Source organism: Electrophorus electricus, chromosome 7, assembly GCF_041902795.1.
Source record: "Electrophorus electricus isolate QZ-2024a chromosome 7, ASM4190279v1, whole genome shotgun sequence".
NCBI classification, from domain to species: domain Eukaryota; kingdom Metazoa; phylum Chordata; class Actinopteri; order Gymnotiformes; family Gymnotidae; genus Electrophorus; species Electrophorus electricus.
The window spans coordinates 13573903-13701581 of record NC_137503.1 but is presented as its reverse complement, the minus strand read 5'-3'; the positions used below and the strand labels follow the sequence as shown (position 1 = coordinate 13701581).

At 41.0% G+C, this 127679-nt stretch overlaps 5 protein-coding genes across 18 annotated transcripts; 4 read left to right on the top strand and 1 right to left on the bottom strand.

Moving 5' to 3' along the window:
• Positions 1 to 6038: 6038 nt before the first annotated feature.
• nav1b (neuron navigator 1b) lies at positions 6039 to 60996 on the top strand. Of its 10 annotated transcripts, XM_081716957.1 has the most exons (30): positions 6039 to 6748; positions 7035 to 7126; positions 18500 to 18602; positions 21365 to 21730; positions 36448 to 36586; positions 38724 to 39030; positions 41700 to 42441; positions 43101 to 43502; positions 43812 to 43853; positions 43945 to 44099; positions 44577 to 44750; positions 45319 to 45371; positions 45616 to 45639; positions 46001 to 46078; positions 47499 to 47582; positions 48642 to 48753; positions 48897 to 49018; positions 50639 to 50805; positions 50912 to 51074; positions 51258 to 51441; positions 51722 to 51813; positions 51926 to 52021; positions 52148 to 52316; positions 53661 to 53896; positions 54090 to 54244; positions 55447 to 55518; positions 55773 to 55969; positions 56427 to 56545; positions 56899 to 57096; positions 57399 to 60996. In XM_081716957.1, the coding sequence occupies exons 1-30, from the start codon at positions 6054 to 6056 to the stop codon at positions 57483 to 57485; spliced, it is 5625 nt and encodes a 1874-aa protein (XP_081573083.1). In that variant the 5' UTR covers positions 6039 to 6053; the 3' UTR covers positions 57486 to 60996. The 10 variants fall into 10 exon arrangements, with proteins under 10 accessions (XP_081573083.1, XP_081573085.1, XP_081573084.1 ...); XM_081716959.1 differs by lacking the exon at positions 43812 to 43853; XM_081716958.1 differs by lacking the exon at positions 45616 to 45639.
• Positions 60997 to 61456: 460 nt separating this feature from the next.
• Positions 61457 to 72532, top strand: mybphb (myosin binding protein Hb). The gene is made up of 12 exons (XM_027000750.3): positions 61457 to 61732; positions 63520 to 63654; positions 64616 to 64783; positions 67198 to 67286; positions 67406 to 67601; positions 68161 to 68300; positions 69275 to 69434; positions 69584 to 69720; positions 70400 to 70586; positions 71263 to 71317; positions 72037 to 72078; positions 72210 to 72532. Exons 1-10 carry the CDS (start codon positions 61522 to 61524, stop codon positions 71292 to 71294), a joined length of 1455 nt encoding a protein of 484 aa, XP_026856551.2. The 5' UTR covers positions 61457 to 61521; the 3' UTR covers positions 71295 to 71317; positions 72037 to 72078; positions 72210 to 72532.
• A 3016-nt stretch (positions 72533 to 75548) lies between these two features.
• On the top strand, positions 75549 to 115460 carry syt2b (synaptotagmin IIb). 2 transcript variants are annotated; one of them, XM_027000733.3, is made up of 9 exons: positions 75549 to 75919; positions 99554 to 99796; positions 100248 to 100408; positions 103177 to 103299; positions 103748 to 103915; positions 110160 to 110327; positions 110540 to 110657; positions 111129 to 111262; positions 111697 to 115460. In XM_027000733.3, the coding sequence occupies exons 2-9, from the start codon at positions 99580 to 99582 to the stop codon at positions 111910 to 111912; spliced, it is 1305 nt and encodes a 434-aa protein (XP_026856534.1). In that variant the 5' UTR covers positions 75549 to 75919; positions 99554 to 99579; the 3' UTR covers positions 111913 to 115460. The 2 variants fall into 2 exon arrangements, with proteins under 2 accessions (XP_026856534.1, XP_026856533.1); XM_027000732.3 differs by having other exon boundaries at positions 103168 to 103299.
• A 781-nt stretch (positions 115461 to 116241) lies between these two features.
• manbal (mannosidase beta like) lies at positions 116242 to 117251 on the top strand. 2 transcript variants are annotated; one of them, XM_027000696.3, is made up of 3 exons: positions 116242 to 116395; positions 116599 to 116751; positions 116941 to 117251. In XM_027000696.3, exons 2-3 carry the CDS (start codon positions 116602 to 116604, stop codon positions 117049 to 117051), a joined length of 261 nt encoding a protein of 86 aa, XP_026856497.1. In that variant the 5' UTR covers positions 116242 to 116395; positions 116599 to 116601; the 3' UTR covers positions 117052 to 117251. The 2 variants fall into 2 exon arrangements, with proteins under 2 accessions (XP_026856497.1, XP_026856496.1); XM_027000695.3 differs by having other exon boundaries at positions 116260 to 116401.
• Positions 117252 to 117807: 556 nt separating this feature from the next.
• Positions 117808 to 127002, bottom strand: nfatc2b (nuclear factor of activated T cells 2b). Of its 3 annotated transcripts, none has more exons than XM_027000738.3 (10): positions 126648 to 127002; positions 125075 to 126032; positions 124656 to 124824; positions 123623 to 123825; positions 123172 to 123344; positions 122492 to 122632; positions 120772 to 120827; positions 120553 to 120685; positions 119821 to 120438; positions 117808 to 118719 (listed from the first exon to the last, which is right to left on the bottom strand). In XM_027000738.3, exons 1-10 carry the CDS (start codon positions 126769 to 126771, stop codon positions 118670 to 118672), a joined length of 2625 nt encoding a protein of 874 aa, XP_026856539.2. In that variant the 5' UTR covers positions 126772 to 127002; the 3' UTR covers positions 117808 to 118669. The 3 variants fall into 3 exon arrangements, with proteins under 3 accessions (XP_026856539.2, XP_026856540.2, XP_026856541.2); XM_027000739.3 differs by having other exon boundaries at positions 125075 to 126029; positions 126648 to 127001; XM_027000740.3 differs by having other exon boundaries at positions 125075 to 126080; positions 126648 to 126781.
• Between the last annotated feature and the right edge of the window lie 677 nt (positions 127003 to 127679).

Below are 127679 nucleotides of genomic sequence, written 5' to 3'. Positions count from 1 at the left end.
TTTTGGCAATGTATCTGATTATAGGTTGCTATCATCAGTAGCATAAATAGCTTAGCTAGGAGAAGGTACTGTTCTGAAAGCTATGCCAAAACTATATGTGTTTGCTTTAACATAGTCTGCTGTAAGATATCCGCACTGTCAAAAGTTACCTAGGTAAGTTAATCTTACACAAACCAGTAGCCCATACAATCCCAAGAAACATCATTTAGGTAATTTAGCCAGCTAGCCATCATTAACCATAAATTTTCAAGATATTTTAATTCAGGCTCAAGACATAAACTTGACAATAACAAAAAAAAAATATAGCTACTTTTTTTATGAGAATGCATATTACATATAGCATTGTTTACACAATAACACAGACACTAGCACTAGGAATGATCTGAGGATAGTTTTGTCAAACAACATAAGACAAACTCTGAAGCAAAAAGAGATAATGAAATAAAGAGCTAACATTAGTTACATATCTAAAAAAAAACTTCACACAACTTTACACACAAATGCATTAAAAATTCAACAACAACAATAATCTGGCTGGCCAATAAAATAAAACCAATAAAACTTTGCTACCTGTTCAGCTATAAAAAAAAAAGAAAAAAAAGAAAAGTAAATTCAGCATCACTCCTGAATCCCTTCAAGTCACGGAGCGGTCACCAACTCCAAAAATCAAACCAATGTTTATTCTGGTCTTAGCTTGAGCTCTGTCACTCTCCCTTTTAGCTTGCTTGCTCTCTTCAGTTATATGTTTCTTTGTACACAAGTTTGCCATTCCAGTGTCTCCGTATTCATCAGTATCTCTCTCCTTCCATTCACTAACTTTTGGTGCTGTACAGATCAGCACTATGAGCCACGCCCCCAGTTTTACTCAGGTAACTAGGCCATCAAGCTGGACCTTTTTTAGCCTGTGCATGTGACGTTAATATGTAATGACATCTGACATATATCGAAAAACTCTTGCCAAATCTGACCTGACAGTTCTGACTTTTGAATAAATATTTCATGCTTTATAGAGTGACTTGCAACAGTAAAACAACACTATGTTTTAACATTTTTTTCCCTCTTGACAAGCTTTAAGGCAGGTGTATTTTCTTTGTATACACAAGAAGATTGTGTAATCAAATGTATGTAATCAAAAATTTCAATAAATATTTTTGATGCATTCAAAATACTGTATTTTACTGTAGACTGCAGCAGTAAGTAACAGTACCACACATACACATGCCATTTCACATCTCCAAGATCAGTTTAATACAGGCTACCCCCAGTGTTCATGCTACTCCTTTAGCCTGAAAACAGCCAGCAAGGCTAATCCCATATCTGCTGCTGCAGCAATGCCCAAGTCCTCAGGTCAGTCGCGGGGCAAATTAAGAAACCATTTGGGCACTAACTAAAAGGCTTAGTGGGGGGCTGAGGGTAAAGGATGAGGAATTGTTTTCAGACTGAGGACGGGAGATCTGTCTTCATTTCGCACCAGTAATTAGACAGATATCAGAGTGCCTGTCTCATTAGTATTTTTCATGACTGAACAGTGCAATACATTCGAAGGTAGACTCATTTATTTAAATGTGTGCATTATCTCAACTCAGGGGTTCTTATTTTGGTTTTGTGTAGTAAGGGCATATCTAAACGATGCTGGATTCCACTTTAAAAGGTTATTTTTTCATTAGTACAATGAACTTTGATTACTAATTCAAATAATGTGTTAAAATTTCCAGTTGCACTGCTAAATCACTGGCATTGCACACTTTAAACAATTGCACCACAATGACAATTCACTCTCTTGTTAGTCAGCCCTTTTCTGTAGCCTCATGTTAGCACAGACTCCTCTGAGTGTTGTTCCTCATGCAATGGAATGGGCCACTTAGATTCCTGTGGGAAAAACAGATGGTGTGTTTTAATTGTGTTAGCTATATGAGACTGGGGGGGGGGGGGGGGTCTGAAGACTTGTTGGCTCAAGTGAATGGAGGGGGAATTGGATTAGAAGTGACTAGTTCTGGGGAAAAAAACAGAGACACAGAAAGAGACAGAGACAGTGAGAGAAAGGCAGAGAGAGAGAGAGATAGAGCAAGAGAGAGAGACACGTATGTTCACTCTTGCCACAGTCTGAGGGACTGTGAGTGACCTTATCAGATACCAGGGATACAGAGATTTTATTATTATTATTATTATTATTATTATTATTATTATTATGGTAATAAGAGTATTGTAGTTTTATTGTTGTTATTAATATTATTGTCAACGATTGCAGTAGTATTGTAGTATTGTTGTTGTCTATTATATCTTTTGTTTACCATGTTAATTTCTACAAACTTTTACAATACAAATGTGAATATTTATCATACCAATAAAGCAACATTGAATTGAAATGAATTGAATTTATTTGAGAGAGATTCTGATCTGAGAAGCCTAATTTTCTGTGTTTATATCCACCAATGCTCCTACCCTTCTATCACTACTGATGATTCTATGATTTGATGTTGTACTTTAGAACAGACTTAATGTATACTAGCCAACAATGACAGGATACATCAGGATCACCCATTCAGGTGAGTGTACTAAGAGATTAAAGTAATATTTATTTTCCCTTAAAATCTGATGATTGCTTTAAATCCAGTTTGACAAGAGTTTTGTCTAAAAGCATGGATTTGGAGATAGTCAAAGCTGTACTTCATTTGGCTAAATGTCTATTCATTGATGAAAGCATGAAAGCAGTTATGAACTCACTGCAATAATAGATGAAAATCATTCTAAAACAATGTACTTCTGGCAGAGCTGTTATTGCAGTTGGACCTGGCATAACTTCCTTTATCAATGACAGATATGTGCTTCCTCTCTCTGCCAGCAGCCACCCCCTCCCTCTCTCTCTCTCTCTCTCTCTCTCTCTCTCTCTCTCTCTCTCTCTCTCTCTCTCTCTCTCTCTCTCTCACACACACACACACACACACACACACACACACTCCATTTCTTCCTCCTCTCTCTGCCACCCTTGAGCTAAATCAGATCTGAAGCATCTACTGCCCAACCTGCTTTGCTGTCTCACTGTCTGTCTGTCGCTCTCTGTGTCTTTCTCACTCTCTCTGTGTGTTTTTATATCTTTTTCTTTCTGTCTTCCTCTAATGAGACTGAATGTGACACAGAGGGACAGAAAAAAGAGCAGAATTGCTGAATCTGGGTCTTGGGTCTAAATTTAACAAATAAAATCAGGCCTCTTACATAAAAATGTTTTTAAAAAGTGACAAAATGGTATTGTGAAGACAGTGAAGGGTACAGTAGAGAATACCATGTGCACAGGCCATAGCTGATTCAGAATTCCCATTATTTCTCTGTATGGGCACAAATGCCGTAAATATCGCTCCTACACAGCAGACTGATCAGATTTGTATTTATAGTGTTATAGTAGGCGTACTTCTCTCACGCTTCAGTGGGGCAGTTTTGGATTATTTGTGGGTCTGTAGTGTGGATAAGGGGGTGATGACTGAAGTTGAAAGGTGGACTCAGACTGTGAGGAAGACATGACTACAGGGGACAGATTGGAATGATGTCATTACTAACAGAAATATGAGTCACTGAAGTGTGTGTGTATGTGTGTGTGTGTGTGTTTAAGAGTACGTAAGAGTGTGTAAGTGTGTGTCAGTGTGTCGCTTGGTAAGATAAAGCTCGAGGATACTGAGACAGAGAGAGAGGGAGAGAGTGGGAAAGTGTTCCTCTTTGGAGTGCGCCACGTTTGTGCTGATGCTCCTGTGTCCAGATGTCTCCAGTCTCCTCCGCCAGTAAAGGAGTGCCAGCACGTGGCCCTCTTAGGCAGCATTAGAGGTTTATTTGGCCCCAGCGGATAGTACTTGGCACAGCAGACACAGACATAGGCACCTTTGCTGCTCAGGCTGCTACAGGACTTTACTGACAACCTGCACTGAGAGGACGACAACGGGAAAACCCAGTGGTCCCAGGTGAGCTGCAGGTTTTGTGATTGAATTTTTAAGGTATACCACATGCGTTAATAATGTGCTGTGAATGATTTCTCTCTGTCACTCTCTCCGAGTGCAATGCTGGTGGCTGCTTAGGGGGCAATTTTTCCTTCTCTGGCCACTTGATCAGAATCCACTCCCTCTGTTAACAGGATTGCAGTGTCATGAGAAAACAGCAAGACACGGGCTGCTAACGTGCCTGGCTCCTGGCTGTGTCTCCACTGACTCGGCCAGCAGAGAATATTGAATTTCAGAAATGACTATTGATTGATTACAGGCTTTCTCAAGTTAATTGATTAACCTACTGCAAAGTCTCTGCCATGGATTTGTCTGCCAGTTTCAGTGTACTATATTATATACTGTGCTTTTTAAGGATTTGTTTTTCTTCTTTGTTTTCCATCAAGCGATAGTAGTTTTCACCCTCATGTTGAGTATAATTTGGTGTTCAGTTTGACTGCTATCCAATTTCTAGAGTCATGTGTAGCAGGTTGTATGTTTTACATATTTGTAATGAATACAATGCAGCAACTGAGGCATGAATGCCCTGTCAGGTCACACTTGTGTACCCACAAAAGCTGTCTGGTCCAATCAACTGGGGCTAGTGGGTGATAGGGGACTGAAGATGAGCCCGAGGATACACCAGCCATGTCATTAAAGCATATCATGACCTCATGATTGAGCGATACAGCTGTGCAGTGCCATGTTTGAAAACATGTACTCGTGAGTATTGATTTTTTGGAGGGACATTGAAAGTGCCGTTGGCATGATGCTTTCTGTGTTTCTCACAGTTGAGTGCTAAGGATAGCAGCACCATCTTGGACTTGCTTGTTCCATCCAGATTCCAACATGAGAATCATGAGTTGTTTGGTTCCCCAAACAACAGACCCATTTTATTGGCACATGCAGTTGGAGTCGGTTTCAGATGGGGTACCTGCAATTTAGCAGGTGTTTATCCATCCCCAATTATAGCATGAGTTAAGTATGAATGGACAAACAAAACTGGCCAGACCTGAATCATACCTGTGGTTCTGTGGAAGCCTGCTCTGGGTAGAGCAGGGCAGTTCTGTGCCAGTCACTCTGAGGCAGGCGCATGTGGACCAGCAGAGAGGGTTGCTTGTGCCCGCTGAGGGTGTCAAGCGGTGCCATCCTGTCAGAGGACCTCTGCTCACGCTTGTTTATAGAGAACCACTAGATCTGCACTGCACGTTTTTCGATAAGGCTGTGTAAATGTCAACTACAATGCCTGTGTCCCTTTATTCTATTTATTTATTTAAGCAAAGATGATTAAATACAGCGTTGCATTCAGCACCACATCCAGACCGCTTTAGTTCACGAGGATGACTATGTATGTTCTCTCTGTAAATACACATGAAGGGGACATATTTACCTAATTAATCTCTTGCCATGTCATCTGTGCAAATGGGATTTTGATCCCAAGGTTCGTTAAAAGTTAAATTAATAAAATGAATAAAATTCTAGCAAAAAGGCATTTTTGTTTAGGAGGAAATGGACTCTTCTTGTGTCATGTCCTGGCAATGGTATTATTAGATTGATTTATTTGATCCACTAATACATTAAAACATGCTGGCATGTATTAATCTAGACAAATGGATTATAGTGCCATAACAAAGTTGTACTGAACATTGTCAATTGCATTCATAATGTTTATAATCTTGTAAAAAACAATATGTATTTTTATACTTTTCCCACTATATTAAATAATTATTAATAATAATAATAATCTGTCTGCTGAAGTTCATACCATCCTGTTTTGACTATATACATCACTGCTGAAAGTTGATGTTTTGCAATACACAGGCTAGGCTAGCCACAGCAAAATAGTGGTACTTTAACACATACAGTGTTTATATAAGTCCATCTAGACACAAATGAACATTGTAAGAGTAGGAATTATTCTTAGGTATTTCAACACAGAAGTTTTCACTATATAAGGCCACATTTACCACACACACCTCTGTAGCAGGGTGGCAAAATATTTCACTTTAATTTGGTTTGGCACACTTCATTTAAATAAAAGTGTTGCCATGATTTTTCCTCTCTAGTTTTTCCTGGGGAACTTCCTGGGCCATGAGTACTGGAATGAACATGAAGACCATCTCTCAGGACCATGGTGACTCTGGCATCCCTCTGCCCCGCGCCATGACCACTTTCTCTAGGCTGAACACTGGGCAATGCCAGCCCTCGGCCTCCACCCATGCTAGTCGCACCAGCTCCAAGGAGCTGCCGAAGGAGGCAATGTCAGGCGTTCAGGGTCGGCGTCAGAAAGCTGTTCGGCCTGGGCCCTCACCCTGGCGTGTTGTTGGCTCCCACACTACCTACAGCAGCCCACGGGTCCCTGGGCAGAATGCATTCCACTCCAAGGACATGCCGGACCTCCGAAGAGGCCCACTGCCCCAGGAGAGTGTCAAAGAGCTGGCAACAAATGGAAACAAGAACTGGAAATCAAGCCAAGTCCATTTCAAAAGTCTGGATAATGCTGACATTCATCCGCCTTCTCGTTCACTGGCACAGGATTTCCAGGTGGGAAGAGCGAAGGAGGGCCAATCCCGTCTTCGAACAGCCAATGGGAATCTTCTCTGGGGAGTGTCCTGTGGTAATCAACCTGCCATCAACAAGCAAAGAAGCAAACTGACAAATGGAGGCATAAATGCGAGAACTGTGATGTCTCACCGGCCTAAAATCCAGAACACCAGAGTAAACAACATAAATTCTGCAGGTGGTGGATCACCGCATATGGCTGCAATGGTACCATTCAGATTCAGGTAAGAGATTTTGGTTTGTAGTTATAGATCACCCCTACTGACTCAGGCTTACACACTGCTGAGTTAGTTAGTGTCTATGCATATTTAAGTTAGACTTAGTTCAACATAGGACATTTTGCTGCAATGTCTTAAATTTATGAATTTTCCCTGCAAAAAAATGTGATACATTTTCACAGTGATGTAACTATTATGTATTGTCAGGCTATGGCTCAGTGCACAGTAGTTTTTATTATTTAGAGGCTGGGATTTATAGATGCACACATGTCCATGTCTATCTGTGCTCCAGGCTTCAAATCCAGGAGGACACAGATCCTTCCTTTTTGGAGGATATGAGCGACTGCTCTTCAGACTCTATGGAAGTGTGCTGTGAAGATTTGGGTGAGTTCTCCCCACAGCACCCCGGAGTTCATGGTTGGTGTCTTACACTTGCTATGTGATCTATTATTAAAGGCCTTTGACTTTGGACATGGACATAATTCAAGCCTGGCAAAATCAGATGTAATTACTGTCTCTGCAATTGCTAGGTGCAGTGAGAACATGCTATTTTGTCTCTGTTTCCACATTCAGAGTCCCACCATAACTGAGACAGCTGGACTGCTTGAGACCGGTTATGCCTTTTCCATGATATCTTTTCCATGATCATAGCTTTGCCATCAGTTGAGCATTTAGGCCTAGGGAGTCATGCATCCTGAGGACTGAGTGCAGTTCAGTAACCATGGGACTCTGGTGTACAGCTGTGCTCATACCATTGCTGCTCAAACTTAGAGGGATGTTTTATGTATTTAACAGGCAGTTAGAGGTACAGATAGATGTATAGTTTCCTTAAATGCTTTTTTTATCGCCCTTATATTCACTGCCTTCTACATAAAGAAAACCAACAAAATACAAAAGTATTTTTTGGTTTGGAATATTGATGTTTTCAAACCTGTGAGCATAGGTTGAAGTAGGTAGCACCGCTAGGGGTATTACACATAATACAAATTAATAGCAAAGGAGATGCAGTTACTTTTGTGTCAGGCCATACTCTGGCTCAGAGACTATTTCTGCATATTGGACCTCTTTAATCTGTTCTCACTTGCTGACACATAATACTGTGTAGACACTTTCTCTGTCAAGGGCCAACTTTTCTTTTTAGTGTCTTTAATAGATAATTAGAGATACATACCTGAGATTACATTTATAATGACAGAATTGGAGACACACACTTGAGAGTGCATAGATAAATAGATAACTAGAGACACATACTTGACAACAATATGGTAGTTAGACAAATGGGAAACAAATTCTTATATCTGGCAAATATTAAATATTAATCTGTCAGTTTAAAATTTACATTGTTGAAGTACAAATGTAAAAAACATGTCACTAAGACTTTTTTGGTATTCAATGATTGCATGATTACACTTGTGAGTACACTTGTTAGCTGCAAGTCACGTAACTGGACATGCTATCTGAAAATGAAAGTAACTTTAATGTTTCTCAGACCCACTACACATAACAGTTAATATTCTTTTTACTAGTTTAAATGGTACTGATAGTTGAACTTAGTGGACTTTTAAGCTTGCCAGCACCACTGTCTTGTGGGAGTCAGTATTGACTTAGTCATGAGCTCAGTTCTGGAGAGTCTAGGCTTAATCTCTTTGCCTTGAACTAGCATCTTAAATGCAACAAATACCAAGAAGCTGACTAATGGGTCTACTAGTTAGACCTAAAGATTCATTGTACTAGGTACTATGCTGGATCATTGTATGTCTGCTTGTCCCATTTGTCTGTGCGAGGATGTTCATGGAGAATTCGTGAGCAGACTTTTGGCAAGGAAAGCATGAGAAAACATACTGTAAATAACATGTGCATAATTCTGACAGCTTTGTTTTTCCAAATCCCACACATACCATTGGCCAGTCCCATAGTCCCCAGTGTTTCGAAATCCATGCAGTAGTTGTGCAATACGATTAATCACTCACATTGCCAATAATTGACTGCATGTTTTTCTTCAATGTTTTTCTAGGTCACTACAGTGTTGCAAGAGTTTGGAAGTGTCATATAGTATGGTTTGTTTAGAATTTATGAGAAACATTTGTTGATTGATGGAATACATGTTGCGGAATATAAAGATACTGAGGTGGTTTTGAAGTATATAGCACATTATTTCACTAAGCTACCTTTTCCTGTCATGACTGCTCATTAAGTGTTGTCTCACAGAAGGATGATGTGTTATAATTGGCATCACAGGGTCTTTTAGATCATGGTTTTAAAGTATTGGGCCAATACTCTGTAGTTTTGTGGAAACAACCTTCACAATGGGAGGAATAAAGAAAGAGAAATTAAGAAAAGAAAATATGAATATGTAGCAGCTTCACTTACAATTTTATTCACAGCTCATCAGTCAAATATCTCAGCAAATTGTAAAGACCTCTTGTCTGTGGAATAATTAGTTCCATTATTATTGAATTTTTAAGGTGTCTGGGGTGTATCTGCATGTCACAGAGCAATCCTAGATGATAGTGATTGAGTATTGATTTCTTGCAAGCTCTGAAAGAGTGGCTGCACTGAGGTCTAAGTGACTGTAGGGCATAGACACGACAGATGCCAGTTTGTCTATCTGTGGGGTTACAGTCATGGATCCAGTTTCAGCCTCTGCCACCCGATCTGTGACCCAGGGTCCCTCAGGGATAGAGTTTTTGACCAATAAAAATCTGTTCTCCTAGTTAAATCACAATTTATTCTTTCCTCTGCCAAGATATCCCCAGATGTGAGTAATAAGAAAAGGTGAACAAATTGGTTTCGTAACTTTAAAAGGAAATGCCAACAGGCCTTACACTAATTCAGTCCTCTGCCTCTTTGTGATTAGCCTCATATTCAGCATATGTGCAGATGGGGGTAAATACTGTAAAAACTCTTAGGCCTTAAGTTTACATTCCACTTAATTAAATGATTTTTTGAGTTTTACCCAGTGAAGCATTTTAATCATGAAAAACTTGGAAGATCACAAACACACAAACACACACACACCTTTAGGATTTCCTTTAGCATACACCAAGTGAAACACGGGGATTGCTCTTAGCCATTCTATTCAGCCCTTGTAATTTATGGCCATAGTGTAATAGGGGTGACGGAGCAGGCCCAGCCTTGGGGATGCTCACGTGTCAACAGACAGCTGTGCTGGCCAACCACAGACTTCACAATGGAATCCAGATGTGTAGGAAGCATCTCTAGAGAAATAGTGGCCACATCAGCCAGCATTTAGGACAACCTTTATGGTTATGCTGGTTTTCACATGGTATTTTTTTTATTCGCAATAATTGTTATAATTAGCATTTGGTTCATTATCGATAGAAAATAAATAGAAAATAAATATGAAAGCCACAGAGTGTGTTTCTTTTTGTGATGCTCTCCATAGGAAGTATGCTTTTCACTTAATGAAAAGATCAGAAATGGTCAATAGTATGGCATAGCTCATGATAAAGGGAAACACAAGAGGCTATTCTTCTCAGCTGCCTTTTAGCCTGCAGTTACATCAGTTGACTTATTTGACTTTGAATTACCTGAGATGGCCCGTGATCAGCATGCAGTCAGACTAGTTAACAGAGCCTCAGCAGGGGAGCTCTGGGGCTTCTCTTTAGACAAAGTACTAAACTGGTCAGCTGCCTCGGTCCAGTCAAGAAGAACTCATTTTAGGCTCTCCCAGGTCTCTGTCAGGGTTGTTGCTTTCATTAAGATTTGTGAGGGACCAGGGCATTCACAAAAGATAGAAAGAAAGAGCTAAAAGTCTGAATGTGAAGCTGCCTTTTTAAAAAAGCTTTGTGCAGTGCCAAGTACCGGGACTCAGAAGGCCTAACGCATGTTGTGATGTAGGTAGCATAGTTGCCATGGAGACAGCCTTTCCAGCAGAGCATTGCAGAGTACTCCACTGAGATATGGGTATGGATCGTCATGAACGATGATCCTAGGGATGGTCTCGAAATACCTCATCCAAAACACAAAGCATAGATGGCACAAGATAAGGCTGAATGATTGCTCTGGCAAACATTCCACAATGCTCTGCAAAGGTTTGAATGATAAGCTAGAAATCTTGCTCCATGTCCCCTAATTTTTGATTCTATGAATGATTATGTGCTTCTCTGCTCATGCTGGTTGATAAGCTTGTAGCTTTTGTGCTGTGCTTAGTTTTTGCCTGGTGAGCATTTCACAAATGTGCTAGTAGAAAGTCAGTCTCCAGGCTGGCTTGATCTGGTCATAAACAATAAGAGGCCATATATGACAATGCAAGATCATTTATGTAGATGAGCTAAGATTAAAAATATTTCTTTAGTGTTTTTTCCGGTTTAGTTTCATTCTTACTGGTGATTCATAAAATCCAAACATATTCAACTAGACTTATATGAATGTTTCACAGAAAACCTCAGTAAGTATATATGTATTGATATAATATCTTTGGATTTTAAATGTTACATTTTTTTTCAGGATTGATTTTTGCAATCATTTTTAGATCCCTCTAGTAAGGATCACATTGACTTAATTTTTCCCATGGCTAGGACCTAATACATAATACAACTGTGATTGTAATGAGTGTGCACGCCCTGCGGGGGAGGGGAAGGGGGAACAAAGGGGTGGAGAGAAGTCGTGTGAAAATGTATGAAAGGATGTTCTACACTGGGAGGAAATTAAAAGAAAGGTTTGCACTTTGTCATCATCCCCTTGCTCCTTACACTTTCTGCTGAGACTGAGTGAAGCACTGAGAAAGGAGAGCACCAGGAAAAGAGAAGGCAGAGAGAGAGAGAGAGAGAGAGAGAGAGAGAGAGAGAGGGAGAGAGAGAGAGAGAGAAGAAAAGGGGGAGGGATTGTTGTTGCGTCTGCTGCTGCTGTCACTCGGTTGCTGCGCGGTTCAGCAGCAGGAAGGGTCTGGTGACTGGAGGAGAGAAATGAGCAAGAGAGAACGAGAGGAGAGAGAGAGAAAGAAAGGCAGGAACGCCGGGGCAGTGGTGAGGCAGCAGCAGACAGACAGGAAGGCATAGGGAGGAAGAGGCGAGAGGAGACAGAATTAGCCTTTTCTTCCTGCCTTAAAGAGAAAGAACAGAGAAGAAAGAAAGAAAGGGCAGAGCTTGTGCAATCTTCCTCTCCTCCCTCGTCCTCTACTCTAGGCTGTAGCTGCTCTAAATGCTCTCCCGCAGAGGAAGCGTCTTGGGGGCAGCGTAAGAGGCAGAAAAGAAGGGGGGGAGAGGGGGGGTGCGGCACGCCAGAGCAAGCAGGAGGCACGCAAGCGCACGGCTGCTACGGAGGGCAGAGTCACTGGCATGGCTGCCAAGCGAGGCAAGTCTGGCGTGCCCCAGAGCGTGGCGCGGAGTGAGCTGAAGGTCTACCGCACGGCCGGCAGCGGAGAGGGACGCATCCCTGTGGCCGCCAGCCTGCGCAAGCAGCGCTCCCTCACCAATCTAGCCGTGCTGACGGATGCCGAGAAGAAGATGCAGCTGTATGAGCCCAAATGGTGTGACGACATGGGCAAGGGTGGCCAGGGCCACCTGAAGGCGGGCAAGCCCAAAGCGGTGGGCGGGGGAGGCGGTGGGGGTGGTGGTGGAGCCCAGCTCTCACGGAGCCTTTCCAAATCAGAGCACTCGCTGTTCCAGGCCAAGCCCAAGCCCTTCACCTCACTGGCAGCGCCCGGAGCGCTGGCCAAGACACAGAGCCGCATCCCGCGTGGTCCCTATGCAGAAGTAAAGCCCCTCAGCAAAGCCCCAGACGACAGCAAGTCGGACGATGACATCCTCTCCAGCAAGACTAAGACCACTGGAAAGAAGCCTGCAGCCGGGGCACAAGGGGAATCCGAGACCAAAGGTCAGGGTGAGGAAGGTGCTGATAAGCCTTTCTTGAAGGTGGATCCTGAGCTGGTGGTCACAGTTCTTGGGGACTTGGAACAGTTACTCTTCAGTCAGGTGCTTGGTGAGTACATGGCAGTGTGTAGGGTGTAAACCTTTTAGCGTCTGTGTGTGGCATAGCGTCAAGTGAGGTTTCTCTCAGCACCTTAGCGCAAGAGGTGGCAATCATGCCCACTTACTTCTGTGGACAGAGCCGCTTGCTATAAGCTACTGTGTTGTAAAAGGCAAGCAACACAGCTTGGCGTGGGCTGGCGGAAAGTTCTGGCCATGCACCTGACCAGGTCACACTATTTATAGTGTTTGCCCATGGAAACCTCCTGCTCTTGTGGTTATTATTGAATTCCATAAATTTTGTAGCTCTTATGACAGAGATGCATGGGCAATTAGCTTTATATTACTACCCACTGTTCTTGGTGCAATCGCGCCCTTGTGATTCCATTTTCCTCCTGACACTGCAATCTCCTTTATGGGAATTTTTGGCTACAAAATATCACTGTTGGCTTATTTCCTACATCGTGCCGTGATTGCTGGAAGTTGCTTGAAGGTAGCGTTTAGCACACTGATCTGCTTTCTGCTGTCTCCTTGCTGCAGTGCATGTGTGCATGCATGTGGGTGTGGGGTGTGTGCGTGTGTCCATGTGTGTGTGTATGTGGGCTTGTTTTCTGAACTGGTGTCGCTCCACTCTAATCTATAATGAGGTAATGGCTGCTATCGGAGGATGGTGAGCGAGAGGGGAGTGAAATGAAACAGGCCATGAGGGTTTTATTCTTTCTGCTTGCACCAGCATGTCTGTGCTCCGTTTCCTCCTAGCCTTGCTTATCCACCACTGCTAACAGATGGCACATCCATGTCTAGCGAGCGTGGGAGAGACATACAGCCAGACAGACAAGCATGGTCGTTACCACGACCATGATCCGCTTGGGATTCAGGAGCCATTCGCATGCACCGTGCAAATGGAACCATTTGAGCTCATCATCACTGCATTGTGGAGGAAGAGTCTCAAGACAAAAAATTTTGTCACTATCACTATTCAATACTGACATGACCATTGTTGCCTTAGTGGGTTTTCTGCAGGGAGATTGTATTGTGTTTGGCATGGTATGCTGCATTTTGCCTTCTGGTGAAGAGGACACAAAGAGGCTGAGGTTTCTCAGTATCTATTGCTATGGCTGCAAATATTGCAAATATCCCATCTTGTTTTCTGAACTACAATGTTCCTTGTATCTGTGCATTAGCTTTTTAATGGGTGACCCCTAGTTTCAATTATGTCCATCCTCCAACTATTTAAATGTCTGATCCCCTGGCTTAAGGCTCTGCTATTGTTTCCAGGGAAACCCCTTTTCAAATCGTACCACCTTCACCTACAGATCAAGGTTTTGAGGGGAGCAACTGAAAGGAGATAATCATGCTTGCTGAAAACAGGACACTGTGATAATAGATTACAGTAGTTTAACCAGGGTCTGACCCATTGATTGAGACAAAGATGGTTCTCTTTTCACAAATAGGACTATTTCCAGATGTTGTTTAAAACTTATTACATTACAAGAAACACACTACAAAATATATTGTGTAATAAAATTTTTTCCCAAAAGTTAACCATTAGTTTTTTTTTTTTACAGTATAGTACATTAATATAGAACCACTTTTATGTTAATCCATCATTAAATATAGAATGTGTGGAATTAACTCCTAATTTGCCAGTCAGGAAATCATTTCAATCCCATGGTATCAAAAAGCAGTCCATTTATATTGCACATTGATATTGTCTTTGCGGCCCACAAACATACAGGACTGCACAGCTTGTGTGTATTTCGTAGTCCTGTGCCATATACTAAGGCATAAAAGACTTCTTTATGGACTTCTTTGCCTGAACTCATGCGATATTGCCCCTGCTTGCCAGCGGAAATGGCATACTTCCTTTGGCTATGGGATCATATTGGGCTAGAGGATAAAACATTGGTTTTCTATGTGCATACAGCTGCTATGTAACAGCACAGTGCAGCTGGACAGGGACGTTGGCCTTCAGGGGAAACCCTGCCTGGAATATCTGCAGAAGGACAATGGGCTGAATTGAGAAGGAGCCACAAGAGACAGAAATGTAATAGGAGCCTGTAGCTACATTTGGCTCCTTATGGTCAAACGTGACCTGGACTAATACAGACAGTAGTACCCTACACTCAGGAGATGTCAGCAGAGTTTTGTTGACTAGACTGACTGAAGAAAAAAGCCAGAATGCCAAAACTTGTGACAAGTTATTTTATGTATTGTTTTGCAAAGAACCATGTCTGGAATATACAGTTTGCCTAAGATGTGCTATGTTCTGCAAAATGTGATTTGAACACACGGAACCCGGGAAGTGAGACTTTTGAGCTTCCATTTCGAACATAAACCACACTTTGAGACACAGAAAGGTCATTTAAGCATACAAGACTTAACGGTGTCAGTAAGCAAAATAAAAATAGAAAACATAAGAAAAATACATAATTCTGAGAGTTGAGGAGATTTGAAGGATTGCAAAGACACTCATGTAGAGACAGCAGGAGGGGCTAAAGAGGAAGCATAATAAAACAGGAACCAGTCCTTTGTGATAATAATGTCGGCACAATGTGACCAGTGTGACTACGGAGCAGGGAGGAAGTTACAATCGTTTCAGGATGCTCTGTTCCTGAGACTGTTGTCAATGTGCATGACCTACTTCTGCATCCCAGGAAGTAAAATGTGCCACTTTAGACTCCATGACCTTGCTGATAAAAGGAAGATGGGGAAGAGAATTCATACATTACAATTTCATTTCTGCATCATATGCTCATCAGAACTGGATACCTTCTGAAGAAAACCCCTATTCATCATACATTTATCAGAACTGGATACCTTCTGAAAAAAATTCCTATTCCAGAGTAAGGCTTCACTTCCCCTCAGTTACGAGAAGTATCAAATATAAAGTGATATAAACACTTACTCTGGACATTCTGTTTCTTGTCCATTTGTCTCTGCCCTATTTTGCTGCCTTGTCATCATATATTTGTTGGCCATTGGGAAATTACATAATATCATGTAATATGGAGAAATTTATAACCAATTTTCTACTTGATAAGCATATGTGTAAATTATGTAAAACAGGGTGATGTACATAATTTACAATTTATTCCACTCAGGTTCCTCAAGGGACACATGGACATTGCTAATTAGGATGCATGTTAATTCCCCAATTCCCATTGGAAATAATTTTTGATAAAGTGATATCAACTCACCATCAAACATTCTTGGAATTCCCCCCCCATCTCTCTCTCTCTCTCTCTCTCTCTCTCTCTCTCTCTCTCTCTCTCTCTCTGTCTCTATGTGTGTCTCTCTCTCTGTCTGGCTGAGCCCAGTCGTTAATAATGTCGGTGCAGGCGCCGTGCCTAACTGCACCATGGGATTGATTGGACATGCTGATACCATGTTGACCATCACTGTGTCAGCCAGGTCCCCCACTCCGTCCCTCTCGAAGTCCGTAAACGAAGTGGTGGCTTACGACCTCTGGGCAGCACAGGCGACTGCATGACCCGTTTGAGTTGTTTACATTGTCTCTCGTTTGCTAACTGACCTCCAATCATGGTGTGATTCTGGCAGTAGTAATTTGATTGTGCTTCACTCTCCTCACCCTCTTACATGGGCCATACTGAAGAGACTGTTAGCTTTGAGAGAGGCCATATGACTGACTGGTTTACAACACTTTATCCTTTTTTCATTTTAAATACATTTTTATTAATTGCTCACAGTTTGTTTCTTTGTTGTCCATCATCACCATGTTGTATGTTCTGTCTGGCAGAACACCTGAATAGACAGATATTTGTCATCCATCTGGAGTGAGCTGGTAGTTGTTTTCCACTGACTGATATTAGCTTGTCAGTGTCAATGTGTCACATATATGTCAAAACTAATACCTTGTATTTCATTGGTTTAACAGATCAACTTGTAGCTTAACTACCAGCCAACCGCAAAAAGTTTATGCTCTGAATGCTAATTGGTTATGATGTTTACAACAGTGTTAAAATCCCAAAAGAAAAACGGCTTCACTTCTCAGTGGTCAGCAAATCCTTTCTTTTTGAAAAGTAGGAAATGATGAATATCAAGTCTTCTGTAAGAATGTTATGCCTTATGTGTGATATAATACATAAATACTGTAAGTAGGTGTCAAGTTTGGTGAGTTAAACATTAAATTACATTACAGATTTCTATATCAGATTGGTCAGCTCTGTTGGCTAGATAGATTTGGTTATGGTTTTAGTTTTGTGTTGTAGTGTCATATCCCCATCCCCCATATGTCCTTCTGTTGGGGGTGTGATGTATTCCTGCTAGGGTTTATTAAAGGAATTATTTTTTTAATTACCATCAAAAAGTAGCAAATAATATTTATGAAAGTCATAATTTATTATTTTAAATGTTTACTATAAAGTGCAGCTCACATGGAATTGAGGAAAAGAATCAAATATCTTTGAACCAGTTTATTCTCCACAGATTGGGCTCCCCACATGGGGGTAGCCATGTTTAAAATACATTTAATACAGAATCTCAGAAACATCCAAGCCACTAGGTGTCGGTATAATTGCTGTTTCATAACATGAAGAAGAATCATTGGAAAAATGATTTATTGCACCTTTAAAGTGGCCAACCTAGCCACATCAGATTCAAAATTTGTGCACACATTTGCCGAACTGTCATACACACTATGGACGAGTACTGAACATATTTGATGCCCCAAAAATGCCTTATAAGGCTAGGCTTCATGCTCATCATATTTTTAATTCATAAAACTACACTTTATGGGTAAAAAGAGCAACAGTCCTGTTTTCAGAGCTCATTAAGTGAGAACATAGCACTATTGCACCAATAGTGGAATGAAGAGCCAAAAAAGCTGGGCAAACAAACATTGCTTGAGTTATTCAAGGGACCCAGGTGTTGCATCGGAGGATGGTCACCTGGACAGCAACAGTCAAAATCAATATAAATGATGGAAATGAATTTGAACTGAAGGCTAATTTGTCACTGTATTTAAAGCCAAGGGCCAGTGCAGCCATGTGGAATATCATAGCGTGTTAGGCCTTAGTAGAGCTGATGAGTATGTTTTGTCATGATTTACATTGCGAGAATAGCTGAGTGAAATTAAATATAGTATAACAGGAGAATTGCATCATGATTATGCATTAAGTAAAATTTTTGTATTCAAATTAAATTATTTAAAGCTAATAAAGTGCTAGCAAAAATAAATACAATCCTTTATTCAGTAGTTTTTTCTTTTGTTAACAGCTATGCATGACTAGAAGACATGTCTGGACAACTTGTAAATATAGGTCATGCTTAAAAGAAAATTCTAATTGCTAGGAAATTTGTGAATGCAACACGCAAATCTGATCATATGAGTGTGTTTTCCAGGGGGCTCAGTGAGTATTTTAACTGTATTTAGCAGTACAGAGATCAGCAATCCTGTATACCAAATCTCTGCAGTGACTCTCTTTAATTTATAGTGATCTGATTTTTACCAGAATGTTAAACAGTCCACATCCTGTTAATGGGATGCATCCTCAGTCATAAGGAATGTGTGTGTGTGTGTGTGTGTGTGTGTGTGTGTGTGTGTGTGTGTGTGTGTGTGTGTGTGTGTGTGTGTGTGTGTGTGCGTACGTGCATGTGGTCAAAGCTTGCAATGCAGGTTATTATACAAATGATACCACAGTTTAAATATTTGCCAGCTCTAAAACTTTGCAGTCCCCTTTTATGCAAGCACCTTTAATGTCTATACAAATCACTACAGATGTTTGAATGACAGAAATAACAATAGACTATAGCCACCATTTGAGCTATATGTGAAGGTTAACTGAGCTGTTGGTGTCATTTACAGATCCAGAGTCTCAGAGGAAGCGCACTGTTCAGAATGTTCTGGATCTCCGGCAAAATCTGGAGGACACCATGTCCAGCCTGCGAGGGACCCAGCTCACCCATGGGTAAGGCATATAATGTGCAAACATACACACACACACACACACACACATGCTCAAGTGTGCATGAAATCAGCCATTTATAGTTCAAATAATTCATTCTAAATGAGTTTTGGATCTGTGGCCAAAACTTTTTGGAAACCTTCTTGGACATTTACAAAACAAAGACACTCTCTCAAAGACACAGACACACACACAGAGACTTAAAGATATACTGTACACAAACAAACTGCTTTAGCACCCTTTTCTCCTGCCATGCCTTTCTTGGAAAGTTGCCACTTCAGCTGTCCAAACACCTGGCTTCAATTCTTTACAAACACACAAATGCTTCAATTACATTGTACAACATTCATCGACATTGAAATGCAAACTGCCCTACTAAACCCACAAATATGCAGTAACTACTACATCTGTACAGTTGTACAGTGTCTGTACATCTACTGTCTTCTATGAGACTTGTATGAACCAGATATGGGTTAAGAGTCAAGATGGAGTCCAATAAAACATTGTGAAAAGAGAAAGAGAGCGAAAGAGAATAAGACTGAGCGTGAAAGCTGAAGATCACAATTCCTCTTATGGGTTCTATGGTACACCATGATGGCCTCTTGCATCTCCTACAACTCCCAGATCTATGCTGCTCTTGCTTGTCGTAGCATGATCTCTGTTTCTGGAACTCTGGTCTCTTCAGCAGATTTCTCTTCAGCAGATCTCTCTGTGCTGCTCTTCAGAGAATTCTCAAAGCCTCTGAGACTTTGTAGCTCCATATTTTCCTGTGTCCCTCTACATCCTTTTTGTCAGTCAGATGGAGCATTTGTGCAAAAATCCAGATCACCAGAGTCTCTCCAGCCTTAAGCTGTCTGGAGCCTACAATCTTTTTCCTGTTAACTGTATGAGTCACATGTTTGGGTCACAAAGCTTCATATAAATATGAACAATCATTCTGACAGTTCATTGCACAAGAGTAAAATAGCCATCTTGATGTTGAAAAATAGTGTTTATTGATGACTTGTTTGTCTTCTTTGTGGGCTATCAGCCAAAACATACAAAATAAATTGACTGTACTAATCAAACAAGCTTATTGCTGTTTATTGCTAATTATGATTGTGGGCCTGCACAAAAACCCACATTTCTAGTTCTGCTAGTTCTTTCCCTGAATCCCTAATTTCACGGAACTAGGGTTGTTATAATAATATTGTCTTGCATATTGGATGTAAATCCTCAACTCCTTTATGTCACATTAATGTTGAAACTCTGGCAACTACCTTCCCATTTTGATTGCTGTTCAAGTCAGCTCAAGCCACGTCCCTTAAAACATTTCATTTCTAATACATACAATAAATGTATGTCTAATAGATAAAAAGCCAGAATGTGATTGCAATAACAATTGTGCATAATTTAGAGAGACATATTACTCTCTTCAGCTCTATTGTCCAATTTTGGCAGCTGAGAAACCATTTTAACAAAATAACAAGAAAGGCTTGAAAAGGTTGATGGCTTAATTTTTAAAGGAAGAGAAAGAGAGAGACAGAGGACAAGATGAAGAGTTTGTTTAAATATTGCACTAAATATGTTAGTGTGTTAGCTGACTATCAGTTCTGGCTATCAACAGTGCAAGCATGACCAATGAACAAGACAAGTGTTCCACTCTAGTTTCATTCCACTGCATTTTCATACAAGTGCCAACAGTATGATATCTGAATCATTCAGAAATTTTAGAAGGAAGCACTGAATTTGAGTGGTCTTGTGTCTTTCTGCTGGGAAAAATGCTTCAGTTCTTAGAAGCCTGCTATCCTCCAAGCTAATTTGTTGGGCAGAGTGACAAAATATTAGTCCACTTTTTTTTTTCCCCAAAATTTCAGTTTTGACCACACTGAATAATAGCCTGAAGGTTAAGCATAAGGCTAATTTGATCTCTTTTATATGTGCAGTTCAGCAACAGTAGGCAGTCATTTATCTAAGCTATATGGCCATTTGACAAAATGAGACAATTATTTATAATAATTTTATTTTGTTTATTTTTGTCCTGAAAGCACAATACTCATTTTTTAGGAAATCATTCATATCATGTCACTGATCATGAACTTTACCTAGAAGCTAGCTAATATTAGTGGTAAAAATAATCATTCTTGGATGTAATTTGCCTGTATAACTACTTATGCTACTTGATTACATCAATTTGTTCCAGGGTCCTGTTCCCCAGTTCAATATTCTGTTAACACACATTAACCCTCCTAACCCCAACCATAACCTTAACCCTAGGCATATACGTGCTAGGGAAAGAGAAAACCATTTTGATCTGTTTCCACAATAGCTGATGCCATACTAAGCAAATACAGAGCTGAGGAACATTTTTCAGGTTCCCATTATATGCTATATAGAACTGAACAGCATAGGAGAGCACATATGTAGAACCAGGGAACATAGAACCCTGGTAACATAGGACTCTTTGTCATATTCCCATTATGTGCCATATAAATCTGTGGAATACAAGACCCTGGGAACACAGGAATGACCTGCTTTTGGTGAGCAGAAATGCTTCTTCTGCTGCGGTGGTGACTTTATGAGAGACATGGAAAGGACCGTATTTAAAATTTTTTGAATGCCATTACTTAGCGTGACATTCTGTTTCCACCTGTTAAAAAAGATTTCTATGTTAGAGCCTGTACATATAGCGCAGTACAAAATGTGAGGACTGGGTGACTTGTTCTGGAGTTTATTGGAATACACAGGGCTTACTCTCATAATTTCCCCTACTCTCACCCTTTCAGTTGCCTGGACGGCAGCGTTTGTTACGACAGTGACGACCCTACCGGCCGTAGTGTCTCCAGCCTCTCTGGCCGCTCATCCCCTCTGTCGTGGCGGCATGGGCAGGCCAGCCCTCGCCTGCAGGCTGGCGATGCGCCCTCCTCCACGGGCGGCGGCTACTCGCTGGGTCCCAGGGCTTCGTCCCAGTATGCCTCACACACCATGCCTGCCCGCTGCTCTGGCCGTCTCGGGCATACCCCCCGCGCTGACCTCATTGAAGGCCTGGACGCCGGGGACAGCGACTCCAAGTCTGGCTACCTGAGCGACTCAGACCTGCTGAGCAAAAGTCTGAATGATGATGACGATGATGACGACAACTTGGCTAACGGGTAAGGTTCCAGTCCTCTTTTAAAATGCAGGCAGTGGTTTGCTTTTCTTTCCTGTATGTGAGGTATATGGTTACATGCACAGATTCCCATTTCCATGCTTAGAATTATAACCCCATGTCCAACTGGAACTGGTAGGAGTTAAAGGAAGCCGTTTGACGTCATGGAAATGACCTTTGAAAGACAGGTCTGGAGGTGGAGGGTGGAGTAGGCCAAGTGAAGAGAGAAGACCAGAAGCCCTGTCAAGGTGCTTTGATCTGAATGGGAGAACAGTAGATTAAACAGCAATCAAAGTGTAGCGCATCAGAGGAAGTATGCTAATCAACCTTATTACCAGCGGGTCCTGCGGAGATGACGCAGGCTGCTACAGGAACAGCCCCTGGGTTCAGTGCACAGTTCATCCACAACTTCAACTCTGAAATTACCAATCATATTGACATGTTGTATACTTTTTAAAGGAACCAAGAAGGATGATTAGTCTGTGTTTTCAATGCTCATGTGCTTTTTGAGGGGATAAAAAGTTGCACCTAGTATTTGTATGTTGGGTTTGCATCACCATCTAGGTGATGGAGGCATTGTGTCTTGCCAGATATTTGGAAGCAGAAAGGCTGACATTGAGCTGTCCTCATAGTGGCTGCAGGAGAGGAGATTACCAGAGGGAATCATGGCAGGTGGCTGGGCTCGCTTTGGAAGCTCTGCCACACTCTAACCCATGCCTGTATCAAGCCAATTTGCTGTAAACGTGACCACATCTCTTTTGTTCTGATTGGAAAACCCTTTCCAACTTCAGAAAACAATTTGACCTGTCACCTCCTTCAATCTGTAGAGTGTAGCTCTTGCATGAAGGATGTCAAATATTTGCCCCCCACTCTCTCGCTATAACTAGGAATTCAGGCCAGTTCTCTAGTGGGAAGTAAAGGGGTTTTATCAGATTTCTTGCAGCAGGGTTTAGAGAAAGCTGCATGACATCAGACCCACCTAAACAGAAATGAAAAGATAAGAAATAAAATAGGGTGAAATAGATTGTAATTGGGTGAAATGGGATGTAATATGATATATAAAGAAGAACTGGCAAAAAAAGGGCAAACACAATCAATCCCACCTCAAGTCTAATATGAAAGATTTGGCAGTGGATGATCACACTCACTCACGGCTCATATTAAACGTATGAGCTTGGTTGATCAGATTCACTTTGCTTCATGTCCCACTAATCCTCCATAGAACCTGAGCGTTGAGAACTAGCACGATGACCAACAAACATTCTCAGATTATATTATTTACGTATGTGGTTAGCACTCAGTTAGTTCCTCATAGCCAGCTGTGTGATAGCTTGTACTTTTGCATTAGCCTGTTGATACATTTGCATGGACATCCAACCCCATGTGGACCCCTAGTGAACCTCAGGCAGGGTTGTCATGGTGACCATTAGCACCTCTGAGCCACCTGCTGTGTGCCACCTGCACAGGTCAGTCAAGCAGCACGGTCCCTCCAGCCCCCCTGCTTCAGCTAACACTTCTGTTTACCAGTCAACACATCAGTGTTCACACTGGCATTAATATTAGAATCTGCTCGCTCCCATTTATTACCATGTAATGACAGTTTGAACTAATCCACATAGGTGGATGTTTCAGAGAACAGACATGGTCAGCAGCATATGTCTGGTGGAGCAAACTAAGGTGAGGGAGAAAAATTAGCTTCATGATGCTAGGAGATGTGAATCCTGCACAGTAACCATGGCAATGAGACAGGAGGAAATGAAAGGCAAGAGTGAGGTTCATAAACCAGCTGTCTTGCAGCCTGCCCTAATAGATTTCCCTCAGTTTCTGGGCTATTGCTTCTCTAGTAGCGCAGGGTTAGCGCACGGCATTTCCTAATATGCCATCCCAACTCTAGCGTTTTATGAGCAGGGAGGGCAAATAAATTTCTCCTGGTTAGGTTGGCAGTTTTAGCTTTTTTCTCTGCACTTCAAGTCAGAGTTGAATAAGTGAATAGGAATGACATCGTAGGGAAGATAGCAGTGAGCCATATGAGGGTAGAACCTGACTGAATCTTTCCCCACATTAGTACAACGCTCTGCTGTGGTTTACACCTCTTTTGCATGAGATTAGATACAATGGAAAATGGAAAATGGGGGGGGTGATGTCCCACCATAGAAAATGACTAGCCATTGGGTGCTGCTTCAAGCAAGCAGTGAAATGTAGAGATCTGTATACACAATACACACACACACACACACACACACACACACACACACAGACAGTAGTTCCTCTTTAAGTGTAGTTAATGCTGTTTGTCCTTGTGGAAATGTTTTGCAAGTAAACCAACCCTAATACAGCAATCTGCCATAAAGCTACTCGGTTGACAAAGGACATTAACATATAAAATCGGTTCTTGCATTAGTAATGGTTGCCATAGTTAATTTCTATCTTCCACTGTTTGGATCTGCATCAATTTAGAATAATGTGCAGCATACACCTGCATGTTAAATGAACTCCAACAGAGATTGATTGGGCTTAACTGTAATTACTGTAGATACTGTAAACAGTTTCCAAAAATGAATTACAGTGTTAAGGATACTAGAGAGAATGAAAGTGATACTTGTTCATCTGTCATTATGTGTGGTGGTGGTGGAAAAGCTACTCTTAATCGAGATTGTTTTAATGTCACACAGTTGTTAATATCATTAGCTCATTAAATTTCTGAGGACATGCTACCTGCCTTTATATTTACATGAGAAATGTCTTTGATTAGGTAGCAGTTTTGTCACCTGCTATTATTGCTTCAATTAAGTCATATATGAATTAGGTTTTATTCTTAAATAGTAAAGCCTACCAACACATCTTTATGTTACAGTTCTGTCTGAATTATAGAACCAAAGGTGGATTTACAGGCTAGCCAGTGAACTGGTTCGGTTTGTGGTACTGTGGAGTTGCACCCAGAGTTAAGTTATAACTTTCCATTGAATCCACTGTTTCTTTGCTAAAAATGGTCTTAAATGCCATGTTCCATGTATACCCCTGGTCTGTATGTGTGCTTTTGATATATAAGCCAGTTTACAACAAACAATTGGTTGTTAATAGTTCCCATGAACAAAACCTGCTTGCTAAAAGCATTTAACAGTTTCACTAAATATATATCATCACTAATGAACAGTAATCAATGTGACCCTGTTTGCATTTGAACCTGGGTCCTGATCTGAGTGGTATAGTTAACAAATTCTATGCATCTGCACTGATTCTCATTTGAATGAATGAGTGGGAATGTGACAATTGACTTAGAGGTCTATGGCTTTTTAAGGTGATATACATGACCCTATGCAGGTCTAATTGAACTCCAACTGGACTTCATATCTTGTCTCCCACTCATCCCTCTTTTTATCCAGTTATAAAAACATGCAGCTCTCAATTTTTACCCTTTCTCCTGCAGCATACTTAAAGACACACTCTGTAAACATTTTTTAATTTCCTAGACACAGTATAAATAAGATAAACAGGCACTACTCATCACTGCTCACAGTCTAGACCCCATACAAACATTCATTTAAGTTGAATGTGCTGTCAAATGAGGTTAAGGCATTTGTATGCTAAAGGACAGCAGAGCATGGTGTCTGGTCACAGCTGTCTTCTGTCCACCACTCTCCTACACATAGAGAAAGAGAATGATCTGTTTGGCATTTTTCCTTGTCCTGCATCTGATGGATGGAGTGGGCTAATGCTGTGAACAGAGTATGCAACAGTAAAAGCCCACCCAGGCTCCTCTGTGCTTATCGCTGCAGAGCGATTAGTGCTCTGGCTATGAGAGATGGGTCACAGCCAAACCAAATGAATGAGTGCATGGAATGAGGCAAAAAGAGAGAAGACTTTACAACTATCATTAACAGATATCAGCCTGTCTGCAGGGGTGGCTAGCTCCATCAGGTGGTGCAATATTAATTATCCTTGAGTGTGAAGAAATATACTTGGTTACATAGATAGAAGAGTGTAGATATCGGGGATGAATAGGTAATGGTGGATTGAAAAAAAATGATCCCACCCAATGTATGTTGATTTCTCTCTTAGTTTCTTTCTATCTTTTTCTTTATCTCTCCGTCTCCCTTTCCTTCTCTCTCTTCCTTTCTCTTTCTCTCCCTCTCTCCCTCTCTCTCTGTTGCAGCAGCATGCCTCAGAGCATGCAGCACATGGATCGGGTATTGTTGCCATAGCAACCGTAGTAACCCCCATCTTCAGTCTGACCTGATGAAAAGCAGTGTGTGTGTGTGTGTGTGTCAGGGTGTTAATGTGTGTGTGACTAGAATCCCAAAGAAGATGGAAAATGTCTGCAAATCAATATACAGTACAGCGAAAAGCTTCCATAAGCAGTTAAGTCAAATGACGTTTGTGCAGGATGCCAAAATGTGTTGTGTCCTATTCATTTTCTGTCTCTTTTAACCTCTTTTATACTCTCTTTTACTTTCTCTTTCACCTTGCCCTTGTAGACAATATAGAGAAAGACGATTACAAAAATGTAAAGGGAATCGTAATTGGAATTTAAAGAACTGTCATACACACCGTGAAGCATGAATGCCATTGTCCTTGTACAATGGTTGGTTCTAAGACTGATGGTCTACAGGATGCACCTCATTAAAGCCATGGTGGGGCAGTACAGCTACCACACATGTGGACATCAGCTGGACACACACACTAACACACACACACACACACACACGCATGCGTGCAAAAACATCTGGGTAGGAAAGAGGACCTAGAATTCCGCATTACAGGGAGACATGTCCATACGGTTACAGGTGGTCAGGTTGCCTGGGCATATTCATTACATGTGAGTCATGTCAGCAACGTCAACCTGGAACATATGACCTGACAGCACATTAACATTCAAAGTTTCGAGCTCACAAAAAATTAGCATACCGCCATGTGAGGTTATGCAAAAATGATAACATTTCCCACACAACAAGACAAACCCACTATGAATAATCAATAGGCAACCATTTACTGTGATTCCAAACCAGTCCATCGCCATTCGTTTTTTTTTTCCCCTCTTGGTGGCTGTGGAGTCAGTTGTGCACGTGGCGCCTAGTCCTTCTTCAGAGGGAACAATGGAACTAGAGACCACAGACAGCTGTGGGCCTGGCGAGACCACAGACTGTTGCCATGCTCTTGCTGCACAAACGCATGGGCCTGATATAGTCACCATTTTCCAACCGAGCAGCTCAAGCAAGCAGACAAAGCCCAGGTCACCAGTGAGGTGAACTGAGAGTGAGCATTACAATGGGGTGGTTGTGCAGCCGCAGCAACTCTTGGTTTTGCTTCCAAAAATATTAAATATTACTAAAAAGGTAAAACAGGTCCATTGTCACTGACTCAAAACAAAGCCACTGGTTGTACAAGGTACAAGACGGACACCGGTTATGCTTTGCTTGTGTATATCAAAGAAGACAGCTGGTTCTAGCCTCTGCAGACCAGGCCACCCAAGAATAAATGACTCAAGTGAAAGGCATTCATTGTAGGAGGTCACACCCAAGTGCAAAAATTACCTCCTCAATGCAAATACAGTGGTTATTAGTAAAGATTGTGCATTAGCATTTTGACACGCTGCAGATTTAGAAAGCTATTAAGATCCTTCAGTGACATCATCTGCCTGCCTTTCCTGAAATTAAATGCATGCACAGTGAATATTTTGTACTGATATGTGAGCTTTCTATAAATAAATGTTACACTTGTGAGAAAGGAAGCTTGTATGTATGTCATGCTTTTAAAAAATAAAGGTAATTATAGCGATCCTAAACCCAACTCTTGACATAATACCAGACACAAAATTCAAGTAGGTCCTTGCAAGTGTATTAATACAGGTGGGAGGTGGGATCTGCATGTATTTAGATAATTTTATATTGTAATCATTTTTTAAAATGTCTTACTCTTTTTAAATTTATACTAAATATTTTTTTGATTGTCTTTTGATTACAGTGGTTAAGTGCAAGGTTATCCAACTTCAGCAATACACAAGTCAATGAAAACACCTCACAAAAATAACAATACAGCAATACAGTGTGTGTGTATCGATGTGCATGTGTGTGACCTGATACAGTAATATTTAATTTGTGACATGCCACCTATCCCTTTAAACCAATTCTGAATTAATATTTGTCAGTGTATTTCATATAGAAACTTTTGTACCAGCAGGAGCTGTGTTATGAATTTCTTTGTCTTTCAGTGACAGCCAATTTGTATTAACTGCATTGTGTTATTTAAAATGATAAAGTGAGAGAATTTTTTTCAGATTTGTCTTATTTGTTTGTTTTTGAGTTGTCCATATACCCAGCTGCCTTCTCTTCAAGCGCTTGTCTCCTTGTCTTCTGCCACTTGCCTTTCAGTTTGTTTCAGGAACAACACTGACAGAAACATATGGTGTGCGGCAGCCATGTTGTTTCTCAGTAGCAGTTGAGTGGTAGGTGCAGATATACAGAGCTGATAAGGGAGTATGAGAGCAGCTTTCATGCTGTTCAATTAGAGCAGAATAGCTGATACTGAGCAACAAAAGAGACAGTACTGATGGAGTATGTCCTGTTTTCAGCAGATATAATCACAATGGAATAATGCTAAAGCAAAGATTCTCCAATAATAATAATAATAATAATAACTATTATTACTATTATTATTATTATTATTATTATTATTATTATTATTATTATTATATGGCGTGAGGTATCGTCAATATTTACATCAATATTTAGTCAAGATTGGAGTATATATATTTGTTATGGTACTAGTTCCTCAGTCCTAAAATCTAGCATGCAAAATAAAAAACAGTTTTGTTTTTTTTTATTTACTATAATCAGAAAACCACATAAATATGATTTGTGTGAGATGCAAAGTTCCATTATGTTTCTAATCGAAGAAACTAATAACTTTGGAACCTTGGCGTATCAAAAAGGCTGTGTCTTCTTATCTCTCTAGGGATGGCATAGTTATGATTCGTGATGCATAGCACTGACTTGCTCAAACCAAACTGGTTATATAGGTTAGTCATATTATAGTATTAATAACTAATAATAATAATAATAATAATAATAATAATATCATCATCATCATCATCATCAAAACATCTGCTACCAACACTAACCTTGTCTAAACAATAAGTTTACCTCTAAACCTCAATTTGGATGGTAATTGAAATTAGGGTTCCAGTTATCTTAGTTCGTTATGCTTTGTTATGCTTCAAGTTCCTATATTTTGGCTGATGATGCAGTATTAAAATGTAAAGGCCCAGAAGATTATTGATGCTTTCATGCTTCTCTGGACATCAATAGTAAAACAGCTTGGCAGTATTAGCCCACAGTGCAATGTTAGCCCACAGTACAGCATTAGCTCACACTGCAGTGTTAACCTACAGTGAAATGTTAAACCACAGTGCAGTGTTTGCCCACAGTGCAGTGTTACTACTAATTCTTGGGGGTGCTTGGTTTAGATCAGAGGGGTTTGACTCTGGCCCTTTAGATCTACCTTACTACAGAGAATCTGAATATTAGAAGCAGGTGTGTTGGAACTAACCTCTGCAAGGCAAAGGATCTCCAAGACTCAATTTGGAAACCCCTGATTTGGATGAACATTTCTGGGTCATTGCCATTGGTGAGGCTCTGTTGTTGCAGTGATGTTAAGAGGCATTGTAGACAGATGTGCCTGTGTTTTTCTGAACTCCAAACAACAAAGATAAACAGTTCAAATTGCGTATGTTTTCAGATGTGTATTTGCATTGTTTTTGCTTTGTTTATTCCTATAGGTTGTTGTTTGCATTGCTGAACCATAGGCAAACTGTAAAAATAGATGTTACATTGATGGATTTGTTTACCGTTGTTTACCTTTAAACCTTTGCTTGCAGTAGATTGCAGATGCCTACAAGTTTGAAAATAACAGTTTGTGTGGTTTTGGGCTTTTTTGGGGGGTATATGCATGTAATTGTTTCTATGGACAGTGTTGCATCATGGTGAGGGCCACTGCAGCTCAGTGACTGAGGAATTATTCATGGCCACACACAGAGTGTGTATTTGTTGAACAGGCCTGGCGGATGAGATGGCACCATGACAAAAAGAGACAGAGGCAGTCTGAACCTAATCTCAATGCCTTCAATAGTCATGAGTTACACTGTGCTCCAGGATTTGGTACGGCTACACACAACAGGCCAACAAAGAAAGAGTGTGTGTGTGTGTGTGTGTGTGTGTGTGTGTGTGTGTGTGTGTGTGTGTGTGTGTGTATGTGTATATATATATGTATGTAACCTTTATTACCTGTTCTCTGGCTTTCATCTGGAGCTCATTGAGTCCAGTCTCAGAGCAAACCCTTCCCAGGCCTCCCTGCTGCTCTCGCGCATGGATGGAGGAAACTCCACTTCAAAGATGCACAGTGATGAATGTGTGGAAAGCACTGCCGCGGTAGACTACGTGTGGCGTGAGGCATCGTCTGGAAAAGGCATTACAGTCTAAATGCTTCGTGTGATATCAGAAATAGAGTGGAGGTGAATGAAAACGTAAAGCGTATTTAGGTGATTAAACGAAAATCTATATTGTAGGGTAATCTGCTGTTGACGTCAATATTTAGTGAAGATGGGAGTATATATGGCCAGTGTTCGTTATGGTACTAGTTCCTCAGTCCTAAAAATTAGCATAGAAAAAAGGTTTTTTTCTTTTTTTTTTTTTTTTTCCTGTAATCAGAAACCACATAAATGTGATTTGTGTGAGATGCAAAGTTCCATTATGTCTTTAATCGAAAAAACTAATATCTTTGGAAGCTTGGCGTATCAAAAAGGCTCTGTCTTCTTATCTATCTAGGGATGGCATAGTTATGATTCGTGATGCATAGCGCTGACTTGCTCAAACCAAACTGGTTATATAGGTTAGTCATATCTAGGTTCAAAGGCTTTATTGTTAAAAATATCTGTCCCTTCTGTCCAGCTCAGCGTGCTTCTGAACAAGGTCCCATTTGGCATGAGAAACCCCTTTGTCTTTGGCTTCAGGGGGTACTGGGTTAAGATTTGTCCTGAAAAATGGTACCGTTAGTGATCTGGCAAAATCGTTTTCATAGTGTAATTTAGTTAGAATATAGATTTTGAATGTCTGTTATTTGGTGATTCTTTGGTATATCTTAACAGTAACGTTTAAAACTGAGTATTGCACTTCTATACTTGGGCAAAATATATAATTAGATATTATTTAAACTAATGGGATTTTTTATCAGGCCCTTGTAATTCTGTTAATGTACTTAATACTTGTTGGTTAAGCGGTGTGATACATCTGGGTACAATTAGGGTAAAGGGAGACCAGGGTGGTTGACACGTTCCGGGGGTGTCGCCCGTGCACACACGAAAGAGGGTGGATACTCCTCCGAGTCCGACAGTTTGAATGAAGGCAGCTTGACTCGAGCATTAAACTCCGACCGACGGAATACAGAAAAAGATGACTTCGCGTTTTGTGGCGTGACAACAAAAGAACGAAAATGTCAAGATGAACACGCGCTCCGTGCACGGCGAAGTCCGACCGTTCGCGATAACGCCGCGTTTGAACAGGACGAACTTTCATTTGGTGTGAGTAAAAGAGTTTTAGACAATACCAGATTAAATAAATTATTTCAAATATGTCCCTTGCTCATTTTAAGCAAAATGTTGAACTGAAATCAGCAAAGTTTTACGTATCCTACTTTTATCATGTAGGTTAGCAATTTTTTTATTTTTTTATTTATTTATTTTTTTTTTAGAATTGCAGACTATACTTTTTTCATTAGTGGTTACAGCGGTTCACTTTTTTTCTTTTTTTTAAAGTAAAGAAATAGTTTTCACGTTTTCCTTGGGATTAGTGCGTGTGTTGCACTTTCACAGAGAGATGTTATGACTGTGTGCCTCCTTTGTGTCTCATGTCGAAACAAGTTCATATGAGCTGCAGTGTGAACCGGCCACGAATGCACCAAGTCGTTATGGAAATGTCAACGGTTTCACGGTTTACATAGAGAAAGATATATTGTAGCACCAGGAAATATGTGGATGTATTCATAATCAGTTGGCCTTTTGTGTTCAGACGAGTTTCAGTTCTCATTTGAATGTAGCTAGATACGTTTTGAACAACCATTAGTAAATTGGACAGTTCTTGAAGAATTACAGCATTCAGGAGAAAGCAGTGAGGTGAAGACTTCTTTTAGCTTTCTGAAAAGAAAATGAAAGAAAAGCAAAATCTGAACATATTATTTTCTTAAGGCCTTTGATTGGTAACCATTGTGCCAGAATATTTTTAAACTCTGGTGGCGAGATTTTTTAAAACTTGAACATGGCTTCCAGACCCCCTCTTTAAGAACACTGAAACATGAAATCAGTAGTTAAACTGAGACCTGCGTTCATTTTTACGAAGTTTCTGTTTATGTATCTGATTAGGGTTATGCCATTAGCGAGTATTAGTTTACAAGCACAATTTATCTTCCTGTTTTGGCCAGTGCAAAATATGGTGTCTCATTTTTGAACAGTTTCTCTTGCCCCTCCTTTTACCTGTGACTGACCCATTATCATATTGCTTTCTAACCACAAATCAAAGTGTTTTTGTAATTTCCTTTATAACAGAAGCTGGTTATTAGAATTTAATGAAAGACATGTGTATTTTGTATTTTAATTGAGGTTTAGTCTCTTCAAAATACGAACTTCTTTTCATTTGGTGTTCACTTTATTCTGTCAACCTCCTACAGTTTACAGCCTCCCTTTGATCCTAATGTTAACCTAGGTCTTATCTCAGGCACTGCTCATAAAGTTCTACAACACAAGCCACAATGATTAGTGCAGTTAGTTGCATGTTTTAAGGCAGTGCTACTTGTTTCAGTGGTTTAGCCTCCATATTTTACAACTTCAGCTTGCTTCAAAGAAAGGTGAAAATAGGTTTTGATTAGCTTGAGGTAAACCAGAAAGGAGAACAACAGCTAGACAAGTCCATGTTCAAGATCTCCAAGGTCAACCGGAGGGTGTAATCCAGCATGCATTACTAATTGGGCAGCTCTGAATCTCGAGGAAAGGGTTTCCTTTGCTTTAAGGAGTAGGCTGGATGTTTTATTTGACAAGCAAGCAGCTCTGGTTCTTGTTTGACTTGGTCGCTTGATAAACCTGCAGACCTTTGTTTGTGCTAAGGCAAAACATTAACTTTAAAGTCGCTTCTTTTCTTAAAAGCTCAGAGCAGTGTGTTTGCCGGAGGAGTGTGTAAACTCAGTTACCGCTGGCCTGAAGAATGAAAGGTGGGAGTTGTCCCAAAGCCCATGATGCTTATGGCCTGGGAGTAGTACTCAGGAGGAGTACAGTGTACCCTAATAATTACTCAACCCCTCTGCCCCATATTTCAAACCCAAACTGCCTTTCTAGCCATCACTATTTTTTATTTTTTAATAAAAGAACTAGAGCACAAATCAGATAGCCAGACAAAATCACTGTCTTAATTTTCACTGCCCTTTTCAAGTATGGGGTCAATTACTCCTGACCAGCTCACTCACTTTTCTCTAGGGTCAGTCACTCTCACTTTATTTCTTTCTTTCCCTCTGCCTTTCCCACTCCCTCTTTCTTTTTCCTCATTCTCACTCACTTCTCAACAAGCTGGAAGCTGACAGTTTGAATCAGCCATAAAAATCCCTGACCCCACTACAGCACCAGATAGTCATCACAGCTTTGTTTTTATTGGGAGTTAGGCTTTGCATAAACATAGGACACCTTGTTTAGTAACTGAAGTTCTTGTTATTTAATTTATTTGCTTCAAGCTTACTGGATTGAGTGATCATGGTTTGGCAGTTCAGAAACCCTGATGTTAAAGAGAAATATTATTCCCCGTATTGGTTTTTAAACAGACTATAGCCTATGTCCCCCCCCCCCTTTTTTTTTTCATTTGTTAACATTAACCCTGACCTTTTTGGTTTATTGAATTCTTAAAACCACAACAAACCAAATCGAATTCTTGATTCTTAACTTATTCTTGTACCACTTTGGTCTGAAACTCTAGTGTACTTTTGGGCTTTTACTAGTAGGTTAATCATGTCCCAGCTCGGCAGGAAAAGCAATGTCCCCTCCCCCACCCGGGGACACACCTAAGCAACCACTGCCTGTTGTCACTCTCTTTCTCCTTGGTGTTCCTACAAACTCATGTCTGGGGGCCTGGCGGCCTCATGGCCAACACGTGGAATGCATCGCAGGATTTTGCAGCTATAAAATGACTAAGTGATATTTATGGGACTGTCACCGAGTGTGGAGAAAAACAGTGGTCTACCGCTATTCCTTACAACCCTGCTGGAGCCAGAAAGTGCCTCCAGAGGGTACCAAACTCGAAACGGAGCTCGAACCGCTGTCCCGATCTACCACACACTCCATCAGAGCTTCTTCCGTTTTATCCACTGCTCTGCATTTATCCAGTCTATTATAGTGGCACTGTATGCTTTGAAAAGTCAAGCAGAATTCAACTAGAACATTGAGTTCTAGGCTTTTGTGCAGCCTTGAGGTCTTTGTTCAACTATACACTCTTTTATTGCCTAAGCATAAATGCATGGATTAAGGTCTATATTAGGCATATATTTGGTTCTTCTGTTTTGATCTCTTTTTAACATTTTAAAAAGACCCTGGTGAAAGGTCCTTGGAGAGAGGATGTTCTTCAGTTGACAAACATTAGATAAAGTGATACATGTGCCTTTATCCATTGATTTGTTGAATTTTTGTCGATGCTGGTAACACCTTTAGCGATCATTTGTCTTTGACATGACCTTCTCTTTTCTGCCATCCCCCTGCCCCACCCCCATGTGTGATAAAAGCACTGTTCTGAGGCCTGGAAAATTGCTGATGCTTTGTTTCCAAATCATGTCCACTGTCCAGAGTGCCACCCATATGTTTCTCACGAGTGCAAACAGAGACCCTCGGCACAAAAGGAGGGCAAGGCCGTCCTACTTGCTGGGGCATGCCTGCCCCCTGCCTGCTTGTCGTTAACGCATTGCTGCTGACGCGGCCCTCTGTAGTCCACCAGGCTGCACCCTCTCCGTCCCTTCCTTCCAAACTCTGGCATGTACTGTTCCCCTTTTCCACTGGTGAAGACTGCAGTGAGACTGCACTTTAGACTCTGCAGGAGAGGGAGAGTGAAAAGGGAGAAGGAGGTGAGGGCTTGCAGTATCCCGGCAGACTGCTGATTGCTGCTTACGGATGCCAAGTACAAAAGAGAGCTGTTTAAAAGTTCATGATAAAAACAGGAGACCGTACAAATGCAGAATGCTCCTGAACACTTTACGAGGGCACAGAGGAAGCAGACATTGCTGAGGCAGTACCTGCCACTAAGTGCATACGTCCACCTGAAGTGACCCTACTGACCTACCCGATGATTCAGTGAAAAGAAGGTGGTGTGGAAAAACGAGCCTGTAGGAAGTTCAGGCTGGCCCTCTGGCCAATTCCAACAGTCTTCTTGGGTAATATCTTCCTTATGGCACAGAATTGTTACAGTGGCAGATTGGGCAATTAAAGTGGCCCTGTTAAATAATGAGTGATGGCTGAATTGCAGAACTTTGTTGAATTCAGGTGTTCAGTTAATTGGAAACATTAGGGTGGTGGTTGTCAAAGTGCGTTATCTGATTTGAGGCATGGGGAATCACTGAAGACAGTCGAAGATCTGTTTACCATGGCGATGTTCTACATAGCAGTTCTGATGTGAGCCGCATGCTGGACATACCTTCCAGGCCATTTTAAGATGAACAGTATAGAAGAGTTTGATAATGTGCTGAGGGACTGGCTTGACCTATTTTCATTTGCGCTGTATGTGTTATCCTACTTAGTCTCTTTATTTAGACTCTTCATTCATATGTATGCAATTGTACAATTTTTGTACTGATCCCTGTGTGCGCGTGTGGGTGTGCGCGCAGTGACATACTGGGCTGTGCCTGCGGACAGCTGCCTCCGTCTGTGGTCCTCTGCCTCACTCTTCAGACAGCTGTCAACACCACGTGTCCCAACATCTTTGGCCATCCCAAATTTTCTTATGTCCGCATGGATACTCGTGAGTGCATATAGGTGTGCCTGCTTCCGTGTGTGTGTTTGAGTGTGTGGCCAATGCTTGACCCGGGTATGATGAGGCGGGAGCCGTGCCGCTCTCACACAGGGCAGTAGGTGAATCCTGCCAGTCTGATTAGCAACAGACAGGCTGTCCTCTTTCAAAACAGATGGACAACCCACAGGCTGACGACCAGGCCAGAAGCACAAAGTAGCCCATCCTTCTGCAACCAGTCACTCCAAAGCTCCTCGGTGCCATAGGTGTTGCCTACTGCGTGGTCATTAATGTGTTGCTGTCGTATACTGGAAAGGTGCTCTCCTCATATGCACCTTCATACGCATCACTCTGGGAGCAGCGCAGCTCTCAGCATGGTGCAAAGAGTTCAGGTGGCACATACCAGCTCTGTCTGTCACTCTGCTCATGTGGTGAAGGTGTCTGACTCTCTAAGGTTCTAACACCACAGAGGTTTCCCCAATGCTTCTTTTTGAAATGGGTCATGGAGCATGAGGGAGATTTAGCCAATGGGCAAATGAGTATTTAATGATCTTTTTCCTTTGCCTCATAGGCAGCAACCAATTGGTGCTATTTCAAACTTAATAAATGTATGCTATCTTATTTCTCTCTCTCTTTGTCTCTGTCTCTGTCTGTCTGTCTGTCTGTCTGTCTGTCTCTCTCTCTCTCTCTCTCTTTTGGTCTGCAGGTGGGATGAGAGCAGTTCCATCAGCAGTGGTTTGAGTGACGGCTCTGATAATCTGAGCTCAGAGGAGCTGAACGCTAGCTCCTCCCTCAACTCGCTCCCCACCACGCCTGTAGGCTCCCGACGCAACTCCTCCGTCATGGTAAGACCTGCACTCACTGTGTGCGCTGGCAGCAGTAATCTGCCAGTGCTGGTCCTGAACCAGTTTGGCACTTCTCCTGAAGTTGTCAATATCATAGTAAATTAAGGGGAGGCTGCTTGTAGATCAGTACTAAGCTAAACACTAAAGGATGTCCATGAGCTTATTGGTAGGGATGTGAATGAAATTCATTGTTTGTCTTGTTTTTTATTTGCATTTATTCTTGATTACCAGTATAACAAATATGGATATTAAGGTTAATTTATTACATTAGAAGTTGTAAAATCTTTCATTATGTATCAATTTATGCTTATTACCTAGGGTTTTTTACTCAGAGGTTTGTTAATTTGTATGCAGGAATTGAAACAATCATGTGTTTTAATATACAGTTAATGATGCAATGTCTCAGTAACTTTTGTATTTTAGGCTAGTGAATGTAGTGTATTTAGGTGTCCTTGTATCTTTGACTTCAGTCTGTTGTGTGTGTTTGTGTGTATGTGAATCTGTTTATTACTCCCTCCCTTAAATAAGCACCTCCCAAATAACACCCCAAAAAATATCAACCAAAAAACTCCCCACAGAAACATCAAGCAACACAGTTATCGTTCAACACGGTTATACTGCGTCCATCAAACTCAGTCCAGATAAGTGTGTCGGAACTATATGATAAGCTGACACCGGTTTCTTCAGTTTGAATGAGGAGCAGCCAAATCGCACTGCATACTTCCTCTGTCAGTCAGAGTTGGTTAAGTATCTCATGCTAAAGCCTTTGTTCTGTGCCACTTAGAATTAAGCGACAAGTGGCAGTTCAGGCTCAGTGGGAATAAGGAGAAATAAACCCATGTTAATAGGCTTGCTGGGTTGCTATGGCAATGTGGCTTTATTGCATCACGGTTGAGATAAGAGATCTCGTAGATGTGCCATGTTGAATGTGCCATCTGTGCTTTTATGGCCTTATGAGTGGGCATGCCAGCTCTCTGCATTATTGTTTATGTTTATGATGCCATGTGACGGTCCGTATTGCCACGTGAAGTCACATTCGTCTACATTTCCAAAATACTCGTGTCAAATGTTACTGGCAGTGCAGTAAATGCTAATCACAAGGCAGTTAATCTTCAAAGAAGATAAAAGGTTTCTTTTATTATAAAAAGAGCTTGACCATTAGACTCTCGAGAGGTTTGTCACATTTGTGGCTTGCTTTTCCATGGAGGGAAGGTGACTTGTGGAGTAGCCATTATAACCAGCGTCTAATCTACTCGTCAACACTTTACCTACTTTGCCATTTGTGTATTCTAAGGTCTCTAATATTTCTGCCAAGTGACTATGAATATGAATGTTTCCTCCATGAGTAAAACCTTCAGTGTTTTTCCATTTCATCATATGTAGACTAATTCTTAAAAAAACACATCATGCCATGTTTCATTATTTCTTTGCCACAAGTGGCACATGGCTAAACAATAAACTGCCTTTAACCATGAGATGGATGCAGTGGTATTTTCCAGGCCGTTCTTGGTGGCATACTTTGGGACTAGAGCGGTTTGCTATGGAGTTTTGTGGGTGAGCGAAATATGTTCACGCGAGCTCATATCTGCTGTGTCTGTTGGAATGCGACAAAACATGACCCAACTCCTAAATTCTGAGCACGTCTCTGACTCGAATGGCTTTGATGTCATGAACAGAGGGAGTGAAGATGAAGTCCTGGGAGAGGGTTCAGTTTTCTTTGGAGTGTGTTTAATGTTATGCTTCCTTAAGACTGAAATCAATCTCACTCACGGTCCTGGATTTTTTTTTTCCGCTCTGGCCATGCAGACGCTCAGATCAGGCTGCTGATAACAATGGAAGATTTGGGACTGCTGGGAAGATAGCAGACAAAGCATGCATAGCATTCAAAATAAATGTACAGCACATATGGGTGTGTGTGTGTGTGTGTGTGTTTAATTTTACTTGTTCTGTTTGTTTTTTACTGTAAGTGTAAAGTTATGAGACAGAGCAACATGGGGATAATGCTAGAAAACTTCCAAAATCTTGAGTTTTCAAAGCTGAGTACTACCATAATATGCTGAGCACTTTTTTGCCTCTATTACAAAATTTTGGGTGTGTGCGTGTGTGTATGTGCACCCTTGTCTGTGTGTCATGTCAGCTGCGGACAGATGCAGAGAAGCGATCTTTGGTGGAAAGCGGTTTCGCTTGGTACAGCGAGGACAGCAAGGCCATGCGGAAGTCTGACAGTGGGGCCTACGACACAGGCAGCTTGAAAACTGAGTCCTCCAGCAAGTACCGGAAGAGCAGGCCAGCAGAGGGTGCTGTTCAGGAAAAAGCTGGCAGAGGGGAGCTGAAGAAGCCACAGAGTCTCGCCCAGCCAGGCAGCTTCAAAAAGGGACGAAATCCTCCAGTTGGTGTCACGTCTCCAATCACACACACATCCCAGAGTGTGCTGAAAGTGGCAGGTGAGGGAGGGATACACTATGGCTTACTACAGTTCAGCTTGTGTTAAAGATATGTGCGCACATGCACACACTTACTTTAGACAGGGACTTGAAAATAGGAGATGAGAATACTCTGAACATGTAATGCTGCCTGCAAGTGTGTGTTTCTAATACAAAGACCACACACACACACAACCCTCAGCTGAAAGACATTACATATCAATATCACAGTCCTTGCCCCAGGCCTTACAGGAGGTCCTGGTGGAAAGGAGGGAACTTTGACTGCTAGCTTAGCGATAGACATGTTCTGCAGCCAGCATGCACATAACACCACTTCTCTGTGGTTTCTCATCATATCTCCATGGCACCACCCATGTCCGAAGCACAAAGTTGTTTTTGTCCTCAAAAACCATGAGCGTACTCAAAGGGATTAAGTGCTAATGGCATGGCATTATAAGTTGGAAGAGATCTGGGATCTGTGGTGGGGGGGATGGGGGTTTGGGGGCAGACATGTCATCTTTTGCAAGCGACCCCTGTCATGCATTCCCTCTCAGAAATGAAGACCAGATGTGATGATGAACTTAGGAAAATGTCACTTCAGCAGATATCACAATGATATCACAGGAGACGGAGGGAGGTTTCTTGAGCTGATGCCAGCCCCTAATTAGCCTGAGTCTTTTGGGACCATGAGGAGAGAAGAATCTCAATTCGTCCCTCCCTTACTGACTTCATTTTCTTTACTTGTACATAAATGTTTCAGCTTAAGAGAGAAACATGGAAAAGTGCTTTAAATCTGGTTGCTAATGCATTTTACCTGTTGAAGAGGAGTTGCTCGTGATATTTCTGTAACCTTTCTCTGCCAGATCCATGGGTGAGATTGACATTTAAATGTCATAGAACCAGCGCAGTTCACTGACCGACAGCTCAGGCAGAAGCCTCGTGGTATTTCCAACAGCCTGTTAACTGCTCCAATGAAGGGAACTCAAATTTGGTGGCAGCATGTTAGTCACATTCTGGAAACGGGAACATTCTGGAAAGTGACCCGTCACTGGGGATAATGACATAAGAGGGCATAAGAAAATTCTTAGTTTTTCAATGCTGGCAATACTACAGTCATCAGACTCATAGACTTGACACATCCAAGTGTCATGGAGTCTTTTTAGTTAATTTTGCACCTTGTCTAAAGTCATCTTCGTGTGGGCGCTAAGAAAGCCTGACTGGAATGCATTTTAAGGAAACCCATGCCTTCAGACTAATGTAGCTACAGTAGTGTTTTTATAAGGATTATACCATTCCCTCCCAGAGTTCTTCTCACTTTTACAGGATTCATTTTTGATGCATTTAATTGTTGTTGTGAGGGTACAGCTTAATGTATTTCTTAATGTAGCTCCATTAACCAATCAATGGGGGTAAGAGTGTCATGGAGTGACCAGGGACTGCTACTAATTAATTCTCAAAAGCAACTTGAAGTAGACATAGAACATTTTCCTGAGTCTGTTTCAGATATTAAATGAGGGTTTTTAATGAGCACATGGAACTCTGGCTCACCTTGTTGATTTCAAAATGGAATGATCCACTCTAGGCCTTGAATTCATCAAAATTTGATGAACATGTGTAGGTTGTGCCCCAGTGCCCCAAACATTAAAGTGCCCAATTCTTATTGCATAGAGCACAAGTAAAGAAAGGTGTGGTGTGTGGGCGGGGGGGAAGGAGAGGATTTTTCTTTTTCTTTCTTTCTTTCCTTCTTTCTTTCTCAAACTTAAATATAAAGGGACAGTAAAATATGAACTGCCATCTGATAAGCAATGAGCCCTGGTCAGACCTCACAGCACTTGGTGTCCCTTGCTCTGTGTCATGCTATAATGTAGATATTTCCATCAAATGAAGTCAGCGGAGATGAGGTCAGCAATCTCACCCTAAGGCAGGACAGAAAGAGCAGCTGCAACAGGGCACTGCAGCACTTGTGTTCAGAGCTTTTGGATGACTTGTTTAGCCGATCTGTTACCCTCTTTCTCTGTCTTCTCACAAAAACCTATAGGTCACTCCGTAACGACTCAAATTGGATCCAATCTCACTCCATGTTAAGTAAACACAGATGGTTCTTTGCTTACTTGTTTTCTCATTCTATATACTGTAAAGTCAGATTATGTAGGTTCAGATGTGCGTGAACAAATCGAACCATGATGCCTTGAACCTACCTTCAAGGTTCCAAGTGGTGGCTTTGAATAATGTCATGCCTTCGGGCCTTTATTTCATGAGCACGACTTCTGACTGATATAAACGTGACTGCATGCAATTAGAGACAGTTATGTCATAAAGTTGAGATCTTGGTTAAACACACGTGTCACAATCTTGCATGAACTAAATGGAGATGAAAAGGACAGGGGGCAGTTGTGTTCATCAGTCATCAGTGGGGTTTTAACTGGGCTGTATGTCTTCATAATGAAATCATGGTTTACTGTCCAAACTGTCCTTTTGGGCATTCAGTCTAAAGGGTATTTATGCACAAAATTAAAACCAGCGTCTGAAAGAACATGGAGAAATTCTCCTGTTAATTTTCCTTAAAAAGTGGCAGATTTGCAAACACTTCTGAAAAGTCTTGTTACATTGTGAATGTTAAGAAATTATCCCTAACACCACGATCCTCACGCTGCAACCATTCCCATACTATAATCTTTTGTCTTTGGCAGCATCTAGAGGGGACGCTAAAGTCATGGATAAACAGAAGTTGTCCCTGAAGACATCAGGTCTGCAGCGTTCCCGCTCTGACGCTGGCCGGGAGAGTGTGGAGCACCGCAAGCCCCCCTCGGGCCTGGTTAAGCCTACCGCTGGCAGCTTTGGCTACAAAAAACCCAACACCACAGTCACCTCCACCGTCATGACCTCTGGAGGCACTGCCATCTCCAGTGGATCTGCCACGGTGGGCAAAATCCCCAAGGCATCAGGCATTCCTTCCAAGCCGACGCCTAGTGGGAGCCGGAAGAACAGTTTGGATGGCAGCAGCGGCGAGAACGGCTTCCTTGCACCCAATGCCCGAGGGAGCATCCAGTATCGAAGCCTGCCCCGCCCTGCCAAGTCCAGTGCCATGAGCCTGACCGGCAGGGCCACTTCGCGCCCTGTTAGCGGCACCATGGATACCAGCCTCCTCACCCTCAAGCCTGTGGCCGCTCTGCCTACCACCGTGCCCACCAGGGGAAAGGACGGAGGTGCCTTGAAGCCACCGAGTCGACCCAGCAGCACAGGGCCTGTCAACCAAACAGACCGCGAAAAAGAGAAGGAGAGGGCCAAGGCCAAGGCAGATCTGGAGGGCGGCTCTCTGAAGGGCGACATGCAGGGCGAGAGCTGCGGAGAGGCGGTGGAGAAGATCCAGAGGGTGCGCAGGACCAGCACCAGTAAATACCCAGAACTGAGCTCTCCAAGCACTACACCGAGGTAGGCCTGACCAATACAGTAACAATACAATTCACATAAAAAAAGACAAGCAACAAATAAATTCCAATATAATCCTGAGTTCACTCTTCTTTGTAGGTGAAAATGGTTGTGCGTTCTTTCTCAATACCTTCCAAATGATTTTGAGTCCAATCTAGGGAACAGAAGTCATTTAATGAAATTAATGCAGAATGAAAGGTATATTTTCCTATTAAGTAGTGTTATGTTCCAAAAGTAGAAAACTATCACACCAGCAGTGGGAGAAAAATGGATGTGTGACATTAGAATGAATCTCTAATCTCTAACGAATGTTAGTTGTCCGTGTGCCACCAATTCTGGCTGTTGCTATGTGAAGAGCTCAGTGCTGCTGTTGTCAGTGTGACAATTTTTGAAAAAGTGTGGGCAGCCATTCAAACAGAATTTGGATTATATGCAGGTTGTTCTGGATTTGTTTTGGATTTGCTGACTCAAAATCTTTAACAAAAAGTATTAGATTTTTCGAGTAAACATGGTTCAAAACTTCAACTGGGTCTGGCGGTTCCAGTGTAGGCTTGTGGAAAAAAAAGATTTTGTTTACATAATTTCTGAAATGTTATTTCAGAGCTGTAAACCTTTTCTTATTACACTATTATGTAAATGCTCATCACTTTTAATCATAACAGAATGCTGGCTAAGTCTCTGGCCCACCCTCCAAGCCTGGCTCACCTGGACAAAGTCAACTCCAACAGCCTGGACTCCTGCGTGACCATCGAGGACCTCCCCCCTAAGATCCCGCCCTACTCCAAGTTACAGGACCTTGCAGGCTCTCACGTGACACCCCGCCTGACCCCAAGCCCAGCCCCCGTGCTCCACATCGACTCCCCTGGCTGCTTTTCTGGCCAGGCCCTTTCTCTGAGCAGCTCCCCTCTGCTCTACCCCAAGATGTCAGGCGCCCACCGCAGTATGGAGTCCCTATCTCTGCACATGAGCCTGCCACCCAGTGTGGATCTGAGGGATCGGGAGGAGCTCAGGGCCACAGGCACCTGGGGGGCCGGGAGTAGGACGTCCATCACTTTGACTGACAGGTGGGTCAGGATGTCTGTGCTGGGTGGTTTGATTGCAGGGGTAAATTTTGTAATTTTGGGTGGAGTTCTTGGAAAACTGAATTGCTTATTTTAGTGGGGATTTATGGTCATGTCTGCACTTTATTTTCTAAAATTCATTCAAGGGAGGAGGGCAGTGTTTGTTACTACTGCCCTCTGCTGGCCCAGACATAACACAGCTGCTGAATACTACCCCTATGTATGACTGATTTAATAGTGAGTTTAAATGTAATGTAAAACTTGCTGCTGTAGGATGAGGAATTTATTTGTCCTACTCTCTACCTCTACTAGTTTACAAACTGATAGGAACACCTTACCCAAGCAAGGACTGAGGTACTCTCACTTTGTCTACGCATCTCTGCCAGTCCTGATCATTACTACTGCTTGTCATTACTTACGTCCCATTTGCTCTGTGTTCCTGTAGTCGCTATGGCAGTGGCCAATCGGATGGAGAGGGCAAGGAACGCCGCCACTCCCACACGATCATGAGCATGACTGAGTCGGAGAGTCCACCCCAGCTCCCCTCCCCCACTCACTTGGCACAGTCCTATCCTGGCAAAACACCGCCTACCAACGTGGGTGAGTGCCACTGTACCAACAAGAACAGCATTAAAGACCCTTCAGTCTCAGTCTCTGTGGAAAGGGTTTACGTGCAGGAAAACAAAAAAGAAAACTCCAATTAGCACAATGGTGTTTAAGTACATTAATAAATGATTTCATAAACATTCTTATCAATGATAGCAGTTTCTTAGGCAGTGCTAGAAGAGTTTGATAGGTGATAAGATTCTTTACGTCATCTAGTCCTATATTTACACCCCTGACTGTTATGGAGAAAATGTGCACGCTTTCACTGACTCATCAGGCTTTGGTTACTGCCCGTGCGTGTGTGCACGTGCGCATGCCCGCGTGTGTGAAAGAGAGTGAAAGGGATGGATACAAAGAGAGAGCTTGAGATGGAACTCCAGTGTGTTGACTATGGTGTGCACATGTGACTGCTGTGTAAACACACGTGTATAGATATTAATGCTCCTGGCCTTGGCTCCTTGTCTCATACAGTCACTCCTATTCCAAGCTCAAGCACCCCTCGTATCAGCCGCTCCAACAGCATCCCCGCCAATGAGGTTGGCTACGACCTGTACGCCAGCTCCCCGCTGGGAAGCTCCATCTCCCTGGCTGACCGGCCCAAGAGTGTGATGCGCTCCGGGTCCTTCCGAGAGCCTGGAGAAGATGGTGAGGGGGCTTTCTAAAATGTTTCTGCTCATTGTCATATTGGGCTTGTTTTAGTCTAGTAATAGTCTGTTAGCAATTGTTAATAATATATCTGTTCATTCAGTGTTGCTGCATACAGTTCATTATTACAGAAGAATGAAAGGTTGGTTTATGCTGGAAGCATCACACATATATTTCAGGACCTTCCCAACTTTGTTTCCTGGCAGTCTTGGCACCAGATAACTCTATATTTTGCAAGAACATCCAGTCACCAAAATTTTTTTCTGTGGAATCAAATATAGTGGTATCTGGTTGGTTCAAATACTCTGTTCATTTACCTTGCTTTTGGGACTGGTCTACCAAATGCACATGAATACGGTCAGGGGTCTGGGGGAAAGTGCTAGGACAAAAAAAAAAAAAAGACTGACATCTTTCAACAAGGAGGACTTGTTCTCTTAAGGGCTTAGATGTCTTTTCCATCCCCTACTATGGATTACATTCTGCTATCGTCTCCACAGTGGTCATGCTCTGCTGTGGTGTGATCATGGTGTAACTCTTTCTTGACCTGCCTGCCCCTTGTTCTTCACAGTACACGGCTCTGTGCTGTCCCTGGCCTCCAACGCCTCATCCAACTACTCTTCAGTAAGTGCAGATTGTTAAAGCTCCAAAGTGAGTTACGTTGGCTGTATCAGACAAGCGAATCTCTGCACTTGAGCATTCTTTCCTAAAAGAGGTCATCAGGAATGATTCCTTTGATCTTTTGGTGGTGGCAATCCACCTGATGTGAAGCTACTTAAGAGTCTGTTGTTGTTTTTCAGTCCTGAGCCCTTTTTGTTCTTGCTTACTCTTTCTTCCTCCATCTCTCCTTTCCAACTTGCGTTCTCAGACAGAGGAGAGAATGCAGGGAGATGTAAGTCTGTCCTTTCTTCTGTGTGTTTCTTTATTTCCCCTTATGACACCCTTGGTTATGACATTTGCTTTCTCATTTGGCGTTGACATTAGTGTTATCTAGCGTAGTCCTGAAAGTACTGGATGTTTGTCTGCGACTGAACAGTGTGTATTAACATCCATCTAGTTCTATCCATAAACTAGTGTCATAAACCACTTATCCTCATGTATCCCATTACCAAGCATAAAGCTCTCTGTGCTTGTATATGTCAGTATTTTCAGTAATTGAAGAGTCTTTTCTTTCTTTCTTTCTCACACTCACACTCACACACACACACAAACACAAACACGCACGCACACGCATTTTCTCTCTCCCCTAACAGCAAATTCGAAAACTAAGACGTGAGCTCGAAGTATCTCAAGAAAAAGTGGCCACCCTGACCAACCAGCTGTCTGCTAACGTACGTACTGGAATACCAACGCCTGGCACCACTGCTCACTCTCAAAGCAGCTGCTTTCTTTTTCTTGGTGGTGTTTGTCCCAGTTCATTTCTCTGTCTTGTACTTGTTCTTTGTGATAACACTGTTTCATGAGTAAATTGGGTTCACTGATGTTTTCTTGTTGCATCTCCTCATCCAAAATTGTTTTTATTTTTATCTTTGGCCACTAGCCATTGTCTGTTTTGTAAGCATGCTTCCATGTTCTTTCATTAAGGTGTCACTAAATTCCCTGATCATTGCATCTAAATTATAATTTTTCGGTTTCCTTTAAAGCAGTCTAACATCTATATTTGAAGGCCATTGTTTATCATCTCACATTAAGCAAGCAGACCTCTGTGCTCACTGTGTCTTAAACATGTATAGATTGGTGTCTCCTTTCGCAGCCCACACTCACTAACCTGCTTCAGTCAGCTCTCCCCTCCTAAAGCCTGTTCTCTACAGTACTGGGTTCAGCAACGCTCGTATATTCAAGCACTGTAGCATACATAGGATTGATCACACATTCTCAGTGAACAATTTGTGTGGAAAAAGACTATCTGGTCTGAACCCAGTCCTGTCTGTTTGTATGAATGTGCGTGCACGTGTGAGCTGAGTGAAAGTGTGCAGTACAACCCTGGCCCTAACACCACTGTCCCTCTCTCCTTGGCCGATGTCCTCTCCTGGTTGCGGGCTGGTTGCGGGCTGGTTGCGGGTCCCCGGGGGCTGCTGGCTATAGCAGGCAGGCCAGGTTTGTTGGACTGTCATTTCCGGCCTCTCCCCACACCTCCCTCATCGCTGTTGCATGACTATAACCCCGCCTCCCTGCAGGCACCTCCCTCCCACCCACTCCCAGCCTGGCGCTGGTTGATGTCCAATGGATTTCCTGTTTGTTTGCTCTGTCGTATTGGACTCATGCTGATGGGGTCATAGTTTTGGTGATTGCTGTAATAAATACCATTTAGTGAAGGATGGCTCACAATGAATTGAGCACACACACATAGACATACATGCACACACAAATAATAAATAATAAACCAAAGTTTATTATTGGCATTTTTAGTTTGGCATTTTATTCTATTTTCACCTATTTTACATTTGTCATGTACAATAAATGTACTATGCACAGTGCTAGAAGAATCTAAGCTAATAATGTAGTATTCTTCTCACTTTCTTGCTGTGTGCATGCGTGCGCGTGTGTGCATCCTAATGCCAGACCCCATGTATTTTCCCTCCATTGTCCGGGTCATCCTCTATACGCCCCTTCACCCCTCCATGTTCCACAGCCTTTCCACGTTGCCTTCTCCTCGCTTCCATCTCTCTAGCCGGCAGAAGCATGCGTGCGTGCATGCGCTGTTGTCAGGCCATGCACACATCCTTCACTAATTCTGGTCTCACATTGCAGGCCAACCTGGTAGCAGCTTTTGAACAAAGTTTGACACTCATGACTGCTCGTCTTCAGAGTCTGTCGGTCACCTCCGAACAGAAGGTTTGTATGCGTGTGCGTGTGCGCGTGCATGTGTGTGCGCGCGTGCTTGCACATTTTATGCCTTACCCATGGGTGAGCTGGGTCCCTCGCAGGCTGGACATGGTGTCCTCCAGATTTTGCCAGAGATCCAGAACATTCTGAACAGTGCGCTTCCTCTGAGACTCTGGATCTGTAAATGACACCAACAGCTCAGTTAACCTTCACATATAGCTCAAATGGTGGCTATAGTCTATTGTTATTTGTCATTCTGTAGTGATTTTTATAGACATTAAAGGTGCTTGCATAAAAGGGGACTGCAAAGTTTTACAGCTGGCAAATATTTAAACTTTGTGGTATCATTTGTATAATAACCTGCATTGCAAGCTTTGACCACATGCACGCGCACACACACACACACACACACACACACACACACACACATTCCTTATGACTGAGGATACATCCCATTAACAGGATGTTGACTGTTTAACATTTTGGTAAAAATCAGATCACTATAAATTAGTCACTACAGAGATTTGGTATACAGGATTGCTGATCTCTGTACTGCTAAATACAGTAAAAATACTCACTGAGCCCCCTGCAAAACTCACTCATATGATCAGATTTGCGTGTTGCATTCACAAATTTCAGTGTGTGCGTGTCCGTGCGCGCGTGTGTGTGTGTGTGTGTGTGTGTGTGTGAGAGAGAGAGAGAGAGAGAGAGAGAGGGGTATGGGTGGGTATGCTTGTTTAAATTTTAAGCTCTTTTCTCAAACCCACTACATTCCTCCATTGGTGGTGTAGTTATGTTTACAGCAGGCACTGAGTTTGGTCCTGTAATACACAGAGAGAGAGTCTCCATGCACTCCCCCTTATTGGCCCATCATGGAGTCTAGAGGGAGAGAGAGGCTGAGAGGGGAAAAGAAAGACATATTCAGTTATTTCACTAAAAGCAGAGTAGCAGTAACACTGTGTCATCACAGGATCTTTATTCCTTACTGTGTGTAAGAACAAATCTGTGTTTTGACTACAGGTTCTGTAGGCAGATTGAGCTTTGCACTCACACGTCTTATACTTGCAGGACTCTGAGCTCCAGGACCTAAGGGATACCATAGAAACCTTGAAATCCAAGAACACAGAGGCCCAGGTCATCATCCAGGGAGCACTCAGCAACCCTGAAACCGCACCCAATGGTATGGGCCTCTTAATTTACACCGTGAAACACTGCACTTTAAGTACCATTTGTGTGAGTATTGTGAGCTATATTAGCTGGATTGCAGTAATGCATAGAAAATACTGTCAACTATCAACTCCTGGTCCCTCCCCCGCTCCTCAGAACTACCAATCGACAGGCAGAATTCGTCCGAGAGCATCTCCAGCATGAACAGCATCACTAGCCATTCCAGCCTGGGTAGCCTGAAGGAGCAGGACGCCAAGAAGAAGAAGAAGAAGAGCTGGGTAAGAAATAGGCAGGGAGAAATCAATCTTCCTGAGAACAGCCAGGGAAACTCTTTTATGGTGTGTGTGTGTGTGTGTGTGTGTGTGTGTGTGTTTCTTACTGAGAACAGTCGAAAACTGGTGTTTTGGTAGCCAATTTGAACAGCCCTTCTTTATAAACCTTAGACCTGCTGACTAATGACCAAGGACAAGAATAAGTGATGGAACTCATTAGTTTTCTGTCTGCATTGCCATGACACGATGGGTTTATTTACTTTACCACCCAATATACCACAGTGCCATTTTATCTCAATGATGTCCCCCTGAAACATGTAGCATGATTTGCTCTTCGAAACTTTGAGGGTTTTTTTTTGTTTTTTTTTTGTATTATCTCCAAACCAAAGAAGCATGGATTGCAATATGTTATCATGATTTTGACATGCATATTGACATATTCGGACAGTATGTTGATGGATTTGAGAGATTATTATTATTATTATTATTGATTTAATTTTTTTTCTTTTCCTTTTAACTCAAGGATTCTGATGTAGGGGGCAATAATACCTTCACTCCTTGGCTTGTCACTGATGGAAAACACTAGTCTAAAAAATAACTCAAACCTGACTGTTGTGGCCTATTATAACAATGTAGCTGTTAATTGCTAATACTACTGATTTGTTCTTTTTTTGCACAGTTCCTCTTGCTCTGTTCTCCTGTTCTGTTTTTCTCTTTCTCTCTTCTGTATGTGGTTGTGAATTGGGAACAACATTAAGTATGAGTCTGATCTCTTTCCCATGCCTCCCCTTTCTCTCCTTTTAAGGTATATGAGGTGAGTAACTTTCCCCATCCCCACCTTTCCCAGCCAAAGCAAAAAGCCCATGACGGGGCCGTAATGGCTCCTCTTAACTCATGAGTCATGGTTCAAGGGCTTCTGAAGAAGTAGCTTAATTTTTTTCACTCATCATTAAAACATATTCCCTCACCTCAGATATGCTATGATGACAACTATACTTTCATATTATGACGTCTTTCACGTTACACATAATGCTTTCATGTCAAATTAAGCTATTCATTGAACAATGCAAGTGTGAATTTATGGTGTTTTTGTTGTGCCTTATGACCATCATCACACAGGTCTGTCTGCTCTGTTCAGAACTCTTTATAAGAGGCTTTTTGGAATTTGCCACCCATGCTGTTGTATCAGACTTTGCTAACTCACACTCAGCAGTTTTGTCTGTCGCACATCAAACTTAACATTATTTCCACCAAGAAGATTACTGACTCTCACCATTAACATTTCACAACAGCTGTGCTCTGTCTTGTCCTACTTTGAGACCGGCTTATAAAGTCTAATTAGACTACTGCTGAATAAGCATTAGAATTTCAAAAGCTGTCCTTCAGCTCTTATGCATGAGGACGTTAGTCCCATTGTCCCATAAATGTGAGGTTTGCTCACATAAGTCATTTCTTCATTGCATCTTACTTTCCGAACCCAGTTGTTCCGTTTGTCTTTTTTATTCTCTTTATATTTTCTAAATTATCTTGTATACTTTCTCTGCGGCCCTAGTATGTGGTAGTCACATATCTGCACATATCTATAGTGTAATACGTTTTTTCTTTTATTTATTTCTGTTTCTGTAGCTGAGGAGTTCCTTTAACAGGGCATTTAGTAAGAAGGGCTCCAAGTCATATGCAGACATTGAGGAAATCGCCACCCCAGAGTCTTCAGCCCCCTCCTCCCCTAAAATCCACCATGACTTGGACAAACCACCCTCCTCCTCTAAAGCTTCTACTTCTGGCTCCTCTGGGTAAGAGCCACGGGGGTGTTGGATGACCAGCCATAACATAAAATCAATGTTTTACTGTGGTATTTCCACCTGCAAACTTTTGAGGAAAGGTTTTTTTCCCCATCAGACTGGGAGAGAGCCAGGAGGATACAGAGGGTGATGAGAAAGTGGTGTCGGAGCTGCGCTCGGAGCTCTGGGAAAAGGAGCGCAAGCTCACGGACATCCGGCTGGAGGCCCTTAGCTCTGCCCACCAGCTGGAGCAGCTCCAGGAGGCCATGAGCAAGATGCAGGTGTGTGAAGCAAATTACACACCTTGGATGTTTTACGTTCTCAAATAATGAAAATTATTTTTAGCATGTTCTCATTAGCTATTATTTGTTCAATAGTAATACTAGTAATAGACTAGTAATAATACAGGTTTTAAAATTATTACCTATCTCTAAGCTAACTAGCAGATAATGCTTCTCCTGCAGATGACTGTAGAGAATCTGAAGGCAGAGAATGACCATCTTAAGACAGGTGGCTCCTCCTCCAGGCCCCCAAGCTCCACCTCCCAGTCTTCAGGACTGGGGTCATTGGGCGCCTCATCACCACGGCAATCGGTGGCCTCTCTTAGCAAGACCTTCAGCATGGGAGCTAATGAAAACATTAACATAGGTGAGGCTTTACCACACATACATGTTCACTACACACCTTAATGCATTTCCCTCTATAGTCTTCTTGCTGGGCTTCAAGCTTACAAAAAGGGAAAGAATACTTTATATACTGTACATCTAATTTACTATGGAATACATGGACATTATGTTGGTTGTGTATCGCTGCACGGGAGGGGGGGGTCACAATAATGTATTTAGATTTTTTTTTTTTAGATATATATCTGAAGTAATTTTAGGTTCAGATATGTGCCTTGTAATGCCCTGTTTTTTATTTCTTACAGATGTTTTTCAAAGTCCTGCCTCAACCCTCCAGAAGGATGAGAGCCTGGTCAAAATTGTCGTGCGCATACCAAACCAGCAAGTCATTAAAGAGGTGCATGACAATGTGACAGTACCTCACACGTTTATGTGAATATTCTTTTTATAATCAAAATATCCAAATGATGTTTAACTGCACAGTTTAAAGCACCAGTTCTTCCACACAGGAGGTGAAACAGCTGGAGTTTTTCATTGGCTTGATCAAACTCAGTGGCAAGACTGACTGGTCTACTCTGGACTGTGCCATCAGCCAGGCTTTCAAAGTAGGTCAACCATCTACCAACGCAAATCTACACGAAAGTCACGAAAACCTGCACTAAGATATGAAAACACGTTCATTATACTAAATGTCCAGAGAAATCACCGTCTCTTTCTTCATGTGTGTCCAGGACTACATATCAGTGGTGGACCCGGGTGCCAGCCTGGGCCTTTCTCAGGATTCCATCTATAGCTACAGCCTGAGCCACCTCAAGAGGGTGCTGGGCGCCCAGCCACCAGAGACCCCACCTGTACGCTGCTTCAGCAAGAGCTCCACCTGCATCAGTGTGACCCTCAAAGGTTAGTAGGTGGAGATGTAAGGCTGGAAGGGTTGGTATTTAATTTCCTTTCAAGGATTTCATTTCACATTTAATATTGTATGTCAGAATGCATTTTAGTGAGTAAGGGACCACCAACAAAGTTCACACACTAGATTTGTAACGTTGCTGATTACTCATATTGCAAGAAGTTTGGTATTGATTATAAGTCATTCACACCAATAAAATGTGCTGATATTTTGAAGTAGCACCCAGTCAACAAAGAAGGGAAAAATGCACTTGCCTTTTATGGACTTGTCTGTTACTCATCTCCCTTCCTACAGTGCCTTTGGGTTATGAGCCAGATGTGGTGTTCATAAAGCTCCTGTACTATTAAACTGGATCTCCCATGTTCTCATCTCAGAGGCTTCACAAAAGAGGACGGCTGTGTTTGTCCAGTCGGTCCAAGAGCAGATGTGGATCAGTATAATGCGAAACAGACTAGGCAAAGCAGTTGTCTGATCGTGAGCTCAAAGCCACTGAGGTGGTTTGAAGGCTGCAAGTTCCCAGAGTATTTGTTTAACTTGATTCAACTCACAAGACACTTTCATTCTGAAATTGGATGATGCAGTAATTTAATCAGAGTTTAAAGTTTTTGAGAACAAGGTTTTTTTTGTTGTTGTTGTTGTTGTTTTTTTTTAAGATTCTAAGGGAAAATAAAATGTTTGACGCTTCATGCTTTTGTAAATGACATGAAATATCTATGATTAAATGTTTTTGAGCGCTCGTGGACAGAGTGATGTCATGATAAAGGTGCACATAGTCAGGAGGCTTGCTCTGAGCACAGGGCAGCTGGATGAGTGAGTATGCACTTTCCCACGCAACCAGAGGAGGTGTGGCCCAGCCTCTCCATGCCTCACCCTCGCAACCTCCAAGCACCAAGCTCCGCCTGCCACCACGACTGTAAGGGTGATATGTGACACTTGGTCTTGGGAGTGCTATACCCAGACTACTGTGAGCGCAGTCTGTTGGTTATTTTCAGAGCTGACCATCTGCACACAGCTAAGTTGATAGAGGTCATGTGATACTGTACAACTGCAGCTGAGATGAATGCAAGCAAATGGCTAGTCTCATCAACTTGCCATGTTGATGTCAGTGTGTCCAAGTAAAACGGATTGGTTGTATTATTATTTTTTTTTGGCAATTAATGACTTGTAGCTTGCTGCCACAGCAGTTGATCCAAGAGAGATTGAACTACACATGTATCATGCTTTTTGGCATCAGTGGTTTAATTAACTTAAATAGTAGTATAAAACCCATATTCATAACCCTGCTTTACCACACCCCCTTATCTATACCTACACCTCTCTCCACTGCCCTTGTGCAGGTCTGAAGGAGAAGTGTGTGGACAATGTGGTGTTTGAGACACTTGTCCCCAAGCCCATGATCCAGCACTACATCAGTCTGCTGCTGAAGCACAGGCGTCTGATCCTGGCAGGCCCCAGTGGCACAGGGAAGACCTACCTCTCCTCCCGCCTCGCCGAGTACCTGGTGGAGCGAAGCGCGCGGGAGCTCACCCCTGCCATCGCCATCACCTTCAACATGCACCGACAGTCCTGCAAGGTAAACTGGGAGAAACAAGGGAGACCAGCTGTCAGGTGGCCAGGGGGCATGAATGTGTTCATCCAGCAGTTGGTGATTTAATACTAAGAGTGACTGAATATTTCCAAGGGGCTTAACTAATTCGGTTCAAACTTTGAAACCAAAAGTTTGCCCTTGTAGTTCTTGATTTGAGTTCTGTCTTTCCTCTTGCCAGGATCTCCAGCTTTATCTGTCCAACCTGGCCAATCAGATTGACCGGGAGACCAGCACCTCTGAAATCCCATTGGTTGTAATCTTGGATGATGTCCATGATGCTGCATCCATCAGTGAATTAGTTAATGGTGCTTTAACCTGTAAATATCACAAATGGTGAGTGCATACTATTTTGGCAACTGCAAGTTGAAATAACTACATATACTGACATGCCGAAAGTCATGGGATAGCAGTATGTAAATTGATAATGAAGCAGCGTCACCTCAGGGGACAGCTTGGAAACCCTTATAAGTTGAGGTGTTATCTTGTGACTGAGGTTGAACACTGGCCAGAGTGCTCATTGCAAGACAACATGGATTATCAGAGTTCAAACGATGCATGACAGTGGTTGAAGTCAGATGAGACATTTCCAAAGTTGTGCAGGCATTTAACATTCCTCGAACAGTGTCACATGTACCAGGAATACATCATAAAAGGTAATTACCACCCACAGTGCGGGGGCCGCTCATGGGTGCTTAATAATCCTGACCGGCGGCGTCTGGCTAGAATTGTGCATGCGAACAGACAAGTGAGACTGGCAGCAAGCACATCCACAGTCAAAGCCGGTGGCCCCACACATATATCTCACAGGTCAGTGCAGCGTTCTTTAGCTTCCATGGAATATAGGAGCAGAAGACCCACCGGAGAGCTTCTCTTAACACCACAACCCCAGACACAGTGCCTCACCTGGGCTCGTGAGGTTGCTTACTGGACCCTAGATGACTGGCAATATGGTCCATTGTCTGATGAGTCACAGTACCAGTTGTTTTGGGCTGATCATAGAGTTCATGTGTGGCATAGACCCCATGAAGCCATAGACCCCAGTTGTCACCAAGGCACTCTGCAGACTGGTGGCAGTTCCATATTGGTGTTGGGCATGGCTTGGGTCCACTGCTCCACCTAAACACATCACTGACCAGTGCCTGCTACATTTCACTGGTTGGTGACCAATTGCAGCCCTTCATGGTTTCATGTACCCCCACAATGATGTGATATTCCAGCAGAATATTACACCATGTCATCAGGCCTAGAAGTTGACCAGCATTGGTTTAGAGGAGCATTCTGGAGAGTTCTGACAAATGGTGTGGCCTGTGTGTTCATCCTACATGAACCCAATTGAGCATTTATGGGAGGTGGTAGAGTTCCTGCACCTACAAATACCACTGAGGTGTGGGTTGCTATCCAAGAAGCATGTCTCAACATCCCTCCATCCTACACAATACCAGTTCCTGCCCTATGAGCTTTGGCATGTCTGTGTTTTTCCTTGTTCCGTCTCTTTCTTTAGCAAATAGTCATCTTTTTAATGTCAATGTCTTTAGTCCATACATTATAGGGACCACCAATCAGCCAGTAAAGATGACCCCCAACCACAGCCTGCACCTTAGCTTCAGGTGAGTGTCCACATTGGGTCATGCTAAAAACGGTCACAGAAAAAAGGGTTTGGCTGAAAAGCAAACCACTATTCAGATCATGTCCATAATCATCCTAGTAATACTAATTGCCCTAGTATCAAACTAAGACTGGTAGGCAACGACTGGTTAGAACAGTTCAACAAATAAATGAATGAAGTGGTCCCTAGTAGCTGTTCTTTTGGTAACATGCCCAAGTAATAATTTGAGCTTTCTTTTTACTCTGCCTTCACCAGAATGGTTATGTTCTCCAATAACGTGGAGCCAGCCAATGGCTTCCTGGGGCGCTATCTGCACAGGAAGCTGATGGAAGCGGAAGACCACCGAAGGCTGACTAATGAGGATCTCTTGCATGTGCTAGACTGGGTGCCTAAGCTCTGGTACCACCTCCACACCTTCCTGGAGAAGCACAGCACCTCCGACTTCCTCATTGGTAAGGCTTCTACTTAACTGTCTGAAGTGATTATTGAGCAATGGTGCACTTTACTTTCATGCAGAAGTCTTCTCTTAGGAGAAGTATTGAGTCAGACTGGGTTTTGTTTAGTTAGCTGGTTGTTTTTAGTTTTTGTTTGTCCCTGAGCAGTTCTTAGGACTGATGCAATCCAAAGGCTGTTGTTGATAGTCATTTAAGAAAAAAGATAATACAGTAGGCGTGTCTTGCATTTGCAATTACACCCATACTTTCTGATGTTTCCAGTGTTCCTCCAGTGTTGCTTTTACTATTCAGCATTTTATAAATTCAATCAGACATCCAGGGACAATGTTGTATCTACATTTGTTTAATCTTGTACTGTAATTTCCAATTTCCTTCATTTCATGGCTTTAAAGAGCTTAGTTAATCAGCAGATGATGAAAGGCTGTGTTAAATTCCCTCTCCTTTTGGTTGACAGGCCCGTGTTTCTTCCTGTCCTGTCCGGTGACGGTAGAGGAGTTTCGCTCCTGGTTCATTGACCTGTGGAACCATTCCATCATCCCTTACCTGCAGGAGGGGGCCAAAGATGGCATCAAGGTGTGACAGATTAATCTCCCATTGATAATATCATGGTGCTGGTCCTGTAGCACTTAGAATGGTTTTGCCTTTTAGTATTCCAGAACTGAGATAAGATGGTACGATGACTGCTTTATGAAATTGCAACCCAAACTTCATTTTTGCTCTTGAACTCCAGCGGTTTGTACTTTTTCTCTTTGTTGTTCGCAGCTTCACTATGTGTTGCTTAAAGGCATCTGTCAAATGAATATCATTATGCACCAAGCTAACTGTCCATGGCACAAAGGAAAGCTCAAGGCTGATCTTCAGAGCAACTTTAGTGGATTTAATTTGCAACAAATGGGCTGTGAGTTATTCTCTTCCTACTGCTTCAGGTCCATGGTCAGAAGGCAGTGTGGGAGGACCCAGTGGAGTGGGTGCGGGACTCTCTCCCCTGGCCATCTTCCCAGCAGGACCAGGCCAAGCTCTTCCACCTGCCTCCGCCCAGCACGGGACCAGCCAGTCCCAGCCAGCCTGGAGACGAACGACCCCACAAGGAGACCCCTCCCAGTTCCATGGAGTCTGACCCCCTGGTTAGCACAGCTTTTTTTTCTCTGAGACAAACATATGAGTGTCATCTGTGGTTTAAATAGCTCAATACCTACTATAGAATTGAGCAGAATGTAATATTTTTAATGACTGCTATAATGTTTACAGAAGTTGCATTGTGAATGCTGTTACATACAATAAAAGGCATTTCATATACACAAGTACTGGTAACCTTTTAATTTGGAAAATAGTAAGAAAATAAACAAATTTTGTTCTCTAAATACAGTAGTGATGTTCAGTCTAATGCAGCTTTCTGTTTTCCTCTGTCCCATTACTCCTATTGCAGATGGCAATGCTGTTAAAACTTCAGGAGGCTGCCAATTATATTGAATCTCCAGAGAAAGAGACTGACCCCAAACTGCCCACACTTTGAACCGAGTATAAACTTGAGCCCTCATCCACATCTTCATCTCTCCAGTGGTTCTCAAAATACACTGAGGTCCAAACACAAACTCACCTGTTCATGTTGTAAATCCCTCAAAAGATACTGCACTGTCCCAACATGCATCACAATCTTTTTTGGTTTCTTCATCTCATTTTGCATTTTCATTTTTATTGATTATAATGTTATATATACATTTCAAGAATAATGGTTAAATGTCAAAAGAACCATAGTTACTTTGTTCACAAACAATTTAAAAAAATGATATGCTTCTATTTGCAGATCATAGACAGAGTACATATAACATAAGTAATTTTATTTTCTGGGAGCCCTTACTGTTCCACTGCTGCCCAAACACACCTCAAGGAAATGGGTGCTAACTCCTAACTGCAAGCGTGCACATAAAACATTCACTTCAGCGCTTCATAATCATGGACAGCAGCACATGCGGTTGGGCACCATCCCAAGGCCGCAGTCCTCTTCCTTGAGCGCTGGCACAGCTGTGCTCTGCCGATTGCACCACCCGGGCACACACTTAAGATATCTGCCATCATCAAGTTAGACTGCACATGAGCACGTATGACAAATATGAATGCCAGAGACACTTTGGCATCATGCAGGACAAAGTTATTCTCCGTTGCCAGCAGAAATTCTTTCAGATGAACAGGAATGCCTTAAAACTGCAATGTCCCTGAAAGAGACTGTTCCCTGGTTGTTCTGTAGAGGGCAGTGTTTATCTCAAAACTTGTGTTGCATGTATATCTGGCAATGTTGGGACAGACAGTAACAGAATTTCAGTCACACATAGTAAAAAGGAAGAGGAGGCTTTCCGAAAGATCCCAACAGTTTAAAGGTCATTGCCATAAGAATATAGGTACTGTGGACTGTTCTTTTTATTGTAACAGGTAGTGTAGGTCAATTTTATTTGGCTTTGAAACAGATCTCAGCTCAGGGGGTTAGTAATCTCAGGCATCCAATTATGAATATTTAATACTGATGTCCTCTGTCAACTGCTCTAGTTTGTAGTGAATGGTGCAAAATATCTCAAAATGCAAAAACCAAATACACTAGTGTTTGGACCTGCTCTGTATCAGCTTCTTGCTTAGAGTGGGATGAGAAACTACCCCTATGAAACTGTTAAGAGCTGTTAAATATGTGTAAAAGAAACATAAGATTGCTTTTGATTATTTGGTGCTATAAAACACCCCTCTGTAGGAAAATGTCTCATTTTCCCATGCAATTGTCTTATATTAACAGTATAGGTGCTTGATCACAGTAAAATAGCCTTATGATCTCATAGCTTACAAGGGCATCTTCATAAAATTACTGAGGAACAAGTCATCCCATAACTTTTACAACTTATTTGTACTCTTTTTACTTTTAATGGTTACTTTAGCATGTGTTAACATTATACTTCATCTAATGTTAACATTATTCTTCATCTATTCATCATCAGATTTGTCTTTACAACATATTATAACAGCATTTTTTCTGGTAATAACATTAAAGTTGAAGCTGCATGCTGTTCTTTAGAGGATCAGTAGGCCCTGCAGTAATCCATGAGTCTCAAACTTTGATAACAAGCTTGACTAGGAATGTACTGCATACACTATAGCAGTGGTGGACCAGTAATTTCTCCTCATCTCTACCTGAAAATACAAAGCATATTGAAGCGTGCATGTGGACAGGCAAAGCTAGGTTGAGTGAGTCTTGGTAAAGTTAAAAGCTCACACCATTCCATTTCTGTATGCATTTATAATTACATTTATTTTTGCCTTATAGACATTGTATGCTGTCATTTCACATTCATCTATGTAAATATGTCACTGACAAAACCAGGGGGGTAGGGTCTTGGAATGGTCAGGTAGGATCAGCTAAATGAAGCAGGAAAGTGTACATTGGACCAGAAAAGTCCCATTGGGATTTCTCATGTTAATATAAGACTGTATTTCTGAAGTTTCTTTGCACTGCTGCTTTCTACCTCCTGTGTCGGAGTTCCATTTAATTGCATCCATTAAGACTTATAACAGTGTTTTAATAGCTTTCTTTGCCTAGCCCATTCAACTTTTGTTTTTTTTGTTTTTTCTTCTTTTGCTTGTTTGATAACACATTTTACATCAGGCAATGTTATGAAGAGAGACTGGGTTTTATAACATAAGTGTTATTGGTAATTTACCATAAAATTGAACTACATTTTAACCTGAGGAGCATGAGTCCAGTCTCTCTACCTTGTAGGCTGTCTGGCTTCAGTGCAGCAGTTCAGAAGAGACTACATTCGTACCACCAATGATACCTGCTCCTTGTTTCAAAAAGCCTCTTTGTGAAGTAGGATGTTGGTAACAGAAGCCATTGTGCTCAATCTGAATCATGTCCCTGGTTCCTGTGCCTGTAACTCTGTGATGGCTGTGATGTGTTGTGCTGTGTCTTGCTCACAGGACTATTCAACAACTTACTGTTCACTTTGACTGGCAGAGAGTAAGGGTAATGTCTGGTTATATCAAATCACTGATTTTATTTTTTATTTTTTTGTTTTGTTTTGTTTTGAAGTGAGGTGCATCTCACTCCATCATCATCATCATCATCATCATCATCATCATATCTCTGTCTTTTGGAATGCTCTGAACAGTACATATAATATAGAATACAAAATTGTCTATTATTTCACTGCATTGGGGTACTGTAATGCCCAGAGGTGCATGTTGGGGTTTGGGGAGGGCTATTTTTATTTCCCACGGAAATTGTATCCTGTAAACTCACCAGTATTACTGTGGAGCCCCAGAAAATTGAATTTAATCGATGCAGTTAAAGTAGATACCAAACACTGGTGGTGATATTTTTTTTATTATTTAAATTTTTTTTAACGATCATTTGTTCACTCATTTTTGCATTATTCAGCCTCGATAGCTTAATGTGATTTAAAAGTAGTTTTACTTTCCCTGAGGAGTGTAAAATTAATGTTTAAACTATAAACAGTAGTCTATGAAATTAGACCAAGGTCACAAGAAGTTGTTGAACAGTCCCCAAAGTTCATGCAATGCTTGTTATTGATTCAAAATTAAAATAGTACTATCAAAGGTATGGTAACTAATGTAACTTGCAATAGACGTGTAATGGGTTTCTAAATGTTGTAAAAGCATGTCACCTTGGCGTGAAACAGAATTCGGAACATGGTCTACCTAATTTTTGGCCATTTTAACAAGATATTGCTTTCTTATTTGTAATTTTCCCCAAGAGAATAATTTAGACAAGTTAATCTCCTTTTTTTTTTGTACAGAATGTCATAATTGTATACATTGTAAATAGCCAAGTCATTTGCGACAACAATCGTTTAGGATAAGAAAAGTCTAGTAGAGAAATGTGGTTTGTAAGGGGAAAATTGTGCTTATTCTGTTCTGCGTGGCCCTACAAACCTGTGGGGGAACTCGCATGCTCCTGGAGGTTTCTGCATAACAACCAATCCAACGTTGTCCGTCTGCCATAATAAAACCACATCATTCTTTAATGCTCCTGTTCTCTGGTCTGTTTACCTATCCAGCATAAATGCCATTTTAATGTTTCCCAAAGTTTACAGTTATGCTTTGTTTATATTTTTTCACTCCTACACTGATGAACCAGTTCATGCTACTAATCCATTTTGATATATAAACATGTTTAAGATGGTAAGCAAATGGATACTTTAAAAACTATGGAATTAAAAAATAACTGATCTGAGGTTGCTTTTTTTGTCACAATTCTATTCTAAAATCTATTAGCGTTTTAAGTTTGTTTCTTAAATATTACTTCATAAATTCCTATAAATCTTTGAGTGTCATCACTTGAATTTGCTGTTGTCTTTGTCTTATCACTGTATTGACTCTCATGGTAGACAATCCTAATGCCAGGAGAGCTCTGTGTGGTCCCCCAGCTGTTACATTTAAGGAGAGGGTGGAGTTCACCAACACTACACTTGCTATAAAACTGCAGTAGCCCCCTTTCTAGATGCAGTCACAGGTGTTACTTACGAGAGGGATCATTTTTGCGGACAGCCATGCCGGCAAAATCAGCCCCCATCAAGAAATCGGTCAAAGTGGCCAAGAAGGAGGAAAAAGCACCAGCACCGGAACCTGCACCAGAACCGACACCGGAGGCGCCCCCTGCAGAAGCCGCGCCAGTGGAACCAGCGACCGCCGAGGCAGCCCCTCCTGCTGAAGCCCCACCAGCAGAAGCACCCAAGGCACCAACACCCCCTCCTCAAGCAGGTACTGTTTGGTATTACTTCCCAAAACATCCCTTGCCTCTGAAACTCCCTCAGCCACGATGATAACTTTCATTTTAAAATAGAGAAGCAAGTCTTTTATCATCAGGTAAACCACTACTAACTACTGAGAACCTACCCACAAGCTGTTTGTTACTTTGTAACTGTGCAACACGGTTGCGCAGCACTAAGAGCCTTTTGCTGACGCTCCAGAGCACCATCATGAATCCACATCTGTTTGCACGCTTTTTAAAAATTGCTGTGATTGCCTTGTTGGCATCCCTTTGATTAATAGGGTGTCTCTTCGTTATTTTTATTACGGTTTAAGTAGTAGTAACAGGAGATCTCGAAATTCCATCTGTCATTCCAAAGCATTGACTCCCGAGCAACAGTTTGAATAAAGTAGTTCAGACATGCCTACTCTATTCTTCTCTGACCACGTTAAGCCATAATTTCTAACAGTTTCGGCAACGTCAGCATCTCCGGTTGCTTCTGTGTCGGGTGAAGTTACCGCTGAAGTGAAGTGCCTGCGAAATCTAAGGATAACCCAATCCCTGAATAGATGCAGAAGCTAAAGTTAATTCATATGATGAAAATATCCATCTCCCACAGTATAGCAGTTCATAGGTATTCTATAGCAATACCACAAACAACAATACTATAACAGGCCTACTACATGTGCCAAACTGTTTTAGCAATTTGTATTAAGATGACTTTATAGTACTTATATAACACTTGTTTACCGTTAACGTCTGTCTCTATCTATCTATCTATCTATCTATCTATCTATCTATCTATCTATCTATCTATCTATCTATCATTAATATTTTTATTAAAGGTATTTTTTTAATAAAATAGTTTTGTATTAAAGGTGTTCATTTTATACAGATTTTAACATTTCATTAAAGGTTGTGCATTAGCACTAACATTTGAATTACCATTTTTTCGCTTAGACGTATTCGCTTATGAACATCTAACATGCTGCCGCGGAACTCGCTGCCAGCGCTGCATGCGCCGCAGGAGCTTTTGCTGACGATACCAGCACCCAAGCTCTTCGCTTTCTCTGCCAAAAAGTCCTACTTAGTAAACAGACACTGTCTTGAACAAAGTACACCTAAAACCTTTGTACTTGCGACAATCCTGCCACTGAAATACATCTCTGTTTACCCGGGTAACGCTTTAAAGTTTAAACGTCAGCTACTGATGCCCCCGTCCAGTAAGGCCGTGCTACCCCCGAAGGAAATGCGCAAAATGCTGGTAAAACGTAGTTCTGTAATTTTTACGCTTTGAAATAAAGAAGTTACTGGAGAAGTGTCAAATGCCAGATTATTCCTAAAACTAGACCCATGTATGGAATTATCTGGTGTGCAGATAAATCTGAACCAAGGATCTGAGTTGCAGAACATAATTTGTGTAGTGAATTATTTAATGTGTACTGCCGCTCAACTGTACAATAGCAGTCATTTGAGATTACATGCTTACTGGGCTACACTGTGCTATAAGAGCTACAGCTAAAAGACAGCTCTGCTCCTATACCTGCTGCTTCTAATCGACCCCTGCCTATTTAACACCAGCTGCTGCCACTGAAGCTCCACCATCTGAGGAGGTCAAAGCTCCTACACCCCCTCCTCCGGCAGGTAAACCTCTACCCAAATGGAAAACTTGGACTTCTGTATTCTGTGGTCCTTCACCACCCATCTTCCTCAATATTTACTATTGTGATCTTTACGTGGAACTTGCATGGTGCTTGGAGGCCAAGTTTATCATACCAGATTGTGGTTGCTTCCCCAGAGCCCACCAGTGAGCCCCTGGAGCTGTCTGTTGAAGACGTCAATGACACGTCAGTCACTATCCAGTGGAGGCCACCTGCTACCATCAGTAGTGTGGGCTTGGATGGCTATATAGTGGAATGCTGCAAGGAAGGAAGTAAGTCTGATTCTCTGATTCTGTATCTGATTCTCTTTCATTCTGTGCCTGAGAACCTTCCATACAGTGAGACATCTTAAGAGTGTTATATGAAGCCAGTCAGTATATTGTATTCTTCAAATAGGTGATCAAGCCCAATGGTCTGTGTCATTCTGGAACTAATTTACAAATTTTAAGGTTATGTTTTGGATGTAATTGATCTTAAAGTATTTTAAATTGATCGCTATTAATTTTTAGGATTTTGAGAGCATTAAAGATAAAAGATACCTATTAAAGTACTACCATGACGTACTGCCCTGCTCCCTATGTTAAACACAAAATTTTTAATTACAGTTTGATTGGCTGGTCAGTTCTCTTGGTTGCACCTGTTCCCAAACTGTCACCAACAGATTTATACTAACACCTATCATGTTTCTATGTAAGGAAAGAAACAGTAAGACTGTCTCAAGGAACCCTGCTTGCACAGACAGGGTCATGCTACTGCTAGAACTGAGTCATTTTCCAGATCGACCATAGTGAAGCAAGGGTGTTTCCCCAATTCAGTGTTTCCCAAAGGTCCAGGACTCCATGAAATGTTTCACTTGAGAGATGCCAATGTTGATGCACAATAAAGCTTAGTCAAGATATGAATAGAGAAATGTTTTTCAGCCACATGGGATCAAACATGATGGTAAAACACCAGTACAGTACTGTATATTTCAGCATTAGGGCATTATGGGAACTATTAGTAAAGTATGTTCATGATGCATGTTATTAGACACCTGTACTTGTCAGGACTCAGTCTTCCAAAGTAAAAGCCTTTCAGGGTACTGAATGAATAACATTTTCCTCAATCGGTTTTGCACCATAATATCTTTGGTCACAGTATAAGGTCAGAAACCTGTTCACAAACAGGTCTACATGTTTTCTTGCACATTAATGAATCTTTTTATATTTTGTTTCCTCCCTATGTTTCTTATAGCTGGTGACTGGAAAGCTATTAATGAGGAGCTCACTGTGTCCTGCCGTTATGTCATTAAGAACCAGACCATTGGTGATCGTCTCAACATCAGAGTGGTGGCTGTGAATGCCGGCGGCCGTAGCCCACCCAGTACTTTGCCCGATGCTGTGTTGGTCAGAGAGGTTGTTGGTAAGTTCTTGGTTCCTGGCCAGTAAGTGGCACTTCCTTGCGATGTATAGTGACAAAGCCATATCTAAGTCACAAGGTGTAAGCATTGGGTGTGTTCTTGAAGGTTGCATATGTGTTTTGAAATACTCATTCAGCTGTGGCCTGGGAATTCTCTAGCATAGAAATAGCCTTTCCAAAAATCGCTGGGCATCTACAGTGCAGCTGAGGTGTCCAATAGCTGTGGCCTTGCCTGCCTTCCATTAGCATGCAGAAGTGCGTAGGTGTCCGTGTCCCATTTCCCAGATTGTTGTGATTGTTGTGGAGGGGAAGTTTTTCAATGCCCTGAGAGTTGGCTGGTTGTGGAAGGGTGAATCTGTCTGATGATGTCTGGCATCAGCTTACTGATGGAGGCTGACCTACACACTTGTATGCTTCAACCAGTGCTGTTGGTCAGCTATGACAAGAACACCATGGACAAACAATAGGAAGAGCCAGCATTGCCTGTCGTTGTTGATCTATATGGAATCAGAATACCAGAGAGGCATGCTTTAGAATGTATTTGTTGTTAATGCTTTTCTCAAGTACAGATCTTTTACTCTAATGTGGTATCAGTCATGGAAATTATAAAGTTGAATAAGCTTGCCTTAACAGACAGTTAGATACAAGTGAGGTTTGCCTGTTTTGAGACCATACTTTGAATCTGTATATTGTAATTTGAGTTTCCCATTGTACATTAAATCAACTCTCATTATAGGTTGGAATTTACTTTTTTGGCTGATAAACTAAAAACTGGATTTTGAACCATTTTTAAAAAGTTTAAGTTCACTTAAACTCACAATTAAAGGGTAAGACGCCACAATTTTAAAGCCTGTCAACTTTGGTTAAAATTATTCATACATAACAAAATCATATTACTTGGATTTCATTGAACCAAACAGTTTTTCCCTGAAGGGGACTGTCTGTGGAGGGGGAACACTGTTGTTCATGCCTGTAGAGTAGGTTATGTGCACACGTGATCTAAAGAAAGAAATCATATATGTAGGATGGAAAGTCGAGCTGGATTAAAATGTAATAGGAGTCCATGTTGTGCAATTTAGGCAGGGGGGAACCCAGCCTGCATTTGAGTTCAAGGTCCCAACTGTCTGGGGTACTTTTCCAGTACTGATAGCACAGTACAAATAGGCATCATATGAATTTGCGCCTCAAATAGGTTTGGAAATCCAGATCACAAATCCTTGGAAACTTGCAGTGAAGTGTCTTCCATTAACAAGGGTTGCATGTAAAGGGTTTGACATGGCTTTTGAAACCCTGAACAGAGAGCAGTGGGGATCAATGTCAAGCTCCTTCCCACAAGAGCGATGGTGACAAGTGTGAATGGCTCATGATGGGGGATGGGAGACATTCCATGTGTTCTCACACAGCATGTGGAGCCAAGCGGCATCTAAGGTTAACTGTAATCTCTTTGTACTTGCCAGAAATCCAGTACTCAACTTGTAACATTCCAAGGCTTCTGAAAGGCAAGGTGAATAATGTTTACCTAAAGTAAGAGTTTACAGCAAGATGTTCAGAGGTCTGATGTTTAATAAGCTATAATTCTGTGTAATATTTGATAATTAAGTCTTAAGACCCCCAGTCTCATTACAGATCAAATGCATACTCCAGCCCTAAACAAGCTCTATTTTTTCAGAAAAATAAATTAGTAATATCTTTCATGCAAATCTTTGGGCAAAAGTGAAATAGGCAAGCTACAACAGAAATGGCATTTAAAGATTGCAAGGCCTTTCAAAAATAAAATCAGTAGCATTTTATTTGCTTATTCTAGTAGTAATTGTTGAAGTGGACTGTTGTTAATGATATAGTGAAATTAGGAGTTTTACTATAACACCCATTCCTCCATATGTCTGCTTCTGAAGTTCAGCATTTTGGTTGGTGAGAGTTTAGAGGAAAAGCTCCTTTAGGACCACAGTGTAATGCAAGCTCTCCATCATGTTATGACAGGGTGAGATGTGATAAGGCTGACCTATTTCCAGTTGTGAAAAGATGAACAGCCCAACACTCAGCATTTCAGATTTACACTGCAGTTTTAAATCATGAAGGCAATGTTTTAAATACATTTGTTTGAGATCTATCTGTACCTACCTGTTGGACCATCTTCATTTAATTAAGTAATCTTTGGAGTGAAAGTTCCATGCTGGTGTTTAAGAAGGCTCACAAAAGTAGTTTTATTGTTTCTAAAACTGCATCTGAAACTTAGAACTCAGCAATGTAACTTTCATTCTACAGATTACAGATTTAATGGAAATCGTCCAACACTTGCGCATACAGAAGCCTGAAATGCAGTTAAAGCATTCCTTTCATGATTTAATTTCTTTGTGCAAGTGTTGTTTAAAACAGTAAAGTCAGATTAATTTATTCTTCCTTGTTGTCCCCTATAGATCGCCCCAAGATTCGACTGCCACGTTTCCTGAGGCAGCGTTATGTCAGGAAAGTTGGAGAGAAGGTCAACCTTGTTATCCCCTTCAGTGTATGTGATCTTCAATCTCCATAAACAAAAGTAGACCTTTATTCATTACTGTTATAATTAATTATGATGGAGATATAAAACCACATTGTTATTCAGCTTGTCTGTGTCCATCTTTACAGGGCAAACCTCAGCCTGTGGTCACCTGGACAAAAGACGGGCAGCCAGTCGATACCAAGAGAGTGAATGTTCGTAGCACTGACAAGGACAGCATCTTCTTTATCCGTGGGGCAGAGAGAGCTGACTCTGGTGTCTACGAGATGTGCGTTAAAGTGGACAGCTTTGAGGACAAAGTCCAGATAACTCTGCAGATTATTGGTGAGCAGCATAATTTAAGGCTTATCATTGTGGGCAGAGATTTTAAAACACCAAATTATCACTTGTGCCAATTTATTTTAAACAATGAGAAAAGCGTTTAGTAACATATTGCCTTCCTCATATAGAAAGAGCACTGAAATCAAGAACCAAGAACAAAAAACATCCATTTGAAAGCTATAGCTGAATGGCTTATATTAAAAAAAAGATGTATTTAGCTATGTTAGCATGCATTTGTCATTAAAAAAATGAATAAGTATTTTAATTGGGTAAAATACCTTTTAAATCTTTTAAACCTTTTAAATGAATTCTTTAACCTTTACCCAGTATGTTCATATTCCCAATCCTTTTGATAAATCAGTAAAATTAAATTTATTGTACATTATCTTATTAAACATTTACAGCAAAAAGGACCTGTAAAATGTTTATAAAATCAGTGTTATAATGGCTTTACAAATCCTTGATTGTGGCTTTAAAAAATGATTTTAGAGTTCGGTAATCTATAGTTTTGTTCAACATCAGATGTGTACATTTCAACATTACTGTTTACATTAAATCACAGAATTGCCTGGTCCGCCAGCCAGTGTAAAGATTGTGGACTGCTGGGGTTTCAATGTTGCTCTGGAATGGACTGAGCCAAGAGATAATGGGAATACAACTATCACAGGATACACAGTCCAGAAAGCTGAGAAAAAGACCGGGGTGAGAGCTCCTTATTTTATTCACTCCATTTGTTAGGTTGGTTTGTCAAACATCCAGAATTATTATTTCTTCTATCTTCACGTCCCTGCATTAAAACAGCATATATATGGATTTTAGTTGCTTACAAAAGGATTTCCACAACATCCAAATCCTCAAACCTTCAAACTGTATCTCAGGTTTGTAGCCTACAACCAAAATTGTAGATACATGAGCACACTTCTTCTGTTCCTCCATTGTTCCATAGACTTCAATTACTGTACTGCAGTTCAAGATGTAAATGTAATGCGGCATTTTCCATCGTTTTACAATTTAACTTTTGTGGCCCACTTATAATGTAAGTGGAATATCCATAACTTCTTCCACATATATGCTATCAAAGTACAAAATACAGTACATATCTTTTGTGTCTCAATGTTACTGACATTTTCCTTTAAGCTTCTTCTGAGCTTCCAATTTTCACCTTAGAGTGTACAAACATACGTAAACATAGATCAGTCATATTAGATCTATATCAAACTAGATACCTGACTTTGACTTTGAGGAATATGACAAATGACCTCTATATGACCTTGGCCATTTTGGTCATCACCTATATACATGTTCATCTATCTATTTATTTATTTGTTTGTTTGTCTATTTATTTATTATATAAATTAAAATTTTTGATTTGTTTATCATAGTTTGTCAGTTTTCATAGATTCACAATTAAACAGTTTCAGCCTATCTGGACATAAAAACAACAGCCAAAAATGGAGACTCTCCACCCCCATCTTAAAAGGCAGCATCCCATGGACTGATTAAAACATTTGAAGAACACGGTTAGGCAAACATAAAGTTAGGAATTTAATCTAGTTACATCCAGATTTGGTTGTAACCTTGTTACCATTATCAAAGGAACCTTTGCTGCCTATTAAAATACATGATTACCTAAAAATAATGTTTACTCTTGCAGCTTTGATGTTCCTCTTTAACAGGACTGGTTCACAGTGTTGGAGCACTATCACAGGCTGAATGCCACTGTCTCAGATCTCATCATGGGAAACACCTACAGCTTCAGGGTCTTTACTGAGAACAAGTGTGGTATCAGCCCAGAGGCCACTGTTACCAAGGCTTCTGCAACCATCCAAAAGACAGGTAAGTCAAAATAAATACAAATAAACCAATGTAAATATGTCAATTACTGTTTTTAAAACAGTCAGTGGGATATGCTACCTCTTTAAGGAGAAGTATAGAGAGGTGGATATTTTCATGGAAAATACCTGACTATAATGTTTGTCTCTCAGGCATTGTTTATAAGCCACCAGAGTACAAGGAACATGACTTCAGTGAGGCACCCAAGTTTACCACCTCCATGCCAGACCGCTGCACCACTGTGGGTTACTCCACAAAGCTGTTGTGCTCTGTCAGAGGTTTCCCCAAGGTATGATCTCTCACTTTTATTGCTTTGGTGCAAACTAAATTGCCTCTAGGAGTTAACTAGTCAAGTCCTTGTTCAATCAAGCCATATTGGCAAATCTTTAGCTAGAATAAAAGTAGTCAAAATGTAGTCAATTAAGTGGTAAGAAATACTTCTTAAATGCTTATTATGTATCCTGTGCATATCTTATTTTGAGCCAGGTCTGTTTTCCAAAATTGCAGCTTTCTTCCATGGTCAACACCAACAGCAGAGCACCAAGCCTCCGTTTTATGACTGGGGCTAAATTTTCAGTTGTCTCTGGAATCTGTCAGTAAGCTTAGCCTCATCGGCAGAACAAGCCCTTGGGATAGATGATAAATAGAATAAATACCTACTAGGGAGGATGAGATGAATGGTATTCCTGTCTGCTGTGATCCAGTGAGCCCTGACAGTGATCCTAACATAGAAGCCTTTTCACAATGTGGATATGCATAGCAGGGATCTTTCAACTATGTGAGAAATGTTTCTCACTCTAATTCATCCATCTACAAAGCAGGAAAAGATCCTTCAAGTCCTCAACTAATACTCAGTTATATGGTATTGTGTTTTAAAATGTCATCATAAATAGGTTTGCTTTTATATTTGAAGAGCACAGAGCATGCTACTTACATTTAATTTCATCTTGCTTTCATTTCCTCTGCAGCCCAGGATCCAGTGGATGAAGAACCAAATGATCATTGGTGATGACCCCAAGTACAGGCAGATCAATAACCAAGGCATATGCTCTTTGGAGATCCGCAAGCCAGGCAACTTTGATGGTGGCGTGTATTCCTGCAGGGCCATCAATGAGCTTGGAGAGGCTATTGTCACCTGCAAGCTGGAGGTCAAGCGTAAGTTGATCCAGTGACAGTAATCTCAGCAGGTGCTGAGAAACAATAAATAACAGTAGAGCATATACTGTTTGGTTTCACGTGGGGGTTTTGTATAGGTTCAGAAGTGTCTGACAGTGTTCTGGGCAAATTACACCAGAGGGGAAGAGCACTTGTTTCTAAGTCAGAAAAAATAGGAATAAGCTTGGGTAGCTTTTGTACTTTTCCCAGACATGAGTCACAAAGTGCTTTACAAAGACACTTAACAACATAAAAATACAAATACAGAAACAGCAGAATACATTAAGTTTAGACCTGGTGCAATATGTTTACTCAAATGCCTGTTTAAAAATATATGTCTTTAGCTGCTCTTTAGCATATTTAAAGTGCTTCCTAATCTAAGGCTAGTGATGTTATCACTCTGCAGGCACTTAGCTGGGCATGTTTCCTGAATCACACGGATTAATAGTCATTAACATGTCCACTTTTACAAGTCATCTAATAGCTCTGAAAACCATAGTCCATGCTGATGTTTTCGTGACAGCACCACCTTGTAAATGTTAAAATCCTGATTTGTATGCTAACCTCTGTCTTAATGAATTATTCCTGACATGCTTTCATGGGATATGACTTGGAAGTCAGTTTGAATAAAGCGATGTGCATAGCTTAATGTGGACTGTTGTTACTTATCCCACAGAGCCAGTGACTTCTGACGCTGATAAGAAATAAGGTGTAGAGCCACCTTTGTGCAGGTCAGTGTTTATTGCATTGCTCCAAACTAGCTTTAATTGATTTTCTTGCATATTTGATATTTCAAAATAACTAATTATTTGCTAGACATTGTTTATTTTCTAATCTCTTTGTCATTGAAAATGTATAATTAAATAAATCTATTTCAAAGTTTCTTTCACCGTAAGCCTTGTTTTAGTATCAGAGGAATAATATTGGTTTTGTCGTGAAAGGGCGGGGCTGTTCCAAATGAGCAATTTCAAGCCCTAAGTACTTTACATCTATTTGGGGTCGTGACAAGACATCTCGTCATCCACCCAATGCACTGACCTTATATGGTGGCTACTAAACTTGGAGAGCACAGCCCTTGGTACTGGAAACGGGTCTGAGTGGCAGTGTCCTGTAAATCAGATCTGGTGTGGCTCCATATGTGTACAACAGGGCAGCAAATCGTATTTCCCTGACTCAGCACCGGGCTCCCCATTAGGCCTGAGAGAGCTCATAGTTGTGTACTGCCAGCTCATACGCTGATAACACCTGCATGCGCTGCATAGCAATTTCAGTAAATTATGTAGTTCCTCAGAAGTTGAGTTTGGTAGTGGAACTTGAAGTGGAGTTATTTTATGCCTGTAAATACAAATGAAAAAACCAAGCCAAAGTGTGTGCTGCTTCAGCTGTTGTAAATATTGCCAAAGGCCACTGACACCTGTTTCTTGTTCTTCCCTGTCTACATGTGTTCCAGTCCCAAATTAGGAGCAGCAGGATGAGAAAGTCCTTTTGAAAGGTGAGGAGATATTGCCTTGAGGTTATTCTATCTATGCTAAAGGTCCACAAGAAAATATCAGGCAACACAAATATTACATTTGCCTTCCCCCTACCCCCCACTTCTAATCCCATCCCCTCCTACTGTTTTAGGATATTGAAGACACTGGTTGCAACGCAAAAAAAAGACATGAACTGTACATATGAAGGAAAAAAAAGAGACACTTATCACCTTTTTCGTATGTAACACTTTGACTCACATTTACAGAATTATGTAGGTATATACATCATTGACTGCCTGTGGATGAGACATCTATTTATCTATGTTTCTATTTGTGTATCTGTGTCCCCATACCTGTCACTGTCTTGTATTGCAAAGCTGATCATGTTTCCACCAGTTTCTATGGGATCATCTGCAAAAGGGAAAACTTGTTAAGAGTTTTCAGTGTTTGTTGAAAATAAATTCATGCCTTCGATTTGTTCTTGTTGCCTTTTTTATTAGTTGAACAGGTGTTATTTACAGATATCAAGTATAAAAGTTCTGATCTAGATCTGGTCCTGTGGTTCTTTAAATGTGGTGTATGTGTGTGAAACAGAATAATAGAAATAGAAGAACAGAAAATGGAGCTAATTTGTGCTCGGTGGATTCATACCATGACACAACTAATGTAAATGCAGCTTAAAACTGCAGTTGGATCAATGGAGGTGGTCACACACACACACACACACACAAACAAACACAATAGACACCCACCAGCTGAGCAGGGGAATGGAACACAGAGTAAAATTTGTGGCCCACAATTTGTAGGAATGCCACTTATTCAACTTTCTCCATTGGATATTTAATGCAATTCCAAGTGGTACTATTTGTGATGTGTGTTATCAGAACTTCCTAGAGAGTCTTGCATAGTGATAAATATTATTCTAATACCAGTATATGTCATGTACCACACCTCTATCTAGCAGCACTACATTACACTCAGATATTTATGAGTGTGTTAACAAGCACTTTCACACTAAGAACAAATATCACTATCACTCATGGTATAACCTGGTTTGCCAAGATTACAATGTGCCACAGTATCATTTTGGTCCAGCCAGCTGGGTATTTGCCATGTAGGCATTTCATATGGAGCATGTGGCACTATTATTACATCATTAAATCAATTCTTAAGTCTGAAATTACTGGTTCACAGTTTTCTTTTCATATTCCTAAATCAAATTTAACAGGAAAACCAGCCAAAGGTCTGGCTCAAGGCACCTAAGATCATACACACTAACTGGGGCCATAGCTCTCTCTGCTGCTTACAACTGGCATAACAAGTAATTAGAACATTCAGGAGACATTCTTGCTCTTCGTTCTGCATATTTTTGCTTTCACTGTGTGTTCTTGTCACTATTTTATCTATGGCCTTTGTGATTTTGCTCATACAGCTAGTTTTGAGTTACTTCCATATGTAGTCAAGAGCTACTGCCTGTATCTATGGTCAAATTACTAGTATTTTTTTTTACTCTGTGTATGAGCATACTTGAAATGCGCTCAAGCAATATACAAACAGTGACATGGTATTTACAGGTACTGAAACATGTTGCTACTCTCTACTGTGGAGAAAAGGAACTACAAAGGAACACCAAGTTGATCTTTGGCACTACCAACAGAGCAGAAAGCATGCCATCTTTTCCAATTTTCCATTTTTATATATATGTAAACATTTTATGGCCTACCATTACAGACTAGGTAAAATACTCTTACCCTGACATGCAAAACTGGTTTCCAAAATATATAATATACCATAATGCCCCGGCCAGCGTTTCTCTGCTATTGCATTTGTTACGTAGCCCGTTGTTGTTTGCAGCAATTAGGACATTGTTGAATGATGAATTAGGGCTGATCAAGTTTTATGTGGCTTTCCATTCACTGCTATTGTGGCAAGCCAGCTGATCAAACATATGATGTTCAGTACCACTCCCACTCAAACAGTTATGCAGGATTTAACAACAAACCAACTTAACAGGTGAATTTGAGAAACAGAAAATTTACATTTACTTAAACAAAACAGTTTAGATGAAATCCATTGTTTGCCATAATGGTATGGTTTATTCTTCTTTTTATTTTTTGAAGTATTTGTTTTTTTTTAAAAAAAAAGAAAAAAAAAAGAAAGGAGAGACTGAAAATAGCATTGATAAGAGGTCTAAGGAACTGCCAATAGTTATGGATGAGTAGTAAAGTTATAATGTGCTGCCGTAAATCTGGTCCCAATCGTGCATTTGAATTAAGGCAGAACTCAGCAAGACCTTGACATCTTCAGCCCTCTGAAAGATTTTTCTCAAGTATATAGTAAATCTTTTGATGGGTATATTACTTTTGGATCTTATTGACATCCAGCTGTGAAGATATAGCATTGGTTTCAAAGCATGGACAATGAAATGACTGCTATGCATTAAACAATACCAAAGGCTAGTGTTAAATAGAGAACAGATTGTAAATTGTGATAAATAATGATACATACATGCTCAATACCTAGATTTTATAATCACATGTATGTCTGTTACATCTTTGGGGGTATCTATTCAGTAAAAACGTAATCCACATTTAACAATTCCACCCAGCTGTCTGGGGAAGGCTTAAATTTATTTTATTGATTTCAGATACTGGCTTTTAGTCCATCAAGCCCATTTAATTAGGACCGAGGCACCACACAGTAAACTAAATGCGTCTGCTGGAGGGGGAGACGCTTTTTGTCTAATTTGCAGTAAGTAAGCATATAGTCGGGTACAGTATGCCCTTCGACATTCACGCGTTTAAAAATGCATGTAATACAGATCCTGAAAACGTATTAGGGAATAGTGTCCGTGGGGTAGTGTAAGAGAGTTATGGCAGTGAAGGGGCACTCACTGAGCCACTCACTGAGTTTATGATTACATCCCTTTGGATTGTGCAGACTATTCGTCAGTGCGACTTGTACAGTGTTGATATTTCACAGTGTGGAGTTCACACCGGTCTTCCTTAATTCACGGAGAGAACATTAGCGACATGCTGATCACGCCTTAGTGTTGAAAATCGCCGACATAAGAGGCTAGCGCTTTGCGTTACTGCAGAACTACCCCCCCCCCCTCTCTCTCACACACACACACACACACACACACACACACACACCGTGGGATGCTGATGAGGGGAATCTACTTCTTGCATCCGCTGCATTGTACAGTCCTCAGCGTCTGCATACTTCTCTCAGCAGCTAACTGATTGGCTTTCGCTGCGCTCCCCTCGCCCCCTTACTCCTCTTCCCTCTCCCCCTCCCTCTCCCTGACCACCTCCTATCCCGAGTCTGCTTTTACATGTAGGATACTGTAGTATGGGGGGGAAAGTAGGAGAGGAATGGGGCGGGACCATTTCGGGGCGCGTGCCACGAAAAAAATCGCGCTCAGCGAATTGCAAACGAGAACGGTTTTTATTGACTTGTGAATCAACAAATAGGAGCGCCTTGCCAGAAAATACAGCAGTGAATCGCCAGAGGGTATGATGCTGAGAAACGATTGCAGTGGATGAGAATGAAAATGTGTGAGTGTGTCTCTGCGCTTACGCTGGTCCCAAATCTGAACGTCGTCAGGCCAGAGCTCTCCAGAGTGTGTGTGTGTGAGTGAGGCACCTTTGAGGAACGCACCTGGGTTGTGCCAGCTCTAAACACTGCAGAAAGGCGAACATTTTTTAAGAAAAGGAAAAGGAGGATAAACCAAAGTACTGTGAATTTCCAGTACTGCTTTTCTCTTCAAGAGCCCTCAAAGTCCTGCTGCATCTGGCGAAGTTTTTCCCCTCTCATCCTTCACCCCTCCCCTCTTGGTGCAGCACATCTCAGCCCAAGGTAAGCACCCGTTTTTTTTTTTATAACTGTTTTCTTTTCAAGGGATGCTTTTGACTACTTAGCGTTACAGTTGAATCTAATACACGAATACCCTCCAGCAATCATACAAGTCAGTAGAAATTTTGGAAGTTCGGTTAGGTGACAACAGTCGATGAAAAATTCTTCGATTCTCCGTTCAAGACAGAAGTACTGCATGAAGGGGGTGGGGTGAGGACGCTGGGAAGGGGGTTCGCCTGAGTGCAACTTTCTCCTCGCATAGGCAAGTCAGTGTGCGTAGTATCCCAGCGCTGCAGTATAGGATTACATAATAGTGACCGATGTGCGTAGAATGCAAATTGAGAGTTTTCATGTGCAAGTCCTCACTATCAACTAAAATAAACCAATTCACCTTTCTAGACGTCCAGAAAACGTGGCTATAATCATGCTTTGCCGACTGAGCATTTGTACAGAAGACGATTAGAAGACTTTGAGACCATAAATGAGTTAGGCTAGTCATTTGTTTCTTTTGCCTATAATAATGCCACCCAAACGAAGAACTGAAGTTGTTTCCCTGTATGCATGGAACTTATTACCCAGTTTAAGCAGCATCAAATTCATCATTTAAATTGCCCTAAATAAATAACAATGAAGTGGTACTGCAGTGTGGAGTTTCAGGGTGTTTTCTTATATGGGAGGGTTACCCGTGCGGTGAGATGGTTCATAGAGTGCTTTAACCACAGCTTCTTGATGGCCCACAGTGGACTGGAGCTGCTACTACTGCTAACTGTAAGGAAGTATCTTTCTGCTGAACAAGCTGTTATGTCTGAATAACAGTCACGTAGATGCGTATATTGTCTCCTTCCCATAGCTTCTCAATTCCATATTCTTGTCTTATTAAAATGCTACTAAAAATGTGATACTAAGATATGTTTCCCCATTGAAAAGGGTAATAGGGAAACATGGCAAATTTTGCCTTCTTTTCTGGATTTTTTTTATTGGATGGGGACGGGGAGAGAATGGGATGCTGTGCTCGGTCTCACTGAAGGGCATTTGGTTGACCAGGTAGAATAGACTGTTGTGAGGTCAGTGATACACTGCATCCCGCACTGAGTGTCGTATTGAATCAGTCTGCCAATTCTGACACGTAGGAACTCACTCAGAGCACAATAAGATCTGCAGTGGTGCGATGAAAGAGAAAAGCAATTCAGGAGGTAATCTCATTGATTGCAGTGAAGACCAGGGTGAACTGCCAGTGCAGTATCAGACTGGGGGTGGGGGTGGGGTGGAGTGCACGGCAGAAGCTTTGGGCCACTCTACATGAGTGGGTTCCAGTTGTGTCCTTGAGGGTCAGACATAATGGAAGTGCTTATATAGAAAGAGTCCACATGCACACATAGAAACACACACACATACTTGCATGTGCACAAATGCACACACACAAACTTACACATACACACATACATATACACACGTATGAGAATTTTCAATAGTGCTCTGCTCTATATATGTGTGTGTGTGTGTGTGTGTGTGTGTGTGTGTGTGTGTGTGTGTGTGTCCGGGACATGCATTGCTTATGCACCAAACTGAAACAGCTTCCCCCTCAATTCAGTAAATCTTTGTACTGGATTGCTGTATAGGGACTGGTAATATTTGGAGAACAGAGGTGTTGCCGTTTATACCCTGCAATAATGGATGTGCTCTCAGATATAATGACGCAGTATTAGAAATCATAATTCAGCATGGTTATTATTGGGAGAAACCGCTTTCCCACCTTTTTAAGGCCAATCTACTAATCTATAAAAAAAAAAAAAGGTCTACTCTTCAGCCTTAAACTAACAAATCTCTTGTCTACTATCTGAGGATAGGGTGAAAATCCAGTGGGGTTATGTTTATGGACACTTCCATCATTGTTCAAGCCTGCTTATTTTGCCAGTGTTATCAAGGCTATATGAAGCCTTGCCATTTCTCTCCCTCACCCACTGTATGGCTGCATAGTACACATCTAGTTGATGGCTCATGAAATTGAATTTTGTTTTTCTGTTGTAATCGTGATGAAACTAGGATGTTATTTCATACTGAGTACCAGGGTGACTCTTGCATGTCTTTTAAAATTGTCTTAACATTATGAACCAATAAATTAGTAAATAGGTAGTGTTTTGTTAGCTTGTCTTGGAAAGCACAGGCATGTTCTTTGAATTTACCCATGATATAGATATTCATAGCAGTATGGGTGTTTTTAATCATTATTCAGAGGTACACAAATATATCAATTTTACAATATAAAGTGTTCTGTATTTTATACAATGTTTTGCATACTCTATATACATGGTGCATCTGTGTGCTATAAAATGTAATAGGAGCATTTTTGTAAGATGTAATCACTGAGATAGGTGTCACATGCTTAATGGACTGATGGCATTTGAATGCTGCAATGACTGGAGTGACATATTTTATATAAAGTGTATTTGTTAAAATGTATTCAGTTATTAGAATCAGAAAGCTGTTTTTGCAGACTCCTCCAGCAAATGATCAATGAGGCCATGGAATAGGGAGACCCAGAATGCATCAATGGAATTTTGACTTTCCCTTCTGTTTTGTGGCATTTGTTCAGTCGCATCTGTCTTCTGCATGCTGGACATGCCATCCCATGGAGGCCACTGAACTCAAACTCTCTCTCTCTCTCTCTCTCTCTCTCTCTCTCTCTCTCTCTCTCTCTCTCTCTATCTGTCTTGCTCTCTCTTTCTCTGTCCATATCTCTCAGTACCTCTCTCCCTCTCTCTCACTTGCTGTCTCTTTCTCTGTCTCTCCGTGTTTCTCAATCCCTCTCTCTCCCTCCCTCTCTCTGTCTTGCTCTCTCTTTCAATGTCCATATCTCTCAGACCCTCGTACCCTCTCACTTTCTGTCTCTCTCTCTTTCCCTGTCTCTCAATCCCTCTCTTTTTGTCTCTCTCTTCCTTTCTCTCTCCCTGTTTCTCAATCCCTCTCTTTCTTCCTCCTTCCGTCTGCCTGAAAGCATTGCTTTTTTTGAAACTGCCATTTTGCCAATCAGTCCCTTGTGTCATAGCATCATAAATTCAGAGAATGTGGTGAAGAGCATGCTGGGAGTGCGGTTCTTGCCACCATGTCCCCACCCTAGAGCCAAGGACCATGCCAGGGCCTCTGTTTCAAAGATATTTGTGTCCAAAGGCTTCTGGGCAGCCAGAAGAGCTTCTGCACTCTCTACTGCAGTGGCCAGAGGCTGCCCACACACTTTTGGTCACGATTTCCTTGATTGTCCCTATTTTGTTGATGTCTGTCCAATGGACGTAGATTGGAAGGCTGGGCTTTAGCCATGGAGGCTTTGATGAAAACAGCAGTAAACTTTCAGCTGTAGGAGAGTGGTCAGCCTCTGTGCCTACAGGCTGGATGGGTTTTCTGCTGACCAAGTAAAATGAGGTAGAAGTGTGTTTGTGTGTGTGTGTGTGTGTGTGTGTGTGTGTGTGTGTGTGTGTGTGTGTGTGTGTGTGTGCGTGTGAGTGTGTGTATGTGTGTGTGTATGATTGAAGGAGAGAGAGAAGCAGACTGCTCCCTGCGCCTGTGCTCCATTTCTTTGACACATACAACATTTACACAAGTAGATGTAAACATCTCATCCAACTGAAAAGTGCAGAACAATAGAGACAAAATGTCTAGGTAGGTTATTAGGCATATTTTGACTTTTCCCATGAGCAATTACACATACACATTTAGATGATGCTTTACATTAAGGTTTAACAAATAACTCAAATGATTAGATCCTATATCTCGTATGTTTTGTTATTTGGTAAGAGCATTATATAAAGTTATACAGGGAAAGCAGCGGGGAATGAGGCATGAGGAAAATGGGGTGTGAATGTTAACAAATGGCTCAAATGGATGACTGCGACAAGCAGAGTTTTAGGCTGGCACGGCAGGTTACTCTACAGCACATGTCCACTTGTCCAGTGTCTTCCGCCTGAGACACACACACACATATGTGCCCATCCATACACACACTCAGAAACACATGTGTAAACTCTGTATTAACTATCTTCCATTGTTGGCAGTTGTCTCAGTCTAAGGAAAAAGTTGAAAATGAATTGACTTGAATTATGCAACATAATTCAATGTGTGTTTGAACTTTTCAGTACTGCTGTGTGTGTATGTGTGTGTGTGTGTGTGTGTGTGTGTGTGTGTGTGTGTGTGTGTGCAAAGATAGAGAAAAAGAACTATTAATATTACCAACTAAAAAACCAACTAAAAACCAACTAAACTAGACTTAACTGCTAAATGCAGACATACAGCCATGCAGGGATCAACAGATAAATTATCAAAAATAAAGGGCACCCTGGAGTCCAGTAAACATGATATATGTAATATTTTATCCGTCATTTTGGTTTCCATTACTAGCCTTAAACGTTGTTTCAATAACAAGGTTGTATCAATAAGCTAGAGTTTGCTACTTGCGGTTAAAAGCTCTAACAGGCTTTACCACCAAAGCTATAACAGCATGAAGCTAAAATATAAATATAAGTGCAGATATTAAGACAATTTGTTCTAGAACAGTGTTATCTATAGGACCATGTCCTTCCAAGTATCAGTCACACTGTATACCATATTTATCTCACCTCTCAAAGAGTTGAGGATAGACCCTCTTGAAAAGCTGGGGAAAACACTTCAGTAATGAGCTATCAAACACAAATCTTAATTGCACTACTTTCCATAACACTTAAAAATACCTCAGAAACATCTATCTTGCAACATTCATTTAGGAAGGACGGGTATGCTGGCCTACAGATCTGTTTAATATTTTGTTAGCAAAGCAGGAATCTGTCCCAGCCACCTTGATTTAATGGATATGAGGCACTTGATCACTACATTTCTGCCATATAACCTGTGTCAAAACACCCTCAAGTTTTTGTTCATTTGAGTAATATTACTATCATTGCTAAATTGGCTGTTTTCATGGACTGCAAACAAGCTTTTCAGAAGAATCCTTTAGTAATTGTTTTTCCCAAAGTTTTGTTAATGAAAATTTTAAAACTGCAGTCGGGTCTTTTATGCAGTGTCAACATGAGTTAAGGAGACCTCATACTAAGGTCTTATCCTAGTTTTAATTGCAGTTACTAGCTGGCTAAGCTGATCAGGCCAAAAGAAGAAAATGCATTATATTACATATAGTGCTGGAATTGCATAGATAAACATTTATATACAACATTTAATTTAAATTTAAAAAAAGATTCAATTTAGATAATCAATTAGCAGGCATATCAACTTTTCATTCAAACTGGGTTGTGCAGATTGTACATTTGCAATCTTGAAATCATCACGGGAAATGAGCTTACTTTAATTAATAAAAATAGTTTGAGTAGATGCATAGATGTAACCAGCATGGCCTTCGCTAAACAATATATTTGACTCCAGCTGAATATTATTTTCTTTCTCATACTTTCTTTAACAGACTTAATGCATTATTCAATGATAGTGATTTTTGTGTCTTTTTTTTTTAAGGCATCTGAAGCAATGTCTGCTGCACTTCAACAATGATCTGTTATTTATGCAAATTATTTACATTTGTCTTTATGAAAAAGCAATGTAACTTTCACCATACAGTTCCTGAAATATACTGAGCATCCAACACAATGCACGCATGATATAGCCACAATATTTCTGAATATGTCTCTGCTAACTATGGGATCAACCTGAATAATGTATTGAGCACTGTATGAACGTCATATGAGCTTGTAGTCAGTGTGCACCTCTTTCCTCCCATTCCTCTGCAAAGAAGCACTGCTCTGCATTCTGATTTGGGTGCTCGCCATTCACGTCTGTGTACACTCATTAGCGTGTGATCGATGATGTGTGTTTCCAACGTGATCAAATTACCAGCTCAAACCAGGAGCCAATAAGGCTCAGAGACCAGCTGCAGGCTTCTATATAATGTAACATGCTACCTGATGAGTTATACAGTCAGAGTTGTGGACCCCCAGGGCCCTTTTGCCAATCTGATAATCCTAGATTACTTTTCCATTTTCCATTTTAAGGGTGGTAGGGTCTGAGAAAGAAGAGATGGTTTTAAGATCAGTGATACCAGTGTCATAAGCGTCACAGCTGTGTTTTTGTTCCTAACCAAGCATACAGTAAACACAGGCATCATGTATGACTTACAGCCTTCATGCTGTAGTTGTGCAGTGATGAGCATGGAAGGTCTAACACATGTGTGGTAGGCCATAAAATGTAGGCCTTTGTCAGGATTGCAATACTCCATATGTTGAAACATCTTGATTTTTATCTATTCAATGTGTTGACAGTAACAGGAAATGCTGACAAAGGAGGCCAGAAATACCAGGTAATTAGTCACGAGCAAGCCTCTCTTTGGGTCAGACCTTTTCTGTGGTACTCAGTCAAAATGACCCAGATCTAGATAATCTAGTGGTTCTTTCTCTGTTTGGGGGGCTGGTGAAATACAGCCCAATCTGTCTTCCACTTACCCACCTTTCCGCAGACCATATGGACATACTATTTTGAGTGCTGGAAAGCATAACAAAAGTTCTGTGTGCTTATGTCTGTGTGTATGTGTGTGCAAGTAAGCGAGTGTGTGTGTGTCAGTCATAGAGCCATGTAGAGTGTTGGAAAGAGTACATGTGGGCCAGAGTGTCTGACTGGCCTAATTTGTTCGACCTTCGCAGGCGAGTGAAAGGCACTGCAGAGGAGATCACAGCCTCTTTTGTGATGTGCACTCCACCACTAAGAGGCAATAGCTTTTCCAAAATAATACTAACAACTCCTGAGCCATTCCAGACCACTTCAGTGAAGCTGGTCTGTGCACCCTGTGAAAGAATAGACAGATCTCCACCATGCCTCTGCCATGCCTCCACCAGGTCTCCACTGCAGTGCTGTTATTGATTAGCATTGCTCTTATCCAGAGGGGAGACCGAGGCAATATTATTCCTGTCCTTTGTACAGCTGATAGTTGCTTTCACCAGCCAGCCATGTACCGAGACCAGAACATTGTAGTTGGCATCTCAAAGTACCACCTTATTCTCCTATGCCCAAATCTTTCTGAATAAAGTATATTTAATAAGAATCAGACCAGCTGTTATTGGCCATTGTCCAGAAAGCTTTGAGTCAGGGGTCAGTAGCAGGTGGAGGGAACATACTACATAACACCATGCCACAAATGCCTAAACTGGATATGCAGTTTTACTGAAGGATTCAGACCAACACGACAGAGGCATAAGAAGAAATCCTTACCGTGTTCTGTGGATTACTGCTTGTGGTTTGCTTTATTAATTTAGAAGCAACCTGTTTAATCACCATTGTATAATAGTCAGAAGAAGACAAATGATGCAAGTAAACCTGTTTGATTGAAATTGCTTACTGGGCCCATTTTGTTGGACAGCAGAGGGCAGTATAATGGATATTGGGTTAATTCTGCCATGTGACCTCAGTATCAGTCTTCTTTGTATCCGCTAGCACTGTAGTAGTCAAGGATATGGAAACTGGCATCAAGAAAGTCAGTAAGAGGCACCGAAAACAATGTGTCCAGTCCACAAGATAATTGCTGGAAATAACGCTTGGAATCTTAATGATTCCATCTTTAATTAGTTCCTCTAGAATTAATGTGCTGTCTTTTCTGCTTGACAAATTAGAGATTAGACCATGCCAGTTGGTTCTGTTTTGAACACTTTATTTAACTTTGTAATCTTTTTATTCAGATGTAAAGTGTCTTTACTGAGGTGTGGAAGTGCTAGCTGAACCATTGTTATTATTTAAAATTAACATTTGTGTAATACTACTGCATACTGCATTCTATCCAAAACCTGATTTTGATCATAAATCTTAATACTGTTATTTTACTCCAAGGCAATGAATATTTGCATTGTTTGTGCATTTTAATATGACTCGTAATTATAGCTTGTGATCTGGCTGGAAGACGTCAGAGGAAGAACAGTGGATATGCCTCGGTGCCAGTATCCCAGGATACAGATATTCTTATAATGACCAGACAAAAGACATCTTTTGTTTATAAAGCCAATTTTATCAAGCCTGCAGTCTGTGGTCTATGAGAAATGGTAATATATAATATGTTTATAATATCTAATATAATATGTTTATCTGTACCCTGCATCACCTTTTCTAGGTAGGCATTTTGCAATAAGGTATGAACCTGTTCTCACATCCTCGTTTCATCTGATAAAAAAGAAGTGCCATAAACAATCATATATTCTCTGTAATACAGTGTTTGTGGTTTTAGATCTGAAGCTCAGTCTAAATAATAACTGGTAAAAGGAAAAGATTTACTTTTCTTCACAACTAATCTTGTGGTTGAGTGCATTATAATGAGGTCATTCTGGTCAGTAAGCCTTATGATATGATATGTCAAGCTGAAAAACTGAAGAGGACAACTTCTCATTCAGAGAACTTGGTAAAGACCTTAAGTCCTCAACTGGAATATGATGAAAAAGAATTTGAAAGGTTTAAAAAATTTAAATGTGTGCATCTGTGTATAACACTAAACTCTCTGACACCTTTCAGAATTCCACTTATTCAAGTATGCAATTTCCATAATCTGGTATGTTTATGACTCAAATAGAATCTTCACTTCCATCCACATTTTCACAACCATGCGCCTTTTCTCTAGTGTCCATCAGAAACCTCTGCTGCATTGTTTCATTGTGTGCTTACAAAACCTTTCAAGACTCACAGAGACCTACAACTGGATTTTCATAATCCTTCTGTAAACATCCTGAGGTCTTTGTTTGTAAAAGGGATTTGCTGTGGCCAACCCAGAACACCTTCTCATTTTCTCCTTATTACCTATGACATTTTGTTCCACTTCATTGGTCATTTGCATTTCTTTCCTTAATCCATGAAAGCTATTGAGCCATTAACACCAGAATGTTTTCATTGTACTTTCATCGTCTCTTTTCTAAAAGGATCTTCTCAATTATTTCTCCATCCATCTGATTTGGTATATATGATATTGGTATACTACCATACCCTCCTAAGTTTAATCTAAAACTAGAACTTTTATCTCAAGCGACATCCTATTTATTATTTTGTTCATCACTATTTTCATTTGTCCTTTAGTTCAAAAGCATTTAATTAAAAAAAACTCAACATAAAAATAAGGACACACTATGTACAGGCATCATATGGTTACATACAGAAAACATTAAAGCTAGTGCCATACACCACTAGCAAAACATCCTCCCTCTGTGTAATATCCACCCTCTCGTAGAAGCTGGTGTGCAGTCTTATCAACCCTAGTTCTCTGAGTAAGCAGAAAAGAGCAAGAGCTGTCCTAAAAGCTGAGAGATATTCAGCAGAAGATAACTAGTGCATTCCAGCAATGAAATACTGAACTCTACTGCCCTTTCATCTCAATTCAATTAGTTTTTTGGTCTAATAAGATTGTTACAAAGCACAAAAGGCATTGATTCAAGACTGAAAATTGAGGCTTTCATTTACATCATTTAGCAGACGCTCTTATCCAGAGCGACTTACAAAAGTGCTCTGTCATTTACTCATAGAATACAATCTATCCAGTACATTTAGCTGACACTTTTACCCAAAGCAACTTACAATTGTGACTGAGTACAACTTGAGCAATTGAGGGTTAAGAGCCTTTCTCAGGGGCCCAACAGTGGCAACTTGGCAGTGGTGGGGCTTGAATCAGCAACCTTACAATTACAAGTCAAGTACCTTAGCCACTGAGCTACCACTGTCCTGAAAAAGTGGTTAGATTCCAAGATATCAATGAACTAGAATACTGTTGAAATACAGGGATCAATGTTGATACCTAGATGTGCAAAATACACAAGCTCTATCTTAGACAACAATCAGTGCAATAAACAATACCCTACAATAAGTACTAGAGTTTTAGTTAGTTAACAGAGGAGCAAGGCCAGTGGTTATTTAAATAATCCACAAATAGATGGGTCTGCATTTGAAAACTGCAAGGGACTCTGCTGTCTGGACAGCAAGCGGAAGTTTGTTCCACCATCTAGGAGCCAGGACAGCAAATAGTCTCATTTAGTCTTTCTCCTTCAATGTTTTATTTTTAATATATATACACAACGGCAGTGCAAACACATTTTGGAAATAGTGGGTTTTAGGAAAATTATTACAATTTCTGCTTTTATTCAAATGAAACGTTATGTCAGATGCCAGTCAGTGAAAAAAATGTCACTGTAAACCTACTGTTAATAGTTTATTTCCTGTACTATGAAGGAGTACTGTGCATTTTCCCTGACCCTGTGTATTTTGTGTGTGTGTGTGTGTGTGTATGTCTGTGTGTGTGTGTGTGTGTGTGTGTGTGCGTGTGTGAGTGTGTGTGTGTGTGTGTGATTGAGGGAGAGAGAGAAGCAGACTGCTCCCTGCGCCCTCTAGCTTCATATTTCTTTGTTAAACCCCTGCATTGCAGCAGTACTTGCAGAAGGTGAGAGAGAGGGAGAGAGAGGCATATAGAGGGAGAGAAAGAGAAAGGTTAAGAGAGGCAGTGAGATAGAGAGAAAGGGAGCCAGAGAGAGAGAGAGAGAGAGAGAGAGTGGGAGATATATCACTGTTTATCTGTTCTCCCCACACTCAGAAAGAAAGTGAAGTGTGGCACATACAACACAGCACATATCGGTGTCCGGTGTCCGGTGTTTTAGCATAGTCCTTTAACATCTACGTGTGTTCTCTGCCTGCTTTACATTCTGTCTAATCACAGCAAGACATTGAGGACTTACTACCTTGTAGCCATATGAAATATTAAAGATAAGTTGAGCATATCTAAAAGACATGTCTTTTAATGAAAATAAACTTTCCATTTCAGTAACATTAACAAAACCACATTTCAACTACTAGACATACTTCATCATCCCTGCTAGGTGCCATGTGTTCTATGCAACACAGCTGACAGAGAGAACTGTGTTATTTTATAGTGTCTTTGAAAGGGGGGAAACCCTGCATAAACTATACTTACTAGCTTGGTCTGTTTAGGTTTAGATGGGATAAAGTTCCAAAAACATTTTCAGATAACCATGAGAACCTCTTAGCACAAGAATCTGGTCTTACTGTCAACTGACTTTACTCACTTTCTTCTTCTCCATGTTGGGGGAGGAGTGAGCAACAAGCCTCTGAACTAGGTCTTGGCTGCACTTCCACAATGAAGCACCATGCCTGAAGCAGAAAGCACACTCCCCAAAGACTACCACATGAAACAAATAGTGTCAGCTAAGTTGACTGAAAGGAATGTAATTGTCTTTGTGAGTGTAGCAGGACAGTAAGATTTTTCTTATTTTCCTCCCATTTGGCAACTAGAAGCATTTATGTAAGACCCTGAAAATATCAGTAGCTATACCACATATGCTGGTTGCTACACTCTGCCTTCCACAACACTGAGACTTCAAAATTTCCTTTGCCCAGAGAGTGAGTCACTGCATAGGTAGTATATATTTGACTTTGTTAAGTAATCAATATTGTCCATTGACTTCCATTGTCCTAGTCCTGTTTTGTGTACAAGTTTCTGTGAGTTTAACTCTTTTTATGAGGTGCATGCTTTATATATAATTAACAGTTATATAGAGCATATGCCCTAGTAAATGTATGTACACACACTCACACACACACACACACACACACACACACACACTAAGTTTGCCCCAAATAACCCGAGCCAATTACAAGGTGCCCCACGACTGATACAAAATGTCCGACTGTGGAAAGCAATTTAGCAGTATGGTCTCCTGGCAGCATGCACCACTCTCTCAGCATAGTCATAAATCCAGTCAAACAACCAGGGATGTCTTTTATCAGCAGAATAAATCATGTGATAATCAATGGAAGAGCCTCTGGCTGAAGGGACAGAGAGCTTGGGCCCTGCTCATGATTGAAAATGTGATTGCGTCGACGCATCAGTGGCAAGGGACAAAGGGGTTATCGCCATGGGAATGGAATATGGGTGATCATTGTGTCCAGTAGGATTAACGATACGACACAGACAGATAGACAGACAGACAGACAGACAGACAGACAGACAGACAGATAGACAGACAGATAGATAGATAGATAGATAGATAGATAGATAGATAGATAGATAGATAGATAGATAGATAGATAGATAGATAGATAGATAGATAGATAGATAGATAGATATCCTAAGCATTAATTTGTACATAAATCCTCCCAGTCAAACATAAAGGGGTCACAGATCACAGCAGGATCTGCAACAATTATTGCTAATTTATTAAAGACATAAAGACATCTTACTATCGAACTAGAGACATTAATCCCATACTAAAATTAGACCATTTCACAGAGTTTTGGGTTAATTAGATGGCAGTGAGCTGCCAGATTCATGCATTATACTCTATATAGGGCAAAGAAGAATGTCGGTTATATTATTGTCCTTTAAGTAGTAAGTAAAGGGCTTGAAAGATTTATATTGTCTTTTAATGACAACAGGGATGATGCATTTAATTGACTGTATTTTTTTTTTAAATATTCAATACTTTTGACTTTTGCTGCCATTTGTATACATTATACATGCATTAAACATACATTAATGTTTTGTCAAATAACAAAAACAGTTATAGTACTTATCTAGAACAGTGCAGAAACACCAAAACTTAGCAAGTGAAACTTTTAGGTAATCTGGTTTTGCTACTTATGTTATCCATGCCTTGTGTTCAGGGTGACTAATTGATTAGGGGGTGGCAGACTCCATCTGGTGTAAGGTGATTCTGCCAAGTGGGCACCATATGGCCCTGTGCCAGTAGAACACTTCACATCTCTTCACCCTCTGTCACAAGAAGGGCTGTGAACACTCACACAGACACACACACTCACTCAGGGAGGGATTCCCTCATCAGTAGGCAAGCACAAGGGGAAGGCAGCAAGATGTTACTTGACTGCAGGAAGGACACAGTTCAGTTTTTTGTTTTTTTTTTTTTTTTTTCGGGAATACGGAGTATAAAAAAATGTAAAGTATAATGGACGTTAATATTTATAAATACAAGTCATAATTCAAAGATACCTTGCAAAAATCATTACCTATACAGAAAATATAATGTTCAAGTATAAAAATAAAAATTTATATTTCTAGTGTAAAAGTATATTTTCCTGAAACTATGTTCAAGCCAAATCTATCAGACCAATACCACTGTAGTAAAATGACCACATTAATAGGATAACTAACCTAAGAAAACTTACAAAACAAGCAAGTCCTAATTCCTCTTTAAATCCTTTAGGTGTAAAACAGTCTAAAACCAGCTCACATGATAAACACCTTTTTTTTCTGTCTCCTCCACACCATGCTGGTATAATTGTTTCTATTCTACAATCCTTCATGAAAGATCAGACCGTGACTGGCATCTTAAAAGTGTCTGGCCAGTGGAGAATGTGGATCATCTCTTAAAATAGCACTTTTAAGATCCTTAAACTATCTTTCTAAGAGATATATTGAAGTCCACATGGGCTGCATGTGATCAAGAATATGACATGAGTCGATGCAAAAGTAACAACCTGATTTCATATTCCTGTCACGTGATATTGCTACAATGTCACTTGGCTCTCAAGGCATTCTCACATGTACAGTTTCTTCAGGAACAATTTCTGTTGATAGTGTATCACAGTTTACAGATCCCTAAGGTTTTGTCCTCTATAATAACTATAGAAAGGTAATCTCTGAATAAACTGAAAGGACATGACAGTGTTTGTTGATAATGGAATTGAAGGTGAAACTGGAAAGTAAGAATGATATATAACAACCCCATGTTTGGGCTGTATGTTTCCTCAGAGAACATGCATCTGATCCTTGTTTTGATTTGTCATAACACTGTCCCACCACTAATTACTGTCTTTTCTGTCTAGTCTTTTGTATAACAAGAAATTGTTATACATTTTCGAACTCACTTCTTCAAAGTCATCATCATTCATCCATGACTATCTAAGTCTCAGAACTAGGGAATTCCCTTCTTTAGTGGCACATACTTGAAACTTGAGGTATGAAGGATACAATTGTGATCAGCAGGTTTTCTATGTAATGTCACATCCTTTAATTACTGAACCTCAACCACTGATCACTTTCTATAGTACACATATATTCATCATGTGGATTATAATTCTCTCTCTCTCTCTCTCTCTCTCTCTCTCTCTCTCTCTCTTTCTCTCTCTCTCTCTCTCTCTCTCTCTCTCTCTCTCTCTTTTCCTAATTTTCCCTGATTGGTATTGGCAATAAAGCCCCTCCTGCATCATCAGTTCCCAGCTACACTAAATCACTGGCCTCTGCAGTCTGCATAGCAACACCACTCACTTTCACCATTATTTATGTGTGGGCTGAAATGACACAACAGAAGAACGACTTTGATCTTGCACCTACATGCATTGCAAATCGTTATGTTTAATTTCATTTTTTAAAGAAGGCACATTTAACATCGTGCTCCAGGCCTGTGCAAATATGACATATAACTTAGCTTGGCTAAGATAATATGCTGTGTAAGACAAATAAGGTGTGTTTTTTCCCTCCTACCTCCTCATTATCTAAAGCGTCTAGGAAACCTGAATTAAGCATTCAGTTTTAGCTGTCCTGTCACATCTTCAAGAAGCATGTCTGCTACAGCTGCTACCACACCTGCATCTTTCTTCCTTATTAACAGCTATTCATCTTGGAATTCATCTTTAGCTTAGTATAAAAATATTTACTGTATTGCATTAATGGAATAAATCAGAATTATAATGGTACTTTTACTTTGTAATTCCTTTTCCTGAACTATGGAACATTGATTTTTTGGCATGGATAAATTCTCCTATTCTGTATAATTGACTGAGATGAATTAGACTGCTTCATAACTCATTTTTTTTTTATCATTGTTGAGGGGTAAAATTAAATTGTGCTCTGCAGGTTGAGTGTAACTTTTGCTTTAGAATCAAACAGAAGGCACTTTTTCTAAGGGGGCTTGGTTACTTTTTTATGTGCCTAAGGCATGCCTGAAACCACATTAAAATGATAAGGAGATTCAAGTTATCTGCACCACCTGGACAGTCTAACAACATCTGGCGTAGACTTGTGATGTGATATTTAAGACAACCATCAGAGGCAACATACACTTGTCATCCTATGCTCCAAAAATATCATCTCTCAAGTAGAAGCATTTTGGAAGACTTTCACCTTTGTTTTTCCTAATGGCTCTATATTGCATGAAAGTCTATATATCACAATACATTTTAATTACAAGGTCCATTTACTCTACTCCCTTTATTTTTAGGTGTGTGTTCACAGATACTATAAGTTACTCTGTTTTGTTTGCCTCCTCAAAATTGACACTGAAATCATGTGACCCTGTTCAGAATGACTAAATAGACTGCAGTTTCTTCTGAAAAGGCATCTTCCCTTTTCTGTTTTGGTCAGTGCCCATGTTCTCTCTCTCTCTCTCTCTCTCTCTCTCTCTCTCTCTCTCTCTCTCTCTCTCTCTCTCATATCTCCCTTTAGAATGATTAAAACAGTATAACCCCTAAGGGGGGAGGATTTTACATATTGTTCATTTGAGATTGTCCTCTAGTAACCATCCAGGGCGTAGCTTACTGCATGCAGTACCATGTGAGCAGCATCTTTAATGAGATGTGTGTGTGAGAGAGAGAGAGAGAGAGAGAGAGAGAGAGAGAGAGAGAGAGAGAGAGAGAGAGAGAGAGAGAGAAGAGAGAGAGAGACAGAGAGATAGAGAGATAGAGAGACAGAGAGAGAGAGAGAGACAGAGAGATAGAGAGATAGAGAGAGCGATTGGGTGTGCAAGGTGTGTGAAACCGTGAGGGTGTTGAAAGATGGAGGGGTGTGTGTGATGGGGGCTACTGCGGGTGTGTGCGTGCATGTTTGTGTGTCACTGAGCTTTGCTGCAGTGGAGGGAAGTGAGGGGCACTGCAGTTTGCTCTGGTGGGAGAGTCAATGGGGAATGCTACCTCACCACTGAGGCTTTAGGACCACCACTCATTTTGAATGGGTGGCTCAGAACTGGAGGACAGATCTATTGCCTGGTAAGGGGTTTCCCTTCTCTCTCTCCCTCTCTCTCTCTCTCCCAACCCCCCCCCCCCCCGAACTCTGAGCTTTTCTGTGTCAGTTCTGGCATACTTACAGAGTTACTATTGTATTAGCTTTTGAGATTTCAAAGAGTTCATTTTGGAACAATATTGGGTTGAAGGTTTGGAAACTTGGGCATGTAAAATCGGTCACTATTTAGTTCAAGGCTTACCTCATTGCCTCAGTGAAGATTGGCAAGCCTATTAGAACAGGTGCTGTAGCAATTAAAATGACCATAATTAATTAAGCCATTTACTAATGTATCCACAGGGCCAAATCTTTAATAATTAGTCCACTGGAATTTGAGTTTAGTGCCTGCAGGTCCCATTGCAGAGTGTAAAACTATTATACTGGCTATATTTAATAATATTTCTTCATTCATCCTTTTTGGATATGGATGCACATGGGATCTGTATTAGTGACAGTAAAATGTTTCATGACTTAATCTGCTATGAACACTTTATGCCAATACATTGTCACTATCTATTCATTGAAACGATGCATGCTGTATTGTAGGACACAGATGCAGAAATGATGTTTACTTGATGACCGAGATGTTCTGTCCGGAAGGTGTTGCTCTGGGTTAAGGTGGTGCTATAATTTGATTGCATCCATGATTGCTTTAGTGTCAGACAAGGACAAGCAAGCACCCAGTAGACCTTCCAAACGTAGTGGTATTTTGTGCATGTTGACTTACTGGTATGACTCTTCAATAGCTTTGATAGGTCATTCCATTTAGAAGTTACCCTGCATAGGCACACATTTGCCAAATGACCAAATAAATATCTCCATTCCAGAGGATGTATGACGGCGTATTAAGGATGTACTTGCTGAACATATTATCATGAAGCAGGTTTTTTTACACCTAGTAGAACAATTGCAGTTCCGTCAAATCAAAAGTTAGGCAGAGGTAAATCTTACCATATGTTTATGAAGAATGAAGAAGCATCACAGAATTGACAGAATGAACTGTTCTGCCTGGATAGGGTACATGATTAGAGATTATGGCCTTTGACACGACACCAAGGACAGTGATGTCAGGTGTTTTTCAAACTTTCCTTTAGTCACTCATCAATACTTAAGAATTAATAATTGCTCTTGTCTAATTTACAAATTGTATAATAGGACTTGTCAGCTTTCGCCAAAATGCCTTTACTTGCACTTCTATGCCAAGATCTAGCCATGACAAGCCCCCTGAGATTTCACCATAAACTAGAATGGTATTTCCCACACTGAATGGCCTGCTCTACCCCACACAAAGCTATTTAACAAAGTTATCTAGGCTTCTTTATCTTGACTTTTGCATAGTACCACTGAAAAGGAAAAAACAGGACAATCTCTCAATGCTGTAGATGATGTGTGTTGTCTCCATGATGCTGTATATGATGTGTGTTCTCTCTATGACACTGTAGATGATGTGTGTTCTCTCCATGATGCTGTAAATGATGTGTTCTCTCCATGATGCTGTAGATGATGTGTGTTCTCTCTATGACACTGTAGATAATGTGTGTCATATCCATGATGCTGTAGATGACGTGTGTTGTCTCCATGATGCTGTATATGATGTGTGTTCTCTCTATGACACTGTAGATGATGTGTGTTCTCTCCATGATGCTGTAGATGATGTGTGTTCTCTCTATGATGCTGTAGATGACGTGTTCTCTCCATTATGCTGTAGATGATGTATGTTCTCTGCATGATGCTGTAGATGACATATGTACTCCACATGATGCTGTAGATGACATGTGTTCTCTCCATGATGCTGTAGATGATGTGCGTTCTCTCCATGATGCTGTAGATGATGTGTGTTCTCACAACGATGCTGTAGTTTATGTGTGTTGTTGGGGCTTCTCCACAAGGATGCAGCTGAAAGATCTATTCTATCTTCACTTAGAATGGCTGGCATAGTCTCTCTGATACTGACAAGAATGTTGCTTTTTTGGAATACAGATTGCTTTGCAATAGCGATTTACATCAGGTCTCTGTATCATAATAGAGTATAGATATCTGGGCTAGGGACTTCAGGGGGTGGCCCCACTGTGACTGCCACTTTCACCCATATGAATATATATTGCAATATGCAGAGATAAAGTAAGGTACATCCATCCAGAATTTGCCACAAGGGCAGGGCATAAAAATGCAGTAGAAAAATGATAAATGTCCACACACTACATTATCCACACTGTATTTATTCAAGCATTATTGCAACATTTTAACCTATACTATATTTATCAGGCAAAACATCCATGTGAGAGAAACACATCTATAGGGTTGTAATGTCACAGCCTATAGTCACATTAGAAAAAAAACATACAAAATATGTATATACATTAACAATATATTTACATGTTATCCATGGAAAAGTATGACATGACTTCATCATGATTTCATCACAAACAGTAACGTAAAATTGAAACAACGAAGTATGTATCACATGAGAATGATGTTAATAAATAATATAATGAAAAAAAGCAATTAAGCTCAGTACCAAACAAATTGGAAAAGAGGTCTGTTATAAATAATATCTAATTCTTCATAGAGCTTATATGGAAACATGAGGTGTAAAATTTATGTCCAATAGCATTCGTGTTACATACTTTTTTTTTTAACCCCTAGAAAACTAACCACTTTCTCTATGCCAATATACACCAAGCTACAGCATTAAAACCACTGAGAGGTAAAGTGAATATTGATTATCGCATTGCAATGTCAAGCGGTCGGATATATTAGGTTGCAAGTGAAGAGTCTGTTCTTGAAGTGAAGAGTCAGTTCTTGAAGTTGATGTGTTGGAAGCAGGAAAAATGGGTAGGGGTAAGGACCTGAATAAATCTGTCAAGGGCCAAATTGTGATGGTTAGACAGCTGGGTCAGAGCATCTCCAAAGCGGGTTAGTACCTTGCAAAAAATGTCCAAGGAAGGACAACTGGTGAACCAGTGACAAGGTCATGGGCACCAAGGCTCATTGTTCCACGTGGGGAGCAAAGCTTAGCTTGTCTGGTCCAATACCACAGGAGCTGCTATAGCACAAACCACAAGTTAATGCTGGCTATAATAAAAAGTTGTCAGAATGCACAGTGCATCACAGCTTGCTGTGTATGGAGCTATGTCTCAATCCGATTGAGCATCTGTGGGATGTGCTGGAAAAACAAATCTGATCCATGGAGGCCCTACCTCACAACATACAGGATTTAAAGAATCTGCTGCTAATGTCTTGATGTCAGATACCACAGGGCACCTTCAGAGGTCTTGTGGAGTCCGTGTCTAGAGAGTATCTGGAAGGGGATGAGGGAGACATACACAATAATAGGCAGGTGGTTTTAATGGCTAATTGCTGTATATAACTAATATTATGGCCACCATGTTGAAATCTGCACACTATTATCCAAGCAGCCATATTTATTTAAGCACTATTTTAAGAGGATATAGATTTATTTCATTTGCTGCTCATGTGGGTTAGCTTATGTGAGCTTCTAGATCTCTGTGTACCCATATTAGTGAACATCACAGAAATAGTAGAACAGGCCCTTTTTTTTTATTAAAAATGTATAAATATATACTACAATATGTCATGAACATTCTAAAAAGTCTAAAAAGAACAAATAGCCTATTTTTTTTTGGCATGTAACATTTTTGTAAGGGCAGGGTTCTAGGAGATCATCTTCTACAGGCATGCACAAACTTAAATAGCCTGTAATTGTGCCCTGCCAGTAATCTGTTCCTGCTATGCCATGTGTTTGCTTCAGGGCATTTTGAGCAGAACAGAACTCGTGGGACTTTGAAGGAGCAGTGTTTCCAGCTTTATGAGCTACCTACATTCACAGTGTATCTTCTCTGCAGCTTTGCAGTTTTCTCTGCATTTGTTTGCAAAATCTATACCTGTTGAAAGTTTGTATTTCTTACTTTTGGCAACAGTGGACCTGAAACTTTTTGTTCTTCAAGACCACCCACTGACTGTACACTGCTTGGTGTTTGCCTTGTGTTAAACCATATATTCAGCCCATCGGGGTGACTTACGAGCCGAGTCAGATATTTGCGGAAGAGAAAATAGTGACGTGCAATGCATGGAGCTGAAAATCCCTGCATGGGAGGATTCCAAACATCTAAGCAATAATTTATTTCTAAAAGCCATATGCTGTGTGGGCGATGCCACAGTTGTTCCCAGGATTTAGCAGTCCTCTTCCAGTTTGTCCCCTAGTACTTCTGGGGTAAATGTGTAGGCTGCATGCAAGCATAGGTTTTGCAGTCTTGGTGTTATTCTGCTTTGGTTTTTGCAACTTGAGCTGCAGGCAGTGGAGAATCTTAGACAACTGTCATTGTTACTGACTTTGGTTTGTTATCTTCTCCTCCCTTTTGTTGTCACAAAGCAGGGTAATCTTGTTCACCGTAATCTCAATCTTGCTCCGAGCACAGTTATAGTCTTAGGGGATGGTGGGGCCTCACTTCATCCAATTAGCCATTTGTTACTGCCAAAAGGCATGGACAAAAAACAAATTACATTATCTACAATATATCACATAAGCGTTTACTCTACTAGAGGAACATAGCTTTTATTAAAGATTGGACATATGTCTGAATTGTCGTGATTAGTATTTTGGTAAAAAAAAAAGAAGTCACAGGCCCAAATGATTCTATCATGATCATGTCTGTCATGATTCATGTGAAGTGTGTGATCTTCTCTACAGAACTCAGGGTTAAGACTTGCAAGGCCTATTTTGTCCAAATGTATTGCTCATTCAGCCAGACTGCAAAATTGGCTGTCTCCTAAACTCAGACAGATTGCTTCTCCTTCTCTCTGTCTCACTAAGGGAGAGTCAGAAACCAAGTGAAAGCTCCACTCCCCCTTCACAGTCTGCTGAGAGACCATCATCATCTTTCGCGTGCAGCCTTCTTCAGAGAGATACTCATCACATTGTTCAACAGACAGTTGAATCAGCTTATGGAATCAAGCAAGAATTAATTTTTGCTAATATTACGTCTGCTCACTGTCCATCGTTTGTAGCCCCATTTTTTTTTCCTTGAAAGGCAATGGATGGAACCCAAAAGACTGATCTGTCCAAAGCACTTTACATATGACAAATCCAGTTGAATGAAGCACTCTAATGAAAGTGTGTTTGTCTGGTTGTGAGAGTGAAAAGATCAGGCTCATCATATTCTAAGTGCTACTGGAATGGCTACCAGGATGAGACTTTGTCAATCAATACATCAGCCAGTGAGCAAATGTCAGTCTAACTCAGGAGGTGAAACCTCCAACAGCAGAGACAAGGAGACAGATAATGGGCCAAGAAAATCGGTAAGGTCCTCAGTGTACCTAATGCTGACATCACTAACCTGAATGTAACATTCAAAAGTCGTACTAAAAGTTTTGCATGTTTTGGGCACAAACATTAGACTGTTGGAAAGTGCATGGTGACTGATAATGGGTGAGAGTCTTATGAAAACTTGGTAGAGCAGAAGCTATGAAACTGTTCAGTCCTAATGTAGTATATATACTGTTGTGAAGCAGGGTCTCAAGTTCACAGTACCGTCACAAACAATATCAACACAATATCATAACCAATAGCAATCATTGCAAATACAATATAATTTTAAAAATATCTTTTTGTGCGTCTGGTGGTTATTGGTTGTTATTACTTTTGTGTAAAGAATGTTTTTTGTTTCTAAGCCACAACCTGGAATACTAAGAGCACAAAAAACTGTGCAGTTCAATAGCCAATAAAGAGCTTCAGTTGTCACTAAGAAAAACACCTGAAATATATGCCTGACATGCAACCAGTCCCCTACACCCCTCTCTACAGGGTATTATGGACAAACAAAACTTGCAATTTAACTGAAGGAGACACAAACAAGAAATAGATCTGGTCAGGAAATGTTGCCATTGTTTGTAGCTCTGGTAAAAGCTAGAGTCATTTTTAGTTTGGGCTTTGCAAGAATCTGATTAATATTGAAGAGTTTGAACTACAATGGTAAAGATTCTTTTTATACTATTGGAGGGAGAGCTAAACTTTGCAACTGAGTGGTTTTGATTTTTGGGTGGAACATTATGAAATGTGCCTAAAAATGGTATCATTGTTAAGTTGATTGGAAGGTCTTTGTTAACTCTCTCTCTCACACTTGATTGTGGTTGAATGAATCAATATCAATATCATCTAATATTCTTGTGATAGAGTTTTAACCTAAAACATCTGTATTTTGTGTTTTCTCATTCTTTTTATCATTTTTTTAGCTGGTTTCATTGTGACTGAAAGCCAGCATGCACATGGGACATATTGCATATATGCCTAAACATGGACTCACTGGCCATGTTTGATATTGCATAATTTGGGCCTGTGTCCCTTTCAAGTAATCAATAAATCTTATTAAAGCAGTCCCCTCTAAAGCTAACGGAAAGGGCAGCTCATCAGGATTTTGCCATTAGCTTGGCAGTAATAACACCCTCATTTCATTTGTGCAAGCTCTGCTGCCAGCCTGCTACTTTCAGATTTTTTTCCTCTTCTTTTTCATTAAATGTCTGTCTTTATAAGAGTCTGCGTAATGATTAGGTGGAACTGATTTGCTCAGTGGGGAAGAAAGCCAAGCATTGTTGGCTGGTACCATGCATTACTTGAGCGACTGATGTTGCATAAAAAGATGTCTATTCAATCTGGTCAAAGAAATAAACTGTATATGTGCAGAAATTATTCACAGAGGTAACCTGTAAAGGCATTTCTCATGCCATATATCAGGACATGAATATTTTAGCTCTCTCATTATAGTGAGCGCAATTACCGCTGAAGATCCTAGTGAACCTGGCATCATGCATCTACTTTGCTGACAGCTCCTCTCTGAAGCCAATATATAGTTATTATTTTAATAATAAAAGAAAAAATATGACAAATATCAGGTTAACAATTTGCACATAACCAGTATGATGCATACTGGATGAACATTTATCATTTAGCTGACACTTTTATCCAAAACAACTGACAATTATGACAGAATACAACTTGAGGATTAGGGGTTTGCTCAGGGGCCCAACAGTGGCAACGATGGTGATTAAATCAGCAACCTTCCAATTACAAGTCAATTACTTTAACCACTGAGCTACCACTGCTTTCTAACACTAAGTTAAAATATGTGGAGGCAAACCAGGCAAACACTTATTACTTTGCTCTCCCCTCCTTCTAGGATGAATAGCTATCTGGTTAGTTGTGGGAGAGGTGCAGTCTGTTCTGTGCTGTTCTGCAGTGTCATTTGTCTTGCATGGCATCTTGTGGTAGCCCTGAAGCTCTGATGCTGTGCCTTTATTTCAGCTCCTATTGTTTATATGCAAAGCCATGCATTGAAAAAAGCCTTCACCCAAACCTGTCACCACTGCAAGCTTTAAGCATGTGCGTTTCCTCTTGCCCAAGCTAGCTATATTATTGATTGTCTGGGGGTAGGCTTCTTGTAATATTAATATCTACTTCCCAGCTGTGCACCTCTCCTCTCTTTAACAGTATGGACAGAGGAGTTGTATCAGTATACCACACAGATTCAGGTCCCCATTGCATTTTACAGGTGCCCGTGGTGGTGTTTCCTCATGCTTGTAGCATCACTCTTAGTGTTTGTGTGCTCCTGCAGGGACATTGAGTGCCTAGCTGCAGACCATGAAGTGGAACCTGTTCAAGAAAAAGCCAGAGGCCATAGTGGGTCCGGAACCCACAGGCCTGGGCGCCACCCACCCCACTAGCTCTCTGACAATGGCTCCCACCACCGCCCTCTCCACGACAGCGGACAACTCCACGGAGTCAGGAGGATCGTCCATGGATGACCTCTTTGAGAAGATCAAGAGCAAGTTCCTCAATGAGATCGAGACAATCCCATGTGAGTCCCATCAAGATGTGCTCTTGCTTGGGTTGCTGGGTTGAGATGTTATGAACCATGCATGTTCTTATGTTCTGCCACTTGGACTTTCCGTGCTTAGCTGACTCAATTGGCTACAAAAGAAGACAAGTAATAGGAAAATCAGTCAGACATCTTAAGATGCATTCTGTCTCACTGTTCTGAAAGAAGATTGTTTTTGATCCTATTGTCATAACACCCAGGCTATGTTTTTTTGTTCTCTTTGCTATTTGTACCTAGTAAGACCTTATAAATATGGAAGCCAAGAATTGTCTACCTCTACCACTGTCTTCCTCTGCCCCTACCTCTGCCTCTGTCAACCTCTGCCTCCCCCTACATCTGCCTCTGTCTACCTCTACCTCTAACTCTGCTTCCCCCTACCTCTGCCTGCCCATACCTCTGCCTTTGTCTCCCCTCTCCATCCATGCTGCAGTGCCTCCCTGGGCCCTGATTGCTATTGCTGTGGTGGCCGCCCTCCTCATTGTCACCTGCTGCTTCTGCATCATCAAGAAGTGCTGCTGCAAGAAGAAGAAGAACAAGAAAGGCAAGAAGGGCAAGGACGGCTTCAACATGAAGAACATGCAAGGTGGAGATGTACGTAAGGGCACTGGGGGATCTGAGGGGCTGGGCCACGAAGACCATGAAACTGCTGTATAATAGTGATGTACAACATGACCTGCTCATGCCTGAGGCCTTTATTGAAGTGTTCATGGGCAGTGGTGCACTGCCAAAGCAGAAGTTCCTTACAGTTTTGTGACTTTGCCAGCATTGGAACATACTGCTGAGTCATCAGCAAGTGAGAACAGACGTGTGTGAAAAAAGAGAGTCCATCCAGTCTTTTTGTTTTACGTAATTTTATTTCATGTGCTTGTGAGTAATGTGAGTTTTGTAAGTCGTTTGTTTTCTCTGATAAGAAAAGACATGCTAATTACTGACAGGGCAGAAAAGACAGCCAAGCAGTCCTGGCATTGTGAATGCAAAGAACTTCTAGGATTAGATGTAGTGAACACAAATTCCCCACATGTTATTAATAGTTAATCTCACAGCCTAATCTCAGTTAAATCTCACAGCTAGATGATCATCCAGAACATAGCTCCAGTTCTTTTTTGTAGTGTGTCTTTTCTCAGAGTGCTGTTGACAGCTCTCTTTGCTGTCTCTCATTCTCTTCCCAGTGTGCTTCTTGAGTTCAATCTCTCCCTCTCTCTTTCCCTCTCTCTCTCTCTCTCTGCTCTCTTCCCCTCTGCTTTTTGTCTTATGTGTGTGCACTGCGTTTCTTGGTGCTCGTGGGCGGCGGGTGTGACGGTAGGTGAACGGACAAACAGTTCAGCTCTTGGGCCGCTGAGTGCAAGCACATGACCCGCGGGCAGGGTTTGGCAGAATGGCCATTGTAACTTCCTTATTTTTTAAAAACATTTTGCTGTTGTTGCTCAACAAGAAAGCAAAATGGGAAGAAAAAAAACACAGGAAAGTTACAATGCAGATGGACAAAACAAAAGGCTAACGACCAACACTGTAATGAGATGCGAATGGAATAATTAACTCACTAATACTTTAATACAGGTTTTAATTCAAAGGCAACCCATAAGACTCACAGTGGATGCATGTGTTAAAGGGCATAGCCTTTTTATGGGGAAAAATCTTAGAATAACCTCAGAATTACACACCTCAGAATAATAGACCTCAGAATATAACACCTCAGAATAACAGACTGGGGACTTTTCTTTTATAGATAGCATAAAAGGGGATGAAGACTTTACAGAATTGGAGGATTTTTAGCATATTCTACGCTGTGCCCTTTAATTTGCTTCTATAGGGAGATTATCGGGAATGGACTTGAGGCTGACAGTTTTTTGGTGGCACTATGCTAGGAACACCCTTCAACAGCAAGGCCCAAGCAGTGCAGTCCTTTTAGAACCTAACAGCACACTTTCCTTCAGATTAAGATTAGGATTCAAACAAAATAAAATCAAAATAAAATAAAAAATAAAAAATGGAATATGGGGATATTTGATCAAGAGAACCTGCTAAGTAAGCCATTTCACACCAAGTCCTAAAGTTATTTTGCTTCTCAAACCATAATTATCTTCTGTTGTTTTAACTGAACTCTGCACAAAAAAATCATCCTAGATCAGTGCTCTTATGATGAGACATTTGACGAAGCAAATAATTTTTCTGATATCAAATTACCACCAATCTGGGCTGGGTTTCCCAAAAACATTGTAAAACAAAGATGATGCATAAATAGTAGAGTGAGTATGATGATCACTATGATGATTTTGGGAAATGGGACCCTGTTTTCTTGTTTTCCTGTCTAGAGGCTGATCCGGCTTGATTAAATCAACACAGGAAAATATAATTACATCACTGGTTCAGCCCCGCCTTTTGATAAATTAGTGAGGAATATTGATCTCAAGTAATTGCAGATTTAGTACCTGGCCAGCCAGCACTGTAAATTTAACATACAGGGAAACACAGTGAAAGTGCCAAAACATGATTCAGCTCTTTTTCCTTCGCCAGTGTAAATACTATTAAAAGCACTTTAGAAAAAAAGGGAAGAAAAAGAAAGAAAACACACATCAGCAATTCTAAGACCAGAAATAGCACAAAGGAATCTACTATTCGTTAAAGCTTTCTCACTCATTAATCCCATGAGGACTGCTGAACAGCATGAACTGGATAGTGCTGATGGGAATGTGGCCAGCCAGCACTAAATTACATCAAAGTCATTTATAAGACCTTAATTTTGAAAGCATAATAATGTTTCACAATACATATGAGAGTGAAATATGTATATTTCTGTATTGTTATCAAATAAATGTGTATTCTTAGATAACAATTTATATGGATTATATATTTTAAATATTTATGGTACTAATTAAATATATACATTAATATGCCAAGAGTGTTTAAAATGGGTGAAAGCCCTTCATATCATACAAATGCCATCAACCTAAATCACCCCGATTAGTTTTCAATTTGTAATAGCATTAGTAGCATTTCTGCTTGAAATATTTCTTTGATGTTGAAGTCAGAGCATTGATTAGAATGCCAACACCTTCAGGCCTCAAGAGTCCACACTAAACACCCATGAGATTACAGTGAAAAAGTGTCACCAAAAGAAATTGCAAGCTCAAGTCATTTGCAACTTCCAGCCTTGAATGACTGCATCGGTAAGAGGCTGCTATAACAGGCAAATGGGTAGGTGGGGCCAGAGAGGAGTACACCTCCACTCTTTTGCACCGGGAGCCTAACAGGATGTCCTGAGCTTGTGGCATGCTGCAGACAGGAAATGACCATGTCCTCGTCACAGAAATCCCCTACCAATGGCATTCACACATGTTTTCCTCCACCAGAAACAACAGGACGATGATGATGACGATGGGGAGACAGGTTTGACGGAGGAGGAGAAAGAGGAAGAGGAAAAAGAGCAGGAGAAGCTGGGGAAACTGCAGTACTCTCTGGATTATGACTTCCAGGACAACAAGGTGCAAACAAACTGTTATTCCTTTTCTTTGTGTTTTCATGCTTAATAAGTATGCAACATTTTTGTGTCTTTTAGTTTCTTTTTTCTTCAAAATACACTAATTAAGCTTGAATTTCTATTCAAACAGAAGTTCATAAAGAGAAGCTGAAGCTTTGCTGTAGACATTTTGTTAGATTTTACTTAAACTAACACATCCATTTTATTAGCATTCCAGCTGTCTTTTTAATAAGCATACCTGGGTATGTTCGATATTTTGTCCATATAACATATCTGATACCTACCTACTAAAGGCATTTCAATGTTATGCTATTCATCATTCCCAGACTATAAAATGCATACTGACTTTTTCCTTCTATCCCTTTCTTTCTTTCTTTCTTTCTTTCTTTCTTTCTTTCTTTCTTTCTTTCTTTCTTTCTTTCTTTCTTTCTTTCTACCAATCCTTCTCCCAGTTGACAGTGGGCATCTTGCAGTGTGCTGACCTGATTTCCATGGACTCAGGAGGAACTTCTGACCCTTATGTCAAAGTCTTTCTGCTCCCTGACAAAAAGAAAAAGTTTGACACCAAAGTGCACAAAAAGACACTGAATCCAGTATTCAATGAAACCTTTGTCTTCAAGGTAAGTTATTTTTAAATTGTTTTCGAATTTTCAAATATTTGTATAGGTAAGTTAACAAAAAATATCTTTTTTTCAGAGAATATATGTTAATATAAAGGCCCCATTACAGACTATAAGCTTTAAAGTGGGCATGCATACACTTACGGCATTTAGCTGACACTTTTATCCAAAGCAACTTACAATTATGAGTTAGGGTTAACATAAGGGCATTGCTCATTGCTTATATGGACTTCACTTACATGGACTGCAACGTCAAGTCAAATGTCCATGTATGTTCTTCTAATTAAACTGGTAAAACTACTCCATGGGTAGCTTTGCAAAGCTTTGTATGATTGTGCTTCCATGACACATTATATCACGGTGCAGTGTAATGGATTTGGCATGTGGAACACTGTCCATGGTTCTGAACATTCTACAGCATAGACCAGAAACAATGTTTTAAAACTTGTTTATTTGCTAAGTGTTTAAATTAGGTGCAAATTTTTCAGACAATGTAAATGTCACTCAAATGTTATGTGGTATCATTTGAAAACGATCTCAGTTAAAATGAGCCTAAGGAATTCGCTGCTTCTGTGTATGAATATGGTTTAAAAATAAGACGTTCTGCTGAGATGAGATTGTTGTTTAAACCTCAAGGTCCTGGCCTACTAATTGTCTAATATTGTGCTGACAAACAAGCTGTCAGAGTAAGCATGAATCATCAGATAATGTCTGATGGTTATACTAAGCATAAATATTAACACTTCATATTTAACTTTTTTTGTTTGCTTGTTTGTGTTCTTGTGAATTTTAACAAAAGGTATTGTTCCATCTGCTTGTCTGAGTTGTTAACTCTGCTGGCATAATGATTTCTTTGGCTAAAGAACGTTTATTTCTCTTAGTCACTAATAAGGTCTATGAACAACTGAGTAGACCCTGGTGATCGTTCATAGAGCTCGTTCGTAGAGCTTCCAGAGAAGCGATCTAGTAACGAAACAAATCCCCCACATTCTAAACCTGCATGTCTTACAAGGTGAAAAACTGGGACTGTGCATTCCATGGTAGAACAGCTGCATTTCAACGCTGCATTCATGAATGAAAGGAAGAGAAAGAATGGGAGAACAAGGAAGAGAGGATAGAAAGAGATTGCTAGGAAGGGAACAGAACACAGAGGGAAGACATCTTTGTTTTATAGCAGTAGGCACAAGGCAGCACATTAATCTTCCTTGACTTACCTTCACTAATGATTCATTGGTGGGCTCAGCTGCAAACACTATCAGTTACAGTCCTTGGTTTTGGGGTTCTGAGAATGTTTCTTTGCCTAAAGATTAGAAGAAGAATCAGAATATGCTTCAGCATGTCTGGGTGTTATCCACCACGTGTTAAGGTTGAAAGTGCCCAAGGCAGGTCACAAATTTGAAAACTCTCTCTCAAAACTCTCAATTTGGTCCAGCCAAATTATTCGGTGTTCTTGAAGCTTTTTCCAAGGACTGGCATTTTGAGATTCAAGCATCTGGTGTGGAAGATACATGCCATTTTTCATGATGGGGGGGTGATGTTTCTGTCTCATGTGTGTTTTAGATGGCATTGATCTGATCTGTCATTGATTTGAAGGAGAATAATGCCAAAGTCAATTATCATTGCCTTCTTTGGGATTGTGCTGTGCACCGTGATCGAACCACAAAACAAAGTCGAAGCACCAAGCATGGTCTCATCAATGTAAAGGTTAGCTGTAAGGGTCATTGGCAGTGCATTTATTGCTCAGCAAAGAAAAAAAGAGGTGAAAGAACAGGCTTATCATGCAGTTAAACAGATAAGTGCAAAGGTGAGACACAGATGCTTAAATGCCTATGAGTTCTATTGTAAGGGTTGTCACCAGGCCAAGGCCTCCTTCGGCCAGCAGAGGGAAGCCTCGAGTCAATCACACCACTAATCAGGCTTAACACCCAACAGCTGGGTTAGGCCTTATAAAAGCCCAGTGACCCAGTCAATAAGTGTTGGGGTTTTACTAAAGTTTTGAGCCAAGTGCCTAGCTGGTAACTTTAGATCTTGAGGTCTGTGAGCCCTCATACTACACCTCACTTCTTGTCTGTGAGTGTGTTTGTGTTTTCACACATCTTTTCCAATTTTCCTGAGGCTTTCCTTAGCCATTCAAGTTCCTCCCTGTTTTCTGATTTTGTTTGGGAAGTTTTGGTTTGGTTTTCCCCAGTCATTGGGGTTGCCATTTCTTCCCGTGGCGTCCTTTGTTCACCCTTTTTCCACGCCTGGCATGGTGTTTAGTTTTTTTCCTTTTGTTTTACCTGATCCAAGATCTAACTGTTCTGCGCATGGTCCCAGTGTTGTTAGAGCATGGTTGCTCACCCAGTAGGCTATTGGTGTCGTCACCTAGCTGACCTGGGTTCAAGCCCACTTTACAAAAAGACCCAGCTCAACAGTTAGATCTGGAACAGGTAAAGGTGGTTCTGACTAATCAGGGGGTGACTGTTGCTTGACATGAGCAGGCCCTGCAACAGATCACCTCTCAGTTGCAGGACCTGACAGACCTCCTGACATGAACACCAGTGCCTCTGGCTGCCCCTAGTCAGGAGGCAGCTGGGGCTGCGGTAGCAGCAGAGCCAGCCCAAATCCTGCCCACCTCACATTCAGAGCCATTGCTCCCTGCTCTTGAGTGCTATGCTGGTGAGGCAGGAGGTTGTGGATGGTTCCTCATTCAATGCTCACTGGCTTTCAAGCAGCACACATCTTGGTTCCCCACAGAGTGAGCAAAGGTGGCATACATCATCTCCCTTCTCACTGGGCATGCTCTGGCATGGGCCACCCTGGTCTGGGAGCACCAAACTGATGTATGTTCCACTGCAGCAGAATTCCAGTCATTGGAGGGGAGACTATTTCCCGTCTCCTTAATATATATCAGGGGAGAGGCGCTGTGGCTGATTATGTGATTTAGTTCTGCACTGTGGCGGACGAGATTGGATGGAACCCCACAGCTGCTTTCCACCAGGGCCTCAGCAAGGACCTCAAAGATGAACTGATCCATCGTGATACTCCCGCCTCTCTCGACAACCTGATCAATATGGTCTTGCGTATTGACAATCGCGTGCGGCGAAGGCGCAGAACACGGGGACCAGGGATCAGTCGAGGCTCTCGGGGAGCCCCTTGCACCCTTAGTCCTGTTCATGCACATGACAAGCAGGAGTCTGGATCCCAGCCAATGCAGCTAGGACACACTCGCCTTTCCCAGAGTGAATGAAATGCTCGGATGAGGAAGGGGAGGTGTCTGTACTGCAGAAACTCGGGTCATCTCCGCCCAGCTTGCCCTGAGCTCCAGGGAAAGGACTCTGACAGACTCAACCAGTCCTCCCTGAGCTCAGGGGTTGTTCTTAAGTACCACAATTGCTTGGGGAACGTCTGAAACACATTTCCAGGCATTCGTGGACTCAGGAGTGGCGGGCAACTTTCTCGATGCTGGGTTAGCCAACAAGTTAGCTGGTCCCACTGGATTGCCGCCATTGATGGTCAGTCCCTTGAGCCAGGGTTGTTCGCTATCAGACTCGTCCAATCACATTGCGAGTCAGCCCACACACTGAACAGATTGCGCCGTATATTATCCATGCTCCTGACTTGCAACTGAATTTGGGGTACCCCTGGCTTCAGTGACATAATCCCCATGTGGTCTGGCTGACCCGGTCAGTGCTGTCTTGGGGTTTGTCATGTCGGAGCTCCTGTTTCCAGCTACTCAAGCCTCGGTCTGGGTCTGGTCATGGTCCCGGCGGTCCGGACCTGTCTTGAGTCCCCCAGGAATACTGGGACCTCGGGGACGCATTTAGCAAACAGAACGCCCAACTATTGCCTCCCCACCAGCCATATGACATGGCCATAAACCTCCTCCTGGGCTCCAGTCCCCCTAGAGGTCGCCTGTTCTCCCTTTCAGGGCCTGGACGTCAGGCAAAGGACGAGTATATCCAAGAGTCCTTGGCCCTAGGGTTCATCCGGCCGTCTACCCCGGCTGGCGCGGGTTTCTTCTTTGCCAGGAAGAAAGATGGTGGGCTACGACCCTGTATAGACTTAACAAACTATCCATCAAGGACCGCCCCATTGCCCCTCATGACCTCAGTATTCGAGACACTACAGCAGGCCTCCGTTTTCACTAAACTGGACCTGCACAGATCCTACAACTTGGTGAGAATCCAGGAGGGAGACGAGTGGATGGCGACGTTCATCACCCCCTCTGGGCACTATGAATACCTCGTCATGCCGTTTGGGCTGATGAACACACTTGCCGTCTTCCAACGGTACATCAATGAGGTATTAAGGGAAGCCCTTGGCAGGTACGTGTTTGTCTACTTGACCTACAGCCAAACGGTAGACAAACATGTTACCCATGTTAGGCGGGTCCTTCAGCTCCTACTCGAGAACCACCTCTTAGTCAAGCTGGAGAAGTCCACGCTCCATGCACAAACCATTTCCTTTTTGGGATTTATTGTCTCCCATAACACGTTATGCATGGACCCAGCCAAGGTTCGGGCTGTGAAGAGCTGGCCCAGACCCACCTCGGTGTGTCCGGTCCAATGCTTCCTGGGCTTCATGAACTTCTACCACAGGTTCTTGAAGAACTTTAGCATGGTTGCAGCCCCATTGACTGCGTTGACCAGGAAAGCGTCTGGTTGGTTCTGCTGGTCCACCAAAGCCCATCAGGCATTCGAAGAACTAAAGCGCCGTCTAATCATGGCTCCTATTCTTCGGCTCCCCAATGCAGAACTTCAATTTATTGTTGAGGTGGATGCATCTGAGCTGGGTGTTGGTGCAGTTCTGTCCCAGCAATCAGGAGAGGACAAAAAACTGCATCCCTGTGCCTATTTCTCTTGGCGTCTGTCCTCAGCAGAACGGAACTACGATGTGGGTGACCGCGAATTACTGGTGGTCAAGCTTGTGCTCGAGGAGTGGAGACACTGGCTGGAGGGGTAAAACACCCCTTCCTGGTCTGGATGGACCACAAGAACTTGGCCTACATACAGCAGGCCAAGCGACTTAATCCGCGCCAGGCCAGATGGGGATTGTTCTTTGCCCGGTTTGCTCGCTGCCTTCTGCTCTGCCCTTGACCGTTATCCCAAGGGCCTGCATCGTGGTTGAGAAGGCAGTACGTCAGGCTCTCGTGGCTGAACCGGACCCACCGGGATGGCTGTATGTATCTAAGGCAGTTAGAGCTCAGGTCCTTGAGTGGGGACATGCATCCCCCTTTTCAGCACACCCAGGAGTCACATGGATGCTTGAGTTTCTCTGTCAGTGGTTTTGGTGGCCATGCATGGAACCTGACGTCCAAGCGTTTGTGAACTCCTGTCGCATCTGCGCTCACTGCAAAGACCCCAGGACAAGGCCCACTGGTCTGTTGCACCCACTGGCTGTCCCTTCGTGCCCTTGGTCTCATCTGTCATGCGAATTTATCACGGGGCTGCCCCAATCAAGGAGCAACACTGTGATTTTGGTGGTTGTCAATAGGTTCTCCAAGGCCGGCTACTTCGTTGCACTGCCAAAACTGCCATCTGCGAAAGAGACAGCTAAACTATTACTTACTCAAGTTGTCCGTATTCATGAACTGTCTAGCGACATCGTGTCAGACCACGGGTCTCAATTCACCAGCCGGTTCTGGGGGGCCTTTTGTCGGTTGTTTTGGGGGCAGAAGCCAGCTTGTCCTGTCCTCTGGCTTCCATGCCCAATCCAACAGCCAGATCGAGAGAGTTAACCAGGACCTGGAGCGCACCCTCCGTTGTCTGGCCTCTTCCTGCCCATCCTCTTGGTCTAACACAAACTGTTCTTCAAACTGCAACTGCCAGAAAGTAAAAAAAATAGCATTTAGTTAGTTTATCACTTGTCTAACACTTGTCTAAGATTGTGTTATATATTATAGAACAAGGTGCATAACTAATTTATTACAACTGAATAATTTATCTTTATGGTTGTGGTATGTCGTTAAATCCTAACTCAAAAAAAGAAAGTCATGGTGGAGGGGAGTAGAATGGTCACATGTTGTTAGTGATCCAAGGTATGCACCTAAATGTTAACATGAATGCAAAGGAATTATAGTTGGAAAAACCAGTGGACTGGAAGATATCTGCATCTCTCTGGTTTACCTGTTAACCTCTATATTTGTACAGGGGTTTTCTCTGTTTCTTGCGCTATTATGAGGATCTTACTGACCTTTTTACATAAATGACATGACTTAAAAACATTTGTTTAGTGATTTTTCCATGGCCACCTTCCACTTTAGGTCCCCTATCAGGAGCTGGGAGGGAAGACCCTGGTCATGTCTGTGTACGACTACGATCGTTTCTCCAAGCATGACATCATTGGTGAACTCAAGCTACCCATGAACACCGTGGACCTGGGACAGCCCATTGAGGAGTGGAAAGACCTAGAGAGTGCTGAGAAGGAAGAGGTGAATTGCCTGATCTTGTGAATCAACATAAGACTTTCTTTGTATATAATATGTATATAGGAAATACTATGAAATGTATCAGAAAGAAGCCTAGATTTTTTTTTATTGCTAATCATGTTCCATCTTTTAATATCTAACGTCCATTTGAGCTGCAGTGAGTCTCTGAATCCTGCTCTCCTCACACACTGTATGTGTGGGTTTGGTCCCTATAGCCAGAGAAGCTGGGAGACATCTGCATCTCGCTGCGTTATGTGCCCACTGCTGGCAAACTGACTGTCTGCATCCTGGAGGCCAAGAACCTGAAGAAAATGGATGTGGGTGGGCTGTCTGGTGAGCAAAACTAAGGGGTATTTGGAGAAGTAGCTCATGAGTCTTTCATCTGTCACCTAATGCTAGGACACAAGCTGAGTAATCATTAGTCGTAAAAAAATAAATAAATAATTTTAAAAAACATAGCCATCGTATCATAAAAGAAGTGCCTAATCAGAAATGGAAAGGTTAAACACATTCCTCTGTTACAGATTACTTCTTATCTGATTAAGCCATAATCAGTAATCTGAAATCTGAAAGGATTTCGGGAACTCAATAATATTTCATAATTGAACTTCAGTACTTTTGAAAAACTTTCTACTTGAAGGTGAAATAATATGCTGAAGTAAACTGTCACTAAATTTCTTCAATTTATATTTAGTTACCATTTTCCTGAGGTATTGTATGCAAATATACTTTACTGTCACTTTTTAATAGTGAATAATGCATACTGGATTAGTCAGTAGTTGTTTTGGCTGACCTTCTTTGCAGATCCATATGTGAAGATTCAGCTATTGCAGAATGGCAAGCGGCTGAAGAAGAAGAAGACAACAGTGAAGAAAAACACACTGAACCCATACTACAATGAGTCCTTCAGCTTTGAGATCCCACTGGAACAGATGCAGGCACGCTGTTACCACACATTGTCCTGTGTTTCACTATAACTCTCCGTAACACAGACCATAACAGAGACCGTAACACATAGCATATAAAAATCATTACTTCACCACATAATTTTTTGGAAAGTAATCTTTGCAGTGCTGTCTTGTCCTTGAGAACCATATCCACATTTTTGTTCTGGTCCTGCCCCCAAAGTATATATGTCAAGTCACAAAGGAAGAGTGACAACACTCTGCTGAAGAGTGGTTGCTCATTGAAGAATTCTGTGTTGTAAAAAAAGAAATTGGGTTAGGGACTTCTGGTAAAGTGATTCTATACATAGCCAAAAGGTTTCCTTTCCCTATTCATATTTTATCCTTAGGTTTGTAAACTGTTTTAATTGGCACATACGCTGGCATTCTTGGCTTATTTTTAAGGCTCTCTTTGTTTTGCACTCTAGAAAATCCTTGTGGTGGTCACTGTCTTCGACTATGACAAGATCGGCAAGAACGACGCCATCGGGAAGATCTTCATCGGCAGCAAGGGCACGGGCACGGAGCTGAAGCACTGGTCTGACATGCTGGCCAACCCACGCCGTCCCATTGCCCAGTGGCATACCCTCAAAGAGGAAGAGGACATAGACGCCACGCTGGCCAGCCTCTTCGCCAAGAAGTAACCTCATCGCTCTGCAATCCGTCCGCCCAATTCACTGCTGCATGAGACCTTCCGACATCCCACGCGCCACCATGTCTACTCAAGATAATCACAACGTATCCAAAATAATATACTTGAAGTAAACAGCCATTGCTGAATGTGAAAACTCCCTCTCTGTCCATCACCTTTTCACCATGTAGTGTACACCGAATAGAAGCATGAAGAGATGGTTGAAGAAGAAGACATTTTTTGTCCTAAAGCAGTTTTCAGATTGTCATCCCATGCTCTTGCGGCAGAATGACATTTGCACTTGATGAAGGCATACAGCCTCCATAACACTGATAGAGTATCATTATGCATGACACGTACAGCCTCTGGTCATTTGACAACAACAATCCAATCTGATTCAATAAAAAAATTGCTATTGAATGTAAGTAAGGAATGAGGTATGAAAAGGGGCATCTATAAAGAATAAGAAGGTACTACAAAATTGACTACCTGAAACCAGCCAGGTCAGTAGTTTGGGAAGGTGTCAGCAATGGGTCAGAATTTGCATTTTTTCACACAGGAAAATATGCTTGATTAAATATCACCTCATGTATACACTGTTTCACATTAGGTCAGTTATCAGGGTTCATGTATTCCATTAAGAGTCCCAGGTTAAGCTACCGAAAATGTCATATTCTGTGATGAAATTGTTTACAATGTTGAATGAAAACATTTTGGGCTGCTGAATTAGAATTAAAACTTGAGACTTGTTTTAGATAAATCTAAGTTTTGAATCTGTATTTCGGATGTTAAGGTAAATGAAGAATCATAGATATGATTTTGATAAGGGATTTTTATGCCTCTGTATATACAGTTTATCAACTGTTGAAAAATGGGGTAATCAGTAAGAAGAGTTAGTAATAGTATAGCATTACCTTATTCTTAAAATTGAAACATATCCTACAAACCTATATTTGTCAGAGTCTTATGCAAGGGTTTAAAAAGAGACAATAGTGATTACACTGATGTGCCAAATGGGGACTCTCATGCCTCTCTCATTATCAGATACCATTTACACTATACTGAAGAATGCTTTATGAGAATCAATATATTGTCCATTTACATTTACATTTACATTTACATACACCTAAATTGGTGTATGTACCTTATACATGTTAAGGCTCATTGGTTAGTTACTGCATTGTTTGTTTGAAACAAACGTGCGTACTCAAAATTCCATGCAGTAACATAACATTACTCTTTGAAATGCCAAAGTAATAATGCAGGTCTAATGGTAAAGGGCACAGTTCACTGGAGAAGTGATAATCAGAGTCCCATCTCCTTATGTTATAAGAACAAATCAAGGCAATAGGCAACAATTCACTCTAGCCATTGGTGTGCACTCCCCCTCCCTTGATTTCCTCTAACTTTGCTTTGTAGATACGCATTGATCAACTTTGTTACTACAGCATGTATCTATAACTTGATGTACATAGAAGCATGTTTTGAAGATAGAGCATTATTATATTGTGAATGTGTGTGGCATTTGTCATTTTGATAATAAAATGTAGAGGAAATATGCACTGACTGCACATTTTATTAAACTTCCCAGAATGGGTGTAGGACTGAATGTAAATCTAGAGCTATAGACATAAAGCCTTTCCGGTTACTTTTATTTTGCCTGGGTCTTAGAAGTGCTACTAGGAGCTGTGTGCAAATTATGTGCTACTCAGTTAAATCACATATTTGTGGTTTCATTTGTAATTGATTTGTTTATTCTTGTGCTTATTGTGTTTTCTTTATGTCAACTTTGTCTAGTCAATATTTATATTTACATGTTAATGTTTGTGTATTTGTTCAGGCCTTGTGACATGTTTTGGGCAATCTCTGTATATGAAAAATAAGGAAAGCATAGTCAGTCAGAAGCCATATGTGGGCCCTATTCCACAAAAATTCCATTATCCCAGTATAAAATCACTTCCGTTATATACTTACAGACTCATTGCACAGCTTTTTGATTAAACAAAATCGAAGTTGATAAATTTCAGACATAAACATAAGTGCCTGTTCAAAGGCAGTGTGAGAGTTTATTTCTTTAAACTAACAAAACACAACAAAAGTAATTTATTAGGATGTTATTAATAGGCTACCTCCACATTTATATCAGTATAATCAATTATTTGATTAATTGAATTAATTGAAATTAATTGATTTGGCATTTCACATTAATCAGTGCATATACTTGAAAAATATAATTAATTACAGTTCAAGATATCCACAAGTAACAGTGGCTTGATTTTATTATGCAATGCACATCTGTATTGGTGTGTGTGTGTGTGTGTGTGTGTGTGTGTGTGTGTGTGTGTGTGTGTGTGTGTGTGTGTGTGTAAAATTGAAAAACAGAATAAGTGTTTATTTTATTTATAAGGTTAGCTTTTTTAAATATGGTTTTCCAGGTGGCAGAAAGAAATGAAAGGTTTATGTACCATCATGTTTCCAAAAGAATCATTATCAATTCAAAATTCAAAATAAGGATGTTGTATTAAAAGCCTGATATATAAAATAACGTGGGATTATATGTGTTTCCCTATTTTTTTTAAAAAATCACCTGTTAGTTGTACTGTTATGTGTGGGTCTTTTAATGTTTGAAATGAGGACAATGTAATGTCTGTGATTGTGCAAAAATGCTGTGAATATCCTACTGTGAAGATCTTTTGTTTGTTTCTTTACCATATGGCACAAGAATGAAACCTCTCCTGGGTTATGCCTTTGGAATTGGGCTTGCATCATAAAAAGCCCAGTTGAAAGGGCAAACATCCTGTTGTTTTTGAGCTCTTTTTCATCTTGAATACCTTGTGTCCGGCAGTTTGAAGTCATCGCTAGGTTCTCTAGTCCAGTGGTTTGGTGATGTGCTTTTTCAGTTCTTTTGAGCTGTCTTGCACGTCCATGCTACTGTGTGGAATTCCATTTCTGTCTGTTGTAGCCTACCTACCTTGCAATAGGATTAATACTAAAAATGTCTTCACATTTCTTCTGTGACCATAATTTAAAAGCTGCAGGGGTTCTATAACACCCCCCCTGTCGAACTTAACAGACAACAAATCCCAGTCTTCCCTGGGACACTGTGGATGCCAAATGATTGGCCCCTTTTCTTGTTGAAATGTTTAACTCCACTTTCTTTTGGACCTGTATGAACCATAGAGACTTTACTGATGCAATACTGTCAGCAGTCTTGCTTACTAACCTGGTCTAATGTGCTCGTCCTCTGCACTCGGCTCACCACAAGCACCACGTAGACACTTTTTCCAAAGAACTGCTCAACCCTCCTCCCATTTTTTGTCTCGTGTAGGGGTGTATCAGTGATTCCTTCTGTGGATGCTTTGGCATGCTTTTACTTCTCTTAAAGAGGAACACATTTTCCAGTGGAATATAGACCTTTGCTACTCCTGTAGCTTATAGTCATAATGTAAACCATTAATATCCATACATCCAGAGATGCCAATCATTAAAAAGGTCTACATGCAGATTCATCAGTTGGTTATTGCTTAGCTAATCAGATAAAAATAAATGGTGTTTTAAATATCTTTGTGTGGAGTGGTGTGTCAGCTCTCAACTGCATTTCTATGTTTAATATAGAGTAGCATATCTAAATGCTACCTTATCCAAAAAGAAACATCAAAGTTGCTTTTGAAAACATAGCTGCTTTTGCAGGATTTTAAGGGTCACTGGCCTGTCTCAAGGTGAAGCACAGTGAAGTGAGTGTGAAGGCATTTGCTTGGATCTGAGTAATTAAGGGGCTCTTGATCTCTACAGTTGTACCATTAATAAAGATTAGTGAGCCAGTGCCTCACCTATGGCAGCTTTACATGGCCATTCCACCAGTCCACTTTCCATCACAGTGGTACAGGTTAACCTTTATCTGATCTCTCCATAAGATTTTACCTGAACTACACAGGTAGTTTTGTATTTTTTGTACTTATGTATTCAGGCCTTTCTGTTCTACAGGTAAACTCTGAGGTCATACCAGTTATTCTTTGATACATCTGTGGCCATACAATGTTCTTGATCTGTACAACCATTTTTATTTGGAACTGGATTATTTGGTCATTCTCTACTGTGGTCTTCTGTGGTGGGTTTTGTTTGCTTGTTTGTTGCTGCTTAACAGACCAGTTTATTTTGCTGTCTAAGATTTGAGCTGTCTATAATTCATTCTAGATGGTTCACACGACGCATGCACTCTGATTAACGCTGACAGTTCGCACTTTACCTTCAGGGTCATTATTTCATTGTAAATACGATTTGAAAACATCGAAAACTATCACTTCAAACGCTTACAGACCGCGCCTAAATGCCTGGCTCGTTTATGCCCCTACACAGTAGGTGGCGGTGTGTAATTTCCTTTAGAGAACTCAGTGTGTTCAGGTTAACTCTACAGAAATAGTGAACCAAAGGACCGGACTAGCAGCCTAGTTCTATTGAGTTTAAACTCATAGCGACGAGTTTGAGGTTTTTGCATTGTAAGTGTAAGTGATACGTCGATTTTATTAAAAAAAACTATTTTAATGCTGTCATTCTGTACAGCGTACTTTTGCGTTTAGCCATCCAGCTAGCTATTTAGCTACGTGGCTAACGCCATCCCCGAGTGTTTTAGAGAGGCAGGCATATTCATGTTTTTTTTTTATTTTTTATTTTTTTGCTTATATCGTTTACCTATCCACAGACAATGTCTGGAGACTTGGATCTCTCACCACCAGAAGTTCCGGAACCCACCTTCTTTGAAAGTCTCTTGCGCTATGGCCTCTTTCTTGGAGCCATTTTTCAACTTGTCTGCATCTTGGCAATAATTATACCCACATCCAAGAGCTATGAACAGGTAACGTTGGCGCATACAATATGTACATGAGAATAATATGTGCACTATCATAGTCTCTTGCCATGTAATAGCAAAATATTTGCATTCTGTTTATCAGTTCAGTCTCTATTCTGTTCATTTGAAACCAGGCTAATATATTTTGCACTAGCTAATGTGGGATACCAACTCTAACAAGTGTTACACTCCTAGGAAGAGACTGCAGAACCATCAGACACAAAAACTGAACAGAGCAAGAAGCCAAAAGCACCTGTACAGCAGATTCGACAGAAGCTAAAAAAGGAGAGCAAGAAGAAGAGATAAGGCTCAAGAAGTTTAAGTTCAAAAACCTTCATTATGGACCATCAACACTAAAGACACATTTCATGTGAAATTTCCTGTTGGTAGATCTGGCACCAAGACGTACCATATATTCAATTCCGGATCCAATTTGCGTCAGTGCATTTTAAAATGTTATTAAAACAAAATATTCCATCGTTTCATTAAAGTGTATAATAAGCGTGGGATAGTTCTATTCTATATATATATACACCTTTCAATCATAACCAGTGTTTTACCCCACAAGACCTGCCATCAAAACCAGTCGTCTAGCCATCACGATTTTGACACTGGTCAAAGTCACTCTTGCACACTTGCACATTTTTCCTGTTTCCGACAACACATCAACTTCACTTGTTCACTTTCTGCATAATATGTTCTGTCCGAAAATTCCAGGGTGCAACTTATATCGTAAATCTTGTGTACTTACACACGTACACACACCCACACATGAAGATTTTCAGTAATGCAGTGTTTCCAGAGAAACAGGATGTGCTGTTGGAAATTAAACCAGTTTATGTTCTATATTATTACTTTAATAAACTTGATTGCTTAATTTATAATTAACTTATAGGTAAGCTCTCAAGGAGGTGTGTATGTATATATATATATATATATATATATATATATATATATATATGTGTGTGTGTGTGTGTGTGTGTGTGTGTATACATATATATATATATATGTGTGTGTGTGTGTGTGTGTATACATATATATATATATATATATATATATATATATATATATATATATATATATATATATATATACACACACACACACACAGACACACCAGAGATCTTACCTATATGTTGGTAATTGTAAGTTTACTAATTAACTGTTCCACTTTTAGCAACATTTCATTTGTAATACAAGTCTGTTATAAGAACGATTGTTGTTACTTAAATAGAACTAATCTTAATTTTCTAATGCTAGTCTAAGAAATATGCTGCTCTCAGTTTCTCTTTAGTCTGAGACTTTTTTCATTTTTATGTTATTGTATGCAACAAAAACACTTCAATAAGTGACAGCCACTATTAATATTGTGAAAAAACTGGCAAGTCAGTTCAACAGTAAATTTAAGTAATACAGTGCATTTAATTTGAAATATACAATCATAAATACATCTTCATAAAATGTCATTTCAAAAGCAAAATGAAATGAGAACATTGCAATTTATAAAATATAAGGGCAAAAAAACTACAAGATTGATATAACTGCATTTGTACTTTCATACATTAGAAAACCGTTGGGTTTTAAAGATCCAACAAATAGCATTTTCCATTAAAATCTAATGGAACATAAATAGAAAATGACACTACTAAGGGTTAGTACCAGAAACACTAACTTGTATGCTGCCTGGAAAATGAACTTTCCCATCAGAAATAATATCCAAACTTAAAGGTAATATGCATATCCTGACTCTCCTATTTATGTGACCATAAACAATATGCATCAATATTACAATTAATAAGCACAGTAACTCTAAAATGTTACTTACTATACCTTTAAAAACCTTTAGATATAAAATAAAGATCTAGTACAGACATAAAGTGGGGTCTTCAAAAAAGATTTTTAGGTGGATTTTCTGCAATGGCCATTACTGTTCACTGTTGTGAACAGTAAGATCTTTTCTGATCACTTCATTCACTGTATGAACAAAAGAGAAACACCAGCAGTCATAGAGCATGTGATTGTATTCAAATTCTCTACAGTCATGAAGCTACTGCTTAGAGTAAAGAAAAAACTGGTTTATTAAGGCCTAGATGTGATACAAAGGCTTCTGTCACTGCAGTGGAAAGTGCGCAATCAGGAATACTGCAGTATTTGCCCCACCTAGGTTAGCATGAGAGTGGATATTTGTTCACTAGGGGGAAGCAGAGAGCAACAGTAAATCTCATCACCAGGCAACCTCTGATGCTTTATTTGGTTTTGCTTCCTGTGGCGGAACAGAAATGTTAACCTAGTGGGCTAAAATTGGAAACTTTTCTCCCTCTTCAGTCTAAAATTAGAACAAGGGGTAGATGTGACAGGTAGCAATGGGCCTTAAACAGAAGCCAAAGTCACTGTACTCTACAAGAGACTTTGCTATCATTCTACACATCAAATGATAAATTTAATAATAGGAATATCTTACTATACTTAATGCTTCTTAACAGTCAAGCTAGTTAAACATTTGTGCATAACCTGAACCTCTTCAAAGCAAATATGTTTCCTTTTATTAATTAGCTTAGTGTGCCTAGTTCTACCTATGTCGAGAACTCTTATTAGGCGATATGTAATGTGACTTTTTCAGTGTGATTGAGGACAGTAAATCACTAGAAACAAAAACAAAGGGGGGAAAAAACATTTATTCACTAGAGGTTTTGTGATTTAATCCATTGATCAATAGTCCTCATGGATTTATTCTGTTCTACTGTAACACCCACCAAATAGAGATAGCTCACAGCTCCATATTGAACGGGCTTTGCCAGAGACTATTAAAAGCACTGACCCACATAGCATAGGCTGAAAAGGGGGGCATGCATTAGAGAACAAATGCCCACTGATCTACTCTAGGTCATGAGCTCTTTCTTGACACTATAAACAGTGGAGTATTAACCACTGGAACAACTAGACAGTGTTCCTTCAATTAATCACTTGTCATTATGGGTCTTCTGGGTCTTTTGCAGTGAACAGGTTACAGGGCTACATGCCCATGGTATCAATAGCAAAATTAGCTATTAAAGTAGAAGGAGCAAGCCCACTCACCATCATCCAGATAGGCTTGGTCCAGATTCTCCTGCTTGATTGTGACTCTTGCAGGACTGCTGATCCTCTGATGCTCCACAGGGGCGCCAAGCTGCTGCAGGGCATAGCTCTTCCCTGGCGGGGACCTCCCAGCCACAGAGGGCGCTCTTGGACCAAAGCCCCTCTGGTGAGCCACAACAGGGCTGAGCTCTGACACCTCTAATCCAGGGAACACGGAGGCAGTGGCCTTGTAGCTGGGCTCAGCTACGGCATGCTGGTAGCCAGCAGGCTTGAGATGAGAGGCCAGGTTCGGGCCCATGCCAGCCATGTGGCTGGGCGAGCTGGCATGCCCTCTGGCATCAGGGTGATCCAGGGCATGCTCATAGTGAGCAGGGCTGCTGCCAAGGGCCTCCAGGTGGCTTTGGTAGAGGGCCGGAGGGTACTCTGTGGCTGGAGGGTACATAAGTGCACTGCTCCTCGGAGAGGCCGCGCCTCCCATGCCAGGCATGGCACAGCTGCTGGCATTAAGCGGCACAGCATGGCAACAGGACTGTGGAGACACGCCCAAAACCTGGGGCACCGTGCCTCCAAGATGACCATATTGATAATCATCCACTGGCTCTGCCTTTATCAGTGGCACTGGAAGATGCATGAGAGCATTTCTTCATTAGTACAGCAAAGTGAAAGCTTTAGGAAAACCACTTCAAATACAATAAATGCAGTGATTTGCATGTTTTAAGGACAGTGGGTCACCTGAAAGTGGCATGTAGGTGAAATGCTGTGGCTGACTGCGTTTCCTCTTTCCATTTAACACGCAAAAGTTGACTTTGGCTGGGTGGTAGATGCTGGTATCTCGGTATGGAGGAATGTCCAAATACAACATGTTCTGAGACAGACACATTAAGGATTCAGCTCCAAAGAGATCCATACAAGGACTTTATCTTCTCAGCTGCACATCACCTAAGTACTTACAGTTTGGCTTTTTTCTCTGTCAACCCTAGCTTCAGCTTCCCATACTTCCAAGCCATCTGTAGGAACCAAACAGTGATTAAGAGCTTCACCAAGGTTTACAGGTTAGGTTTGGGATTTATGATTTTTCACAGTGATTCTCAGGACCTGCGCCAGATGCACCCCATTTTTGCTCCGTCCTAGCTGCCACTCACTTTATGTGAACCAACTGAACACTGAATATGAAAAACTGGGCAATGGGTTAGACCAAAAACATGGACCGTTTGAAGGGCCCCAAGTACTGGACTGAGAAAACACTGATTTAGAGCATCTGCTGCATAACATATTCAACAACATGTTATAACAACATGTCATATAGGAATCTAGCCAGTTTTTAACACTGAATATGCATGGAACTATAATATTGTTTTTTCCATAAGTTCATGTCTCTCTACAGAACTAATCCCACTTCACCAACACCTTTAACATCTCTAAACTCTAGCCAATGTCCTGATTTCATTGTTCAGAGCCACAACAAACTCCAACTCCCACTGCATCCTTTCCGTGACTCTGGGTGCATAGGGCAAAACAGCACAGTCCCTTTCATGTGCGGCTCGCTGAGTAGCCCCTCCCCCCGCACCTCCGCACGCCAGCCTACACACTCTGCACTGAGCGAAGGAAGGAGGAGACTCCGCTTGTAGATTGTATCGTTGCAATGTCTAACCACATCCTTTAGCACAGCTCAATGGAAAATGGCGGCAAAACTTACATTTGCCAGACAGAAAAAACTTTATGGTGCATTTGTGTTCTACACAGCTGAACTGTGTCTGCAGTCTAAATTAAACCGAAGGTTGACCTGTTGTTTTGTACATTCATTTTGTTTGTGAGAGTACCTTAGAGTTCAAGATTTATTTCTAAGATTTTTTGTTCAAAGCAAAACACCATATACAAAGAAGTAAAAATACCAGCTGTTTACATTTTTTCCCCCAAAGTACTTTACATTCAGATATTTTAAAAAGTAGTACAAATAGTGCTACTTAATTTAGGTGACTTTATTATATTTATATTACATTAACCTTTTTGACCTTACTTTGTGTACTAAAAATCAACAATTATATGTAACAATTTTATATATATATAATTGTAAGCTATATATATAAATAATACATTTTATAATACACACACACGCATATATATATATATATATATATATATATATATATATATATATATATATATATATATATATATATATATATATATATATATATATATAAATGTATTATTGTATTATGTATTATTATAAATGTATTATTTATATATATAGCTTACAATTATATATATATATATATAAAATTGTTACATATAATTGTTGATTTTTAGTACACAAAAAAAAAGCATGGATCAGATTTAAAATTTTAGTATGGTTTATTTGAGTCTAGTGTTTGGTGTAGTTTATCATCTTTCTCTGTAAACACTGACATAGTGGCATGAGGTGTGTGTTTGTGCATGCATGCGTGTTGCTGCTTTGCAAACCAGTTATCTGTTTCCCCTTCTTACTCTGCTGCAGCAGACCACCTTTGGCCAAACCAGGCTACAGTGTAAAATGCAAACTCTCATGGGCTGGCTCTAGCCTGACATGCAATTGACTTGAACACAACTCCAAAACAAATGATATGCTAATTCGGTCTGCAGCCAACGGGGCCCTGGATGCTCCTGGCTTTGTGCTGCCCACGCTACACACCTTGGGTTTTCTCGGTGAAGAGCACCCTGGACTCTGAGGTGAAATTTTGTCCAGTCAGGATCATCCTCAGGCCACCCAGCACTGAGCAGCAGTCCACGTCCTGCCTCTCCACGGCGGGGAGCTCAAGGGCAGACCTCTGAGCTGGAAGAGAGTGAAAGCGGCAGAGTGACGAGTTGATTGTCCCTTGCTACGAGCACATGGCTTCTTGCTGCCACATCACCTGAGCTGGGTTTAGTAAGTTATATTTCAAGTTACTTTTTTGTTATTGGTTTTCTTTGCTGCCATGACAATCTAGTTATGCACTTTTACTAACCAATGTGTTATCTTAGCTGCACTGGTCTGGAGTACCCATATAACAAGGTAAATTAGGCCTACCCTCAACCTGTGAGTAGCAAGATTCTGATTATTCCTAATAAATTAATTTTTGGTAAATTAATTCAGGCATTCAGACTGAAATCAAATTTCTCCCACCTTGTTGTGAAGTATGCGAGGTACTAGAAAACCACAAATATATGACTATCTGTAACTTGGGTACATAAATTGCATTGAATTACTATGTTCAAAATGAGTCTAATCCAGTGTAATCTGGTTTAACTGAGACAAAACGGAGAAAACCAACAAAAGCAATCAGAGGGTGGTGCCACCCTTTCTGCAGACTTAGATTTGGTTTGAACACTCACAGCACTCTATGGGCTGGGATGCGACCTGCAGAGAGATCCACTGGCCGCTGGGCTGAGGCACGTGCACGCGGAAGACGAGGCGCACACGCGTGTTCTTGCGGCCCACGTCTGTCTCGCCTTTGCGCAGCTCGATGTCTGCGTTCTTCAGCTTCAGGATGCCAGCGCAGTCCACGCTTGGAGAGGCAATAAAAGCGCATGTGAATGAGCAGCAGCCCACGTGCAAGGCCTCTACTGCATTATCGAATGTTTTATAATAGCATAAAATGATGTTTATATATAATGCAAAAAGAGCACTGAGGCAAAAAAAAAAAGATATAATCAGCAAGATGACATGATGGATGTGTGATGAATCAGGTGTGTAAAAGCCAGGGAAATGCTACGCGTTAATGTTTTTAGTGGAGAGGGGCAGAGATAAGATAATAACAGCCTTTGAGAAGCCTGCTTTCCTTACACCGCCCGCATGCTGGCCTTTGGCTCAAGCGGCAACTCCAGGACCTTGGTCCCATTTGCTATCCTCTCACAGCTGCTGGTGGTGACTGTCTTGCCCGTGATGCGATGGACCTGGTAGAAGGCGTGCGGCCGTACAGCTCGCTCGTCCGCCGTACCGATGAAGACCTGCATGGCAAGCGCCTCTCGCCCTCCATAACCGTGCAGCTGCAGCAGGCACAAATAAACCTCTTGTCAGCCTTACACTTTACCGTCCAGTTTATGTACTGGATGCAGCATCACCTAGAGCTGCCATGACACTCATCAGACCCCATTACAGGTAAGGTTTTTTCTATATATGTACATAATACATTAATAACCAGGGAGAGTAAGGCAAAAATATTTTGTGATATAAAGGACAATGGAAAATATGAATGAATGCTGAGTGTTTTTTTCTAGACAGGAATGTCTAGTGGACCAACTATGCAGGACAGGCCTAAAATTTGACTATCCAGGGAAGTGAGAACTGAGGTGCCTTCGTCACTAGCAGGAAACACTAAATGATTTCAATATGGAGAAGCAGAGATAATGTCTAAAACTTGTTATGAAAACTCTCTTCCACTGTTCCTAAAAATACAAACTACTCCAAACTGCAGAAACAGGTAAATGAGACAGGGCTGAAAGTGAGAGGAACTGCTTTTGGTGTGTATATGTGTGCATGCATGTGTTTGTGTAGCTACTGTGACGGTAGATGAGAACAGAGCAGTCTCTGTGATAGTGTAGGCAAAAACACAAAGCTTAATTTCCATAGGCATGAACACCAAAGGTTGCCTGATAACATGGAGATACTGTCACTGCAATCACACAATCCCCACCTCCCTCTCCGGACCAAACCTTTCCCCATGCTATCTAGTTATCAAATCATATGAAGTCCTCAGTCTCTCAAGCCAATGCCTTTCCCACATGTAAAATTCGAAACCCTTCCACCCCACTGAGAAAACACTCCTACACATTGAGATATCCTTTGTCTCTCCTGCACATGACACGAGACAGTGTACCTGGACCACAGGGTGGCCTCCTGAGGCTGCTTTCACAGGCCCTCGGCTGCCTTCCGTCTCGTAATGGGCCCGGTGATGTGGTCTGGGCTGCACCTCTATGCTCAGCTCGTACTGCTTGGCACTGCTGGGCAGAGCCCAGTCCAGGGCAGGCAGGGATGCCACCGACATGCTGACAAACAGCAAAAGAGATTCTGTCACTCTCACACTATGGCACTCACAGTTCACTGGCTCCCCAAATTGTAAAATGAGGTCTGGCGCATGTGGAAGCTAACAGCTACCTTAAGGTGGAGAGTAATTCTCTGACTAAATCAAGATGTGTTCATTCATTCATAAAAATGGAGTTTAGAGCATTATTAGTCAAGCTTCACTCTCAGTGACAGTGACAGCTAATTTTTAGTTACAAAAGTTGACTTGTTTACCTGCACATTCCTGGGGCCAGCTGACTGGACCACTCGAGGGATGGTGTGAAATAGAAAGGCTCCATCACAGTCTCCTGCTTCACATCCTGAGCAGTTGAGAGGTTGGTATGCTCTGACAGGTTGTAGAATGAATACTCCTGATTGGGCCGCACAATCTTGGTGGGAATGGTTTTGGTCATGCCCTTGCTGAAGTTGTCGACAAATTCCTCCAGGTTGACTGGAGGTTCATAGGGTTTTGGCTGCTCCTCTCGCCTGGCATGGGGTGAGGGACTGCGGGAGCGTGGGCCCACCAGACTGGGGTTCTGGTACTGCTCATACGTGCGCTTGCCCTGGGGCGAAGCCGAGCGTGAACCTGGCCGTGGTGATGACACTCTGCTGCTGAGGAACGTCTCCTCCGTGATGCTGGTGCGCGGAGACGTGGTGGGAGAGGTACCCGGGGAGCCAGAAGGGTGGATGGCCTGGAGCCTCGGACACAGCTCGGCCACCGTCACAGCAGCCAGGGCCCCACTGCTGCTGGGTGAGACACATGGTGAAGGCTGGGGCGAGGGCTGGGGTGAGGGCTGGGGCGAGTACACCTCCGACTGCCAGCTGGTAGAGGAGTTGCTGCTTGCCGGGCTCAGGTTCTCCCGGTATATGGGGTTCTGGTAAGGAGGTACGGCCAGACGGCGGTTGATGTCCACCGGTGCCGTGTGCACGTGGTCACGCTGATGGTGGTGCAGGTCTGGGCAGGTGATCTCGATCCTGGGGCTGGAAGCTGGAAGAGCTCCAGAGTGTGATTGGAGGGAGTGCCCAAGAAGGTCTCTTAAATCTGGGTGGGGGCAGGCAAAAAAATCCTCAGAGGGTGGCTGGTGGTAGGAAGGTCCACTGAAGGAGAGATTACCGTATGGAACATGGCCTTGGTTGGTGCAAGATGAGTGTGGATTAGCATGGAGGTGAGATGGGGCATCAAGATCATCTGCTGAGAAACAGGAGAAATGCAGAGTTGACATGGGTCAGTGTTTCAACACTAAAGGGAAAGAAAAAATAAATGTTTTGGATGATTTATCTTGCGTTTAAGTAGGAGAGTACTAATCAGACTGTTTTAAAGTGGAAATAGAACATGTTCAGTTTAATAGCAATGCAAATGACTACCAGTAATAAACAATTACTCTATATATGTTGGTTAAATTTATATATACAATTTATTATTTACTGGAAAATGGAAAATTATACATGATGAAAAAATACACACACACACACACACACACACACACACACACACACACACATATATATATATATATATATATATATATATATATATATATATTTATTTATTTATTTTATTTTTATTTATTTATTTTTCCCATTATGTATAATTTTCCATTTTTGGTCATTAAACAAAAAGAAATAATAAAAACATAATAATAGGTCAATACATGAGTAGGTTATATTGTTATATTATGAAATAACCAGTGCCACCCATATAAGACATATACAGAGAATACAATTTTAACAAAATTGTGAATAGTCGGTGATGACTATTTGAGCATATTGGCCGTTTGGGAATAACTTTTTAAGTTCACCTACTGACCTTGATCATCATGAATTTCATTCCCATGTTGATTGTACAGGAAAAGAGGGAAAGGTAAGTCCATTTCATCTTGTCCGCTCCCCGAAGCGAATCCAGTATCATTGTTGTCATAGTTAGTATTCATTGGGGAAGTCTTCTCTCCACTTTTCACAAATAAAGTGTATTCCAAATTTCGCTAAAGCAGAAACAACAAGAACAAAAAAAATCTCTCGCAATGGCTACAGAATTCTTTGATTCGGGATGGCTATAACCTTTCGTAGGGTTGACTGCTAACATCCATCAAGCTGTCTTCGCGATACACTGACGCAACGCTTCAATTGAGAGAGAAAGCGGTGAACGCAGTGATCAAAGGGATCAGCAGCAACTTCCTGTTTGAAAAGAAACTCCTCCAGAACTTTGTGGTAAACTGTTTCTCAAACCCCAACCGTGACTTAGTTTATAATTTGAACTGTACTGGGTATCTAACAAAAAATAAATAAATAAAGGACAAGATTACTGCTAATTTACTTTTTTTAAGAAATCGAAATGTGTAATTTAAGAAATCTAAATTTAAGAACTCGAAAAGCGTAATTAAATTACAGCATTTAAAATATAATTGTTGTCCAGTTTGAGAAATCAATTCGAAGTTCAAAAATAGCCCAAAAAAAATAAAATAATGCAAAATATGGTTTTAAATATTAGAATCCCGGAATATTACCCCAAGATGGCGCCGTTGCGTTGTTTTCTAGTTTAGACTTAGTTATATGTTTCAGTTTGATACACGTGACAAAACACATACTAATTATAAAGGATTTATGTAATATCGCTGTTAAAACGCTTAAATTGTGAGAAATTGTGGTGCAATATGTGCTGACAGATATGAGTGACACGGACAACCATCTTTGTTTTCAGGATGACTCGCCATTCGTGTATAGCCTACTGCACTGTTCAAGTTTAACTATTGCCTATTGCGTCTGAGTCTCAAGTGTTCTTGCTCCACTTTTCTTAACGACCATGTACATTGCTTCGTACGAGTTACTGCAGCCTCAGCAC

Bases quoted from the DNA above. Each gene is read 5' to 3' on its own strand.
- nav1b (XM_081716957.1), top strand. From the start codon at position 6,054: ATGAGTACTGGAATGAACATGAAGACCATCTCTCAGGACCATGGTGAC. The intron at 7,127-18,499 runs GTGAGTTCTCCC...TGTCATTTACAG, and splicing joins AGTGTGCTGTGAAGATTTGG to ATCCAGAGTCTCAGAGGAAG. The intron at 39,031-41,699 runs GTGAGGGAGGGA...TGTCTTTGGCAG, and splicing joins GAGTGTGCTGAAAGTGGCAG to CATCTAGAGGGGACGCTAAA.
- mybphb (XM_027000750.3), top strand. From the start codon at position 61,522: ATGCCGGCAAAATCAGCCCCCATCAAGAAATCGGTCAAAGTGGCCAAG. The intron at 67,287-67,405 runs GTATGTGATCTT...CCATCTTTACAG, and splicing joins ACCTTGTTATCCCCTTCAGT to GGCAAACCTCAGCCTGTGGT. The intron at 67,602-68,160 runs GTGAGCAGCATA...ATTAAATCACAG, and splicing joins GATAACTCTGCAGATTATTG to AATTGCCTGGTCCGCCAGCC.
- syt2b (XM_027000732.3), top strand. From the start codon at position 99,580: ATGAAGTGGAACCTGTTCAAGAAAAAGCCAGAGGCCATAGTGGGTCCG. The intron at 100,409-103,167 runs GTACGTAAGGGC...TTCCTCCACCAG, and splicing joins AGAACATGCAAGGTGGAGAT to AAACAACAGGACGATGATGA. The intron at 103,916-110,159 runs GTAAGTTATTTT...CTTCCACTTTAG, and splicing joins ATGAAACCTTTGTCTTCAAG to GTCCCCTATCAGGAGCTGGG.
- manbal (XM_027000696.3), top strand. From the start codon at position 116,602: ATGTCTGGAGACTTGGATCTCTCACCACCAGAAGTTCCGGAACCCACC. The intron at 116,752-116,940 runs GTAACGTTGGCG...TTACACTCCTAG, and splicing joins CATCCAAGAGCTATGAACAG to GAAGAGACTGCAGAACCATC.
- nfatc2b (XM_027000738.3), bottom strand. From the start codon at position 126,771: ATGAATACTAACTATGACAACAATGATACTGGATTCGCTTCGGGGAGC. The intron at 123,345-123,622 runs GTAAGGAAAGCA...TGCCTCTCCAAG, and splicing joins AAGGCCAGCATGCGGGCGGT to CGTGGACTGCGCTGGCATCC. The intron at 118,720-119,820 runs GTGAGTGGGCTT...TTGTTCATACAG, and splicing joins CCAAGCCTATCTGGATGATG to TGAATGAAGTGATCAGAAAA.